Raw genomic sequence first — 144,179 nt, 5'->3', positions numbered from 1 at the left:
CAGAATTATTAGGCAAATGAGTATTTTGACCACATCATCCTCTTTATGCATGTTGTCTTACTCCAAGCTGTATAGGCTCGAAAGCCTACTACCAATTAAGCATATTAGGTGATGTGCATCTCTGTAATGAGAAGGGGTGTGGTCTAATGACATCAACACCCTATATCAGGTGTGCATAATTATTAGGCAACTTCCTTTCCTTTGGCAAAATGGGTCAAAAGAAGGACTTGACAGGCTCAGAAAAGTCAAAAATAGTGAGATATCTTTCAGAGGGATGCAGCACTCTTAAAATTGCAAAGCTTCTGAAGCGTGATCATCGAACAATCAAGCGTTTCATTCAAAATAGTCAACAGGGTCGCAAGAAGCGTGTGGAAAAACCAAGGCGCAAAATAACTGCCCATGAACTGAGAAAAGTCAAGCGTGCAGCTGCCAAGATGCCACGTGCCACCAGTTTGGCCATATTTCAGAGCTGCAACATCACTGGAGTGCCCAAAAGCACAAGGTGTGCAATACTCAGAGACATGGCCAAGGTAAGAAAGGCTGAAAGACGACCACCACTGAACAAGACACACAAGCTGAAACGTCAAGACTGGGCCAAGAAATATCTCAAGACTGATTTTTCTAAGGTTTTTTGGACTGATGAAATGAGAGTGAGTTTTGATGGGCCAGATGGATGGGCCCGTGGCTGGATTGGTAAAGGGCAGAGAGCTCCAGTCCGACTCAGACGCCAGCAAGGTGGAGGTGGAGTACTGGTTTGGGCTGGTATCATCAAAGATGAGCTTGTGGGGCCTTTTCGGGTTGAGGATGGAGTCAAGCTCAACTCCCAGTCCTACTGCCAGTTTCTGGAAGACACCTTCTTCAAGCAGTGGTACAGGAAGAAGTCTGCATCCTTCAAGAAAAACATGATTTTCATGCAGGACAATGCTCCATCACACGCGTCCAAGTACTCCACAGCGTGGCTGGCAAGAAAGGGTATAAAAGAAGAAAATCTAATGACATGGCCTCCTTGTTCACCTGATCTGAACCCCATTGAGAACCTGTGGTCCATCATCAAATGTGAGATTTACAAGGAGGGAAAACAGTACACCTCTCTGAACAGTGTCTGGGAGGCTGTGGTTGCTGCTGCACGCAATGTTGATGGTGAACAGATCAAAACACTGACAGAATCCATGGATGGCAGGCTTTTGAGTGTCCTTGCAAAGAAAGGTGGCTATATTGGTCACTGATTTGTTTTTGTTTTGTTTTTAAATGTCAGAAATGTATATTTGTGAATGTTGAGATGTTATATTGGTTTCACTGGTAAAAATAAATAATTGAAATGGGTATATATTTGTTTTTTGTTAAGTTGCCTAATAATTATGCACAGTAATAGTCACCTGCACACACAGATATCCCCCTAAAATAGCTAAAACTAAAAACAAACTAAAAACTACTTCCAAAAATATTCAGCTTTGATATTAATGAGTTTTTTGGGTTCATTGAGAACATGGTTGTTGTTCAATAATAAAATGAATCCTCAAAAATACAACTTGCCTAATAATTCTGCACTCCCTGTAGTACAATGGGAATTGGTTATTATAAGTATGACATGGCACATGCTTACTGTGTCTATATGTTTTTGGAATGTACAGTCGTGGCCAAAAGTTTTGAGAATGACACAAATATTAGTTTTCACAAAGTTTGCTGCTAAACTGCTTTTAGATCTTTGTTTCAGTTGTTTCTGTGATGTAGTGAAATATAATTACACGCACTTCATACATTTCAAAGGCTTTTATCGACAATTACATGACATTTATGCAAAGAGTCAGTATTTGCAGTGTTGGCCCTTCTTTTTCAGGACCTCTGCAATTCGACTGGGCATGCTCTCAATCAACTTCTGGGCCAATTCCTGACTGATAGCAACCCATTCTTTCATAATCACTTCTTGGAGTTTGTCAGAATTAGTGGGTTTTTGTTTGTCCACCCGCCTCTTGAGGATTGACCACAAGTTCTCAATGGGATTAAGATCTGGGGAGTTTCCAGGCCATGGACCCAAAATGTCAACGTTTTGGTCCCCGAGCCACTTAGTTATCACTTTTGCCTTATGGCACGGTGCTCCATCGTGCTGGAAAATGCATTGTTCTTCACCAAACTGTTGTTGTATTGTTGGAAGAAGTTGCTGTTGGAGGGTGTTTTGGTACCATTCTTTATTCATGGCTGTGTTTTTGGGCAAAATTGTGAGTGAACCCACTCCCTTGGATGAGAAGCACACATGAATGGTCTCAGGATGCTTTACTGTTGGCATGACACAGGACTGATGGTAGCGCTCACCTTTTCTTCTCCGGACAAGCCTTTTTCCAGATGCCCCAAACAATCGGAAAGAGGCTTCATCGGCGAATATGACTTTGCCCCAGTCCTCAGCAGTCCATTCACTAAACTTTCTGCAGAAGATCAATCTGTCCCTGATGGGTTTTTTTGGAGAGAAGTGGCTTCTTTGCTGCCCTTCTTGACACCAGGCCATCTTCCAAAAGTCTTCGCCTCACTGTGCGTGCAGATGCGCTCACACCTGCCTGCTGCCATTCCTGAGCAAGCTCTGCACTGGTGGCACTCCAATCCCGCAGCTGAATCCTCTTTAGGAGAAGATCCTGGCGCTTGCTGGACTTTCTTGGACGCCCTGAAGCCTTCTTAACAAGAATTGAACCTCTTTCCTTGAAGTTCTTGATGATCCTATAAATTGTTGATTGAGGTGCAATCTTAGTAGCCACAATATCCTTGCCTGTGAAGCCATTTTTATGCAACGCAATGATGGCTGCACGCGTTTCTTTGCAGGTCACCATGGTTAACAATGGAAGAACAATGATTTAAAGCATCACCCTCCTTTTAACATGTCAAGTCTGCCATTTTAACCCAATCAGCCTGACATAATGATCTCCAGCCTTGTGCTCGTCAACATTCTCACCTGAGTTAACAAGACGATTACTGAAATGATCTCAGCAGGTCCTTTAATGACAGCAATGAAATGCAGTGGAAAGTTTTTTTTTGGGATTAACTAAATTTTCATGGCAAAGAAGGACTATGCAATTCATCTGATCACTCTTCATAACATTCTGGAGTATATGCAAATTGCTATTATAAAAACTTAAGCAGCAACTTTGCCAATTTCCAATATTTTAGTTTCAATAGTTTTTTATTTTATCAGCACTATAAAACAAAGGATGCAAAAGCAATAGGTGTGGACGTAGCCACATGACTTATATGAAGTATATAGACATGTTAGCAGTTAGTGGACGCAGCCACAATTCTTGGTAATAACATGCGCTAGTGGTATAGTAAACGAGTTGGATATAGTAATAATACATTCTAATTATAAGGCAGATGTAGCACTGAAGTATCTTCATAATGTCTGTTTATTCAGCGCCATCATGAAGTGCTTTGAACAATAAAACAGGGCATCACCGTCACTAATTTGGTGACCGCCAACAAAACAAATCATAACTTGAAGGTGTGGAAGGCCACAGAGCAAATAGGTACAATGAGACCTGAGAGGAGAGGGGTGAGAGCAGATGAAAGGAAAAGGGGGAGGGGAAAAAACAAGAGGGAAAGACTTGGGGGCTTCTGGTCGCAATCTTGTCGTCTCAACAGACAATCAGGGCAACCTATATTAGGAAGAATAGAGAGCACTACAGGTCCATCCACTCCAGGCCGCTTGCCTAAATTTAATAGGAATAATTGATGAGGGTAAGGAGTGTTCGTATCTACAGGTCTGATTTATCTCCTGTATAACTTCAGAAACAGAAGGAGGAGTTGGATTTTTCCAATGTCTGGTAATAACCAGTTTAGCGCTGAGTAGAATATGACCTGTAATCTGTCTGTGGGGAGAGGGAATCTCATTAATCCCCAAGAACAGCAAGGCCAACTCTGGACAAGGGTCCACCCTGTGGTTTATTAGGTTAGAAACAAGTCGAAAGATGTTTTTCCAGTACTCAGTGAGGATAGGGCAGGACCAAAGAATATGGAGCAATGAGCCAATTTCCAATATTTATGTAATTCTCAAAACTTTTGGCCACAACTGTACAAAATGTAAAATAAAGAATTTGAAAAAAAAAATATATATATATATACAGTACAGACCAAAAGTTTGGACACACCTTCTCATTCATAGAGTTTTCTTTATTTTCATGACTATGAAGGCATCAAAACTATGACTTAACACATGTGGAATTATATGCATAACAAACAAGTGTGAAACAACTGAAAATATGTCATATTCTAGGTTCTTCAAAGTAGCCACCTTTTGCTTTGATTACTGCTTTGCACACTCTTGGCATTCTCTTGATGAGCTTCAAGAGGTAGTCCCCTGAAATGGTCTCCCAACAGTCTTGAAGGAGTTCCCAGAGATGCTTAGCACTTGTTGGCCCTTTTGCCTTCACTCTGCGGTCCAGCTCACCCCAAACCATCTTGATTGGGTTCAGGTCCGGTGACTGTGGAGGCCAGGTCATCTGGCACAGCACCCCATCACTCTCCTTCATGGTCAAATAGCCCTTACTTTCAAAGTTTTCCCAATTTTTCGGCTGACTGACTGACCTTCATTTCTTAAAGTAATGATGGCCACTCGTTTTTCTTTACTTAGCTGCTTTTTTCTTGCCATAATACAAATTCTAACAGTCTATTCAGTAGGACTATCAGCTGTGTATCCACCTGACTTCTCCTCAATGCAACTGATGGTCCCAACCCCATTTATAAGGCAAGAAATCCCACTTATTAAACCTGACAGGGCACACCTGTGAAGTGAAAACCATTTCAGGGGACTACCTCTTGAAGCTCATCAAGAGAATGCCAAGAGTGTGCAAAGCAGTAATCAAAGCAAAAGGTGACTACTTTGAAGAACCTAGAATATGACATATTTTCAGTTGTTTCACATTTGTTTGTTATGTATATAATCCCACATGTGTTAATTCATAGTTTTGATGCCTTTAGTGTGAATCTACAATTTTCATAGTCATGGAAATAAAGAAAACTCTTTGAATGAGAAGGTGTGTCCAAACTTTTGGTCTGTACTGTATATTAGATCGGGGGGGGGGGGGGGCGACTCCTGGTACCTCAGCCGACCAGCTGTTTGAAGAGCGTGTGTACGAGCACTGCCTTCTCTTCTCTCTTTACCTGCTCGCTGTCGCAACTGCAGCGCTGAGCAGTACAATTACAGCTCCACCGTCCCCATTCACTTCAATGGGACGGCTTCTTCCTGTTCACGTGAATATGAGGGAGCTGTCCCATTGAAGTAAATGGGGATGCCATAGTTGTAATTACACTGCTCAGCGCTGCAGTTGCAATGGCGAGCAGATTAAAAAAGAAGGGAGCGCTCATAGGAACATCAATATAAAAAAGAGGATAACCCCTTTAAGGTTTCATAGAAAAGGTACATGGGTTACAAAAGTAAAAAAAAAAAAAAATCGCATACAAAATGTTTTATTATATAATGTAAGGGAGCAAATAACAGGACACCTAATGCAGGCTGTAGTCTCTTAGGGTCCATTCACACGTCCGTAAGTGTTTTGTGGATCCGCAAAACACGGACACTGGCAATGTGCATTCCGCAATTTGCGGACCGCACATCGTCGTCACTATAATAGAAAATGCCTAATCTTGTCCGCAATTGCGGACAAGAATAGGATATGTTCTATTTTTTTTGCGGAAACGGAAGCACGGATGCGGAAAAGTGGGTATCCGCAAATGCGGATGCGGACAGCACATTCCGGCCCCATTGAAAATTAATGGGTCTGCACCCGTTCCGCAAAATTGCGGAACGGATGCGGACCCCTTTTGCGGGCGTGTGAATGGACCCTCAATGCTAGGAGTATAATAGACCCTCAAATTTGAGTCCCATTTTACAGTGTATCTCAGAGCAATTGAAACTGTTTCACAATTCTGAGAATTAAAGGGAACCTGTCATCAACTTTATGCTGACCGTACTGAGGCCAGTATAAAGTAGTGACAGAAATGGTGATTTCAGTGGTGTGTCACACATCAGCTAAAAGTAAGTGGTTGCTGAGAACTAACATCACAATCCTTGCAGACTGGGCCTGGAAAAGAGTCACGGCCACCTGAGAAGAGTAATGGTTATTCAGGAATTCCTGCTCTCCCTGCCCATCTGCTGATGACTGACAGTCTTCTACCGAGTTTTCTCCCCATCTCTCTAGGAGAGAACTGCCAATCATCAGCAGATGGTGAGAGAGCAGGAGATTAGGAATAACCAGGACTCTTCTCAGGTAGATTTGACTCTTTTCCAGGCCTGGGCTGCAATGATTATGATGTTGGTTCTCGGCAACCACTTACTTTTAGCTCATGAATGGCACACCGCTCAGCATTTATGTCACTAATTTATGCTGCCCTTAGTACAGTCAGCATAAAGTTGATGACAGGTTCCCTTCAAGTGTTTTAAGTCTGTTGACCCTGCGATATGATGTTCTAGCACCCACTTTATAGGGCGTTGGTTTTTGTAAATACAAGAATTTCATCATCGTTTCCCGGTAATTTTGCTATTTCCCAAAAGCTTAGTTCTTTGGGTTCATCAATGAGGTCAATTTATTTATGCCTGTACATTAGAATACAATACATTTGATTTTTCATATGTCTTTATGTGTGCCACCTGATCTCAAATAATTATAAAGATTTGTGATTTTTTACATGCACTAAGAAACTATGGTATGTGACAGGAACGTTAGCGATTATCTGGCTGTGTAAATGCACCGCTGATTACACGATAAACAAGCAAAACGCTCGTTCATCGGGTAATTCGATCATTTGTGCCCACACAAAAATCAGCAGCAGATTGTGCTTTGTAAACCTGATCTGCTGCCAGGAAACAGCGAGTCAGTATGGGGAAGGGCAATGGCATTAACGATCACTCCTCCCCATACTCTGGAGGAGATCGCTGCATGTATTAGCAGCTGTCTCCTCCACCAGTGATTCGGGAGGGGATGCTTTGTCCCATGTAAAGGGCCCAAGTACAGTGCCAATGAAACACAGCATCAATTACACCAACATACAATGTATTATATATACAAATAAATAAATACTAAATATTACATCTGAAAATTAATCTCTGAGTTTAAGATCACCTCCGATTCGGGGAAAAAGATTGTGGAGTCAAATTTGTGACCCGTGTGAGAATCATCTTCCAGGATTCTTCTCACCCGACTCAAACAGAGTGACAAATAGATGCTTTCACATGAGGCCAATTGCACGGCAATAATCTGCTGCGCAGATTTAACAACCCCCTGAAGAGCTTTGTAGTCAGACGCAGAACAGTTGCCGTACCAAACGGAAATACAATGAGTCACAATACTCTCAATGGTGCTACGATAAAAAGCAACCAGTATTTCACAATATAATTGAGCCTTCTTCAAAGATCTCCTAAGATAAAGCCTCTGCTGTGCCTTCCTAAATAAGGATGAACAATTAATCGACCACTTTAAAGGGGTTTTCCGAGATTTTACTACTGATGACCTATCCTCTGATCGGTGGGGATCCAACACCCGAGACTCCCGTCGATCAGCTGTTTTGAGAAGGCTGCGTTGCTCCTGTGGGCGCTGCTCCCTTCTCGCAGCTTACCAAGCACAGCGCCGTACATTGTATAGTGGCTGTGCTTAGTATCACAGCTCGGCCCAATTCACTTCTATGGGGCTGAGCTGCGCCTAGGCCATGTGACCGATGAACGTGTCATTACTGGCCTAGGGGCCGTGGGGCTCACAGAAGCTCAAAGCCTTCTCAAATAGCTGATCGGCGGGGGTCCCAGGTATCCCCACCCCCTGCCGATCAGATACTTATATCTACCAGAGGATAGGTCATCAGTCGTAAAATCTCGGAAAACCCCTTTAAGTGGCCGATTAATTGTTCATCCTTATTTAGAAGGCACAGCAGAGGCTTTATCTTATGAGATCTTTGAAGAAGGCTCAATTATATTGTGAAATACTGGTTGCTTTTTATCGTACCCTTGAGAGTATTGTGACTAAATGTATTTCCGTCGGACCCCCACTGATCAGATAATGATGACCTGTCCTGAAGATAGGCAATCAATTATATTGTCTCGGAAACCCCTTCTAAGATCTTCTGCAATATGCATGCCTAGAAGCTTAAAACTGGACGCCCTTTCAACCACAACTCCATCAATATAAAGCGGAGAACAAGATCTATCCTTTCCTGAAATCCACAATCAGCTCTTTGGTTTTCACATTGACGCTGGGTTCACACCTGAGCGTACTCTGTTGCGCTCCCTATGCGTTTACATACGCGGCTCCAGAAACAAGCAGATGCCCATTGTCGCGCGTTCCCGAAAAGTCTATGTACGGGAACGCGCGACATTACGCCCCAAAGAAGCTCCTGTACTTCTTGCGGCGTAGGGCGTTTTACAGCGCGTTCGTACGCGCTGTAAAACGCTCAGGTGAGAACCATGCCCATAGGGAATCATTGGTTCTTGCCTGTTGAGCGTTTTACAGCGCGTAGGAACGCGCTGTAAAACGCTCAGGTGTGAACCCAGCCTTAGAGTCAGATTATAAAGAAGACAAGAGTCTGCCAGTTGTTGCCCCTCCTCTCTATTTGCCCTCTCTTCATCTCCCTTAATCAACCCTAGTGCAGTGGTGTCACCCGTCACAGTATTCTGATCACACATTGTACCACAATCATATATATATATGTACAGGCACTACAGGGAGTTATAACTGCAAGGGGGCATTAGATCTACAGGAGACACTGCAGGAGGGGCATTATAAATATTGGGGGCACTGGGGTAGCATTATGACTACAGGCATTATTATTATTATTACTGGGCACAAAATGGAGGGCATTGCTACTAATCGGGGAACTCTTGGGGAGATTTATCACTATTGGGGGCACTATTACTGATGAGGACAATTTGCTTGCTCCACCTAGGGCTCCGAAATAGCTCATCCCGGCCCTGCTTGTACTCCTTATAAAATAAATCTTTGAGCTTCTTTTCTTAGCTGTGTAGGTACATACCCTACTGTAGAAGGGAATGGTGATACCCTGCTTTCGGGCATACAGTATTTCCAGGAAGAATAGCAGATAAATGGCACAGCACAGAATGTCTAAGAGAGGATGCTTCAAAATCTCAGGGGGGATACAAAAGTTTCTACAGTAGAGCTGCCAGATCCTCTTTGATGGGCAGATTCACACTTAGGTTTTAGTGGCAGTTTTCAGTACATTTTTAGGTGTTTTTTTTTTATATATATATATATATATATATATATATATATATATATATGGGGCCAGATTTATCATTAGCTCAAGTCAGAATAATGGAGTGGAAAAGTTGCAGATTTTTGCGCAATCGCTAAATCTGCGCAAAAATTTGCCACTTTTTTCTGCTCTGCACTATGCTCGCCAGTTTTCTGAAAGTGGGCGTGTTTTCTTATGTAAATGAATCTCTAGACAGATTTACTATTCGGACTATTTAAAAAGTCGCAAAAAAAATGCGCAATTTCACTCCAGCGAGGACCATGCTTATCTTATGAGACTTTTTAATAGAACATGCGACTTTTTTGTAAAGACGTGCGACTTTTGTAAAGCTGCTTACTGACGGATAAACTGCTACCGTCAGACCACATTTATTACAGTCTTAAAGGGCCAATCATAAATCTGACTTGGCTAAAACTGACTTTAGCCATATGTGAAAGTGGAGTGAGCCGTCAGAGTCATGATAAATCTGGCCCATGGATTTTAGTGCGTTTTTTGCTGAAAAAACACCAGCTCCAGATGTTAATTAAAGTCTCAGAATTATGAAATGCAGGACATGCAAGTATTTTTTGCTAGTGCTGTTTTTTTGTAATTCGTAGATGTTTAGCATTTTTTTTATACACAGCATTTTAAAGCATTTGCATTTTTTCCAGGCATTTTTTCATCCCTTTCTCTACTGGGAAGAAAATAAGGCTGAAAAAAAAAAGTCACTAAAAATGTCTAAAAACCAAATGCAGTATGCAGAACATGCAAGTAGTTTCTATGGCATTTGTTAGTGGCTAAAATTGCCATAGCAAATTTCTGTGGGAAGGAGCCCTTAAATCTTTAATCAATTGATAGATAAAGGTAATAGGTAGGGAGGCTCATTATCAGGTAGAGATCTTGGCTGTGAGGCACTGCTGCATCATCTTTCTGCTTAGACGTGGAGGAAGTGGTCAGTTTGCATGTTTCTAATCTCTTGCTTTTGCTTCCTCTAGTGAATTATTGTCAACGGCTCTGCTGTGTTGAGATTGATAGATTCAGGCACCAGCTTGCCAATATGAAAAATATTTCCAGCACACAACAAACGTCACCGCCATGTCTGTAGCACACTTGTGTAAAGAATGTAAAATATGCAATAAGAACAAGTCGAGATGTTTGACTCAATAGAGTTGACCACTTTCTGGTTACTGTTGATCAAAGTGTTTGAAAGATGACTATGTAGCACTTACTAATATAGCCTTTGTTGATTTTCTATTTCACTTTCACATAAGCCGTGTCCCTTTTTTGGGCAAATCTTCTGTTCTGTCTGCATTGAGGTCCTGTCCATAAGATGGCCGCTGATGGAGGGTCATGTGACCAGACACATCACTCAACCTCCTCCATTTTCATACACTGCATCTGCATTAAACTCCTAATGATGCAAGTGCAGATGGCAGCTGAGTGATGTGTCTGGTCAACGGCGGCCATCCCATGGACAGGGCTCCGTTTAGGCATCACATAAGACTTGGCCAACAAGGAGGCATACATGAAATATGGAACATGCCTCTGAATATCTACACTATATTGGTAAGTGTCATATAGTTATCTTACTACACATCTGATCAACAGTAACTAGAAAGTGGACAACCCCTTTAAGAATGTTCAGTGGCTTCAAAAATAATTGTGAAAAATCATGCATACAAACTCCTGTTGATCCATCGCTTGTGAGACAACCCCATTATTATATCTGTATATACTCCACTTCTTACTTTGAGAACTGTAAAAGTAAAAATATATTTGTGTAGTATAACGGGAAGTATTTCTGCCCTATCAGAGCTGGTATATGGGCTCAGTTCCAATTAGGTCACCATATACATCACGTTTTATACTCCTCGTCTTTTGTAGGTTCTGTTTGGTTTCTCAGATTTTTACAGACAGAAAAACACACATAGGGGAAATTTATCAAAACTGGTGTAAAGGAAAACTGGCTTAGTTTGCTAATAGCAACCAATTAGATTCCAGCTTTCATTTACACCAGTTTTAATAAATCACCCCATAGAGAACATTTTTCTAATTCCACCAAACTTCACGGTCAATACTACTGGATTTCACAGCTTTTCTATAGTCTACTTATTTATTACAGCGGTTGTCCCATCAGGACAATGCCTGTCAATATGCTGTTTTAGGACATATGTGTAATGGAATAAACTAACCAGTTTGCCTTTGGGCTAAACCTCAGGGCATTATCCCTGCAGTTTCCTGGTATTCACCCTTTAACCCCTCAACAGGGATCTGGACTTTGCTGCAGGGAACCAACCAGGCCACTATCTCCTGCAGTAGTCCTGATGTAGTTGGCAGCTAACCTATGGGGGTCAGAGACACTGGTGCAAAGCACCAAGGGATCAGGCAAAAGGTGTAGTCTGAACACACCCTAAGGGCAGCTGAATATGTGCGTATTTCAGATAGGCAGGTGGCAAGGAGAAGAATCAGTAGTCAAGCAAGGTACGGTACATGGGTAGTCAGACAAGAGATCACACCTTTGCTGGTTACTAGACACTAGAAAACCTCAAAGCTCAGGCAAGAAGGTGGAACGACAGCCCAGATAAATAGGAAGGCTGATCAGTACCTTAGTCAGCAGCAGGACAGGGAGCAAGAGGGAAGGATTAACTCTAGCAATGCTCTAAAGAGGTTGTCCAGCCGTTAATATTGATGATCTATCCTCAGGATAGGTCATCAATATCAGATCAGCAGGAGTCTGGAAGTGCATGTGAATGGAACAAGTACTTGTAATTACACTACGCCGCTGCTCCACAGGAGACGAGGCGTAGTGCAAAGACCAGGAAGCAGAGCTCGCATGTAGTGCTGCCTCCTCATCTCCAGCTGCTTGGTGGGTTTGCCGGGTTACAGAACCCCTCCGATCTGATAGTGATAACCTATCCTGATGATAGATTGTCAATATTAATGGCAGGACAAGTTCATTGAGCACTAGTCCCAATATACACAGGGTGAGTGGAGCAACGACCACGCCTGTTTACCAAAGGAGAACAGTCATGGACTTGGGCCGCCAGACTAATAATATGGAAATCATAGAGGGGTGGTCCGGAGCTCCTTTACATTACATGGTTTACTATTCATTTGATTTGAATGGGACTGTGGTGTGAGTTTCTTCATTGTCAGTACTTGGTTTCTCAGCTGAGACCAAATCGGTCAGTTATAGTCAATGGCAGTGCAGAGGTAGCAGTCGCTACCGGGCCCAGGAGCCTGAGGGGGCCCAAAGACCCTTGTGCCGCATTTGAAGACACCAGTATTATAGAAAGTGCATGCTGTTCAAGTTATACCTCTGACTGGAGGGAAGGGGTTAGGTCAAGAATTTGGAATGGGGGGGGGGGGGGGGTGCCGTTTCAATTTCTGCCTCAGGCAGCACTAGGCTATGTGCTTCCCTTCCCCTGGCCACAAAGCTCTGAGGGAAAGGGGGCCCAAGCTGAACTCTTGCACCCGGGCCCATGAGCCTTTAGCTACGCCCCTGCTTTCAAGAGAAGCCTAGAGAAGCTATTGTAGCAAAGTACTTTGACTAGTGGCAGTCCTTCGGCCTGTCGGATATAGATGGCGCTCTGAGGTCCGACCTCAGAGATGGATATATATAGTTTAGATATGCCATAAATGTCTGTCATTGGAATAAAATGTTAACTACACTCAGTAGATGTAATGGTTATTGCTGTGTCCCTTACAGGTATATAAGAAAAATCTTTGCTTTTTCTAGTATATCAGATTGTTTTGCTAGGTACTTATTTAAAAAAAAAGTGATTGCATGCCATATTCTTGTACACTCATGCAAGGTCTTCACTCCATTATGGAAAATGAACCTGATGTTCCTGAGCTACAACCTCAGACAGAGACCTAACTATCACATCACATGGAGGTGATTTGCCTGGTCACATGACCCTCCATCAGCAGCCATCTTATGGACAGGACCTCCCTGTGGACAGCACAAAAAACTTGCCCAATAAGGGGGCATACCTTATGAAATACAGAAAATGGCTCAGAATATTAACAAAGGCGATTGTTGCAAGCGTCATATAGTCATCTGACACACATTGATGAACAGTGACAAGAAAGTGGACAACCCCTTTAAATAAGTTGAGGGATCAAGCTGTTAGTCTATTCACTACTGTCACCTTTACCGGTAATCACATTGTCAATGTGTTTTTTAAATCTTGCAGTGTGATGTAAGACAGAAATGTTCTAATCTCCACTTCTGAAAAGAAAATATTCTTTGTGCTCTTTTCTACAGTAAATTGGAACCATTTCATGGTTTGATCTACTTCAGCTTGTTTTACTTTATTTCACAACATTTCTCTTTCCAGAACTGAAACCACTAGAAGCAATCAAATACAAATATCTGCAAATGTCTAAATATTCCATGAGAACATGATGTCTCGTGTTTCTCTCTCACCACCTATTTCCGCAGAATTTGTCACCGTAAGTTCACTTGTGTTTTAACATTTGGGCAGGAAGCTATGACAAATTTGGGGTTGGTCTTAGTGGTTTTAGTCGGAAACCTTTAGTAGCTGGGGAACTATCTAGCTACTCGTATTCAGAGATCTCATCTTGAAGCTGTGAAGAATTCTTGACGATGATGGAACTTCTGTTTTTCAACAGCAAGAAAATGTTTCTCTCGTTCTGCGTTCTCCTCGTTGCTGGAAGCCTTGTACAAGGTAAACTATTTCATCACTTTTTCACTCCAGGAGTGTGGGTATTATATACAATGTACTGGAGGTAATGTAACGTTTATAGGTTAGGAATGATGAAATCTCTGACTGTATGTCATGTTTAACTGGGGATCTATAGCAGTTTATTGGTAAGAATGGGATAACTTACATTTTTTACCTTTTACAAAATTAAGAAGGCACAAAATGACCAAGGTAATAGTTTATTCTTGACATAAACAATGATTTTGCCAGAATCTTTGCCAAAACATTTCAGTAATCACACATGTTAATAGCCATTATGTCGATTTTGCCACCACCTTTACACATTTAAAATAACCTTATCAGGTCCAAGGGACAACATTGGAGAGAGCAGTATTTATTGTGTAATCTTCTTTTTCTAATTTCTATATAAAAATAATGATAATCTTTATTTATATAGCGCCAACATATTCCGCAGCGCTTTAAAATTGGGGCTTTTTATATCTGTTTGAAAAAAATTCCATGTATTTTATTCCAGTAAACAGAATGCAGAATGATATTGGAAAGCCAAAAAGAATGAGTAGAAGGAGGGCGAAATCCCATCCAATGCCGGGGCGGCTTTAGTGCAAAATATAGTCAATATGGCAACAGTTCTTTTTTTTTTTTTTCCTGGCTATAATCTTATCAATAATTCAATTTATTATGGTTTTTGGGATGGTCTTTTAAACCTCTAATAGCGCACATACATTATAGGAGGCTGCCCTGAGTTTGAAAAATACGGTATACTGGGGACATACACTTAGGGCTCTTTCACACGGGCGGATCCCGTGCGTGGAATCCGCTGCGTGAAAGAGTGCCAAGCCCCGTTCCGGACAGCAGAGACACAGAGCATTAAAGGGAACCTGTCACCTCCAAAAACCATCCCAAGCCGCCAGCAGTACCTGACAGTGGCCAGCAGCGTGTTTCCGACGATAATTTTCTTCCTGAAGGCAGATGCGGCTAAAGCTCAGAAAACGTTCTTTTATCCCCTGCCGGCGCGCTTCTCTAGTCATGCTTGAAGTCAAGGGGGCAGCAGCCTCCTTGGTTCAAGTCCAGATAACCACGCCCCCTTCCCTGCCCCTTTGCTGTGACTGACAGCCGGCAGTTCGGCTGGCTTTGCCGAATTCTCTGTATAAGCGCTGTCGGTCACAGCGAAGGGGCAGGGAAGGGGGCGCGGTTACCGTGACTTGAAGCAAGAAGACCGCTGCACAATCATGTTAATGCTCCGTGTCTCTGCTGTCGGGAGCAGGGCTTGGCACTCTTTCACGCAGCAGATTAAGCTACTTTCACACTTCATGGGGACTACCTCTTGAAGCTCATCAAGAGAATGCCAAGAGTGTGCAAAGCAGTAATCAAAGCAAAAGGTGGCTACTTTGAAGAACCTAGAATATGACATATTTTCAGTTGTTTCACACTTGTTTGTTATGTATATAATTCCACATGTGTTAATTCATAGTTTTGATGCCTTCAGTGTGAATCAGAAATTTTCATAGTCATGAAAATAAAGAAAACTCTTTGAATGAGAAGGTGTGTCCAAACTTTTGGTCTGTACTGTAGCTTCTAAGAAGTAAGATTAAAAGAATAGATAGCTGCATGCCAAATAAAGAGGTAACCAAATCCAGATACAGGGGTCTAGTCGCATGATGATGTCAGTGAGACAGGATGCTGCTTCAGTACATGACGCCAGACAAACAGGCAGGGGCCACACAAGGGCCAATCAGACATTCACGAGTGATACAGGATCATAAAACCAGGGAATCAGATCCCTAATCACACTAGACGCTAAAGGCCAGTCACTGCATAGGTAAATGGAATATACTCTTTGTAAAGATTGTACTTATATAAATGAGGACGTCATTGTTTGTAGCCCTGTGACAACAAAAAAAAAACTACAAACTAAGAAATATAAAAAATTCTGCAGCAGTGGTTAGAGGCTGTATCTATGGGGGCATCTCAACTCTCCCACAATGGCAGATGTCGGGAAAAATAATGATTGGCCTCTTTCTCTTCCTCCATTGAGGACATGAGCAGGCTTGTAGGTGAAGCATGCATGTTTATTGGGGAGTCCAGGAGAATATCTGTTGGTCAAGCAGCAGTTGAGCTCATATGAGCACCTAAAAGGGGTTCTCTAAGAATAATTTCAAATAGCTGCCAGCTACTTGTCCTAGAATGTGGGCAGGATTGGTTTTCTTCACTTGCAGAGCAGTCTAGGGGGTTACTGTACCTCACTACACTGCTCTACAATAGATGAGATGGTAATGATGTGATCCTGCCTATGATATGTCAGAATGGCTGAGCAGCCTGACAGGAAAACTCACCAATATGTAGTTTATGTAGAGATGAGCGAATCAGTTCTAACAAATCGATTCGTCTCATCAGCATCACTTCTTCACCTGGGAGGGTATGCTTCCGCAGGTGAAAAAAAGGGCCACCTGCCACTAGGTTGACAGGGCTGGACATGTAGCCCGGCCCTGACAATTTCCTGCCTGCGCCGCTGCTCTGAGTAGAAGTGCAGGGACAGAGGCTCTATTTTGACCTCGGAACTGCAGCGCCTGTGCAGGCATGAAATTGTCAGGGCCAAGCTACATGTCCGGCCCTGTCAATCTAGTGGCAGATGGGCGTTTTTTCACCTGCAGAAGTGCTGCTGATGAGACTAATCAATTTGTTAGAATTGATTCACTTATCTCTACATAAACGACATATTGGCGAGCTTTCCTGTCAGGCTGCTCAGCCATGATGGCATATAATAGGCAGGATCACATCAATACCATCTATTGTAAGCTGCTCTGCATGTGAGGGCAACCACTCCTGCTAATCTTCCAGGGCAGGTTGCTATTTGAAATAATTCTTGGAGAACCAATCTAAAGGGGACCTTCTGAGAATACCAGTTACCAGTTGGGGGGGGGGGGGGTGTACCTGCACAGTCTGATACTGGCAGCACTGATTGAATACTGTACATGCACACACCACCATCTGGTAACACCCATCTGGATTGCAAATTGTTAGTCTGGACTTGAAGAAGGGACCTCAGAGTCCGGAAAGCTTGCCTTCTAACATCAATTATTTTAGTTAGCCTTTAAAAGATATCAAATTCCAATCTTTTATATTGTTTCTCTTTTTGAGAGCATCAAGACTTCTCACTACTGGCACCAACACGGTACCAACCCCTTTTCTTTTGGTTTCATACAAAAATGCTGTATATAGAACACATATTAATTATACAATTAGGGGCTGTTCACATGGCAGGTTTTCCCTCAGAATTTTGGAGCGGAGTTGAAATTTTGCCGAAAACCCACCAGCGGCTGCTTCCCACTAATTTTGATTGTGGAGCCGTAGCTTAAAGCCGTGGCCGCCCTGAGAAGGAACATGTCCCATGAAATGAATAGGAGGCAGAAAGGATGCTTTCGGCAAAAATTTGCCGCAGCTGTCCACTCCACAATTCTAAGGTAAAACCATCTGTGTGAGCAGCACCTTAAAGGGGGTTTCCGGGAGTACAATATTAATGACTTATCCTTAGAATAAGTCATCAGTATGTGATTGGTGAGGGTTCTACTCCTGCCACCCCCTCCAGTTAGCTTTAGGAGAGGTCACGTGTTTCAGGGAACGCTGAAGCCTCTTCCTAGGCCAGTGACACCATGTGAAACAGTTACATGACCTATTTGCAGCTGAGTCCCATTCGAGTGAATGGGCCTAGGCTGCAATACCAAATACAGCCACTATGCAATGTACGGCGCTGTGCTCGTTAAGCTGTGAGGAAGCGACAGCACTCACCCGGAGCACAGCAACCTCTTCAAACAGCTGATTGGCGACGGAGCCAGGAGTCAGACCCCCAACTTTCAGATGTTGATAACCTCTCCTGTTGATAGGCCATGAATATTAAACTTCTGGAAAACCCCTTTAACAAAAGTGTATTTTATCTCACCCAAGTTACAATAGCACTCACAGAAAGAAACAGGGTGTAATAGATACACAGTCAAGACTTCATCCTGAACATTCCCAAGGGAAAATACTCTTAATGACATAGTCCTGTTGAATCTCCTCCAGGTTTCCCTACAAGGACAGAAGAATACCAAAGGATTCGTTGCACACCAGAAGATAATGACATAGGTTGTCTTCAAGAACAAGCAATTTTTGATCAAGCCCAAGAAAGTAATGTAATTGATCGCAGTCCAATGTAAGTGCCTTTGTAACTTTGTAAATATGGGACAGATTAATGAAAATGAACCACGAGTGCCTTAGACAAGTGTACGTGGTTAAACAGGAAGGGAGCGTGGCTTAGTTTGTGACACTCTGCGCCAAACGTGCGGCAACATGTTGCCACTACTTTTTAAGCTAAATAATAGATGGTGTAAAGGTAAAGTGTATGTAAACTTTTAGATAAACTTTACTAAATCATATTCTAAATATGATGTGAATCATTTTTGTAATGTACCTTAATAATTTAATATATATTTTTTTTTTTTACTTTTCCTTGTGAAATAGACACCTGAAATTCAGGCGCCTATCGTGGTTTGCAATCCGCACACTCGTACACCGCTGGTATTTCACTAGGGCTGGACAGGGAGGAGCACAGATCATTTCTCCTGCCTGTACAAGAGCTGCCCTCCTAAAGCCTGGCCTAGATGTGCTAGGTCAGGCTTTAGCAGAGCGGGCACACGCAGGAGGAACGATGTGCTGCTGACCGCTGCTAAAAGCTTGTACCTATGTGGAAAGGAGGGCATTGCTGACATGTCAGCAGTGTACGAGTGTACGGACTGCAGAACGTGAAAGGCACCGGAACTTCAGGTGCCTATTTTAGAAGGAAAAGTAAAAAAATAAAATGAAAGTATATTATAAAAATTATTTACATCACATTTAGGTTTTAATAAGGTTTATCTGAAAGTTTAGGTATACTTTAGGGTGCATTCACTGTATTTTGAGTCCGCGTCCGTTCCATATTATTTGAGGATTGCATGCGGACCCATTCATTTCTATGGGGCCACAATGTCATTCATGTGCTGTCAACATCTGTGAGGCCAATCCACAAATTAAAGGGGTTTTTCACGATTTTAATATTGATGGTCATCAATATCAGATCGGCGGGGTCCGACACCCTGGCTGATCAGCTGGTTGAAGAGAAGGCCGCGCTCTGTGTGAGCGCAGCCTTCCCTTTATTGTTTACCTGCTCGCCGTTGACATTGCAGTGGTGAGCAGGTGTAGTCACAAGCCGTCCCATTCACTTCTATGGGAGGGATCGTTCCTATACACTTGAATGTCGACGGCGCGCAGGTAAACAAAATAGGGAAGGCTGTGCTTGCACGGAGCGCAGCCCTCTCTTCAACCAGCTGATCAGCGGGGTTGCTGAGTGTCGGACCACCGCCGATCTGATAATTATGACCTATGCTGAGGATAGGTCATCAATATTAAAATCCCGGAAAACCCCTTTAAAGAATATTTCCTATTCTTGTCTATTTTGCAGACAAGAATAGGCATTTTTTCAGTGGGGCCCACGGGATGCACATGGGCCACATCTGTATTTTTCGGATCCGCAATTTGCGGACCACAGAACAGATACGGTCGTGTGAATGCAGCCTTAAACAAGTTTGTAAAGATGCACCAAATTCATTATCCCACATGAACCATGGCTGAGCTCTTTTACTGCCGTGTCTGACTTTTTTTTATAAATGTACTTTTGGGGTCATTTATCAAACTGGTGTAAAGTAGAACTGGCCTAGTTGCCCATAGCAACCGATCAGATTCCACCTTTCATTTTCCAAAGGAGCTGTCAAAAGTGAAAGGTCGGCTGTGATTTGTTACTATGGACAACTAAGCCAGTTCTACTTTACACCAGTTTGATTAATTACCCCATTTGTGTTTTCTCTCTGGAGTCCACAATGTAGTATATATTATATACTACAAGAAAATTTAGACTAGCACATTCATAGTCACAGGTGCACATCCATAGAGCTAGCATGCAGGAAGCAAACAAAAACAGATATGGCAGCACAACATTTCACATACAAACAATAAAACTGGGAAATAGGGATTATACTAAATTAAAGTGGTATTATACCTACTATAAATGAAAAAATAGAAGCTCTTTGCGCACATTTTTGATCAAACGTGTGTCGGGCCCATCTACCAGGCGTCAAGGTGGCTTCCGCAGACGGGTACCTAACACTAACAGAACTGCCTCTCCTGGGCTTAACCTAAGCCTACAATGTTCAGGGCGCTGTAGGAACCAGCTACATTTATACGCTGCTCAGAAGCCGGGTATGCTCGGTGGTAATACACTTCTAGAAGAGCAGTTATATAGATTACTATACTGAGGAGATAAGTGAGATGTGATGGAGGACAGTTAGATGAGGGAGATAAGTCAAGATAGTTTCTATGACAATGGGAAATTTACAGAGATAACTGTAAAGGCAGACAGTGCGTTGAAGGATATCAAGATGATATTAGAGAAGAGATATTTGAAGGCTATAAAAAAGGGAATATGAAGAACGTTGAAGGATGTGAATATGGCAGCTGTGGCATGGTTAGCCAGGTGTCACTGTGTAGTTCCAGCCTTAGAGTAATTTATATTCTTAAAGGGGACCTGACACCATGTAAATCGGTACATTATAGAGCAGGAGGAGCTGAGCATAGCTCTGTTGCGGTTCCCAGTGCAGTGTTCCTTTGCAAGGAAAAGGCCTAAGGGGCATCTTGGGATCAACGGAGGTCCAAGAGTTCAAACCCACACTGGTCATAGTTTTATTTCCAAGTAGTATGTAAAATTAAATACTTAAAGCGGACCTCACCTTTCAACAAACTTTGCATTAATCAATAGTACTGGGTGAACATGAGGAATAACACTGTTTCTGGCCACTATATGACTCGTATCTGGCATTTTGTTTAGCAGTTTTCCAGTTTAGCATGCTGAATGTCTAGTTTTTCAGCTCTCCCAGATCTAGTGGGTGGAGACTAGCTTCCATTCACTACACACAGAAAGTAGAGGATAATCTGCTTCCTAACCTTCCCTTACTCACCTAGAAGCAGCCCCTCACCTAGAAGCAGCCCCAAGATCATGGATGACATTACACAGTAGTACTGACCTGTATGGTTGTGGATAAAGCACTTGTCCTGAGATATAAACTTCTTATTTAGCTGCAGTCTCTTATGGAGTCCTGTCTCACCCAAGGTTTGCTTGTTCCTCCCCCATCCCCTCTCCATAGACTTGTATTGACATGTGTAATCTGAATCTTCAGTAAGCTTCTCTGTCCTGGAAGACTTCAAGAGAATTTTAAAATAGAAAAACATTTAGGAAGGGGATAGGTAAACAGCTGATAACAGGAAAACTAGACATTTTTCTCTGATTAGGTATATTACAAAGTTTCTTATGGTGGCTTGTACAATTGATTTATGCAAAGTTATTGACCATTTAAGCCACATTCAGACAAGCAATCTCCAAAATGTCCACACACACCGACGAAACATTTTTTACATATATTTGTTGTCCATGTGTGTTCCATTTTGGATGAGTCTTGAGGGAAAATCAGAGCTAAATGGCGTGCGCTGCAGTAATGGTGGTCCATGCAGAAAACTGCACATTTGAATTGGCTAATTGACTATAATGGGTCAGTGTTCAGTCCAGGTGATGTCCATTCTACACTCACTTGGATGTGAACATCAATCATCTGAATGAACCTCAAAAACATCAAACCTTAGTTAATGTTGGTCCCTTTCTGAAATGAATGAATGTTCAGTATTCTAACTGCAGTCAGAAACATCATATATTTGTAGTTACTTTGCCAAGCCATATTTTCAGTAAGAAACCAAAACTTTCCTTAGCGGGATTTCCCCTTCAAAACAACTTTTCACTACTTTTCAGTTACAGTGGTTAGAAGTAAACCACGGATGAAAGTCACGTGACTATTTCACAATTTATTTTAGATCCAAGAAGGTCCAGACCTATGTTCCATTTTCTGCAGAAGATCTTGGATCAGGAAACAGCCCTTTTTCTGGAGAAGACCCTGGGTCTGCAAGTGAATATGCTGAATATTCTAACGAGATAAAGAATTCCAAGCAACAGTTTTATGAGGAAAATCTTATTATTTAGCTGCAGATGAACATCCTACTTAAAGGCATATGGAATGGGAAGCTGGAAATCTTATTGGTTCCTACTTATAACTGCCTTCAGTTGTTTTCTTTAATGTCTGGTTTAAAACAATTTCAAACCTTTACAGTTGATTTTATCTTGTTACATTAAAATGTATGCTTGACTTCCGCTCTAGCCAACTTTGTGATGTGATTTCTGAAAATTAAAAAAAATATGCATGCAAAATTATTTTTAAAAAAAAGTAATACTTTAACTGTCAAAAGCAATCAAAATCGTGGAGGAACTCTATAGCACCCTCTACTGGAGATTTTACATGCTGCCGATAAGATACAATATGCAGAATTCTTAAAGGAAATGTGTCAACAAAAATGTTTCTGCCAGTTAAAACCAGATAGTAACCCATTTTTTTTCTAATTTCTATTTATTTTCTGATTGCAGATTTATTCATTCTACTTACTGAACATAAGGGGGCGGCCATCTTGCCTGAGCTGTTCTTAACAGCATTTACACAGCATTAATAAAATAGCTTTACGGCAGCCCCATGGGCCATAGACACAATGGTCTGAAGGTGACCTTATTGACTTCTAAGGGAGAGTTTTCTAGGCATGCTCTGTGACCTGTACAGAGGTCATTGTACAAGAAAAGAATAGATAAGCTCTGACAATCACCTATTGTGAATGGAGGATCCGGTCTTATCTATCATTCTAATCCTGCCTGTAATGATATTACCTCTGTGTATAGATAAGCAGATAACTGCATTAAAGTGACCTGTACAGACATAAAAAATTAAAAATGACATCACCAAAAATTCTTAAAAAATATGTTAAACATAAAAACGTGAATTAAACAATAGGTCATTTTCTGATGATACATTTCCTTTAACAGTCTAAAAGGGTGTATTCACATGTCCATGTCGGTTTGGCGGACTGCAAACTGCAGATCGGCAAAACACAGACACGGGCGGGAAAAATAGGAAGTCCTATCTTTTGCGGCACGGCCGCATGGTCCCGGAAGCACACAGATGGGCTTCGCGGCAGCATGAATGCTCCCTAAGGCAGGGCTTTTTGTAAATCATTACCTTCTAGTCAACAAGTCTACTCTGAGAGTGACGTCACGTATTGGCCCAGAGTAAGGTTACTGCGTCTTACAGGAGTTTTTGTTTTTTAACTGGCCAAGTAGTGATGTTATTGCAGATATATCAACTTTCTAATTAATTTTTACAAAAAATTCCCTTTAAGCAGTGGTCACTTACACTCATTGCTGGATTCTGTTAACCTAGTTACATAGTTGATAAGGTTGGAAAAAGACACAGGTCTATCAAGTTTAGTTTAGAAGGCTACAATGTTGATCCACAGAAAGGCAAAAACTAAGTGATGAATGCCAATTGCCCCATATTTTACTGACTACAAATATGGCAATCAGAGTCCACTTCTGGAATATCGTCCCATCTCCAGGAATCTAGTACCCATAACCTGCAACATCAGCCATCACAACCTTTTTTGGCACAGAGTCTCCCTGCTCTTACAGTAAAGAACCCCTGTCCATGTTGATGAAACCTTCTTTCCTCTAGACAGCAGAGGTCCTCTTGTTGGTTTCAGACTGAAGATCATCAGCAAGATCTCTGTACTGTCACCGTACATCGTTCACATGGCCCTGTTGAATGTGGCTGAACTGCAATACCAAGCACAGCCACTATACGATGTAGGACACCGGTAGGCTGCCACTCATACCAGAGCTCTGGTGAGTGCCGCAGCTTCCTGAAACAGCTGATTGGTGGGGAAGCCAGGACTCGGACCCCCAACTGAGGATAGATCATCAATATTATCTCCCGGATAACCCCTTTAATAGGTTTAAAGAGAAATAACTTTTTTTTTTAAACTCCGCAAAAAAATAAAAAAAATAAAGAAAACCTCGCTGCTCTTATTTCAACGCTTTGTGGGTCCCACAAGCAGACAACCCCTTTATGATATCTCTAAGATGCCCTCATATAGAGGACCTTGGGTTCCTCTAGAACATACCCGTGTGATCTATTACAGCATAAATTACACATATGGCCTCCTTTTACAGATGGTGGGAGTGTTACTGGCCGTCTGTGCAGTGGGAAGGAATACTCAGAATGGGGGCGGCCGTGTGGCTGCATTTATTTTTATGCACAATTTTTGGGCTGTGTCAGCAGTAACTTTGCAGTTTCAGGATTTTTTCCTGAATGTACATTTTAATGCATTTGCATTATTGGGCTTTAATTCTATGCGTGGTATGATATTACATCAGTAAGTAAACTTGGCCGGAGGATAGAAAAAGGAAACTATCATTAGAACTTTCACTGGTTTACAATTTTGTGCCACCTAGGATCTCAGTGTCTGTGTGCCAGATGCTGTAAAAAATGTATTATCGTTCCTGAGGGCAAGTCTATACTGCCATGGTGTTACAATATATACAGTATGTGCCTACCGCTCCTTCTATCCATTACAACCTTTATGAAACCCCCCAACCATGTTTTCCCCTTTCATTCTCACCATTGCTTTGATATAATTTTACAACGGCTAAGAATACTGTAAAAAGCATATTCTCGGGTAAATATATTCCCTCTGAGGGGCCCGGCACATGGGGGGGGGGGGAGCTGTTGTATGATGTTGGATAACCCCTTTAATATTGATAACCTATCCTCAGGATAGGTCATCAATATCAGATTGGCGGGGTCCGACACCCGGCACCTCCGGCGGCCAGCTGTATGGGGAGGCGGCACGCACATTTGTTTTTCATGTCCATCAAAAATAAAAAATACTGCTTTCGTTTCTTTTCCTTCTTCCGTGAAAAACTGAACGCCCATGTCATGTCTTTTTTTTGTGTGTGGACCCATTGACATGAATGTACGAGTCTAGCACAAGAATCTAGCCAACGTAGTGCAAGCTGTCATTTTCTCTGCATAGACCAAAAGAAAACTGTACATGTGAATTGGCCATTGTGCCGTCCGTTTTACACTTGAAGAGTGTATGGATGGGAACATCACTTGTTTGACTGAGGCTACTTTTACACTCGCTTACATGAAATGATTGAAATCATATAAATTATGAGGAATTGAAACAAAAAGGAGGAGATCTGTCAAAGCTAACTGCCCATTAGCAGAAAACCATTCATTTTTCAGAGGCCACCAAAGCAGAAACCTGGTAATTATTTTGCTTTTCTTTTGCACCAACACCTGCCCTTATTAAAAGTTATTTCACTTTGAACAACCCCTTCCAGATTGGGAACTTAAAGAGGACCTCGAAAAAAACTAACTAAACCTGGTATCAGGGGGAACAGTAGGTGGAGCCAACACAAGTAGGCAGGGTCAGCAATGCAGCAGCCATAACCATAATAGTGGTAAGGCCAATGCAGAAATAAAATAGGATGACCCTTTAAGACAATAGAACAGAGCTTCCCAAATTTTATGCGTAGGTCTATAGTCAAATATGGAGCACCATCATTTTATATACAGCCCTATAGTGATACGTGGAGCCCAGTCATTACATATATAGTCCTATAATCAGCTGTTATAGGCAATGGAAGAATCCAGCCGGAAATGGAGAATTATGCTAAAACCAATGGCCGTAGATACGTCGGCTCCTCCAGAGTGCTGCTCTCTGCAGTGGCACCTTGTATTTGCTAATAAGAGGAACTGTGCTGTTAGCAAACATGGGGGTGGGGAGTAGTTCCAAGGGTCATAAAAAAGAGTAGAAGAGAAAACAAAGCCTCCTCCCTTCTATTTGCCTGGAAAACCTGCCACCAAAATGGCGGAGCCATCATCAATGGATGATATCGGTATATAGCGGTATATGTTCTGCCTCAGCAAACACAATGAATTCCCTGATTCACCAGCCATGATTCAGAATGAAAAGAGGAAACAACATACTGTGGGCAGAACACACTCTAAAATCCTGCACTGATGAATAGTTGGATGTCACAGCTTTAACTCTCGAAACATTCCAGTTGTAAGCTAAAAAAAAGTACATAAGTCAGCAACTACATGGGATGTTTATTTGCTGCCTTGTTACCTAATTGCTTTTTAGCCAGTTTTATTAGGGCATAGTAACATAGTATATAAGGCCGAAAAAAGACATTTGTCCATCCAGTTCGGCCTGTTATCCTGCAAGTTGATCCAGAGGAAGGCAAAAAAAAACTGTGAGGTAGAAGCCAATTTTCCCACTTAAGGGGGAAAGAATTCCTTCCCGACTCCAATCAGAATAACTCCCTGGATCAACGACCCCTCTCTAGTAGCTATAGCCTGTAATATTATTACGCTCCAGAAATACATCCAGGCCCCTCTTGAATTCCTTTATTGTACTCACCATCACCACCTCCTCAGGCAGAGAGTTCCATAGTCTCACTGCTCTTACCGTAAAGAATCCTCTTCTATGTTTGTGTACAAACCTTCTTTCCTCCAGACGCAGAGGATGTCCCCTCGTCACAGTCACCGTCCTGGGGATAAATAGATTATGGGATAGATCTCTGTACTGACCCCTGATATATTTATACATAGTAATTAGCAGGGCTTTTTTTCTGGCGGAACGGCGTTCCGCCCCCTTTTAACATCGCAGCCTGCCATGCTCCAGCATCGCAGGCTGCGATGTATCAGCGGGGAGGGATTGGGAGGAGGAGCTGGGGGCCGGTACGTTCATTGTGCTCCGGCCCCCAGCTCCAGTACAGTTATAAAATGTGTAATTCAATTAATAATGATTCATGCTGCCCCCTCTGTAGTATAACATTCAATATATCCTACTCACAGGGCTACTGTTATATCGTAATGCAGGCCGGCCGGGCAGACGAGCGGCAGAGTGACTGACGTCACGTGCCTGCGCCGCCTGCTTCATTCATAAAGTAGGCCGGGCAGGCACGTGACGTCAGTCAGTCACTCTGCCGCTCGTCTGCCCGACCGGCCTGCATTACGATATAACAGCAGCCCTGTGAGTAGGATATATTGAATGTTATCCACCTCCGGACCGCCTAACGCAGGATCGCGTTCCGGAGGTGGCAGCCCTGCGCACAGTCACGCATATACGCGTCATCTCGCGAGACGCGAGATTTCCTGTGAACGCGCGCACACAGGCGCGCGCGCTCACAGGAACGGAAGGTAAGAGAGTTGATCTCCAGCCTGCCAGCGGCGATCGTTCGCTGGCAGGCTGGAGATGTGTTTTTTTTAACCCCTAACAGGTATATTAGACGCTGTTTTTATAACAGCGTCTAATATACCTGCTACCTGGTCCTCTGGTGGTCCCCTTTGTTTGGATCGACCACCAGAGGACACAGGTAGCTCAGTAAAGTAGCACCAAGCACCACTACACTACACTACACCCCCCCCCCGTCACTTATTAACCCCTTATTAGCCCCTGATCACCCCTAATCACCCCTGATCACCCCATATAGACTCCCTGATCACCCCCCTGTCATTGATTACCCCCCTGTCATTGATCAACCCCCTGTAAAGCTCCATTCAGACGTCCGCATGATTTTTACGGATCCACTGATAGATGGATCGGATCCGCAAAACGCATCCGGACGTCTGAATGAAGCCTTACAGGGGCGTGATCAATGACTGTGGTGATCACCCCATATAGACTCCCTGATCACCCCCCTGTCATTGATTACCCCCCTGTCATTGATTACCCCCCTGTAAAGCTCCATTCAGACGTCCGCATGATTTTTACGGATCCACTGATAGATGGATCGGATCCGCAAAACGCATCCGGACGTCTGAATGAAGCCTTACAGGGGCATGATCAATGACTGTGGTGATCACCCCATATAGACTCCCTGATCACCCCCCTGTAAAGCTCCATTCAGATGTCCGCATGATTTTTACGGATGCACTGATACATGGATCGGATCCGCAAAACGCATCAGGTCGTCTGAATGAAGCCTTACAGGGGCATGATCAATGACTGTGGTGATCACCCCCCTGTCATTGATTACCCCCCTGTAAAGCTCCATTCAGATGTCCGCATGATTTTTACGGATGCACTGATAGATGGATCGGATCCGCAAAACGCATCCGGACGTCTGAATGAAGCCTTACAGGGGCATGATCAATGACTGTGGTGATCACCCCATATAGACTCCCTGATCACCCCCCTGTCATTGATTACCCCCCTGTCATTGATTACCCCCCTGTAAAGCTCCATTCAGACGTCCGCATGATTTTTACGGATGCACTGATAGATGGATCGGATCCGCAAAACGCATCCGGACGTCTGAATGAAGCCTTACAGGGGCGTGATCAATGACTGTGGTGATCACCCCATATAGACTCCCTGATCACCCCCCTGTCATTGATTACCCCCCTGTAAAGCTCCATTCAGACGTCCGCATGATTTTTACGGATGCACTGATAGATGGATCGGATCCGCAAAACGCATCCGGACGTCTGAATGAAGCCTTACAGGGGCGTGATCAATGACTGTGGTGATCACCCCATATAGACTCCCTGATCACCCCCCTGTCATTGATTACCCCCCTGTAAAGCTCCATTCAGACGTCCGCATGATTTTTACGGATGCACTGATAGATGGATCGGATCCGCAAAACGCATCCGGACGTCTGAATGAAGCCTTACAGGGGCGTGATCAATGACTGTGGTGATCACCCCATATAGACTCCCTGATCACCCCCCTGTCATTGATTACCCCCCTGTCATTGATTACCCCCCTGTAAAGCTCCATTCAGATGTCCGCATGATTTTTACGGATGCACTGATAGATGGATCGGATCCGCAAAACGCATCCGGACGTCTGAATGAAGCCTTACACGGGCGTGATCAATGACTGTGGTTATCACCCCATATAGACTCCCTGATCACCCCCCTGTCATTGATCACCCCCCTGTCATTGATCACCCCCCTGTCATTGATCAACCCCCCTGTCATTGATCAACCCCCCTGTCATTGATCACCCCTCTGTAAGGCTCCATTCAGATATTTTTTTGGCCCAAGTTAGCGGAATTTTTTTTTTTTTTTTCTTACAAAGTCTCATATTCCACTAACTTGTGTCAAAAAATAAAATCTCACATGAACTCACCATACCCCTCACGGAATCCAAATGCGTAAAATTTTTTAGACATTTATATTCCAGACTTCTTCTCACGCTTTAGGGCCCCTAGAATGCCAGGGCAGTATAAATACCCCACATGTGACCCCATTTCGGAAAGAAGACACCCCCAGGTATTCCGTGAGGGGCATATTGAGTCCATGAAAGATTGAAATTTTTGTCCCAAGTTAGCGGAACGGGAGACTTTGTGAGAAAAAAATAAAAAATATCAATTTCCGCTAACTTGTGCCAAAAAAAAAAAATTTCTATGAACTCGCCATGCCCCTCATTGAATACCTTGGGGTGTCTTCTTTCCAAAATGGGGTCACATGTGGGGTATTTATACTGCCCTGGCATTCTAGGGGCCCCAAAGCGTGAGAAGAAGTCTGGTATCCAAATGTCTAAAAATGCCCTCCTAAAAGGAATTTGGGCACCTTTGCCCACCTAGGCTGCAAAAAAGTGTCACACATGTGGTATCTCCGTATTCAGGAGACGTTGGGGAATGTGTTTTGGGGTGTCATTTTACATATACCCATGCTGGGTGAGAGAAATATCTTGGTCAAATGCCAACTTTGTATAAAAAAATGGGAAAAGTTGTCTTTTGCCAAGATATTTCTCTCACCCAGCATGGGTATATGTAAAATGACACCCCAAAACACATTCCCCAACTTCTCCTGAATACGGCGATACCACATGTGTGACACTTTTTTGCAGCCTAGGTGGGCAAAGGGGCCCATATTCCAAAGAGCACCTTTAGGATTTCACAGGTCATTTACCTACTTACCACACATTAGGGCCCCTGGAAAATGCCAGGGCAGTATAACTACCCCACAAGTGACCCCATTTTGGAAAGAAGACACCCCAAGGTATTCCGTGAGGGGCATGGCGAGTTCCTAGAATTTTTTATTTTTTGTCACAAGTTAGTGGAAAATGCTTATTTTTTTTTTTTTTTTTTTTTTCATACAAAGTCTCATATTCCACTAACTTGTGACAAAAAATAAAAAGTTCCATGAACTCACTATGCCCATCAGCGAATACCTTGGGGTCTCTTCTTTCCAAAATGGGGTCACTTGTGGGGTAGTTATACTGCCCTGGCATTCTAGGGGCCCAAATGTGTGGTAAGGAGTTTGAAATCAAATTCAAACCCAAATGTGTGGTAAGGAGTTTGAAATCAAATTCTGTAAAAAATGACCTTTGAAATCCGAAAGGTGCTCTTTTGAATATGGGCCCCTTTGCCCACCTAGGCTGCAAAAAAGTGTCACACATCTGGTATCTCCGTAATCGGGAGAAGTTGGGGAATGTGTTTTGGGGTGTCATTTTACATATACCCATGCTGGGTGAGAGAAATATCTTGGCAAAAGACAACTTTTCCCATTTTTTTATACAAAGTTGGCATTTGACCAAGATATTTATCTCACCCAGCATGGGTATATGTAAAAAGACACCCCAAAACACATTCCTCAACTTCTCCTGAGTACGGAGATACCAGATGTGTGACACTTTTTTGCAGCCTAGGGGGGCAAAGGGGCCCACATTCCAAAGAGCACCTTTCGGATTTCACAGGTCATTTACCTACTTACCACACATTTGGGCCCCTAGAATGCCAGGGCAGTATAACTACCCCACAAGTGACCCCATTTTGGAAAGAAGAGACCCCAAGGTATTCGCTGATGGGCATAGTGAGTTCATGGAAGTTTTTATTTTTTGTCACAAGTTTGTGGAATATGAGACTTTGTATGAAAAAAAAAAAAAAAAAAAAAAAATCATCATTTTCCACTAACTTGTGACAAAAAATAAAAAATTCTAGGAACTCGCCATGCCCCTCACGGAATACCTTGGGGTGTCTTCTTTCCAAAATGGGGTCACTTGTGGGGTAGTTATACTGCCCTGGTATTCTAGGGGCCCAAATGTGTGGTAAGGAGTTTGAAATCAAATTCAGGAAAAAATGAGGAGTGAAATCCGAAAGGTGCTCTTTGGAATATGGGCCCCTTTGCCCACCTAGGCTGCAAAAAAGCGTCACACATCTGGTATCCCCGTACTCAGGAGAAGTTGAGGAATGTGTTTTGGGGTGTCTTTTTACATATACCCATACTGGGTGAGATAAATATCTTGGTCAAATGACAACTTTGTATAAAAAAATGGGAAAAGTTGTCTTTTGCCAAGATATTTCTCTCACCCAGCATGGGTATATATAAAATGACACCCCAAAACACATTCCCCACCTTCTCCTGAGTACGGAGATACCAGATGTGTGACACTTTTTTGCAGCCTAGGTGGGCAAAGGGGCCCATATTCCAAAGAGCACCTTTCGGATTTCACAGGTCATTTTTTACTGAATTTGATTTCAAACTCCTTACCACACATTTGGGCCCCTAGAATGCCAGGGCAGTATAACTACCCCACAAGTGACCCCATTTTGGAAAGAAGAGACCCCAAGGTATTCGCTGATGGGCATAGTGAGTTCATAGAACTTTTTATTTTTTGTCACAAGTTAGTGGAATATGAGACTTTGTAAGAAAAAAAAAAAAAAAAAAAAAAATCATCATTTTCCGCTAACTTGTGACAAAAAATAAAAAGTTCTATGAACTCACTATGCCCATCAGCGAATACCTTAGGGTGTGTACTTTCAGAAATGGGGTCATTTGTGGGGTGTTTGTACTGTCTGGGCATTGTAGAACCTCAGGAAACATGACAGGTGCTCAGAAAGTCAGAGCGGCTTCAAAAAGCGGAAATTCACATTTTTGTACCATAGTTTGTAAACGCTATAACTTTTACCCAAACCATTTTTTTTTTACCCAAACATTTTTTTTTTATCAAAGACATGTAGAACTATAAATTTAGAGCAAAATTTCTATATGGATCTCGTTTTTTTTGCAAAATTTTACAACTGAAAGTGAAAAATGTCATTTTTTTGCAAAAAAAATCGTTAAATTTCGATTAATAACAAAAAAAGTAAAAATGTCAGCAGCAATGAAATACCACCAAATGAAAGCTCTATTAGTGAGAAGAAAAGGAGGTAAAATTCATTTGGGTGGTAAGTTGCATGACCGAGCAATAAACGGTGAAAGTAGTGTAGGTCAGAAGTGTAAAAAGTGGCCTGGTCTTTCAGGGTGTTTAAGCACTGGGGGCTGAGGTGGTTATACTACAGAGGGGGCAGCATGAATCATTATTAATTGAATTACACATTTTATAACTGTACTGGAGCGGCAATGGGGGTCTGTGGATGACACTGTTAAGGGGTGGGGGGGGTTCTGTGGATGGCACTGTTATGGGGTGGGGGGGGGTCTGTGGATGGCACTGTTATGGGGTGGGGGGGGTCTGTGGATGGCACTGTTAAGGGGGGTCTGTGGATGGCACTGTTATGGGGTGGGGGGGGGTGTCTGTGGATGGCACTGTTATAGGATGGGGGGGGGGGGGCTGTGGATGGCACTGTTATAGGATGGGGGATCTGTGGATGCCATCCACAGATCCCCCATAACAGTGCCATCTACAGATCCTCCACCCCATAACAGTGCCATCCCCAGATCCCCCATTAACAGTGCCATCCCCAGATCACCCATAACAGTGCCATCCCCAGATCACCCATAACAGTGCCATCCCCAGATCCCCCATTAACAGTGCCATCCCCAGATCCCCCATTAACAGTGCCATCCCCAGATCCCCCATTAACAGTGCCATCCCCAGATCCCCCATTAACAGTGCCATCCACATCTGGGGGGTTTCTTTGCTGGGCTGGACTTTTATAGCCCCCCCAAATTTTACTTGCATCCCTGTTCTCTAAAGGGGCGGTTTTAGGGGGCGGTCCTAGGGGTGGGTAGGGGCGTGGCCAGGGGAGGGGGGGGGTGAGTTCCACCACCTTTTCTCTGAGAAAAAAAGCCCTGGTAATTAGATCTCCCCACAGTCGTTTTTTTCTAAAATGAATAACCCTAATTTTGATAATCTTTCAGGGTACTATAGTTGCCCCATTCCAGTTATTACTTTAGTTGCCCTCCTCTGGACCTTCTCCAGCTCTGCTATGTCTGCCTTGTTCACAGGAGCCCAGAACTGTACACAGTACTCCATGTGTGGTCTGACTAGCGATTTGTAAAGTGGTAGGACTACACGGCAGAGCCGTAAAATGTGACTATAGAGTAGCTACAGTGGCTGCAGCGAATCTGGGGTAGTCTGAGACACACCCACTGTCTCACCATTGGCTTGGCTCCTGCTCCCTCCCCCTGGAGCTCTGCCTCCTTGGATTGGCTGCTGCGTATAACACAAGTCTATCACAAGCTCACCAGGAAGTCAGTGCATCAGGGCATTATAATTATAAAGCACAGATTACTAAACCGACAGAAAACACACAGACTAAGGTGAAAGAGCCTTAAAGGGGTTGTCCAGGTTCATAGCTGAACCCGAACATATCCCCATTTTCACCCCTCCGGCTCCCCTGATATGAGCATTTCATGCTCCGATGCTCTCCTTTGCCCTGTGCAGAATCGCGCAGGGAAAAGGCTTTTTAGGAGATCCGGTGACATACTGGGCTCTCCATAGGGACTGCTAGGCGGAGGCTAGGGAAAAGATGTCTGAGCATGATTTCTCTATTACTGTATACACAGTAGCCCGACAATCACTCTGAAGACAGGCAAGGTAAGTGCTCCTCTCATGAATACACCAAACACACACTATGGGGGAGATTTATCAAACTGGTGTAAAGGAGAACAGGCATATCTGCCCATAGCAACCAATCAATATCCACCTTTCATTTTCCAAATGAGCTCTGAAAAATGAAAGGTGGAATCTGATTGGTTTCTAAACGGCAACTAAGCCAGTTTTCATTGACACTAGTTTTGATAAATCTGTCTGATGTATTCTTTGAATGCTCCTACTAGCCAAATAGCACATCTATGATCAGTGACTGCAGCTTAGCTGCATTGTGTATTGGCGTTCCTGTCTCCATATAAACCCATATAATCCCAGTCTGCTGTTCTGTATCTCCCTCATGCTTTACACTGCAGCACTGCCTGTTCAAATTTTTCAGCTGTGTATAATGGAAGGTCAGTACGTGGAGAGATGATTAGGTTACAGTAAGGCCAGAAGATTATAAACTACAGGGACCCAAACCCTCAGAGAGAAGAGGACTATCAGGAAGCTGCTGCATATAGAGGGGAGGGGCATTAATAAGGGGGAGGGGCCTTGGGAGCTGCTTTCATCAGCCATTGATTAGTAAACTCTTGACTCCTTCTCCTGAACGGTGCAGGACTCGCTGCGGAAGGAGAGGTTTTGGGGAAGTTGCTTGGGGTGCTTCCAAATTTTGCACCTAGTTATGCCCTTGGGTACAGTAAGGCCCCATAGACTACTTTGGGGGCTGTATTATGGCTGCGTACCACTTGCATATTACAATGGTGTCAATGGGTGGCTGAAATTAAATGGACTTTACAATTTGGACAACCCCTCCTTAATCACCAGTGTGGGCACAACACAAAAATACACATCTCATATACTGCAGACCTTCTTATGACGAGGCCTTTTCCAAGCAATCAACGATGGACAGGAATCTCTTACTTACTTTTCAGAAAAGAGGTTCTGTAGCATCGGCATGATGTAATTTTATTTAAAGTATTAGAGTGTTTCATATAATATAAAGATCTAACCCCTAAGTTTTGGAACTATACTGATAAAAAAAAAATCAGCAACCAAATCAAACTAAAAATGCGAAGCACAAAATGTACTGTAAAGGTAAAAATCAATGTATTCTCGAAAACTGAAAATCTGCATCCATTAAACAAACACTATCCATATATCTTAGTTTATTAACATATTATGTGCTCTGGCCATTAAATGGTTAAAATAATCTGGCCTTCATCCTGGCACAGCATTGTGATGTCACCACATTTGCATAGAATGTTCTAGAACTGGGCCTACAGCTGTGATGTCACTGGATGACATCACAATGACGAATTTGTGAAGGTGTGACTCCAAGTTGCACACGACTTCAGAAAGAAGATTGGACGCCATCATGAGGATTCATAGGCGTTGGCGCTATGTTGATCGGCGGCTGCTGGTCAACTCTCTCTCATCCTGCATGTCGATTGGCTCATTCTTTCTGACCCGATTCAGGAAATTGAATCAAAAATGGAGAACTCTGATCAGGAACTCCAGCTTCCTGGCCAAGAAATCAACCATCATAACACAGGCCAGGAGCTTCTTCAGGTCAGTTGTCTTAAGACGTAAAAACCATGTCATCCGCCATGACACAGCTGAGAAGACACCAACCAATTTTATTGCTGATCCAAAAGTTGCACATGAGGGGCCCGTAATACCACAAGGCATGTCCCTGGGAGAAATACCAGAAAGGGGGGAACCCCCACAAAAAAGACCCCGGGACACTGATGCTGTGGAGCCATTCCTTGTCCACAAAGCACCACCTGCTAAAAAAACACCAAAGAGCTGTAAGAGACGATGTAATAGAAAGACTCGTCAAAAACAGGACAAGAAAATGGCTGAGTCTGCTGAAGACCTTTTGAAGGCATCTTGTGAAGCTTCCAAAGCCAGTCTTAAGAGGAAAGCACCAACCTCCAATGACAGTCAGTCCGGGACATTTCCACTAGCCAAAAGAGCTGCGGCAGAAAACATGTCCGCTCCATCTACGAACGATGTAGGAAGCCCGGAGCTGGGAACACCACAAGTGGAGATGGCCTATACCTGGAGAGCACAGAACAACTTGTCTCCAGAGCACTTATCCATCCTGAAGAGCAGCGGCCAGGAAGGCATGCTGGTTGATGACATCATTAACAAGGCCCAGGATCTCCTGCAGAATCAGTTTGGAGACGTTGATGGCCTGCAGCCCGCAGCTGCTATTCTCTTTCCAGGGTACAGTGTGCTTAATAAGGCCGTACAAATTCACTACGACGAGGACAGGGTGCACTGGCTGACCACCTGCTTCAAAAATGGCGACATCTTAGTGGCCGACAGCATCAAGACCAGCAATTTGCCTCTATCTGTTTGCCAGCAGATTAATAACATCTACAGTGTAGTGGTCCATGAGCCCCTGAAACATCTAAAATTTCTCAACGTGGATCAGCAGAGAAACACCTATGACTGTGGGGTGTTCGCCATAGCATTTGCCTTTGAGTTTCTGGCAGATGACGGTGAACCCACGGCAATCTTCCAGCACAACGTGATGAGAGACCATCTAATATCCTGCCTGCAGAATGGCAGGATCACAGGCTTTCCCAAAAAGGTCAATTAGCGACTCCATGTCTTTCATGACATGTCGAGTCTAGGATGGGCCAAGAGATCGCCCTGACCAGAAGCCTGATATTACTGAAACAGACCTAGATCCTCTACGTCACCAAAGCTGCAGTCTCTACCTGACCCCAGATTACAACCGCTGACCCGTGGTACAGGTCTAGAACCCACAGACTTGTTGGCATCGGTAAGTAACCAGTGACTTTTCTGAGTTTTATCATCTTCCTGTACTGATTGTAATAAAGTCTTCTCATGTGATAATATATGTATGTGTGGTAAGTACTTAGACAACGACCAAAGGTTTGGGATAATCCCCACAAACATTGGCCTTTTACCCTTTGGGCCCCATAACTTTGCTGTGTCTATAGTTATACCTATTAATGTGGGGGTGTCCTAATTTTTTATTTTAACTCAGTCCCAGAGACCTGATTATCAGGCAGTTGTGTCCCGGGAACATGTGTCAGACTATCAGATGATAGGGACTGCATCCATGAGAAGACCTTGTATCTTCATTGGGTATATTGATGAGTTGTGATTTTTCTGCTTCTTGATATTTATGGTGTTTTCTGTATAATTTGGACACAGCACTATCCACTGGTCACCACTGGAAATAAAAACAGCCTGGGGTTAAGAAGGCAATTGCAGCAGATCGGATCACCAGAGGTCTGAGACAAAACGAGGCGCAGAATAAACCATCTCCTGATCTTCACCAGTGACCCCTGCTGGATGGTATTGGTCTTAAGAACCAAAAAGAGCCCTAAATAAGGTAAGATCCTTGCTACAGGACTCATAAAATGTAATGTGATTTATGACAGGAGCTCATAATAATAACAGACATGATGCCAAGTTCTGCAGACACCAGAGTGATGACACAGAATAATTTAGGGTTTAGATTCTCCACGAAGATGAGCAAAGCAGTGGCCATTGGTGGAAAATCATCTAAATCACCTGATACATGGCATATAAATATGATAAAATCCTAACTGCCTGCAGTCACCACTAGGGGGAGTTCCCATTGACCTTGATATGTAGATCATCTTTAGCAATGGCTCCCAGAATTTTAACTATGGAAGTGTGTAAGAAAGCAGGGGTTTTGGTGATTTGTATCAGGAAAACTGAGCTCCAAACCCTATAAAAAAATCAGCCCGCAATTATAAGGTGTATTATTCTGTTTATGTTGAATACATAAGTGGGTCCCTGAACAAGAATAACAGCTATAACAGTCAATGACAATGATAAGCGTTGACATCGCTGTTAGAAACACGGACCCAAGTTTAGTACAGTTAAAGGGATTACAATGACCCACAGTGACCGGGACTAAATTGTGTGTCACTTACATGTAATTTGCCGCTGCTCCATGTTCAGCCATAATTAGTTATATTTTTTGCATCTGCAGATCACTGTACCAGAGTGGGGGTCTCACTGTGTCCCTGCAATGAATATTGGATACAGCTGGAGGTGATGACTCTACCACAAGTCAACAACATGGTGGCCACCATGTCAGGATCGGATGACCTGCGCTTCAGCAAGAGGCAGATTCCGGGCTCGGTCTCTGCACTCACCCACCGGACTTTCTGCAGTCAGACGTATTCACTAAAGAAGTGAGTTTCCTGCTGCACCAAAAGCAGATTCCAGGCTTGGTCTCTGCAATAACCACTGGACTTGACATTTACCGGACTTTCCGCAGACAGATGTATTCACCGAAGAAGTGAGTTTCCTGCTGCATTTAGAGGCAGATTCCGGGCTCGGTCTCTGCAATAACCACTGGACTTGACATTTACCGGACTTTCCGCAGACAGATGTATTCACCGAAGAAGTGAGTTTCCTGCTGCATTTAGAGGCAGATTCCGGGCTCGGTCTCTGCATTCACCACTGGACTTGTCATTCACCGGACTTTCCGCAGTCAGATGTATTCACCGAAGAAGTGAGTTTCCTGCTGCATCAAAAGGCAGATTCCAGGCTTGGTCTCTGCAGAAGTCAATGCACTTAACATTCTCTATTGGTTCAAGGAAAAATCTACCGTCCTTGTCACGTGCCATTGTTTTCCTCCACAGCCTAGGGGAAAGGCAGTCCTTCAGCCATGGTTCCCTAGAGGTTTCCTCCACTGGGGGTTTTTCCTCTCCTGAGTGCTGAAGGCCCGACTCTTCATGAGTCAAAGCCCCATCATCAACAGGGCCACATTTAAGACTAGTGCCCTGACTTCTAATGAGAACATCTACTACTGTACATTTGATATCTTGCAGTTAATAAAGAAGTCAGTGTATATTAAGTAGTGGTGTGTCTGAGCCTCTTTATGAATCTTCATAATTAACTGGATGTCGGACCCTGGTGATCAGATAGTGATGGCCTTTCTTCGTTTTGAAGCTCCGCAGATTTTTTTTATCCCCTACCTACAAGATAGGGGATAAGTATCTGAGAATGGGGATCCTGTGTCCCCAAAAAAATTGAATTGTAGGTCAACCATGTTCCTTTCTGCTTCATTCAGTGTCTATGGGACTTCTAGAAATAGCTGAGCATTGTACTCGTATATCTCCAGCAGTCCCTATGTGCACGCTCGACCTGCCACTTCATTAGTAAGGGGCGCCGGATCCAGTTCTCGTGATCAGTGGTGGTCCCAGATATTCTGTGGATAGGGGAAAGCTTTGTATTGACAGAAACTATCTCCGGACCACATAGTCAACGGGTCCACAAAAAATGTGGATGTAACATGGACCACATTGCGGATCTGCAATTTGCAGACCGAAAAACGGATATGGTTGTGTCCATGGGGCCTTATACAGATTCTACTAAAAAAAAATAATTGAAGGATACAGTCAGCGGTGTACCTCCAACAGAGGCAGACCAAGCAACTGCTATGGGGCCCCTGGAGGAGGGAGGCCCGGTCTTGGACAAAAGGCCGCACCTGCTGATTGGCTTGCCTAGCGCCCAGCAGAGAAACTTTAGTGCCCTGTGCCACGGGAGTTGGGATTTAATTTCTCTGCAAGCAACTTGCAAGTGACAGTGTAGAGGATGATGAGAGTGACTTCTGCGGACACGATTACTTTAGGTGAGAAGTGACTGTGCTGTCAGTAATATGTATTTCTTTATCGCCACAGTAATAAACCTAGCATCTACACCTGAGATTACTCGAGGATAGGTGAAAATGTTGTACTGGAGTGGGAGGGAATAGCAGGTCCCTCTACCAACCTACCCACCATTCCATAAAAAAATCCAGGCCCACAAAGCACTTTAAAGGGTTTCTGTCACCAGAATTAACTCTAATAAACTAGCTGACATTAGCGATGTGCTAATATCAGCTGAACCTAACTAGCCTAGTCGTACTTTTATCTATGCCCCCATTACTCAAGAAATATAACTTTTATAATATGCTTATTAGCCTCCAGGTGCAGGGGGGGCATTGCCCCTGCTCCTAGAGGCTCCGTTCTCCCACCTCTGGCCTCGCCCCCTGCTACACTAGATTGACAAGGCCAGGCAGCCTTCACCTCCGGCGCAGGCGCAGTGAGGAAGCCGGCAGCCAGCAAGCGCCCTTCACTCACTGCGCCTGCGCCGAATAGTGAATGGGACAGGGCCGGCAGTAGGAGACCAATGCTGCCTGGCCTTGTCAATCTAGTGTAGCAGGGCGTGGCCAGAGGTGGGACAACGGAGCCTTTAGGAGCAGGGGCAACGCCCCCCCCTGCACCTAGAGGCTAATTAGCATATTATAAAAGTTAGATTTCTGGAGTAACGGGGGCATAGATAAAAGTAGGAATAGGCTAGTTAGGTTCAGCTGATGTCAGCTAGTTTAATAGGGTTAATTCTGGTGACAGAAACACTTTAAAGAAAAGTTCTCAGAAAACTACACTTTGCTAAAACAACCCATCTTTCCTGGATTCTTTTTACCTCAATGATCTGAGCAGGGGCGGACACAGACAGCAGAGGGCCCCTGTGCAAAGAATGCGCCTGGGCCCCCCATGCCAAATTCTCAACCTAACCTATTCTATCCTAACATTACATATAGCACTACAAAACATACAGGGTAAGGCTACTTTCACACCTGTGGCAGTACAATCCGGCAGAAAATGCAAGGAAACAGCTGGACACATACCACAGCATGCACCGGTTTGTGTCCCGCTGATTATCTGCATTTTTGCCAGATTGTGGCCGGATCTCTGCCGTACCCCATTATAGTTAATGGGGCTGGGGGGCATTCTGTCTGCATCCAGCAGTGCCGGATCCAGTGAATTCTCTGCTGGAACAGCCTGCCAGGATCACTAATGCAGATGTGAAAGTAGCCTAATACAGGTCCACATACCTCTTCCATCCAGTGACGTCTCCTTTGATGTAGATGTTCTCTTTCTTCATCTTCTCCATTCAGACCAGACCGCCATGATGATTTCTTTCAGCCATCTCTTGTCTCTGCAGAGTTTGACAGACACCGTAGTTTCCTACTTTCCATCATCCTCCAATTAACATCCCATCATGCACCCCCAATACTGAGAAGCTGTGCTCCTCAAAACTATACTGCAGAAACAGATAAACCACCTGAAAATACTAGTTACACACAGATAGCGCCCTCTTCAATAATTATTGGAACACAATGCCCTAAAAAATAACTGCACCCAGCAAATAGTGCCCCTGACACTTATAGTGTAACCATAATGTCCCCCAAAAAGAACTGTGCTAAGCTGATGCTGTGCCAGGGTGCCCCCACAGTAATAGTGCTCCCAAAGCCCCAACAATAGTAATTATTTCTTTGCCAGAGTGCATTTAGTAGTAATACTGCTCCTACAGTGCCCCACAAGTAATAATGCTCCCATAGTCCCCCAGTTGTAATAAAGCCCACCATAATCCCCCGATAGTAATAATTATTTTTATAATGTGTGACAGTAGAAAAACGCCCCCTTGTAATGTGCACCAGTACAAAAAATACCCCATTGTGTGGCAGTAAAAAAAAAACACCTCCTCTTAGTGCCCCCAGTAGAGCCAATGTCTCCAGAATGCCCTCATGTGTTCCAATGACCCGTACTGTGTACCACTACAAAAAACACTTAGTGCCAAAAATTGAGCTTTTGTGCCCATAGTGCCCGTATAATTTGTGCCAGTATAAAATACTCCTATATAGTGCCCCCAGAAGATGCCCCCATAGTGCTCCTTCCCCATCCCCATAGTGCCCTCCATATTGTGCCAGTATAAAATGCCCCTATAGACTGCCCCCATAATGCTGCTCTCTTCCCTTCCCCATAGTGGCACCAAAATGGTTGCCAGCATTAAATGCCCCTATATAATACCCTCATAGTGCTCTTCTCCCCCACTTCTCCATAGTGCCCCCCTATAATGCATTTCAGTATATAGGGCCCCCAGTAGATGTCCCCATAGTGCTCCTCCCCCCATTTCTCCATAGTGCCCCCCATAATGCGTACCAGTATATAGGGCCCCCAGTAGATGCCCCCATAGTGCTCCGCCCCACTTCTCCATAGTGCCCCCCATAATGTGTGCCAGTTTATAGGGCCCCCAGTAGATTCCCCATAGTGTTCCCCCCCACTTCTCAATAGCGCTCCTATAATGTGTGCCAGTATATAGGGCCCCCAGTAGATGCCCCACCATAATATGTGCCAGTATATAGGGCCCCCAGTAAACGCCCCCATAGTGCTCCTCCCCCCTTCTCCACAGTGCCCCCATAATGTGCCAGTATATAGGGCCCCCAAAGTGCTCCTCCCCCTCATTCTCCATAGTGCCTGCCCATAATGTGCCAGTATATACGGCTCCCAAAGTGCTTCCCCCCTTCTCCATAGTGCCCCCCCATAATGTGCCAGTATATAGGGCCCCCAAAGTGCTCCTCCCCCTCATTCTCCATAGTGCCTGCCCATAATGTGCCAGTATATAGGGCCCCCAAAGTGCTCCTCCCCCTTCTCCATAGTGCCCCCCCATAATGTGCCAGTATATAGGGCCCCCAAAGTGCTCCTCCCCCTTCTCCATAGTGCCCCCCCATAATGTGCCAGTATATAGGGCCCCCTACCCCCTTCTTGCCATACTATACTAAAAATTATGAAAGCAATAAACTCACATACTTACCTCAACGCTGCTTTCAGTTATGTGATGCAGGCCTCTCCCGGCCTGTGTCCCGTGCTGCACGGCTCAGGCAGCGCGATGACGTCATCGTGCCCAGCCTGCACTGGCCTCTGATAGGCTGCAGGCCTAGTGCCTGCAGCCTATGAGAGGACTGGGGAAGGGAGACGCCTCTCCCCCGCCGCACCATTCATCTGTATCGCTGTCCTGAGGACGGCAATACAGATGAATATAGAGATGAGCGCTTCCACAATGGAAGCGCTCATCATCACTTCTGCTGCCCTGCCGCCGGTCAGAAAGGGGCCCCCTCCCACACTGGGCCCTTGGATCTGAGCATTCTGAGATATACATCCCTTAACAGTTGCAATCTGGCGGAGACATTCCTGGGAAATCATTGCTGTGTGGTCAACCGTTACCCTGGTGAAAATGCCAGTCGGAAGCCCTGCCATGAGAGGAACATGTGGCCGCAGGACGTCCTGCACATATCACTGAGCTGTTAGGGGTGACCGACTGTTCTACATGATGGCTCCCCAGGTCACACACCAGCAGTGGGGGCAGTGTGCTTGAAGCGCTCACCATGAGGCCTCTAAACTCGATCCCAAACAGAACCTAGATTAGTCACAAAAGACGATACGGTTCCAGTCCATATCAGTCCGGGGTTCTCGTTCACAAAGTGATGGCGGCTGACTGTCAATGACAGGGCACATAATTGGCGTCATGACACCAGCCTTCTACTAGGCACCTGGAAATGGTCCGGGTAGAGACAGGGGAGTGTCATGAAGGTGCCACCTATGTCTGGGTGCTGCACAACCGTGCTTCTAAGTGGCTCAAACCATCCTCTCTACTGGTGGACTGTCCAGAGCCTGTTCATTGTGTAGGGCGTGCCCTCCAGTGATGGTCAGTTCGCATTTTTCGCCAGCGTACACATGACTCTTGACTCACAAGTCCGGCGATGCACAGGTAAGCCCTTACCTGTGCCTGTGCCGGGAGCAGGTCTGAAATCAAATGCCGTCACCGGGAGCAGGCAGTTCCGAGAACAGCCGCCGGGGGCCTTTATCGGGCTGCCTGCTCCCAGTGACCGCATTTGATTTCAGACCGGCTCCTGGCACAGGTAAGGGCTTACCTGTGCATCGCCGGACGGGTGAGTCAAGATGGCAGCCCGCATGTGTTCGCTGGCGAATACTGCTAACTGACCATCACTGGTGCCCTCACATAGACACCGCTCTCGACAGCTAGGTCTGAACAGCCTAGATAGAGGGCAAATCATCCAAACGACCATCAGGCTTCTCTCTGTCTAAGTGCTCATGCACACGAATGTACTTTGTTTCTGTGACCGTTCCGTTATTTTGCGGATCGTATACGGAACCATTCATTTCAATGGCTCCACAAAAAAAAAAAACGGAAGTTACTCCATGTGCATTGTTTCCGTATGTCCATTCCACAAAAAATAGAACTTGTCCTATTATTGCCCTCATTAGGGCTCATGCACACGAGTAATAGAACAGTCCTATCCTTGTCCGTAATGCGGATAATAATAGGATGTTCTTTTTTATTTGCAGAATGGACATAAGGAAACGGAATGCACAGAGTAACTTCCGTTTGGCTTTTTTTGTGGACCCATTGAAATGAACGGTTACACATACAGTCCACAAAAAAAAAAAAAACTGACACGGAAAGAAAATATGTTCATGTGCCCTTACAGACAAGGTTAGGACTGTTCCGTTCCGCAAAATACGGAATGCACACGGACGTCATCCGGACCGCAAAATACATAGGGTGGTGTGTATGAGCCCTTAGACAGAGAATGTGGGACTCCAGACTTTACACACATCTGAATCTCCCCTTTAAATGGCTGCTGTACAAGCCCGCGGCCCCGGGTGACAAGAAGCCGCCTCTCCGTCGTGCACATCACGCGGTTCTCCGGTCAGCTGACGGGCCACACGGGATTCGTGGCGTCAGGCGGTATCCGCCCCCCGGAGTCACGTGACGGCGGCAGCGGGTGGAGCTGTGCGGTCGGTGCGGAGGGTCTAGTCTGCTCGGTGGGAGAAGATGGTGAGTGTCCGGAGACTCCGGCGGGGAGCGGCGTCCTCTGGAGGCCGAGGGCCGGGAGGAGCAGAGCGGCGTGCACGGGGATAGGCCGGGGATGCGCCGCGGCCTAGTACGAGGCGGGACGGCCTGAGCTGTCATCACACCCCGGGCTACAAGTACGGAGAACTTCCCATAGACGCGTGACGCTGCCCTGGAGGCCGACTACGACTTCCACCCAGCGTCCTGCACGGCTCCGGAAACTTCTGTGCCCGGGATGAGTGGGGAGGGTTGAGGGCAGGACCCCGGGCCCCTGCTCTGCTGGTGAGCCCCCAGATGGGAGGACATGGCGGGGGTCTCACCCGGTGGGTGACTACTGTCCCCGCAGGTGAGGTACGGAGGAGGAGTAGTCCATGTCCGCCCGTATGCGGTCTCCCTCCAGTTATCAGCCTCCTGTACGGATGTTTGTTTTTCCCACGTTCCAACCTGTGGCTTAAGGCTCCATTCACACGTCCGTAAACACCAATTCACACCCGCCCGGCACCCCCATAGAAATGCCTATTCTTGTCCGCAAGCTGCGGACAAGAATAGGACATGTTCTATCTTTTGCGGAGCTGCGGACCCGAAGATCGGGGCCGCGCTCCGCAAATGCGGATGCGGACAGCACACTGTGTGCTGTCCACATCCATTCCGTCCCCATAGAAAATGAATGGGTCCGCCCCCGTTCTGCAAAATTGCGGAACGGATTCGGACCCATTTGCGGACGTGTGAATGGAGTCTAAGGGGGTATTTTGGTTACCTTGTTATCCCCTTTCTACAGGATAGGGGATAACTATTTGATTGGTGGCGGTCCTACCGGTGGGACCCCACACGTTCACGAGAACAGGAGCCCCATAGCTTTTGCTGCCCCCCTGAAATGAACGGAGTGGCCAGTTGGGCACGCGCATGGCTGCTCGGAGGTACGGGCTCATGATCAGTGGGGGTCCCTGCTGTAGAACCCCCACCAATGTAAGTTATCCACATAACAATGTAACTCGGATACTCCCATTATGCCTGATGGTCAGTGCATGGTGGGAGTTCTAGTTCTGCACCTGCAGGATGAGCCCTCTGCTGTAATGTCATCTGCTCCGATGTGGTCCTCACAAGGACTGTTTGAGGTATGTTCACATGGGGCAGATTTACCTTAGGCAAATGCATCATGAGTTTTTCATAAAAATGTGTAGCAGAAATCCCAAGCTGAACCTCTGCTGATGATTCCCCAGTGGATCCTCGGTGGAGCTAATCCACTAATCCTGGTCAGATGAATGAAGGCCTGGAGCATCAGGTCTCCTTCCCGGCTCTGCCTAATATTGCAGCTCACTCCCCTCCACCTGAATGTACCGGGCACTACCAGATGCATGGCACGGTGCTTGGTAAGCAATGAAGGGGACATGGTGTTGGCTGGAGGACCTCATCTACGTCAGTCTGGGGTCAAACCCACCCCCCACACACACACTGATCAGATATTGACAGCATATCCTAAGGATATCAAAGTCCTAGAAAACCCCATGCAGTCTGAATGTAACACTAAGTGGATCTTCTAAGTGGAACGCACTTACGTGGAGACCTTCTTTTCCGCTGCAGATATACAGTACCCCATAAGACCTCTTTGTGGACCTCATGGAAGGGGATCCCACTCAGTACAGTTCTCCATGTATTACATGGTCTACCGCTGAATGAAATTGGTGCATTTATTACCTGCTCTTAGCTTAGTGGGTGCAGTATCACCCGATGAAGTCCCCCTGAACTCCTAAATCAGGGTGGCAATAAGCAAGGGCTTTCTGAATGCAGACTAGTGCCTCCTTACCTTACCCCATGGCTGAAGACTAAGGGAACACACCTGATGGTTTGGGTCTCCACAATGAGATCTCTACCACCTCCCAGAAATACATTACGTACAGTTGTCATGTGATCTCAAGGCATTTTCCTGGGTGCATTTATTGGCGATGATCACCCTAATAAAGTTGTTGTGGAGCCCACCCAATGATCTTGTATCTGCCCATCAGCAGTGAGGGACACATTGCTTTGATTTCTTGTCTCATCCCCAAAACTGGGGTTGCACCCATTAAAATCAAAGTTTTCACCGCTTTCTTCAGGGGGGTCTTCATCAGGTTCTGAAGTTTGCACATTTGATTTTAAGAGGTTGTCCAGGATTTATTTTAGAGGGGACCTAACCCTTCATCAAAACCATGAAGATGCAGCGGAACTTCTCAGCGCACTGGGCACGTTCCGCGTATGGAGCCGTAGAACGTAGCACTCGTAGCAGAGATCAGCAACCTCCAGATGTGGTGAAACTACGTCTCCCATTCACTTCTGTGGGAGTTCCAAGAACAGCCAAGCAAGTGTGCATGCTGGGAGTCGTAGTATGAACTGCAGTGCTGGAGGTTGCTGATCCCTGGTATATAGAATCTGTACTCTAAACGCTAGAAAAGCCAAGCGGGGTGCTGAAACCGAAGGTGCAAAATGCTGTGAGAAGCGCTGCTGCACCTTTGTGGTTTCAGTAAAGGTTTATATACCCTTTATCGCCTCCCCAAGGTGGTACCTGTTAGAAAGATCTTACTTACATGCTGCCCTCTGCTCTGTTTGATCTCTGTGGCTCCCAAGCTGTCTTCACTGCGCTTCTGGTCTCCACCTGTCAACCTCCACATGGACAAGGGCAGGTACGCCGCTGCAGCCAATGACTGGCCTCAGCAGTGATGCCTCCCCAATTGGCACATCACGGTGCTTGTGATAATGTCGCTGCTGAGTCCAGCTACGCGGCGACATTTCATCGAATGCATTTCAATGATGTTGCAATGCAACATGCTGCATACTGCGAAGCCACAGTCGCTAAAAATCAATCCAAGTCAAATTTTCCGCTACTGTCACGCACCATATTGCAATGCAGCACCACTAAAATATATCATATCAAATGTTGTACAGCACTTGTCACCATGTAGTCAGGCCTTTTTGTCTCTGTGTAGCTGGACCCTCATGGTACAGTCCTGATCGAAAGTTTAAGACCACTTGAAAAATGGCAAAAAATCCCATTTAGCATGGCTGAATCTTAACAGGGTTCCAAGTAGAGCTTCAACATGCATCAAGAAGAAATGGGAGTGAGACAAAACATTTTTTGAGCATTCAATTTAATGAAAACAACGAATAAACTGAAACAGGCTGTTTTTCAGCTGATCAAAAGTTTAGGACCACACCTCCAAAAAAAACACGAAACCCCCCCCAAAACAGAAATCCAACTTCCAAACATGAACTCAGTAATGAGTAGCTCCGCCGTTATTGTTTATCACTTCCAAAATTTGTTTCGGCATGCTTGATGCAAGCGTTTCCATGAGGTGAGTGGGAACATTTCTCCAAGTGGTGAAGATGGCCGCACGAAGGCCATCTACTGTCTGGAACTGTTGTCCATTTTTGTAAACTTCCCTTGCCATCCATCCCCAAAGGTTCTCAATTGGATTTAGATCAGGGGAACACGCAGGATGGGCCAAAAGAGTGATGTTATTCTCCTGGAAGAAGGAGAAGAAGTCCCTTGTCCTGCGGGCATTGTGTACTGTAGCGTTGTCCTGATGAAAAACCCAGTCGTTACCACACAGACGAGGGCCGTCAGTCATGAGGAATGCTCTCTGCAACATCTGGACATAGCCAGTGCCCGTTTGACGCCCCTGCACTTCCTGAAGCTCCATTGTTCCACTGAAGGAAAAAGCACCCCAGACCATTATGGCGCCCCCTCCACAGAGGCGCGTAGAGAACATCTCAGGTGGGATCTGCTTGTCATGCCAGTAACATTGGAAACCATCAGGACCATCAAGGTTAAATTTTTTCTCATCAGAGAATAAAACTTTCTTCCACCTTTGAATGTCCCATGTTTGGTGCTCTCTTGCAAAGTCCAAACGAGCAGTTCTGTGGCGTTCAAGGAGACGAGGTCTTTGAAGACGTTTTTTGTTTTTGAAGCCCTTCAGTCTCAGAGGCCGTCTGATGGTTATGGGGCTGCAGTCAGCACCAGTAAGGGCCTTAATTTGGGTCGAGGATCGTCCAGTGTCTTGACGGACAGCCAATTGGATCCCCGGCTCAGTGCTGATGACATTTTTTTGCGTCTTCCACTTGACTTTTTTGTTCTATAACCCTCAGGATCATTTAAGAAATTCCAAATGACTGACTTACTGCGTCCCACCTCAGCAGCGATGGAGCGCTGTGAGAGACCCTGCTTATGCAGTTCAACAACCCGACCACGTTCAAAAAGGGAGAGTTTTTTTGCCTTTGCCATCACAACGTGTGACTACCTGACAGAGAATGACAATGAATCCACATCTTTGCACAGATTTGGCCTTTTAAAGGCATGTGGTCCTAAACTTTAGATCAGCTGAAAAACAGCCTGTTTCAGTTTATTCGTTATTTTCATTAAATTGAATGCTCAAAAAATGTTTTGTCTCACTCCCATTTCTTCTTGTTGCATGTTGAAGCTCTACTTGGAACCTTGTTAAGATCCAGCCATGCTAAATAGGATTTTTTGCAATTTTTCAAGTGGTCTTAAACTTTTGATCAGGACTGTATGTCCTAGCGATATGCCACAGAAGTCCCAGATGAGACAACTCCTTTAAGGGTATGTTCACACGTGGCATACAGATATCTTACCAATTGAGTGCAGAAAATCCACAACGTTTTACAGTACAAGATGCAAAAAAATAAATCTGCAATAACCTTGAGTGTGGATTTCAAGCTAGCAGCCTGTCAATTCCTGCTGCGCATATCCACTACAGATTTGACCTTTTCTAGTGCACAGGGGGAAATCTGCAGCATGACTGTACCCTACAGGGTTTTTCTGAGAGAGTTAAAGGCTATGTACACCTTTTTGGAGGCAATATTTTCTTATTATTGCATTGTAGCCCCCCCCCCCCCCCCCCTCCCGAAATGAATGGAGTGGCCAGTAGGGCACGCTTGTGGCCGCTCATTGAAGTGAATCCCTGTTTGGGTGTACGGGCCCCTGTTTTCGTGATCAGTGGGGGTCCCTGTTGTAGACACCCCCCTCCAAATGTAAGAGTTATCCACTATCCACATAACAGTGTAACTCTGATACTATTTTAACTCATATTATGCCTTATGGTCAGTGCATGGTGGGAGTTCTAGTTCTGCACCTGCTGGAGAGCCGCAGGGATGAGCCCTCTGCTGTAATGTCATCTGCTCCGATGTGGTCCTCACAAGGACTGTTTGAGGTATGTTCACACGGGGCAGATTTACTTTAGAGAAATGTTTTATGGATTTTTCATAATGTGTAGCAGAAATTCCAAGCTGAACCTCTGCTGGGGCTAATCCACTGCAATCATGGTCAGATGAATGAAGGCCTTGCATTGTACACATTTTGAGCTAAAAAAAACCATTTTTTTTTAAATTAGTCTTTATTTAAAATATGGCTTCCTTTTTTTTTTTCTGTACAAAGCTCACATGCTCTACTAGAGGAAGGAAGCAATATTTTAAATAAAGACCAATTTAAAAAACGTTTTTTAGCTCAAAATGTGTACAATGCAAGGCCTTCATTTATTGTAGTTAATTCGTTGTGGATTTTTAGCACCCAAATGGTAAGATATTTGTATGCCACGTGTGATTTCTGCTACACATTTTTATGAAAAATCCATGATACATTTGCCTAAGGCCTCATGCACACTGCCATGCCGTTTTTTTTTGCGGTCCGCAAACTGCGGATCCGCATAAAACGGAAGCCGCCTGTGTTGTCTTCCGCAATTAACGAAACGGGCTCCGGCAATATAAATGCCATGTTATATTTTTTTTAACGGGGCCGCGTAACGGAGCCACGGATGCGGACAGCACACGGAGTGCTGTCTGCATCTTTTGCGGCCCCATTGAAGTGAATAGGTCCGCATCCAAGCCGCAAAAACAGCCGCTCGGATGCGGACCCAAACAACGGTCGTGTGCATGAGGCCTAAGGTAAATCTGCCCCGTGTGAACATACCTCAAACGGTTCTTGTGAGGACCACATAGGAGCAGATCACTTTACAGCAGAGGACTCCTTGCGGCTCTCCAGCAGTTGCAGAACTAGAACTCCCTCCATGCACTAACCATAAGGCATAATGGGAGTTAAAATAGTATCAGGGTTAGGCTACTTTCACACTAGCGTTCGGGGTTCCGCTTGTGAGCTCCGTTTGAAGGCTCTCACAAGCGGCCCCGAACGGATCCGTAGAGCCCCAATGCATTCTGAGTGGATGCGGATCCGCTCAGAATGCATCAGGATGGCTCTGCTTGGCCTCCGTTCCGCTCAGAAGGCGGACATCCGAACGCAGCTTGCAGCGTTCGGGTGTCCGTCTGGCCGTGCGGAGGCAAACGGATCCGTCCAGACTTACAATGTAAGTCAATGGGGACGGATCCGTTTGAAGTTGACACAATATGGTGCAATTTCAAACGGATCCGTCCCCCATTGACTTTCAATGTAAAGTCTGGACGGATCCGTCTGACTAACTTTCACACTTAGAATTTTTTCTGAACTATAATGCAGACTGATCCGTTCTGAACGGATCCCAACGTTTGCATTATAGGAGCGGATCCGTCTGTGCAGACACCAGACGAATCCGCTCTGAACGCAAGTGTGAAAGTAGCACTGTTATGTAGATAGTGGATAACTCTTACATGGGGGGGAGAGGGGGGGTCTACAGCAGGGACCCCCACTGATCACGAGCATTGCTCTAGTAGCACCCTTTGTATTTTCTGTCTTTTCAGTCAGACCAGGAGGTGAGGGACTCCTGAATGGACCCTTAACCACATTCTTATCAGTAAGATAAGGATTGAGCTATAATGAGTGTTTATAAAGTCAGAGATAAGATGTCCGTAGTGTTTTGCGGTCCGCAAAACATGGACACCGCACATCGCCAGCACTATATAGAGAACTCTTATTCTTGTCCGCAGCTGCGGACAAGAATAGGACATGCTCTGTTTTTGTGGAGCAACAGAAGTGCAGATGCGGACAGCACACTGTGTGCTGTCCGCATCTTTTCCGGCCCCATTGAAAATTAATGGGTCCGCACCCGTTCCACATAATTGCGGAACGGATCCGGACCATTCATACGGATGTCTGAATGGACCCTAAATAAATGTTTACCAGTTTTACAGTTTACCTTTTGTGACAGAAGGGCTCAATATTTTGATTAAAGGCCAATTGAAAAAATTATTTTTAGCCAAAAATTAGTAAAATGTTTTCCAGGATGTAAATATTGATGGCCTGTTCTACAATGTTGGTGCTTTGTAGCTCCGGTGACAAATTGGGGATATCAAACCCCCACAGATCAGCAAGTGATTACCTATCCTGAGGATAGACTATCTCTTAAATGCTGTAAAACCCCTTTAAATATTGATTAATGTATACAGTTTTTCACCACACTTGTCTGTGCATGTACCAGCTCCTGAGAACACATCCAAAGGCAAATCCCATCTGTGTGAACACGCCTTTAGTGTCTAGTACATCATTTGTGGTCAGTCTAGAGCAGGGATGCTCAACCTGCGGCCCTCCAACTGTTGCAAAACTACAGCTCCCAGCATGCCTGGACAGCCTACACCTATCAGCCTACAGCAGGGAATGATGGGAGTTGTAGTTTTACAACAGCTGGAGGGCCGCAGTTTGAGCATCCCTGGTTTAGAGTATTGGCCTTCTTGCAAAGGTGTATCATTTGCAGTTGGCTTTACGTAAATGATTGCAGATATTTAACTTCTTACTTTTCCACAGAGTTTTCTGAGTGGTTTATTTGGTCCGATTTGTGAGATTGAAGTTGCGCTCAATGATGCAGACTCCAGGAAGCTTTCTGAGATTAAAACTGAAGAAGGCAAAATTGAAAAACACTTCTTGTTCTACGATGGGGAGTCAGTAGCTGGAAAGGTAAGCACCGCTGTGATAGGAAATGTGAAAATAGAGTGGAAAGCATAGCTATTTCGGTATAACACTGCATTCATACCACAATTTTATCCTATGTTCAGCTTGTACGTTGGGGAAAAACTAACACGTAGGCCCCTTTTATACAAACGGGTGTCATGCTGCAGACTCGTAGCGCCTGACCTGAAAGGTTTTTAACCGTAGAAACGAATTTCTGAAGTTACTACCCGAAGTCTCATGAGACTCCGCAAAGTAATAACGTCGGCTCATCGGAGCCAATACATACTAATACTGTACGGAGCGCTCGCTAGGTACAGTATTCTAACAAAGTTTTATGCAAATTGACTTTGGATGTTTCATCTGAAGTCGATTTGCTCATCCCTAGAAATGACTAACCAAACACCGTAAAAGCAGCCTTAAATGGATATCTTAGGCCGTGGTGTCACCAAAGCTCCCTATGTATGAACAGTTCTCCGTGGTGCTCCACTATGACAGACAGTGGTTTTCTAGACTTCTAGAAAATGGCCATTCTGTCTACATGAGTGCTGGTGCTGAGCCTCTTCACTACACTGCTCTACGATAGGTGATAATTATGTGATCCTGCCTATGATATGCCGTCATGGCTGACCGAGCAGCCTAACAGGAACGCTCACCACTATGTAGTCTATGCAAGTGCCAGGGTGTAGTGAGGCCCCCCCCCCCACTGATTAAGTGGAGGTAATCAGCTCTGCTCACGTTCTAGGACCATTTTAAATCATTCCCAGAGAACCCGTTTAAAGCCTATGAACACTTTCGGGGGAAATTTCTTTTATGATGGCATTTTACTCATTTTGGGCTAAACATCATTTCTCATCCGTATCATTGGGAGACACAGGCTTGACCTTGGGTATAGCTATTGCCACTAGGAGGCGACACGAAGCACAAAAGTGTGAGCTCCTCCCTCCAGCTATACCCTTCCTACAGGGACTAAGCTAAATCAGTTTTAGCTTAGTGTCCGTAGGAGGCAGACCTTCCCTGCTTTGCATTTTGATTTTGATTTTATTTATAATTTTTTTCCCCCCTTTTCCTTTCTTCCAGCGGGATTACAGGCAGTCCTATCTGCCTGCACTCCCACCCAGAAGATGGGAGACCAGGGGGTCCCAAGCCCGCTGCTCCTTCCCGGTCTCCAGAAGACAAGGAGGACCAGAGGTTCTTAAAGCCTCTGCATCCCGCCAGGCTTTGGCCGCCCACGACAAGTCCCCTCTGTTCTGGTGTAGCGGCCCTCCCCAAGGGGCCGCACACCGAAGGTGGTGACCTGGCTGGAACCCGGCTTCTCCCCGCTCCCTCCCCCCTTCATCTGGCTTCCTGGCGCAAATTTTTCACGCTGGTTTCTCTGACTCCGCCATCTCCTGCTCAGGAGGACCTCTGTAGACTCTGGCACCAGGTTTTCTCCGAACAGGCTGCAGTAAGGGGCACAGGCCGGGGAAGCTCCTTCCCCTCCTTCCTACAGTGTCTGGCTTCTTCCTTTCACCACAGGTCCGAACCCAAAGCCGGCGTTCACTTCCGTGCGACATTTTGCATGTGCTTCTTATCGCTCAAAATTCCCATCTGGTCAGACGGACCCTCTTGCTCTGCTGCACCACCAAGTGGCTCTGACCCCATCCCAGTCGCCCCTCCTGCCCAGCCCATGGTAGAGCCGGAGTAGGTGTTCTCTCTGTCTAAGATAGTGCAGGACGTTTCCCATTCCAACAGGGCCATTGTGGACATGCTGGAGAGTTTAGCCACGTGGCCACCCTCTGACCAGTCAGTCTATGGGGATCCCTCAGCTGGTCCTTATCGCGGCCGTCCTGCAAAACGGGCCAGACCACCCTCTCTTCGAAGGGCGTCTGCATCCCCTGTTTCATACACCTCCCCGCCACCTCCCACGGAGTCTCACTCTGACGCGTCCTCATTAGAAGAGGCGTGTTCTGAGGAAAAGTTGTCAGACGCTGACTTTGTCTTACCGGAGGACCAGTCTTCCAAACTGTCCGCTATGGTAGACAATCTCATCGCACTGGTTATAGAAACCTTACAGGTTGAGGACCCTGCGCCCTCCTCTGCTGGTTCTGTTTTTTCTGGTGATCCTGTCGCTCGCCAAAGGTGTTCCCCAACCACCTGGAGTTTGATTACTCCCTTTTCAAGGAATGGAATTTCCCTGACAGGCGGTTTCCTTTACAGAAACACTTAGACGTCTTATATCCCTTTGCAGAGGATTTGACAGAGTTGGTCGTCTTCTCCAAGGAGAATACGACCTTGCCTATGGTAGATGGGGCTTCCTTCTCTGACCCAAGGGATAAGAAATTGGAATCCATTGCCAAATCTTCTTTTGAAGCAGTTGGCACTGCCCAGCGCCCATTTTTTCCCTCGACATGGGTTAGTAAGGCTATGACCGAGAGGGCAAACAAGCTACGTCAGGGCCTCGTCTCTGGGGACTTCCCAGAGGAATTTTCGGATATTGCAGTGCAACATTCCCACGCCAGCTCTTACATCTGTGAGGCCTCTCTGGACGTGGCCAGGCTTTTGGCCCGCTCTTCAGCCCTTTTGGTGGCTATTCGCCGTACCCTGTGGCTTTTTTGCTGGACCGTGGATAATGCTCCTAAATGGGCCTTGCTGTCCCTCCCCTTTGCAGGTAGCAGACTCTTCGGCAAGCGTCTGGATGAGATTCTCTGATGCTACAGGGGGTAAAAGAACCCATTTGCCGGAGAGCAGGACGCCCCTCAACAGATCTAAAAAAGCGCAGACCTCTTTTTCGGCCCTTTCGCAGTTCCTCCCCGAAGCGGCCAACTGACAAATCTGCTCCAGAGTAGAAGCGCAAACCATCTTTCAAGCCTCGCCCTCCCTGGCGTCCTCACCAGCAGGGCTCCAAGCCCTATACCCCCAAGTCCTCCTCTGCATGACGGGTGTCCTCTGACGCCCCCCCCAGTCGAGTGGGAGGTCGTCTTCATCTGTTACAGTATGTCTGGCTAGCTCATGTCTCTGATGCCTGGGTGTGAGAAGTCATATCGGAGGGTTACAAACTGGAGTTCCGATCCCCACCTCCTCCCCGGTTATTTTGCTCGTCCCTTCCGACCTCTCCCTCCGCTGCCAATTCCTTTTTTTTCAGGCTATTCTCTCCCTTCTGCGGCAGGGAGTGATTGTCCCGGTTCCGCCTCAAGACCATTTTGCGGATTCTAATCCAATCTCTTTGTAGTCCCCAAGAAGGAGGGTACGGTAATTCTTTCAACCGCTTCCAAATGGAGTCCCTGCGTTTGGTCATTGTATCCATGGACCCGGGGGAATACCTGTCCTCGATAGACATCAAGGACGCCTACCTCCATGTTCCCATTTGCGTCGGTCATCAGAAATTTCTTCGGTTCGCAGTGGGACCTTTTCATTACCAGTTTGTGGCCCTCCCGTTCGGTCTTGACCCAGCACCCAGAGTCTTTACCAAGATTCTGGCCTCAGTCATGGCTCTGCTTCAAACCAGGGGGATAGTGGCGATTCTGTACTTGGACGATATCCTGATCAAGGGTCCGTCATTCCAGGCAACGGTGGACAGCCTGCGCATTGTCCGGGACACCCTGGAACGCTTCGGATGGGTTCTGAACCTATCAGTCATGTCTTCATCCATTTCGGCAGCTGATCTTTCTGGGCAGGCTGTTTGACACCGATTGGGCCAAGATTTTCTTGCCCCCGGACAAACTCTCCGCTCTCCGTCGTCAGATCCTCCTTTTGTTGTGGACTCGGCCTCTTCCCATTCGCCAGTGCATGAGGGCTCTGGGCCACATGGTCTCTTCCTTCAAAGCAGTACCCTATGCTCAATTCCATACCAGGGCTCTTCAGTGGTGCATTCTGTCTATTTGGGACCATTCCCCAGCCTCCCTGGATTGACTCATCTGTCTCCTTGCCTCGACGCGCTGAGACCTTCGTTGGTGGTTGATGTCTCTGAAGCTCACATCGGGCCGCTCCTTCCTTCTTTCCTTCCTTCCACTCCGTTGGATAGTGTTGACAACGGATGCCAGTCTCCGGGGGGGGGAATGGGGGGGGGGGGGGGGGGGGGGGGGGTGAGGAGTTCTGGAGAATATCTCAGTCCAGGGATCCTGGTCCCGCGAGGAACGCCAACTTCCGATCAATATTCTGGAATTGCGGGCGATTCGTCTCTCTCTGGTTTATTGGACAGACTGTCTCCGAGGGTATCCAGTTTGGGTTCAATCCGACAATTCCACGGCAGTCCCATTTCTAAACCACCAGGGTGGCACCCGGAGCCCCGCAGCCATGTCTGAAGCAGCGCTCGTACTCTCCTGGGCGGAGAGCCATGTTCCAGCTCTGTCGGCAGTTCATATCCCCAGGTCAAAAACTGTATCACCAACTTTCCCAGCCGAGAGAGAATCGATCCCGGTGAATGGGCTCTTCATCCACATGTCTTTCTCGCGATCTGCGAGCGATGGAGTCGGCCGGATGTGGATCTCATGGCCTCCCGCTTCAACCGCAAGGTAGAGACCTTTGTGGCGAGGTCCAAGGATCCTCTGGCTCGGGCGTCAGACGCCCTTGGGATCCCGAGGACTCAGTTCACGTTTCCTTACGTGTTCCATTCTCTTCCACTCATTCCGCGTCTTCTCCGAAAAATCAGGTCTGAAGGTCTGCCCGTCATTCTCGAGGCCCCAGACTGGCCAGGCAGAGTATGGCACGCATCCCTAGTCTCCCTCCTCGCCGACGAACTCTGGCATCTTCCCCTTCAGGGGGACCTCTTGTCGCAGGGACCAATCTTCCACCTAAATTTAGGGTCGCTACATTTAACGGCATGGCTGTTGAAGCCGCTGTAGTAACGGGCACAGGGTTTCTCGGATGCGGTTGTCCAGACCATGATTCGTGCTAGGAAACCATCATCCTCCCAGATCTATCACCGGACCTGGAAGTCTTACTTTAGTTGGTGGGAACGCCACCAGTTGTCTCCCATTCGGTTCTCGTTGCCTCGACTCTTGTCCTTCCTGCAGTCGGCATGGACTTGGGGCTGGCTATCAGTTCCCTCAAAGGGCAAGTTTCGGCCCTTTCAATTCTTTTTCAACGAAACCTGGCTTTGCTTTCTGTGGTTCGGACCTTCCTGCAGGGGGTGGCGCATGCTGCTCCCCCTTACCGTCCTCCGTTGAATCCGTGGGACCATAATCTGGTGCTCAGCGCTCTCCTCCAGTCCTCTTCATTTGAGCCTTTGCAGCAAGTGTCCCTTCGCTTCCTGTCCTACAAGGTGGCCTTTTTGGTGGCAATCACTTCCTTTCCTGTCTGTCTCCTTCTTTATCCTCCACCAGGACAAAGTGGTCTTTCGCCCTATCCACTCTTTTTCCTTCCGAAGGTCGTGTCAGCATTCCATCTCAATAAAGAGGTCATTCTCCCTTCCTTTTGTCTTGCCCTGTCTCATCCTCGTGAACAGTCGCTCCACACTCTGGTTTTGGTTCGAGCCTCTCGCATCTATCTGTCTCACACGTCCTCTTTCTGACGGATGGATTCTCTATTTGTCATTCCAGAGGGACCAAGAAGAGGGCTGGCTGCGTCCAAAGTTTCAATTTCCCGATGGATTCGTTTGGCCATTGTGGAAGCGTACCGCAGCAGTGACAGGGCCCCACCATTCTGGGTTACTGCTCATTTTGTTCAGGCAGTGGGGGCCTCTTGGGCAGTACATCATGGGGCTTCAGCCCTTCAGGTGTGCAAGGCGTCTACCTGGTCGTCTTTACACACCTTTTCCAAGTTTTACAGAGTACACACGTTTGCATCTTCTGACGCTTCTCTGGGGCGTAGAGTATTGCAGATGGCGGTTCTCCGATTGGCTGGAGGGTTGCTTTGTTATGGCCCACCCCTGGGACTGCTCTGTAATGTCCCAAGGTGAAGTCTGTGTCCCCCAATGATACGGATGAGAACTAGATTTTTGTACTTAAAGTAAAATCTGTTTCTCTTCAGTTCATTGGGGGACACAGCTCCCACCCATTTTCTCCGGCTGCGGGCCTCGTTGTGGCCTGCGTGATTCTGGGTTTGTACGTAGTTTGATTTTCCAGTTTTTTCTTTTGCTTCTACTGCTTTTGCACAAACTGATTTAGCCTAGTCCTTGTAGGAAGGGTATAGCTGGAGGGAGGAGCTCACACTTTTGTGCTTAGTGTCGCCTCCTAGTGGCAATAGCTATACCCAAGGTCAAGCCTGTGTTCCCCAATGAACGGAAGAGAAACAGATTTTACGTTAAGTACAAAAATCTAGTTTTTTTTTCTGACCACTGGGATCCCCTCTGATCACAAGGGGGATGGGGCTGCTGTGTCTGCCCGTATGAATTGAATAGTGGTGTAGCCTATCCACTGCTGCTCCATCTCTATGCTCACAGTACTCAGCATTATAGAGTGGGGGACCCAATGGTCAGACGTTTAAAACTTGGCAAGACGTAATTAAGAAAATGGGACCCTAAAGACTATTCTTCTTTCTAGGTCAATATAGTCTTCAAGCAACCCGGTAAAAGACTAGAGCACCAGGGAATACGAATCGAGTTTGTTGGACAAATCGGTGAGCTTGTATAATATCCGTTCTGTAGAATACGATATGGAGAAGACGGGCAGTAAATGAAAGTCACATTGAGTAGGTTTGTGGAACAGCTTGTCAGAAGTCACATGAACAGTTGACATTGATAGGTTATTATGGCCATTCGGATACCATGTTCACACACTGCGTATCTCCCAATTATGTATGGAAGTCTGTGAAACAGTAGTAAAATAATTGATATGCTTTTGCAGCATGTGGAAAACAGAGGCTACAAGAGCAGAGCAAGCTGAAGGTGCAGGGCGCTCCGAAAAGCACCGCCGCACCTTCTGTTCCTTGAGGGAAAGGTTTAGATGCCCTTTCAAACTGTGATTTTAGAATTTTTTTTTTATTAACGCAATTCAGAAAATAAGAGATCTGATTGGTTGCCACGAGGAAAGACTTCATTTCTTCTACATGAGCCCTATCATGTTCTGCACCCTCAGCCAACATTGACTGGGACATTATTATGCTCACACACTTCTTACATGCAGAGACTCCTTACTTGTCTGTGCTCTGTCTTGGGCTGCTCCCATCAGGTCATGACACTTCTGCAGGTGAAATGGGTGCCATTATTTGAAGGGAAAGAAATCAGGAGACTTGGAGGTCAACATATTACAAAAAAAGATCTAGCAATGCATTAGATCATACTGTACTCAAAACTTATAGGGGTTGAATGAGACTAAAGGAAACGGGTCTGTTTATACACCCCCCCCCCCCCTCTAGAAAGCGCCTCTCTTGTACATCGGTTGATCTGGTATTGCAGCTCCGCATAATTAACAAGGACCTGTCACCTCTCCTGACATGTCTGTTTTAGTAACTACATGTATCCCCCATGTAATAAGAATTCTGGAGCATCTATTCTTTTTCTACTCTGTTGTGCCACTCCTGTATTATTCCTGCTAGAAACTTACAAAGTGCCAGCAGTCTGCTGTAAAGGTACTGCTGGGTGTTACCAATAGTGGGTGTGTCTGACTCGGTCCAATCAGTGCTGCTCGTGTCAGACTGTGCAGGGACACACTCCCAACTTGTAACACCCCTCTGTACCTTTACTGCAAGCTGCTGGCATTTCATTTATAATCTAGTGGAAATAACAGAGCAATGGCACAGCATAGAGCCATACAGATAGATGCTCCAGAATTGTTACATGGGGAATGCAGATAGTCACCTAAACAGACATGTCAGGAAGGGCGACAGGTCGTCTTTAAGGCTAGGCTCACATCCCAGTGGGTTTTCGGCATCAATAGGAACTTTCTACCAGAATTCCGGCAGAAAGCTGACATTCATGCTGGAAACCTGATGGATCCCATTATAGTGGATGGGGATCCAGCGGTATCTGGCTATGCCGGGTACAGTAACTCCAATAGTCGTCTTCTCTGCCAGAGCAGATTATATATTATACAGATAATATAGACAAGGGTGGTGTGGATTTGGGAGGGTGGGGTGGGGAAATGATTTACATTATACCAAGGGCAGAATAATTATAAAATAGAGATTACAAAACCACCAAGGGGGAAAAAAGCGAATTATCAGGAAATTGCCAAACTATACCAAGGCTTAGGAAGCGGGAGCCTGCCGGTTGCTTTAAGGAGGAACTCGCTGTGCAAGACGTGTTAAAGTATGGAGATTGAAATGATGCAATCCTTCATAGAGCTGGTGACGGGGATCATGTGATGCACAACATGTATCGCCACCAAACCATGAAGTACTTGCAGTTTAAAGGGAACACCTCAGTAGGTTGGGGCAGTCACCCACCAGTATGTCATTTGCAATATGCCCCTGTTGGAAGCTTTCATTTCAGAATTACAAAAACGGATCCATTACCCGGGATGTGTCCGGTGCACTGCACTGAGGAAGGTACTGCCTTCGACTTCACCTCTTCATCTGTGCAACGTGCTTATGCTGAAAGCTGCCGAGCTCCTCTCCGGTAATAGAGGAGTTCTTTTACTACATCATTTCCAAAACAGCCAGTTCTGATGGGCAGATTTAGAACGTTAAACCGCAGCTGCATAAGGACATGATGACGCTTTAGTGGCCCCAAACCTAGCGTTCCTTTTAAGCCCCCCCCCCCCCCCCCCCCCGGTTGGCACTTTGGGGTACTGTTCAGTGGATGCAATATCGCACACATTTTCTAATTTATAGAGGTTTGTGGGCCAGAAATGGTGTAATAAACTGTTCACTTATTTTTTTCCCACACCACCTCAACGATCTTCTGTGTCCCCCTAACCCCTCCTTGTATGCTGAGCTGCACCATGATGTGTGATCCATTATGAAAAGACGTCGCCTGACATGGTGGCCACTTGCTGCTGTGGGTTGTCAGTAAGGAGAAGATATCACCATTTTTGGCCCACAGACATTTTATAAGGTCTAAGGCAATCTTGCTTCCTACAGATGGTTCCAGACTGAAATTCGGATTTAAATTTTTAATTTTTTTTTACATTTCTGTATTTCTTTTTTTATTTTAGAACTGTTCAGTGATAAAAGCAATACACATGAGTTTGTAAACCTTGTCAAAGAACTAGCCCTGCCTGGGGAGCTGACGCAAAGCAGAAGTTACGATTTTGAATTCATGCAAGTTGAGAAGCCATACGAGTCCTACATAGGTTCAAATGTAAGATTAAGGTAGGTGTTGGCATTCACAGTGCAATATAGTTGTCGCACTTCTGATGTATGGGACAGTTCTAGGATAAAGCACTTTGGTATGCATTTAGACTAGGTTTCCAGGTTTTTAATGCAGTATCACTGCAAAAATTGTTGGCGTGCCTTATATCGGTAGTGCTCATTGGCAAATTGGTTGTTTTGCAGGTATTTCTTAAAGGTGACAATAGTGAGACGTCTGACGGACTTGGTGAAGGAGTATGACTTAATTGTTCACCAGCTTGCCACATATCCAGATGTCAACAACTCTATCAAAATGGAAGTTGGGATCGAGGACTGCTTGCACATAGAATTTGAATACAACAAATCTAAGTGAGTGCTCTACTTTATCACTGCACGTACCAATAATAAAATATGCCAAACTTTCACTAGTACCAACATGAATCTGCTGTAATACACACACCGCAGTGATGACAAACTAGAAAGACTGTAATACACACACCGCAATGATAACAAACTAGAAAGACTGTAATACACACCGCACTGATGACAAACTAGAAACATAATACACACACACCGCACTGATCCTAAAGTAGAAAGATTAATCACCTTTATTAAAAGGTCAGTAAATGGATCCGGTTTTTAGGTTTAACATATTTATTAGGATTTATTGTTGCTGTTTGTTTTTTTTTTCCATATATTTATTTTTATTTTTTATAAGCTTTAGCTTTTACACTTACCACTGAACTTCATAATGGGTGGACCCCTCCTGTCCTGTGCAGGTCCCTTTTTAGAAGTCATCTTATTATCACAGACAGTGATGGGTAACATACAACACGTGCTCATCCATTCACACTAGACTATGGTGATCGCTCCCTCCTTAACGACCTCTGCACAGGGCATGCCCACAACGCTCTCCCTGAGGAGTCTGAGTCCTTTACAGTCTACAGGTTCCTACTGTTCATGTGGCTGCTGTAAACCATAAGTCTTAATACTGTTAACAGCAGCTCCGGGAAGATGACTGCCCCTATGATCATGTATAGAAAATAATATTAAAAACATAGAAACAGATTAGGAAAAGAATATTCATTAGTGTTTGCTTATAATTAGTTTAAAATATATAGGAAATACCATTGCTGTGGAGTGGAGGAAAGTACTTCTCTCCAGTTTTGAAACTCTCCAGAAATATATTCGTACATGTTGTATGTCCGTGTCTGTATCCTATTAGTAGGGGAGTACTAATAAATAGCTCATTTAGCATGGGCGTAATAAAGCACATATGACATACCTCTATTAGATGGAACTGTTTTCTCTACACACAAATAATCCTTAGGAAGGTGGTATCCTTATAGCTATGGATGTGGCTTAAAGGGGTTGGCCACCTTTTGGTTACTGTTGGCCAAATGTGTTTGTAAGATGCTTATATGGCACTTGCTAATATAGCCTTACCATTTTCTATGGTTCATAAGGTATGTCCCTTGGTTTACCCATTCTTTTGTGCTGTTCACATGGAGGTCCTGTCCATAAAATGACTGTTGACCAGACACATCACCTCCATATGATGTCTCCTCCATTCAGATACACTGCACCTGCCGTCTGGACTGTTTGGAATTTAGTGCAGACGCAGTGTGTTTGAATTGGGGAGGCTGAGTGCTGCGTCTGGTCACATGACCCTCCATCAGCGGCAATCTTATGGACAGGGTATGCAGACATCACAGAAGATCTGCCTAAGAAGGGCTCAAACGGCACAGAATATCAACAGAGGCTATATTCGTAAGAGCCATAGTCACACATCATGTATGGGTAGTCTTAAATACAGTGGCCACAAGAAGCCGGAAAGTGGCCAACCCTTTTAAAGTGTACCTAAAACTTTGGGTACACTTTAATAAAACGTATTCTACATGTGAGGGCAAGAATACTTGTAATATTACATATTATTGTGAGTGTATATATACAATATTGTATTATTATTTTTTTTTTGCTTTTCAGGTGCCTGTTACTCTTTAAAGTCCATAAACCTGTAGATTGCTGTGTACTGGAGTACGGATTCCATAGCTGCTGCACTGAGCATTGTACAGACAGGAGCGTACATTGCTCCTCCTGCCTGTACCAGCGCTGCTTAGCTGAAGCCTGACATAGAATATGCTATGTGAGCCCCTGCACTGCTCCACTCTAATACCCTGTACCGATCTGGTATGCATGCTACTAGCAGGGTAGAGGCTGACATAGCACATCGCTCCTCCTGCCTGTGCTTGCTCTGCTAATTCTGAAATAGCCCATCTAAGCCAGGCTTTAGTAGAGCAGTGCTGGTAAAGGCAGGAGGAGCGATGTATGCCCCTACCAGTTGTAAAATGGTGTCTGGAAAAGTACTGCAGGGGATGTATATCTCACCTAGAATGCTAAGATGGAAGGTTAAAAGAATCCAGGAAAGCTAGGTCGTTTCAGCAGTGTGTGGCTTGCTGAGGGACTTTTCTTTAAATGTTTTATTGTCTGAATTTTTTTACGCAATGGTGGGTAGAGTAGTAGTGGGATCTGTCATTCCCTCCCCACTCCAGTACAACCATTTCCCATAGGCCCAGGCAAACCCAGGTGTAGCTACTGGGGGAATAAAAACAGGGCAGAAAAGCTCATTTGGTCTTGGAACCTGCTGACCTGTTGGCTGAGAGCCTGATTGTGTTCACATAGTGTCTAGGTGAGGCAAAAACCCAGACGTGCAGGGACTTTGTTGCTGTTGGTGATTATTTTCATGTGGAACTATACAAGTGACTGTTGAACTTGGATATCACTGAGTTATTGGATGAAAAATAAACTGTTTTAGACTTTTTAGCTGCTGGAGCCTGTGAAATCTGTCATCGTCAACCCTACGCCAAGATTGCGAGGCTGTACAGCGCTCAGTGCGGCAGAAGGGAAATCCATACTCCTGGACACAGCTGTGTACGGGTTGTAAAGCACAATAGGAAAACAAATATTTCCCTCACATGTGGAATGTTTTAATAAATATCTGAAGGTTTAGGTACACTTTAAATATCATTGTATGCAGACATTTATAAAGGGATATTTCAGCTATGTTGGCATATCACTAGACTATGCCTTCTCCTGCATATTGTGGAGGACCAGCTCCAGGTCTCAGCTATACCTCTCCTGCACACACTGAGCTAATCAGTTTTAGCTTAGTGTCTGTAGGAGCCGGGCCTCTGTTTACCTGGGGAGAAAAGGCCAGTGTCTGTTCCCTCACCAAACTGCCCGAACCCCCGCTCCTCCTCCTCCTCCTCCTTGGCCTAGGTTCCTCTTTCTATTTTATTTGGGTGCTTCCAGCCCCCCCTCCTCTCGCCTGTCCTGCTCTCCGGAGCCTGCACTTACTCTTCCGAGCGGCCGCTACATGTCACCATCAGGTATGCCGTCTGAGGGTTCGGGCAGTTCCGCGCTTCCAGCCCTCCGTTCCATCTGGATTCCAAATGATCAGAGAAATATTCATATTTGCACTTTGTCATCACAAATTCCTTTATTTTTATTTTATTTTTTTAAAAAAGGTTCTCTCCTGTTTTTCTTCATAGGTACCACTTAAAAGATGTCATTGTTGGGAAAATTTACTTTTTACTTGTCAGAATAAAAATTCAGCACATGGAACTGCAGCTGATTAAAAAAGAAATTACTGGAATAGGTAAGATGGATCTCCTCTCCTTTATTAAATCACCTCTCCTGTGAATCCACTTCAAATCTCTGCTGACCAACAGACTCAACATGGAACAGCGGAGCGATCAGGTCAGGGAAAACTAAGCTCTGACTCTGGATAAATTATAATAAAAAATAAAAATATAGAAATGAGGTGCAATAAATGTCAAATATCAGAGTATGTTGTGTTTTTTTTTTTTTTTTTTTTTTAATGTGGAATTAAACATTGTCCAGTTTTAGAAGGGAAACCGAACAACTCGGGAGACCTGACTGTTCCTGCACCGCTGGCAGGGCTCTGTTTCCTTGCTGCAGCAGTAGTGTTACATTGACAACAGATGACTGTAGCAGCCAGTCACAGGCTTCTTCAGTGCACTTCTGAGGCACGGTCACGTACCCTGCCGGGAGAACCAGAGCACCGGTGCAGGATCTGTCAGGTAAGTAATAATCTGTTCTCTACTACAGGTGGATCCCTTGAGTTGTCCGGTTTCCTCTTTAAACCAGACAGCCCCTTTAAATGGAGATTTGCTCATGATACCATATGCTGGTTCTGTGATGCTTATGTTCTGTAATAAAGGTGCATTTGAAGTTATCCCCTGTCCAAAAGGATAAGGGATAACAAATCGGAGGGGGTCTTATTGTTGGGTCCCCCACTGATCATTAGACCCCGTGGAGACACCCCAAATGAATCTGTAACTTGGCTGTCTTCAGACCTCCCATAGAAATAAATGGATCGGCTATCTCCGGGCCTTCCATAGAAATAAATGGATCGGCCACATGCATGCCTGACCAGCCTCTCCGTTCATTTCATGGGGCTCTACGGGGTATGAGGTTCTCGTAATTGTTGAAGGTCTTACCGTTGGGACCCCCACGATCTAATAGTTATCTTAATACTGTGGATAGGGCATAACTTCACAAAAGCAGAATACCCCTTTAATGGTAAGGGGGAAAGCTGGACAAATATGTAGTGATTTTAAATTAATTTTTATTTTTTTTGTTTTCTAGGTCCCAGTACCACAACTGAAACTGAGACTGTTGCAAAATATGAAATTATGGATGGGGCTCCAGTAAAAGGTAATCTTTCATAAATGCTCTTAGTGAGCATTATTTTTCGGTGTGACACATGACTTAACTTTTTGGGGATTTTTGTCATGAGGCTGACTCGTTTGTCAGAGACTCCATTCAAAGCCTCTGCTGCAGATTCTATTAAATTTGCTGGAAACAAAATAGCAATGCATGCTTCCATTAAAAATGGGACACAATGTTACGAACCCGATGGCTGCTCTCCATTTATTTTAAGGGCCCTGTTTTGGAAATGGGAACAGGTCCCAGAGGTGGGAACCACACCTATCTGGCACTGATGGCATCTTCTTGTGATATGCCATCAATGTCTGATATGAGGTAGCCCCTTTCGCTACGAGCGTTGTGTAAACATGGCGCCCGCTCGCACGTGCAGCGGGCATCATGGCCGGCAGGTCTCTGCTGTTTCAAACAGCAGAGAATTGTGGCTAAACTGTGACTGGCAATAAAGCCGATCGTGGTAATTAAAGGCTTTAGATGCCATGATTAAGTGAGATCACGGCATCTAAAGTGTCAAAAACCTACACGGCCAATGGGGATATCGGTAGTTGCCTTGAATGCGCTGGGGCTCACTGAAGAGACCCACAGTATTCATTCTGCAATTCTTATTTTGGCCAGCAGATAGCAGACCACCATAAGAAATTACCAAATGACAGTAATGAACTCGTTTTAAAAATACATGATTGTTCAAAATTAAAAATTAAAAAAAGATTTTATAGGCTCATATATGATCTTAAAATCATTACAATTTTTTTTTTAAGAAATGTTAAATACCGTATATAAAAAAGAATTTAAAAACATAAAAAAAGTTTCCAATACGGCAAATGCGTAACGGAAAAAAGGGTAAAAATGGCCAATTTGCCTTTTTTTTTTTTTTATTGCTTCTCTTACTCAAAAAAATAATAAAATGTGATCAAAAAGTCACACACACTCTAAAATGGTATTAATAAAAAGTACAGATTGTCCCGCAAAAAATAAGCCCCAATACAGCTCAGGAGACATAACTATAAAAAAAAGTAATGGGGATCAGAATAAGGTGATGTAAAAAATATATATTTTTTTTCAAAGTTTTACATTTATTTTTACACTGTTTAGATATTTTAAAAAAACTATACGTATGGGGTATCGTTGTAATCGTACTGACCCAGAGAATGAAGAGCATGTTATGGCTCAAGGAAGATAGGAAAGGAAAACGAAAAAAACTAGAGATGAGCGAATTTCATGTTATGAAATTTGTTCATGATTCGATTGGTGGTAAAAGCAGAATTGCGTTATGGATTCCATCACCACAGACGATAACGCAATTCTATGACGGAATGCCTCTAAAGGCATTCCGTCATAGGATTGCGTTATGGTCTGTGGTGATGGAATCCATAATGCAATTCAGCTTTTTTTTTTTTTTTTTTTTTCTTAAATCAGATAATTTTTATTGAAATTCTTCTCTTAACATTTTTGTACCTGAACAAAAATAGCACATATTCATACGTGTGAACATGTGTATATACCCAAAATGGGTACAACAGTAGTCGAAGACTAAACATGTACAATTGCATGTCCCACCCTGAACCGCACCATTCCACATTAACACTATATCTCTCTCCTTTCCCAATCTGTAGTGTTGTACTTCTTGTCGCAAGTATATTTTACTAATTGATCACCCTCAATTACCTTTAACTTTATCATTATCTTGTATTGTCTCTCCCCAACTGAATGGAAAGAAGACGTCTGGAGGGTAACCCCGGTGTCGACAACCATGGTCCCCATATAGAATCAAATTTTTAATAGTTCTTCTTTTATAATGCACTCCTCTCTCTAGCCTTATTATCACATTCATACGCGCAATGTATTCCTCTTTGGTTGGCACATTGGTACTAATCCAATATTTGGCTATTAGTTTCGTAGCTTGATATAATAGTCTGCTTATACCAATAGTAGGTCCTTCTGTGGAATCATCCTGTAGTAGGCCCAGTATACATGTCAACGGTTCAGCAGGAAGTCTGATTTTATATACCTCAAAAATAATATCCATTACTGCACGCCAGAAAGAGCCCAGGGCAGCGCCCTCCCAGAACATATGAATTGTGTGTGCTTCATTTAGGGCAATTTGTTTCACGTATACCCAATCTGTATAGAAATGTGGGTGTCCTATATACCCTATGTACCAAATATAATTGTGAGAGTCTGTGTCTCACATAAAGATAACAAGGGACCCATGGATGGCACCTCCCACCATTGTGAGTCTGTTAAGGGACCCACACCCCAGGACCACCTCTCCTTGACTGTTAGTGGCAAGCATTCCTGATAGAATGACAGCAACTACTTATAAAAGGTGGCGATCACCACCCTAGTCTCTCCCCTCTTCCTAATCTGCTCCGCCATCATGGGCGCATGTATGGTGAGGCCAGACATCTTCCCCTGCGATGCTAAGGCATGTCGTAGTTGAAGGTACTGGTAAAAGTAGGAATTAGTGAGGTTAAACTCCTCTTTCAATTGCTCAAAACTTTTAAGTGTCCCGTTTGTATATAGTTGTGATATCCAATAAATTTCCCTACCCTCCCATGTACCAAAGCCACTCAATCCTTTTTAGTTCTGGTAAATTATGGTTATTCCATATAGGAGTGAGGGCACTGCATCCCTTGATTTTATTTTTTATTTTTTTTGTAATATCTCTCAATTTCTGGCAAGTTTTGCAAAATAGCTGCACGCTCGGGGATATTGTCTGGGGGACGTATAACTGAGCCCAATTCCATTATGTATCCTGGTGGTAGAGGTGGGACGAATCCAATTTTTTTCTAATCCGAATCTGAAAAGGTTCTCGACTCTATCGAATCTTTCGAACCTTGAATCCTACGAATCCTGTACATAACAAACATATTTCACATGAAAACTTACAATTATTTGGCTTGGCCCTTGGGGATCTCGAACACCACTTCAACACTTTGGCTGGGGGGCTCGGTGGAGCTGATGTGTTTTATCCTAATGAGAAAGATTTCATAATAAGGATTTGGAGAAGGGGCAGAGTGATATCAGAGCAGGGGGAGGATGCTACTTAGGGGGTCATACCATGGGGGAGTAATAAAGCCCACCATAATGCCCCCCCAGTAGAAATAATTCTACTTTATGACAGTGCAAAAAATCCCCCCATGTAATGCCTCCAGTTGAGCTAATGTCCCCATAGTGCCCCCATAATGTGCCAGTATAAAATACCCCTATATAGTGCTCCCAGTAAATGCCCACATAGTGCTCCTCTCCCCCCTTCCTCCTAGTGCCCCCACATAATGTACTAGTAGAAAATGCCCCATATATAGTGCCCCAGTAGATGCCCTCAGTGTCCCCCATAATTTGCAAGTACAAAATGCCCCTTCTTAGTGCCCCCCGTAGATGACTCCATAGTACTCCTCTCCCCCCTTCCCCATAGTACCCACCATAATGGGTCCCAGTATAAAATGCTACTGTACAGAGCCCCCCCATATAAAATACCCCTTCTTTGTGGCCTCAGTAGATGCCCCTATAGTGCCCCCCAATAATGTGCCAGTAATGAGTGCCCCCCAATAATGTGCCAGTAATGAGTGCCCCCCAATAATTGTGCCAGTATTGAGCGCCGCTTTACACCATGTTGTGACGGGAGGCGAGAGGAGAGGAGTGATTTCTGTCACGTATAAATGGTTGCTGGATAAATATCTGGAGCCGCATCTGATGTCTAGAATGCAGAAATGGGTTCAGGATGTAGGTAATATCTCTCCAGAACAATGGACGGGTATATTGGAGGCAGTGCCCAGATCATCCTTGAGCGAGGGTGGAAAGCTCTCGCAATTGTTTACTATACACAGAGTTTACAAAACGCCAATCTTTTTACAGAAAATTGGGGTCAGACCTGATGCTAAATGTCCTAGATGTGCTGAGGAATCGGCAGATCTGATCCATATTTTATGGCGCTGTTCAACATTGACTATGTATTGGGGGGGAAGATCATTACTGCTGTTCAATCAGCCTATTCAGTATGTATTCCACCCGATCCCATAGTCTGCATTTTGGGGTATATTTCTGAGCTTGCGCTTGATCAATCACCTTAGAGTGGCTTTGGGCCGCTTGCTTTATGTTGCCCGGAAACTGATTGCTCAGCATTGGAATTTTGCAGATTGGCAGATGGGATGGTTTCAGATCATTGTCTTTATTTATGTATGGATGCACATATACTCTGTACCTCCGTCTACCCCAGTATGTTATTTCAATTGTAACACTGTATATTGCATTTTCGCTTGTTATATGGTGTAATTGCACTGATCATATAATATTAATTAAAAAAAAGGATCTGATTAAAAAAAAAAAGTGGTAGCTATTTGTAAAGGGGCTATTTTGTCCTGAAATGACACTGTCACAGGGTCCAGAGGAAGCATTACTGATTTGTCCCAGTTTTTTTGTTACACCCGAGTAGACCCCAAAATCTTCAATTACCTTCATTACATGAGGCAGAGAGTGTTCTACTGTGTTCAGAAATAACAGCATGTCATCAGCATAGTGCAATTTTCTCCTCTATGCTTCCGTATTTTAGACCTGTCACTCTAGGATCATTGCGTATTATCTGGGCCAGGGGTTCTATAGCCAATGCAAAGAGCATTGGTGACGGGGCAACCCTGACGTGTGCCTCTCCATAAGACTAACGTACCAGACATCATTCCATTTATGCGTAAACAAGCCCTTGGCTGACCAATTTCACCCAGGACATGAATCTTGGGCCGAAGCCCATGGCTGCCATCACCTCCCACAGAAACTTCCACTCAACGCTGTCGAAAGCTTTCGCAGCGTCAAGTGAAAGAATAGCATGACCTCCCACCCCCTTTCTAGACATCTGTAGGTTAAGATATAGTCTTCTAATGTTGATGGCGGTGGACTTACCCGGCATAAAGCCAGTTTGGGCACTGTGTATCAGACTAAGGCCTCCTGCACACGAACGTATTTTTTTGCGGTCCGCAAAAACGGGTCCCGTTTTTCCGTGATCCGTGACCGTTTTTTCGTCCGTGGGTCTTCCTTGATTTTTGGAGGATCCACGGACATGAAAAAAAAGTCGTTTTGGTGTCCGCCTGGCCGTGCGGAGCCAAACGGATCCGTCCTGAATTACAATGCAAGTCAATGGGGACGGATCCGTTTGACGTTGACACAATATGGTGCCATTTCAAACGGATCCGTCCCCTATTGACTTTCAATGTAAAGTCTGGAGTCCCTTTTATACCATCGGATCTGAGTTTTCTCCAATCCGATGGTATATTTTAACTTGAAGCGTCCCCATCACCATGGGAACGCCCCTATGTTAGAATATACTGTCGGATATGAGTTAGATCGTGAAACCTAATTTCCGACAGTATATTCTAACACAGAGGCGTTCCCATGGTGATGGGGACGCTTCTAGTTAGAATATACTACAAACTGTGTACATGATTGCCCCCTGCTGCCTAGCAGCATCCGATCTCTTACAGGGGGCCGTGATCAGCACAATTAACCCCTCAAGTGCCGCACCTGAAGGGGTTAATTGTACTATCATATCCCCCTGTAAGAGATCAGGGCTGCCAGGCAGCAGGGGGCAGACCCCCCCCCCCCCCCCCCCCCAGTTTGAATATCATTGGTGGCCAGTGCGCCCCCCCCCCCCTTCCTCCCTCTATTGTAATAATTCGTTGGTGGCAGTGTGCGCCTCCCCCCCCCCCCCCCTTCCTCCCTCTATTGTAATAAATCGTTGGTGGCACAGTGTGCGCCCCCCCCCCCCCCCCCCCGATCATTGGTGGCAGCGGGTTACTAGCAATAGTACAATAGTAAAAGATTCATACTTACCTGGGAGCTGCGATGTTCGTGTCCGGCCGGGAGCTCCTCCTACTGGTAAGTGACAGTTCATTTAGCAATGCGCCGCACAGACCTGAGGCTGTCACTTACCAGTAGGTGGAGCTCCCGGCCGGACACTAACATCGCAGCAGCCGGTAAGTATGAATCTTCTACTATTGTACTATTGCTATGTAACCATGGCAACCAGGACTGTAGTAGCGTCCTGGTTGCCATGGTTACCGATCGGAGCCCCAGCGATTAAACTGGGACTCCGATCGGAACTCCGCTGCCACCAATGATGATGGGGGGGGGGGGGGGAGATGGGAGGCCGCACACTGGCCACCAATGTTGTTAATGCTATAGAGGGAGGGGGGGCCGATGGGGGGCGCACACTGTGCCACCAACGAATTATTACAATAGAGGGAGGGGCGCACACTGTGCCACCAACAAATTATTACAATAGAGGGAGGGAGGGGGGGGCGGCGCACACTGTGCCACCAACGAATAATTACAATAGAGGGGGGGGGGGGGGGGGCCGCACTGGCCATCAATGATATTCAAACTGGGGAGGGGGGGGGGGGGGGGGGTCTGCCCCCTGCTGCCTGGCAGCCCTGATCTCTTACAGGGGGATATGATAGTACAATTAACCCTTTCAGGTGCCGCACCTGAAGGGGTTAATTGTGCTGATCACGGCCCCCTGTAAGAGATCGGGTGCTGCCAGGCAGCAGGGGGCAGTCTTGTACACAGTTTGTAGTGTATTCAAACTAGAAGCGTCCCCATCACCATGGGAACGCTTCTGTGTTAGAATATACTGTCGGTTCTGAGTTTTCACGAAGTGAAAACTCAGCTTTGAAAAAGCTTTATGCAGACGGATCTTCGGATCCGTCTGTATAAAAACTAATCTACGGCCACGGATCACGGACACGGATGCCAATCTTGTGTGCATCCGTGTTCTTTCACGGACCCATTGACTTGAATGGGTCCGTGAACCGTTGGCCGTGAAAAAAATAGGACAGGTCCTATTTTTTTCACGGCCATGAAACACGGATTACGGATGCGGCTGCAAAACGGTGCATTTTCCGTTTTTTCCACGGACCCATTGAAAGTCAATGGGTCCGCGAAAAAAAACGGAAAACGGCACAACGGCCACGGGTGCACACAACGGTCGTGTGCAGGAGGCCTAAGGATTACTTTCACTAACCTATTGGCCAGTACTTTGGCCAAGAGCTTAATGTCTGTACATAGCAGAGATATAGGCCTATAGGATTCCGGATGGGTGGGGTCTTTACCAGGTTTAGGGAACACTCCTATTATTGCCTCTTCCATTAGGTAGTCCCTTCACTTCTTCCTCAAGTTCCTCCAAACTTATAGGGTTCTTCAAGACTCGCCTTCTGTTCCTCCGTCAGCCTTGCCAGTGGAATTGAGTGAATCTCACTTTCCCTACACTGTAGCCTAGTGGAATATAGTATTTTTTTTTTTATAGTATCCACTAAATACCCTAAGAATTTCTCCATTTTCAGTTACCAAATCACCCGTCACGTCCTGGATGCATCCTATATAGGAAGAGCCCTGCTGAGCCTTAACCCCTTAAGGACTCAGCCCTATTTCACCTTAAGGACTTGGCCATTTTTTGCAAATCTGACCAGTGTCACTTTAAGTGCTGATAACTTTAAAACACTTTGACTTATCCAGGCCATTCTGAGATTGTTTTTTTGTCACATATTGTACTTCATGACACTGGTAAAATAAAGTAAAAAAAATTAAAAATTGTGCATAAAAAAATACCTAATTTACCAAAAATTTAGAAAAATTAGCAAATTTCAAAGTTTTAGTTTCTCTACTTCTGTAATACATAGTAATACCCCCAAAAATTGTGATGACTTTACATTCCCCATATGTCTACTTCATGTTTGAATTATTTTGGGAATGATATTTTATTTTTTGGGGATGTTACAAGGCTTAGAAGTTTAGAAGCAAATCTTGAAATTTTTCAGAAATTTACAAAAACCCAATTTTTAGGGACCACTACAGGTCTGAAGTCACTTTGCGAGGCTTACATAATAGAAAACGCCCAAAAATGACCCCATTCTATAAACTACACCCCTCAATGTATTCAAAACTGATTTTACAAACTTCGTTAACCCTTTAGGTGTTGCACAAGAGTTATTGGCAAATGGGGATGAAATTTGAGAATTTCATTTTTTTGCCTAATTTTCCATTTTAACCCATTTTTTCCACTAACAAAGCAAGGGTTAACAGCCAAACAAGACTGTATCTTTATTGCCCTGACTCTGCCGTTTCCAGAAACACCCCATATGTGGCCGTAAGCTACTGTACGGGCACACAGTAGGGCGTAGAGGGAAAGGTGCGCCGTATGGTTTTTGGAAGCCAGATTTTGCTGGACTGGTTTTTTGACACCATGTCCCATTTGAAGCCCCCCTGATACAGCCCTAGAGTAGAAACTCCAAAAAAGTGACCCCATTTTAGAAACTACGGGATAGGGTGGCAGTTTTGTTGGTACTAGTTTAGGGTACATATGATTTTTGGTTGCTCTATATTACACTTTTTGTGCGGCAAGGTAGCAAGAAATAGCATTTTTGGCACATTTTCTTTTTGTTATTTACAACATTCATCTGACAGGTTAGATCATGTGGTAATTTTATAGAGTAGGTTGTCACGGACGCGGCGATACCTAATATGTATACAATTTTTTTTATTTATGTAAGTTTTACACAATGTTTTAGTGTCTCCATAGTCTAAAAGCCATAGTTTTTTCAGTTTTTGGGCGATTATCTTAAGTAGGGTCTCATTTTTTGCGGGATGAGATGACGGTTTGATTGGCACTATTTTTGGGGTGCATATGACTTTTTGATCGCTTGCTATTACACTTTTTGTGACGTAAGATAACAAAAAATGTTTTTTTTTTATTTTTGTTTTTTTTTACAGTGGTCACCTGAGGGGTTAGGTCATGTGATATTTTTATAGAGCCGGTCGATACGGACGCGGCGATACCTAATATGTATACTTTTTTTTATTTATTTAAGTTTTACACAATAATTTCATTTTTGAAACAAAAAAAACATGTTTTAGTGTTTCCATAGTCTAAGAGCCATAGTTTTTTTTCAGTTTTTGGGCGATTATCTTGGGTAGGGTATCATTTTTGCGGGATGAGATGACTGTTTGATTGGTACTATTTTGGCGTACATGCGACTTTTTTGATCACTTTTATTACCTTTTTTGGGAAGTAAGGTGGGCAAAATTTCAATTTCCTCATAGTTTTTTATTTTTTTATTTTTATGGCGTTCACCGTGCGTGGAAAGTAACATGACCGTTTTATAGATCAGGTCGTTACGGACGCGGCGATACCAAATGTGTATGGAATTTATTTATTTTTTAATCGGTGATAAATGTGTGTTTTTGATTCTTTACTTTTTTTTAAAACTTTTTTTTTACTTTTTTTTTGACCCAGACCCACTTGGTTCTTGAAGATCCAGTGGGTCTGATGTCTGTATAATACAGTACAATATATAGTGTACTGTATTTTACTTACACTTTGTCTGAACAGATCTATGCCTTTAGCACAGATCTGTTGAGCACCATGGACAGCAGGATGCCTGAGAAGGCGTTCTGTTGCCATGGGAACCTTCCCCGTTTGCTCAGTTGTGGCCACAACTGCGCAGACGGGGAAGGAGGGGGGCTGTCTGGGGGCTCTCTCCCTCTCCATCGGGGAGCTGCAAAGGCACAGCAGCCCCCCGATGGGAAAGGGAGGGAGCCCCCTCTTACGGAGCCCCCTCTTACTGTTAACTTTTTCCATACACTCTGGTATACCACTGGCCACCAATGATTATTCAAGAGGAGGCAGGCGGGCGGGGGATCGCGATCCCGCCTGCCGCACCGCCCGCCCCCCGCAACACCCCCCCCTGCACCACCCGCCGCCATCAAATCATTTAGGGGTGCAGGGGGGTGAATAAAACTTTATTTGGGGCATTTTAAAGTTTGATCCCCGCGGTCTCTGAATCGGCAGAAAGCGCAGCAAACCGCAGGTCTGAATTGACCTGCGGTTTGCTGCGATCGCCGATAACGGGGGTCACATGACATCACCCCCCCTGATTTCAGCCGGCATCCTGTTCGGATTAAACCCCGCAGCGGCCGCAATCTCATTTTAAACTCATGTCGTACCGGTACGTCATGGGTCCTTAAGGACTCGGGAAACATGCCGTACCGGTAAGTCATGCGTCCCTAAGGGGTTAATGATAGTGGCCAACATGTGTCCTGCACTTTCTCCCTCCTCAAAATGTTTGTTTCCAGAAAAGCCTTTTATGGTCCGCTATCTCCAACTGATGATCCTTTATAGATCTTCTGCGCCTCAATCCAGTTGGACCTATTCACTTTTGTGGGGTTTTCTACATATTTACATTTAGTGTTAGTGACTCTAGACTGTAACTCTTGTACCCGTTCCCTACTTTTGCCCTTGAATACGTTTAATAAATAGTCCCCTGCCAAAGGCTTTAAAGGCATCCCAAAGTGACATCGTAGATGCCGTTCCAATGTTAAAGGTCAAGAATTCTGTAATTTCTGTTTATTCCCACAGAATCCTGTAAAAGAGTCAGCCAAAAAGGATTTAACCTTCACAGGCCTCCACCCCCTTCAGGTCTGGGATCCAGGTTTAGTTCGACCCTGATAGGTGAATGGTCAGAAATACTTTTGGGCATATATTCAATTTTTCGTACCAATCTGCTGATTACCCATTGCTAAGTCATTGCGGGACAATGTGTTATGAGAGCTAGAGTAGCATGAAAATTGTCTAACGTTAGGGTTACGGATTCTCCAAATATCATAAAACCCTGCCTCCATGAATACCTTTGCCATATTTGACAGCAGCATCTCCTCTGAATTAGCATCCCCACGGTGCCTGTCCATATTATGGTCAAGCACCATATTAAAATCTCCAACTATAATTGCGGGAGCACCCGGAGACGCAGCCACGAACGCCAGTACCTGTTTCAGTATCTCTTCCGTACACGGGCGAGGAATATATCTCGCCACTATCACAATTATTGACTGAAATATCGTACATTGCATGTATACATAGCGACCATGGGGATCTATGCTTGTTTTAGAACATTGATGGGATCTGTTTATGCACAAGTACACTGCCCCCCCCCTCCCCCTAGCATGGCTAGAATATACTGGATGGTATGCATGTCCTATCCATGATCTGTTCAATGTAGCTAATAGATTCTCTTGTTAAATACGTTTCAGATAAACATATAATGGCTGGTTGGAATTGCCTTAAAGGGGTTATCCCATCTTAGACAATGGGGGCATACCGCTAGGATATGCCCCCATTGTCTGATAGGTGCGGGTCCCACCTCTGGGACCCGCACCTACAAGGAGAGCGGAGAAAGTGGAGGAGGGCGCACTGCGCATGCGCAGCCGCCCTCCATTCATTTCTATGGAGCTGCCGAAAATAGCCGTGCGCTGGCTTGGCTATTTCCGTCGGCCCCATAGAAATGAATGGGAGCGGTGGCCGCTCATGCGCGGTGCGCTCCCATTCACTTCAATGGGAGAGGCGGGGAGCTGCGCCTGGTGGTGGACGGACCCTGGGAAACCCGGGGTCCTCCAGCCTCAACTCTCCCCGGCTCCGTTCTCGTTGTAGGTGCGGGTCCCAGAGGTGGGACCCGCACCTATCAGACAATGGGGGCATATCCTAGCGATATGCCCCCATTGTCTAAGATGGGATAACCCCTTTAAGGAGTTAAACACAGCGTATCTCTTGGATGCGTCCCCGAGGCCCCTCACATTCCAGGCTATTATGTTAACCCCCATCATCAAATCCTAATGATAACATCCTCTGAGCATGCCTCCCAATCCACATATCTTTTGCCAGCTTTGACAGTATTACGGTCATGGTGCGGTTCCCCAGAACTTACAAAAATACGCCTACATAAACGCATTTCCCCCCTGGGATTAGGGCTGTAAAACTATAAGATACCCAGCAACTGTGAGCAATGTTATCTTTTATAATATCTAGGATACAAAAATAAACTTCCAGCTATACCACTTTGATTTCACTCTCCTCCCGGACTTTTCTTACTTAGAGAGCATATATGCATCCTATTCTGCATAGTATATTGCATTACTATATGACATAACATAGTGCATTTTCCCTTATAGAAACTTTTAATAATTGCACCCTAACATCAGAGTCCCGATAATATACTTATCGACCGAAGTATCTTTGCCCCCAACATTGGAGTTAGTCCTGTTTAGCTTCTCTGTGCCATGGGTTCACCCAGACGAAGACTCAGGATCCGCTGATGGATTTGTAGACTCCAGCCACTTTCCTTCTGCCACGACTCAGTTTAGACGGGTACAACATCGAATATGGTTCCCTCAGGCGCCGTTTTACTTCCATATACTTTGCTCTTTTCTTTTGTACTTCCGCTGAGATATCTGGAAAGATGAATACATTTCTGCCATCTATTAATAGATCCTCGTGGTTCCTTGCGTTACGCAGTATGGTGTCCTTATCTTTAAAATGCAGAAGCTTAAAGGGGTTCTGCAGTTTTTTTTTAAATCTGATGATCTATCCTCTGGATAGATCATCAGCATCTGATCGGCGGGGGTCCGACAGCCGGGACCACTGCCGATCAGCTGTTTGAGAAGGCAGTAGCGCCGCGGCCTTCTCGCTGTTTACTGCAGGCCCAGTGACGTCACGACTAGTATCAATGGCCTGGGCGGGGCTAAGCTCTGTTTACTTGAATGGAGCTTAGCCCCGCCCAGGCCAGTGATACTAGTTGTAATGTCACTGGGCCTCTGATAAACAGCGAGAAGGCCACGGCGCTACTGCCAGCTCCGCTGCCTTCTCAAACAGCTGATCGGCAGGGGTCCCAGGTGTCGGACCCCCGCTGATCAGATTCTGATCTATCCAGAGGATAGGTCATCAGTTTAAAAAAACTGCAGAACCCCTTTAATCAGGACCGGTCTCAGAGGGGCCCCTGGTGGTGGTGATCAGAAGGGCACTCTATGAGCTCTTTCAATGGCGAACATGTTTGACAAGGAATCTTTGCCAAATTTTGCGGTCAACCACTGCTCAAAAGACTGCGGCATTATTTCCTTCAGGTTGTTTATGCGAAACCTGTTTTCTAAATCATCCGCCTTGCTGAGCAGATAGGAAACATCATGGGCAACTTTTCCTAGATCTTTTCTGATAGGAAATACTTGATCTTCCAAGCAGCTGACCCGATCTTCTACTTCTTTAATTCTCTTAGAGACCTTCCTTAAATCATGTCTGATGAAGGACATATTTTATTGTAGGTTCCCCATTTGAGTATTGAGGGAAACAAGCTATTTACTGCAATTGGTGACCGCTTTAAAGACATCCATAATGGTAGGCTCGTTTATCTCTCTTGTACAGGTTGAGTATTACTTTCTCCACTAGCAGCCACCATGTTTGTTGTGGCTTCACTATCAGCCCCCAGGCTCTCCACATTCTCTGCGCTGTGTGCACATGTTTTTAGGGGGGAATAGACCCCCTGTCTGGTGTCTCCCCTCTGTATGTCATCGGGTACCTTTTTGGGGCATCTGAGCGATTCACTCTGGCGAATTGCTCCAGCCGCGTCGCCACCTCCGCTGCTCTCACTCCCTTCTTTCTCCTTGTTATGGCGCGTCATACTGGTATTGCCTGGTCTACCCAACCTCCGTTAAGCGGTATCGTTGTTCTGAGTTCATATGCCTTTTGCATAAGGGCGGATGCTTTAGGGTTTTTCAGGAGTTTCGTCTGGGAGAATGAATGGCAGCGTCTGCTCCCATACCGCGCTAGGCCATGCCCCCTGCAGTTCTGCTTTTACCACCAAACGAAGCGTGAACGAATTTCAAAATATGAAATTCGCTGATCTTTAGAAAAAAAACCTCTAGTATCCTAAGGGTTAAAGGGTTTTTGTCAAGTTGTAGGGACACTTTCCAAAATTCATGTTTTCTTTGTGTTGGTTTATACTTTACTGCCCATATTGCAGTTTATCATTACTATTGGTCAGGGGAATTGCAGATATTTTGTGCTTTTCACGTTTAGATGAGACATTACATTTCGTAGGAAGTGGGAGATTTTATTTTATTTTTTATAATTGTATTTTTATTAAAGTACTGTATTATTGAAGCATGATACAATAATATCATACGGAGTATTTTCAATTACATTTTTGCAACAAAAAAAATGCTAATAATTATACATTAAGGAAAAAGAAAAAAGATATGAACATCAAGTTACTGGTAGCAATGTCGTCTAAACAGTAACAATGGCTCTAATCGATAGACCAACAACTTTCTGGCACAATGAAATATTACATCATATCTCTTGACCAGTATATAAATGGCATTGCCATGTTTTATCCAAATGATGAAGAAAAAGACGTACTAGTGAAAAAACAATAATCAGCATTAAGAGGGACCTATACTAAATCAACATGTTACAACAAGACTGGACACAAAAGGGATAGACACGTAAGGGGAGGGATAAGAAAAAACTTCTAGAGAAGTGTGTCAGAATAATCATCCCAAGGTTGCCATATTCGGTTAAATTTTTCAATCGGATCAGTTATGGAGGCCGTAAGGTATTCCATTCTTCTGACCTCTAATACACTGGCCAGTAAGTCTAAGTGGGTAAGTGAGTCTGTCCTCTTCCGGAAACTAGCTATCGGGCGTCTAGCTGGCGTTAATCTATGTAGAATCAATGTCAAAACGTGTTTTTTCAGAGGTGTAGAAGGCATATTCAATAGGTAGAGTAAGGGATCTAGGGGGAACCTAATAGCTGGAATAAGAGATTCTGAGTCTGTTTGCAAAATGGAACCAGTAATGTACAGTCCCAAAAAATATGTATGTGGGAACCCACCCCTATTCTACATCTCCAGCACCTATCTAAAATATTGGAGTCAAGGTGTCTCAGTAATTGTGGAGTATGATTCCAGAACATTAGTATCTTATACGAATTCTCCTTGTGGGTAGTGCAAGTGGAAGATAGTGCAGCTCTCCTCCCAAATCAGCCCCCAATCTTTCAAGGAAATAGGACGATCTAAAATCGACTTTCACCTGGACATATATGAATGTTTATTGGTTGTGGAAGGAGAGGATGAAGACAGTATAACATAGATCTCAGAAATGAGTCCGCAAGTTTGCATAGTTTTTCAAATGCCGTTGGTGTGGAGACCTGTGATGAGCCAAATAGGCTAGTAAGCAAATGTCGTATTTGCAAGTACTGGAAGTGGGAGATTTTAACATCTGAACCGGCACCTTGGTCTGTCAACTAAGTGTTGTTTGTCCTTCGTAGGAGAGTCCATTCCCATTCGGCTGTTCGTTGCTGGCTACGACCCCACACCCACAATGAGAGATGTCAATAAGAAGTTTTCTGTGAGGTATTTCTTGAACTTGGTTCTGGTCGATGAGGAAGACAGAAGATATTTCAAACAACAGGTAGCCTTTGGCATTCTCTGAAATCTCCTGCACGTTCTCCGATGCACCGATATGTATTAACTGTTAGCCTCAAAATGAATTTGAATGTTTGTACATGAAGGGTACGTCCACAAGGAATATATTTTAGGCTCCATTCACACGTCCGCAATTGTGGTCCGCATCCCTTCCGCAACTGCGTAACGGGTGCGGACCCTTTCATTTTCTATGGAGGCGGACTTCACACAGTGTGCTGTCCTCATCCACATTTCCGGAGCGCGCTGCCGATCTTCTGGTCCGCGGCTCCAGAAAAAAAATAGAGCATGTCCTATTCTTGTCCGCAATTGCGGCCAAGAATAGGCATTTCTATGGGGTGCCGGCCGGGTGTATTCCGGATCCGCAATGCACTGCGGACGTGTGAATGGACCCTTAGTCCTGAAAATCCATCATGGATTCTGCAGCAAATCAGAGTTGTCCTCAGATTTTACCCTGCATGAATCGGCAGGAGATATCCACACCACATGTCGTTCTGTGCGGATTCAGTGTGAGATGGATCTTCTGCATGCAATTCTAGGTGACGGCACCCGAAATCTGTTTTCAGTTTTAACATTGTGTCATATTGGGGTGCATCTTTCATATTTAATACATCCTATTGCCGGAAAACGTTGTAATAGGACTTAAGGAAGGTGTTTTTTTCAGATCCACGACTGGAGTGAAAATTCAGGCAACCACCTAGCTTACTCTCTTAGTAACCACCGTCTAAGTACATGTAGCTGCACATGCAAATGGTCACATGACGTCATATATGTCTAGTGGTCCTAGTCCTAAAGGTGGCTGCAGGCAGCAGATTTATCTATGTATTTGTCGGTTGTCTGCTGCAAATATATTGCAAAATGTGTTCAGAATGATCGCCATATTTATTAAGCACTCGGACCACTTTTTCTGAAATCAAAGTCAGATAACGAGTGGGTGAGGACGACTTCCTTTACATAGGTACAAATATTGGTGCAAAGCATATGTACAAAAATGATGTGCATATAATATAGATACTATGTGTAATATATGAAAACCAAAGACACAACAAAGGTAAGGGGGAGGAGAGGGAATGTAAGATATCCACTGGTGGAAATGCAGAAAGAAGATAAAAAAAATAACAGCAAAGAAGGTTATGAAGGAAGTGACCCTTTATTCATCCAGAGTGTCAGACTCTGAGGGGGTCTTAATTGGGTCTAGGAGAACCAGATCTGGAGGAAAGCGTCTTAAAAATTGGCCTCCTCAGCCCTGAGTTCCTCCATCCTCCTAATCCTGTTGAGGGCCTCCACCCAATATACCTGAGGGGAACAGGAGATTTCCATTTCTGTGGTATAATCTGGCGGGTGACCAAAATAAAGAAGCGTAAGTGTACGTCTACATGGTGACACTGGTTGTGGCCAGAGTAGCGGTGATCTAATAGAAATAAAGGGCATCACTGTATGAGCCGTAGAAACTAGGTCTTCTTTCTGATCTTGGAAGTGGAACCTGGGAGCGTTGACCGTAGAGCCGTCTCTGGAGGAAGGATAAAGGTGTCTCCACATAGGGCATTGTATTATTACAAGTAAAAGATCGTTGATAGACTCCCAATCTGAAATCTTCAATCTTTGTCTTTCATTTTGCTGAAAACAGGAGATTATTTTGTGGAGAAAAGCACCCGAGAAGATAAGGAAAAGAACTAACTTTCATCAACGATATGAAGGTCCTGACCCTCCAGCCTCAGCCGAGCAGCCTGAGATTTAGAAGTGTGTACCCCACAACAGATGAAGGACAGAACCAGGAAAAGGCCAGACGCCCATCAGATCGTCGTCCTTCATCTGACACTGCTGTCCATTGTACCACACCAAACATTCTGCGGGTCTGTATGTAATTCCACTTGTACATATATAAATACCAAGTGCTTTTGCTGAAACACTGGACCTTTCTCAGACTAGCATTTTATATATATATATATCTCATTTAATTTTTAATTTTGGGATTCTGCATATGGAACATGCATCAAGCTAAATCAAATGTCTCAGTGTATTCTCATGCATGTAGGCTGGGGTGTACATTGAAACCAGGGCCTTATTCTGTGTGTGTCTTCATATACACTTATTGCATTGCACATCTTGCTGCAAATCCATTTACTTTTGTTTTGAACAGGCAGGTCTCCAATTACTGTGAATCATCCCAAAATTCATAGGATTCACTTTAGAAATGAAGGCTTTATTAAACATTTTGAAGACATTACTGTGTATGCGTCAATTTTATTTAGTGCTTTTTGTCCTATCCCTGTTCTGTCTTCCACCTGTGCCCCACATGTTTCTTTTTTTTTTTATGTATGTTGCATGAAAGAGAATTGCAATTATTCTATTTGGGCAGAATGACATCATTTGCTTTACATGCTCACCCCGATCCTTTGAGGCGTTAGGGTAAGATTTTTTTTTTTTTATTTTTTTTTTAAAGGGCATCTGGCAGCAGCTTTGTACTTATGACACCGGCTGACCTGTTACATGTGCACTTGGCAGCTGAAGGCATCTGTGCTGGTCCCATGTTCATACGTGCCCGCATTGCGGGAGCATTGCCATTACTCCATAGAGGCTCAGCTCTCTCTACAACTCCTGCGCCCTCTCCACTGGACCAGGCAGTGTAAACATGATCACACCTGTCCCTGTCAAAGTGCAGAGGGCACGGCAGTTATAGAGAGAGCTGAGCCTCTAGGTGTAATGACCACGCCCCCGTTGCGCCTAGAGGCTAATTTGCATATATTAAAACTTCATTTTATTCAGCGATGCAAGCACATATGAACATGGGACCAGCACAGATGCCTTCAGCTGCCAAATGTACAGGAACAGGTCAGACAGGTTCATAGATGCAAATCTGCTGACAGATGCCCTTTAATTGATGGAAATGTCATCAAAGCAACAGCTTTCAGTGAGCATTTAACATCCAGGAGTGAAGAGGGATAAGAGGTGTACCTTCACTCCGGACTGCAGACAGACAATGCATGATCTAACTATTACGACCTAGTGCACATTAGATTGCTGTCGGATCCCCCTGCTGATAAAATGTGTATTGGGGGCTGGCAGACATTATCTCCGGTAATGAGTAGTGAGCGTATGATGAACTAACTTTTATGGTTAGCATTAGTTTTCAGAATTGCAAGAAGTATCTTGACAATTTCTTCCTTGTCTATACTTTTTATCAAGTCGCAAAGTCAGTCTGAAGTGATCCTTAAGAAAGTGTGTTTAAAAAATAAAAAAAATCCAGATCTGCTGCACACTGATTCTGTAGAGATGTCCCAAAAACAGCAGTTTGTAGTGCCTGAAAATTTAAATAGAACAGACACATACACATATATATATATATATATATATATATATATATATATATATATATATATATATATATTTTAGAGAGAGATAGATATTACCTCTATCCTTACAATCCAGCAGTCCACCAGTTGTGTTTACATACCCCCAGCACGTGAACGCTGCAGCCAATCAGAGGCCTCTCTGGTCACATGCCATACTACTGGCATCATGGCTCCTATTGCAGCATTGGTTATGTGCTGGAAGCCAGTAAGCAAAGACTGGGAGGACTGCTGGAGCAGTGAGGGGACAGAGGAGTAGTTTATTATTATTTTCTATGTAGTATATGCTGCTCTTTAAATAAAATATAATGTTTTTGAGGAACTGGATAAGAGCTCATTCACACATGTAATGTTCACATTAGTGTGCTTTCCAACTGTAGAATGGAGAGCACACAGACTGAACACTGGCCCTTTAAGTGGGCCAATTCGCATGTGTAATTTTCCATATGCAACAGCATGCACCACTTAGGTTAAATTTCCATGCAAGACGCACCAATTCACTTGAAAAACGGAGAGCACATGGACATCCTCTGCATGCAGTCCGCTTACAAATTGTTCTATTTTTGCGACCAGTACATGGACCAGTCTTAGGGTACTTTCACAATAGCGGCAGGGGAGTCCGGCAGGTGAACAGCCTGTCGGATCCGTCCTGCCGCTAGTTCACGTGTGCCCCCGGACTGCTGCTCTGTCCCTATTGACTATAATGGGGGCAGCGGCACGGCGAGAGGAAGCCGGACTAAAAGTACTGCATGTAGTACTTTTTAGTCCGGCTGCCTCTCTCCGTGTGCTGCCGCAGGAACTCCGCCCCTGCCCCCATTATAGTCACCTGCCAGACTCCCCGGCCGCTAATGTGAAAGTACCCTTAGCCGCTCATTTAAGAGTTCTAGAAGCGGTAGAAATTCAGAGCAATCAGCTGTAATCTGTAGGGAAGCCCATCAGCTTAGTGATCCAACTGCTGCACCACCAGTCGTCTGGTTACAAAAAGTTATCCCCTGTCCACTATAAGTTTGTTGGGGGTCCTACAGCTGGGACCCCCACTGATCAAGAATGGGGACCCCAAACCCCATGGAGCATCCCCTGAAATGGGCAGAGCGGCTGATTGGAATGCACACCACCGCTCCATTCATTTCTATAGAAGCGCTGGAGATGGCGGAGTACAGCACTAGGCTTGAGGAATGATCTGCCCACTGAAATCAAGAGACGAGTAACACTTATACAGCAGTGGTCCTCTGCCTTATTGGAGGAAAGCATTCCTAATCGGGCTTGATAAAACCTATAGAAAGGGGTTTAGAAAGTGGGCAACCCCTTTAACTGTGCGTAAACCCCAATTATGAGTTGTCGGCCATAGCTGGGCCTTAATCATTGTGAAATATAAAATGTACTGTACTTGGGTTTAATTTATAGCAAAGAAGTTCTCTGATTTTAGTTTTTTCTTTAAAGGGGTTGTCTCATCAGAGACGATCCCTTTCAGAATGCATGCTCCTAGGGCAAATGACTGATTTTGCTGGAAAACATAGTATTGCAGGCTGGCAATGCAGATGAAGCGTCCTTTTAATACAAGGACGGCTTGAGTCCACCAGAACCGAAGCTGCTTGTACAGTTTTTGCTCACAAAGAGCGGTTCTGAGCAGAGGACCCCTCCTCTATATTGTAGATAGGGCTTGTCTTCGTGAGGCAACCCCTTTAATAATATGAAATTATTGTTATAGGTAGTTATATTTTATAAGACTATGCTTCTACTGTCACCGATTAGAAAGGAACTTTTCTTATTCATGCGTTCATAATTTGATTTAGCTGTTTATAGCTGATCCTAAACTAGAAGGTCTTCTGTGTCCAGATTATTCTAATAAATAGGAATCTATTATATAAGAGTACCCTTAATACTGTTACTATTGTACAAGGAATAGATGCCAGTGTCAAGATAGCTGCAGTTAGTGTGCCATAATCAAATTTTCTGACCATACTTTCTAATAGGGTTGCATCGGGTATCGAATTATCGATACCCAATCGATACTTTTGTACCGGTATGGATTTGATACCGGGATTTGACATTTAACGATACTAGGCTGGGGTCCTGCGCAGCCTAGTATCAGAGAACATGGCGCACGCCGCTCTCAGCGACCTCCATGTTCTCCTCAGCAGCACAGGGGAGAAGCAGTCTCTTCCTGCCGCGGATTGCAGTGCCCTGTCATAGAGGCCGGGTGCCGACTATGTGATTCTGCCACCAGCACCTGCCGCCTATATTTGTATTATAATCATTGGTGACAGTGGCCACAGGGTCCCCTCCCCTCTATTCATTGGTGGCAGTGGCAGCTTCTGATCGGAATCCCCAGCAGTGTAATTTGGGGCTCCGATTGGTTACCAAGGCAGTCAGGACGCTACTGAAGCCCTGGCTGCCATGGTAAGCTCCCTGCTGCTGTATGTACTATGCACAGGGCAGCAGGGAGAGTGTGAAGTCCTATTTAAGTTTCTAATGGCCTCTTTACATTGCTCAGGCATTGGGTAGATCATCGCTAACGAGCGTGCCTACAAGCGCTCCTTAGCGATAATCTGCTGGTGTAAAGGCGCCGCTGGTTACCTGATGAACGAATGAAATACTTGTTCATCAGGTAATAGGATCTTTCATGCGGTCACTGAAATCATTTGCTGGCAGCAGATAGTCATGGCTAAATGGCACTCTGCTGCCGGTAAGCAATAATTCTATATGGGGATAAGTGATGGCATTAGGGATCGCTCCTCCCCATACTGTGGAGGAGATCGCTGCATGTAAATGCAGAGGTCTCCTTCATTAACGATTACCATGGAGGAAGACAATCTGCTCAATTGAGCGATGTAAAGGGGCCTTTATACAGCATCTTACTTGCAGTTATCTATACACCTGCTCCTATAACTTTGTGTAAGGCCCCTTTTACACGAGTGAGTTTACCGCGTGGGTGCAATGCGTGACATGAACACATTGCACCCGCACTGAATCCTCAACCCATTCCTTTCAATGGGTCTGTGTACATTTTTTTTTTTTTTTCTTTTCACGCATCAGTTCTGCGTTGCGTGAAAAACGCAGCATGTTCTATATTCTGCGTTTTTCACGCAGCCCTGCCCCCATAGAAGTGAATAGGGCTTCAGCGAAAAACGCATTGCATCCGCAAGCAAGTCCGTTTTTCACTGATGGTTGCTAAGAGATGTTGTTTGTAAACCTTCCGTTTTTTATCACACGCGTGAAAAACACATCAAAACGCATTGCACCCGCATGGAAAAAACTGAACGCAATCGCAGACAAAACTGACTGAACTTGCTTGCAAAATGGTGCGAGTTTCACTAAACGCATCCGGACCTAATCCGTCACGCTCGTGTGAAAGAGGCCTAAGTCCGCTTACATCTGTGTGTTCCCTGTAAAACTAGGGTTACATGGTGACTTGATTTGAAATGTCTCGCTTTCAGTTGCACCTAATGGTAGTGAATGTGGTCACATATAGATCTCCCCACTGGTCTGGAGTTCTGCTGGTCGGGTTACAGAAACTTGCAGGCTGACCATATTCACTATCAGTGGTGCAACGTACCAGCGCAACACCGCGATCATATGTCAAGTCACTACGGCGCTGTGTAGACTTTACCTAAGGCGTTCTCCTAACGTTTGTATATTGCTAGAATCATGTTTTTAGTTATCCGACATGATGTCACTATGTAGGTCTGTATTTTCTATTAATAGTACAAGTCGTCTTATGCTTTTCACATTCACACTGTATATAAACTGCTTTATTATATTGTTAAAGTATTTTATATCTACATGTTTTGGGGAAAATACTCCGTAAATAAAATATATTACAAACCCCATGTGGTCTTTTCACCGTAATTTTAAAAAACATTTTTGAGTTTCGAATCTCTCATAGTTTGGTAAAATTCCATGAGAGCAATCGAGGCCATTCCTGAAGCTCCCACTGAGGTACCTCATTCTTGACATCGGTGATGGTCTTGCTTTGGATAACAACGTACACAATTTGAAGGTGACTGCGTAGCAACCTTTACACTGAAATTACCTAAGAAATACATGGCCCCATCCATCCTCCCTTCAATATGGTGCAGTCGTCCTGTCACCTTTGCATAAAAGCACCCCAAAGTATTATGATTCCACCCCCATGCTTCACGGTTTGGACGGTGTTTTTCGAGTTGTACTCATCCTTCTTCCTCCAAACACAGCGAGTGGAGTTGATACCAAAAAGTTCTATTTTCTCATCTGACCACGTGACCTTCTCCGATGCCTCCTCTGGATCATCCAGATGGTCATTGGCGAACTTCAAACGGGCCTGGACGTGTGCTGGCGTGCGCAGGGGTGCCTGCAGGGTTTTAATCCATGACGGCATTGTTTGTTACTAACAGTAATCTTTGACACTGTGGTCCCAGCTCCCTTCAGGTCATTGACCAGGTCCTCCTGTGTAGTTCTGGGTTGATTCCTGACCTTTCTCAGAATCATCCTTATCCTATTAGGCGAGATCTTGCGTGGAGCCCCAGACCGAGGAAGATTGATCGTCATCTTGTGTTTCTTCCATTTTCTAATAATTGCGCCAAGTTGTTGCCTTCTCACCAAGCTGCTTACCTATTGTCCTGTAGCCCACCCCAGCCTACTGCAGGTCTACAATTTTGTCCCTGGTCTCCTTAGACAGCTCTTTGGTCTTGGCCATGGTGGAGAGGTTGGAGTGTGATTGATTGAGTGTGTGAACAGGTGTGTTTTATACAGGTAACAAGTTCAAACAGGTCCAATTAATACAGATAATGGCCTCATGCACACGACCGTTGTTGTGTTCCGTGTCCGTTCCGTTTTTCGTGATTTTCTGCGGACCCATTGACTTTCAATGGGTCTGTTGAAAACTCGGCTATTGCACCGTTTGTCATCCGCGTCCGTGGTTCCAGTCCGTCAAAAAAATATAACCTGTCCTATTTTTTTTCACGTAAAACGGTTCGCGGACCCATTCAAGTCAATGGGACCGTTAAAAAAACGTGGAGGCACACAAGATTGTCGTCCGCGTCCATTTTTTTCCTATCATTTGCATGGCAAACTTGACTTAGACTTTTTTTTTACTTTCCTTCATGTCTGGTGATCCTCCAAAAATAAAGGAAGACACACGGAAACTGATCACGGAACCCCATTTTGCGGAACGGAACACAACGGTCGTGTGCATGAGGCCAATGAGTGCAGAGTAGGAGGGCTTCTTAAAGAAAAACTAAAGCCTCGTGCACACGTCCGTGGAACACGGACCTTGTGATACCGGCCTGGATTTCTTCTGGGTGTAAAAGTGCACAGCGTCATTGGTTGCTATGACGCCGTACGCTTCCTGCTGCCGCCGCAGTACAGTAATACACTGGTATAGATCATACGAGAAATCCAGGCCGGTATCACACGGTCCGTGTTTCACGGACGTGTGCATGAGGCTTAACAGGTCTGTGATATCCAGAATTTTTTTTTGCTGGCTGGTAGGTGATCAAATAATTATTTCATGCAATAAAATGCAAGTTAATTATTAGGGATCGACCGATTATAGATTTTTTTTTTTTTTATGGCCGATACCGATAATCTATGAACTTTCAGGCCGATGGCTGATAATATATACCGATATTCTGTGAATTTTCATTTTTGAAAAAAATTATTCCTACACAAATCTGCTGAAAATGAATGTTTATTGTTAACATGTAGGTTTTTTTTTGTAAATCTTTCTTTTTCATTTATAATTAATATTTTGGTTTGTCTTTTTTTTTCCTACTATTAGCCCCCTTAGGGACTAGAACCCTTGTCCTATTCACCCAGATAGATCTCAATCAGGGTGAATAGGATCTTACACTCTCCCTGCTGCTCTGTGCTTTGTGCACACAGCAGCATGGAGCCCACTATGGCAGCCAGGACTTCAGTAGCGTACTGGCTGCCATGGTAACCTATCGGAGCTCCAGGCTTACACTGCTGGGGCTCTGATCGCAACTGCTCTGCTCCACCAATGATTAATACTGGGGTTGGGGGGGGGGGAGATAGGGGGTGCACTGCGCTACCAATGAAGAGAACTCTCTCTAATTCATATACAGGAGGCGGGAGCTGGCTGCAGAATCACATAGCCGGCTCCCGACGTCTAGGAGTGGTAGCTGCGATCCGCGGCAGTTAACCCCTCAGGTGCGGCACGTGAAGGGTTAACTACCGCAGATCGCAGCTACCGCTCATAGAGGTCAGGAGCCGGCTATGTGATTCTGCAGCCAGCTCCTGCCTCCTGTATATGAATTAGAGAGGGGTATCTTCATTGGTGGCGCAGTGGCCACATCCCCTCCCCTCCTTGTCCTCCCTCCTCTCATTGGTGGCAGCAGCGGCACAGGGGGAGGGAGACACTGCTTCCTTCTCCACTGTGCTGCTGAGGGAACACGGAGAGCGATGTCAGCAGCGCGATCCTTGTTCCCCATACGTTATCGGTATATCGGCAAAATAGATACCGATAATGTTCAAAATCCTGAATATCGGCCGATATCGGTAAAACCGATAATCGGTTGATCCCTATTAATAATGTAAAAATCATATAATGTAATTTTGTGTTTGTTTTTTTTTGTTTTTTTTTTAGATTCTCCATTCTTTGTAGGTGGGAAAACTTGCGAAATCGCAGGTGTATCAAATACTTACTTATTTCCCCACTGTAACAGCTAGACATACAGTGGGGGAAATAATTATTTGACCCCTCACTGATTTTGTAAGTTTGTCCAATGACAAAGAAATGAAAAGTCTCAGAACAGTATCATTTCAATGGTAGGTTTATTGTAACAGTGGCAGATAGCACATCAAAAGGAAAATCGAAAAAATAACTTTAAATAAAAGATAGCAACTGATTTGCATTTCATTGAGTGAAATAAGTATTTGAACCCTCTAACAAAAAAAGACTTAATACTTGGTGGAAAAACCCTTGTTTGCAAGCACAGAGGACAAACGTTTCTTGTAATTGATGACCAAGTTTGCGCACATTTTAGGAGGAATGTTGGTCCACTCCTCTTTGCAGATCATCTCTAAATCCCTATGGTTTCGAGGCTGTCTCTGTGCAACTCTGAGCTTGAGCTCCCTCCATAGGTTTTCGATTGGATTAAGGTCCGGAGACTGACTAGGCCACTCCATGACCTTAATGTGCTTCTTCTTGAGCCACTCCTTTGTTGCCTTTGCTGTATGTTTTGGGTCATTGTCGTGCTGGAACACCCATCCACGACCCATTTTCAGTTTCCTGGCAGAGGGAAGGAGGTTGTCGCTCAGGATTTCACGATACATGGCTCCGTCCATTTTCCCGTTTATGCGAATAAGTTGTCCTGTGCCCTTAGCAGAAAAACACCCCCAAAGCAAAATGTTTCCACCCCCATGCTTGACGGTGGGGACGGTGTTTTGGGGGTCATAGGCAGCATTTTTCTTCCTCCAAACACAGCGAGTTGAGTTAATGCCAAAGAGCTCTATTTTGGTCTCATCAGACCACAGCACCTTCTCCCAGTCACTCTCTGAATCATTCAGGTGTTCATTGGCAAACTTCAGACGGGCCTGCACATGTGCCTTCCTGAGCAGGGGGGCCTTGCGAGCCCTGCAGGATTTTAATCCATTGCGGTGTAATGTGTTTCCAATGGTTTTCTTGGTGACTGTGGTCCCTGCTAATTTGAGGTCATTAACTAACTCCTCCCGTGTAGTTCTAGGATGCTTTTTCACCTTTCTCAGAACCATTGACACCCCACGAAGTGAGATCTTGCGTGGAGCCCCAGAGCGAGGTCGATTGATGGTCATTTTGTGCTCCTTCCATTTTCGAACAATCGCACCAACAGTTGTCACCTTCTCTCCCAGCTTCTTGCTAATGGTTTTGTAGCCCATTCCAGCCTTGTGCAGGTCTACAATTTTGTCTCTGACATCCTTGGACAGCTCTTTGGTCTTTCCCATGTTGGAGAGTTTGGAGTCTGCTTGATTGATTGATTCTGTGGACAGGTGTCTTTTATACAGGTGACTAGTTAAGACAGGTGTCCTTAATGAGGGTGACTAATTGAGTAGAAGTGTCTAACCACTCTGTGGGAGCCAGAACTCTTAATGGTTGGTAGGGGTTCAAATACTTATTTCACTCAATGAAATGCAAATCAGTTGCTATCTTTTATTTAAAGTTATTTTTTCGATTTTCCTTTTGATGTGCTATCTGCCACTGTTACAATAAACCTACCATTGAAATGATACTGTTCTGAGACTTTATTTCTTTGTCATTGGACAAACTTACAAAATCAGTGAGGGGTCAAATAATTATTTCCCCCACTGTATGAGGGCTAAGCTTTCAAACAAGACCAGGATGGTGGTGCCAGCCACTATAAAGTTGTAGACAGAACCTTTAGAAACTGCAAATTCAGGACTGTTGGCAAGTACATGATAAACATCTCCAGCTTCATATAACATTTCAGACGCATTCAGTTTTTTTTTTTTTTTATGGACACTGGAAAAAAAATAAATCTGCAAATTGCTGTGGTAGTCCTACAGAGCAGGGATCAGTAACCTCCGGCACTCCAGCTGTTCCCAGAACTCTTTCTTCACTTCTATGGGAGTTACAGGAACAGCTGAGCAAGTGTGCATGCTGGGAGTTGTAGCTTCACAGCAGCTGGAGTGCCGAAGGTTGCTGACCCCATCCATAGGGAAGCATGGCACCTCTTCCACCAGAAGCTCTATCCAGTTTGGGGTGCAGGGCCCTAGTTCTCGTGATCGGTGCAGTCCTAGCAGTAAAGACCTCCACTGATCTAACAGTTATCCCCTGTCCTGTGGATACAGCTAGTAAATCAGTGGCCCAGACATTATTTACAACTATAAGCCTGTGCCGGTAAAAGATTTTTTTAATGGCAACGTTAACTGCTGGTATTAATCGACACCTACTTCAACTGCATCCAAATCCTCAGGACGCGGATAGAGTTGAATACAGGGAGCTGTCGGCTGCGATTGGTAGTTTAGCGTAGGAAAGAGTGATGCAGCAGAGCGGATCTGTGTTGGTCTGCCTGGCAGCTAGGCGCTTCAGGAGTGGTAATGTCAATGTATTGTGCCTGCCTGTGCTAAACCACCAGTGGCAGCTGCCAGCTCCCTGCGCCACCATTGTATTCAATGTGGTGGAAACATGCACTAGGTGAGTGTTTCTTTGGGGACACATAAGGTGACACTGTACTGGAATCGAACCCGGGAACTGGTTTTTCACAGTAGAAATAAATTTATGAAGTTTTTAAGCGAAGTCTCGTGAGACTTCGTGACGTAATAACTTCGCCTCATCTGAGCCAATACATTCTAATACTGTACAGAGCGCTCGCTTCATACAGTATTCAAATGAAGTATTATGCAAATCGACTTCAGATGTTTTCTTTCGAAGTCTATTCGCTCATCCCTAGTTGCCACCTTTCCCAACAAAAAATACCGGCCAAGTTAAATCACACCCAAAAGGGGCTGTGGTGCGTGGCTTAACACAGGGTGGCAAGTTGTTGTCATACTGTGGCCCCCCAGCATTAATAATGCCCGCCCAGCATTAATAATGCCCCCATTAGTGCCTCCAGTAATAGTAATGCCCCATTAGTGCCCCCAGTAATAGTAATGACCCTATTAACGCCCCCAGAAAACTGTCCCCATCAGTGCCCCCAGTAATATTAATGCCCCATTAGTCCCCCCAGTAGGGATCGACCGATTATCGGTTTTACCGATATTATCGGCCGATATTGAGGATTTTGACAGTTATCGGTATCGGCATCTATTTTGCGATATACCGATAACATATTGGGAACACAGAACGCGCTGCTCTCCGTGTTCCCTCCGCAGCACAGGGGAGAAGGAAGCAGTGTCTCCCTCCCCCTGTGCTGCTGCCGCCAATGAGAGGAGAGAACATAAGAGGAGGGGCTGTGGCCGCTGCGCCACCAATGAAGATGAGTCTTTCATTAATTCATATACAGGAGGCGGGAGCTGGCTGCAGAATCACATAGCCGGCTCCCGACCTCTATGAACGGCAGCTGCGGTCCGCGGTAGTTAACCCCTTAGGTGCTGCGGATAGCTGAGGTCGGGAGCCGGCTATGTGATTCTGCAGCCAGCTCCCGCCATCTGTATGTGAATGAGAGAGGTATCTTCATTGGTGGCGCAGTGCGCCCAAGCCCCCCAGTATTAATCATTGGTGGCGCAGTGCGCCCCCCCCCCCCACCCCCCAGTATTAGTCATTGGTGGCAGTGGCCACAGGATCCCCTCTCCCCTGCTCCTCCGATCGGAGCCCCAGCAGTGTAAGCCTGGGGCTCCGATCGGTTACCATGGCAGCCAGGACGCTATTGAAGCCCTGGCTGCCATGTTCAGCTCCCTGCTGCTGTGTGCACAAAGCACAGGGCAGCAGGGACAGTGTGAGATCCTATTCACCCTGATAGAGATCTATCAGGGGGAATAGGACAAGGGTTCTAGTCCTTAAGGGGGCTAAAAGTTAGTAAAAAAAAAAAAAATATTAAGTATAAATGAAAAAGATTTACAAAAAAATAAAATAATAATACACGTTAACAATAAACATATTAATTTTCAGCAGATTTGTGTAGGAACATTTTTTTTTTCTCAAAAATAAAAATACCCAGAATATCGGTATAAATTATCGGCTATCGGCCTGAAAGTTGACAAATTATCGGTATTGGCCCTAAAAAAATCTATATCGGTCGATCCCTACCCCCCAGTAATAGTAATGCCCCCCAGTAAGAGTAATGACCCTATTATGCCCCCCAGTAAGAATATTGCCCCCATTAGTGTGCCCCAGGAAGAATAATGCCCTCTATTTGTGCCCCGGGGAAGAATAGTGTCCCCCGGAAGAATAATGCCCCATTAGTGCCCCCCGGAAAAATGATGCCCCCATCAGTGCCATCTTCTCTGCTTCTGCCAAAAAAAAAAAAAAAATCCTCCATTTGCTCGCTCCGCTGTTTGCTCACTGCTGACTGGGAGCTCAGGACAGGACCTGCACCCCAGAGTGATGACTTTTCGCAGGTCATGTACTGAGATTCCGGTGGGCTATGCAAGCAAATGGAGGAGGTGAGTGTTTTTTTTTTTTTTTTTTTAATTAACTAACAGGTGGGGGTGGTGTAAAGGCTGCACTAATGAGCGCTCCACAATGGAAGCGCTCGTTAGTAGCAGTCCTGGTAGGAAATTACCGGCAATGTAGAAAAAAAAATTACTGGCAGGACCACTAAAATACCTTACCGGTTGACAACCCTACCTACGCACACTCCCTGCCAGCATGTTTTCCTATAGTGTCCAAGCGCGGCCACGGCTGGTTTGCAGGATGGTCGTAACCCCTGGATACAAGCAGTGTATAGTGTGATGGAAAAATGAATCCAGCCAGCAAAGGAAGCAAAATGGACAATCACAATACATTAGTAAGTGCCTTGTATTAACGGTATCTACATGAGAAATGCTACATTCTGAAGTGAGACAACCCCTTTAAGAAAAAGAACCGAAAGAAGTGTGGACAGAGTCTAAAGGCACCTCAGAAACCGCAATTGGTCACGTGACTAGTCGCAACTGACAACTCCTTCATGTTCTGCTTTCGTTTTTATACACTGCTCAAAAAAAAAAAAGGGAACACAAAAATAACACATCCTAGATCTGAATTAATTAAATATTCTTCTGAAATACTTTGTTCTTTACATAGTTGAATGTGCTGACAACAAAATCACACAAAAATAAAAAAATGGAAATCAAATTTTTCAACCCATGGAGGTCTGGATTTGGAGTCACACTCAAAATTAAAGTGGAAAAACACACTACAGGCTGATCCAACTTTGATGTAATGTCCTTAAAACAAGTCAAAATGAGGCTCAGTAGTGTGTGTGGCCTCCACGTGCCTGTATGACCTCCCTACAACGCCTGTGCATGCTCCTGATGAGGTGGCGGACGGTCTCCTGAGGGATCTCCTCCCAGACCTGGACTAAAGCATCTGCCAACTCCTGGACAGTCTGTGGTGCAACGTGACGTTGGTGGATAGACAGAGACATGATGTCCCAGATGTGCTCAATTGGATTCAGGTCTGGGGAACGGGCGGGCCAGTCCATAGCATCAATGCCTTCGTCTTGCAGGAACTGCTGACACACTCCAGCCACATGAGGTCTAGCATTGTCTTGCATTAGGAGGAACCCAGGCCCAACCGCACCAGCATATGGTCTCACAAGGGGTCTGAGGATCTCACCTAGGTACCTAATGGCAGTCAGGCTACCTCTGGCGAGCACATGGAGGGCTGTGCGGCCCTCCAAAGAAATGCCACCCCACACCATTACTGACCCAATGCCAAATCGGTCATGCTGGAGGATGTTGCAGGCAGCAGAACGTTCTCCACGGCGTCTCAAGACTCTGTCACATGTGCTCAGTGTGAACCTGATTTCATCTGTGAAGAGCACAGGGCGCCAGTGGCGAATTTGCCAATCTTGGTATTCTCTGGCAAATGCCAAACGTCCTGCACAGTGTTGGGCTGTAAGCACAACCCCCACCTGTGGACGTCGGGCCCTCATATCACCCTCATGGAGTCGGTTTCTGACCGTTTGAGCAGACACATGCACATTTGTGGCCTGCTGGAGGTCATTTTGCAGGGTTCTGGCAGTGCTCCTCCTGTTCCTCCTTGCACAAAGGCGGAGGTAGCGGTCCTGCTGCTGGGTTGTTGCCCTCCTACGGCCTCCTCCACGTCTCCTGATGTACTGGCCTGTCTCCTGGTAGCGCCTCCATGCTCTGGACACTACGCTGACAGACACAGCAAACCTTCTTGCCACAGCTCGCATTGATGTGCCATCCTGGATAAGCTGCACTACCTGAGCCACTTGTGTGGGTTGTAGTCTCCGTCTCATGCTACCACTAGAGTGAAAGCACCGCCAGCATTCAAAAGTGACCAAAACATCAGCCAGGAAGCATAGGAACTGAGAAGTGGTCTGTGGTCACCACCTGCAGAACCACTCCTTTATTGGGGGTGTCTTGCTAATTGCCTATAATTTCCACCTGTTGTCTATCCCATTTGCACAACAGCATGTGAAATTGATTGTCACTCAGTGTTGCTTCCTAAATGGACAGTTTGAGTTCACAGAAGTGTGATTGACTTGGAGTTACACTGTGTTGTTTAAAGGGAACCTGTCACCAGGATTTTGTGCATAGAGCTGAGGACATGGGTTGCTAGATGGCCGCTAGCACATCCGCAATACCCAGTCCCCACAGCTCTCTGTGCTTTTATTGTGTTAAAAAACCTTTTTGATCAATATGCAAATGACCTGATATGAGTCCTGTATCCGGAGATGAGTCAATCGGAAAGGAGCCCAGCACCGCCCCGCGTCCTCCGAATCTCCTCCTTGCTGGCTGACGTCACAGAGCTGGAGCGCCGAAATCTCACGATGCGCGAGCTAGCGTATGCGTAGTTCGTTCCCTGTGCTGATGCCAGCACAGGGAATGAACATGATGCCGACACTGCGCATGCGCTAGCTTGCGCATCACGAGATTTCGGCGCTCCAGCTCTGTGACGTCAGCCAGCAAGGAGGAGATTCGGAGGACGCGGGGCGGTGCTGGGCTCCTTTCCGCTTGACTCATCTCCGGACACAGGACTCATATCAGGTCATTTGCATATTGATCAAAAAGGTTTTTTAACACAATAAAAGCGCAGAGAGCTGTGGGGACTGGGTATTGCGGATGTGCTAGCGGCCATCTAGCAGCCCATGTCCCCAGCTCTATGCACAAAATCCTGGTGACAGGTTCCCTTTAAGTGTTCCCTTTATTTTTTTGAGCAGTGTACTTCTTTATCAAGGAATTCATCTTCAGCAGTTAAACGGGACCTTCTTTTTAGAATACCGCTTATTTCATCATTATAGCCTGCCACCCCATCTAACTCCCTGACCTGTCAATGTCACGCAGGCGTTATCCAAGCCACCTATGTGTCGGGGCCTTTCTTGTGACATCACCAGGCCGCGCCGCTAAATGTCGCGCTGTTCTCCTCTACCTGCTGGGTCACCTACATCATCAGGCTGCGCCGCTGGATGGCATGCTGTCATCCACATGCAGGGTTTGCCGACGTCATCAGACTGCGTCGCTTGTAGTCATGCTGCTCTTGCTGGGTGTTCGCTGGCTGGAACGTTAGTGCCTGCAGTGGCCGGCGGCTTCTATAGACCGGTGTATGCGGCCTCCCCGCCATGTACAGGCAGAGGGTGTCTTCGTTGGCCAGATGCTGCTTTCAGGCATCTACTCGCAGCCTGCAGTCTCCTACACAGCGCGGCAGTGGGGTCCTCAGCTCGCTGACAGGATGGTCGAGGACACGCTCCCTGTGCAGACCTCTCTCTAGTGATAACGAGAAGCGCCTGGACACCTCATTATTCATCCCTGTGGAGCTTAAAAATACCGAAAGCCCGGAGTCAGACATTGGAGCTGAACTGACCCAGCCTCTTAATAAGAGTGAGTCTGGGGTGCACGTGGGAGATGCTAGAGGGGTCCTGGGTGGACTGCTATTGCAGCTAAGGCTACTTTCACACTTGTGGCGGAGGATTCCAGCACCGGATCCGTCAAAATGTATGCCAACTGATCGCATTTGTCAGACGGATCCGTATGACAATTGCATTGAAATGCCGGATCCGTCTCTCCGGTGTCACCCGGAAGAACTAATCGTTTTTTTTTTTAGTTTTTTTTTGCGGTCTGAGCATGCGCAGACCGCAAAAATGGATCCGTTTTGCCAGAACACTCGGGGCCGGATCCGGCATTAATACATGTCAATGGGCAAGTCTTCCGGAGTTTTAGACGGGGATAAAACCGCAGCACGCTGCTTTTTTTTTTTTCTCCGTCCAAGAAACGTAAGAGGGACTTAACTGATGCATCCTGAACGGAATGCTCTCCATTCAGAATGCAATCCGTATACGGAACCATTCATTTCAATGGTTCCGCAAAAAAAACGGAATGTACTCCGTATGCATTCCGTTTTTCCGTTCGGTTAAAAGATAGAACGTGTCCTATTATTGCCCGCAAATCACGTTCCGTGGCTCCATTCAAGTCAATGGGTCTGCAAAAAAAACGGAACACATAGGGAAATTCATCCGTATCTGTTCCTTTTTTGCGGAACCATCTATTGAAATTTTTTTCTATGTATTTACTGTATACTGTATATGCCATACAGAAAAACTGAACGGAAACAAAAAACTGATCCAGTAAAAACGGCCCGCAAAATACTGAAAAAGCCATACGGTCGTGTGAAAGAAGCCTAAAACTAATTAGTTCTTTTCCGGTATTGAGCCCCTAGAACGGAACTCAGTGCCAGAAAAGAATAACGCTAGTGTGAAAGTACTCTAAGGCGTCTTTCACACGGGCGTTGTAGGAAAATGCGCGATTTTTCCACACGAGTGCAAAGCGTTTTAATGTGTTTTAATGGTATGTTTGGTACATAGACCCGAACCCGGACTTCCTCACAGAAGTTCGGGTTTGGGTTAGGTGTTGTGTAGATTTTATTATTTTCCCTTATAACATGGTTATAAGGGAAAATAATAGCATTCTGAATACAGAATGCATAGTACAATAGCGCTGGAGGGGTTAAAAAAATAAAATAATAAATAAACTCACCTCATCCACTTGTTCGCGAAGCCCGGCTCGTCTTCTTTCTTCTTCTTTGAGGACCTGGGATGAAAAGGACCTTTGGTGATGTCACTGCGCTCATCACATGGTCCATCATTATGAGCGTTACTGATAATACAACCGTCTGCATCTGTTATGAACGGATCCGGTTGTATTATCTTTAACATTGCCAAGATGGATCCGTTATTAACTCCATTGAAAGTCATTGGGGGACGGATCTGTTTTCTATCAGAGTTAGGCTACTTTCACACTTGCGTTCGGGGTTCCGCTTGTGAGCTCCGTTTGAAGGCTGCAATCTGCGTTCGGGTGCCAAACTGATGCATTGTGAGCGGATCCGCATCTATTCAGAATGCATTGGGGCTGTACAGATCCGCTCACAATGCATCAGTTTGGCACCGTTTGGCCTCCGTTCCGCTCAGCAGGCGGACACCCGAACGCAGCTTGCAGCGTTCGGGTGTCCGCCTGGCCGTGCAGAGCCAAACGGATCCGTCCAGACTTACAATGCAAGTCAATGGGGACGGATCCGTTTGACGTTGACACAATATGGTGCAATTGCAAACTGATCCGTCCCATATTGCCTTTCAATGTAAAGTCAGGAGTCCCTATTAATATACCATAGGATCGGAGTTTTCTCCAATCCGATGGTATATTTTAACTTAAAGCGTCCCCATCACCATGGGAACGCCTCTATGTTAGAATATACCATCGGATTTGACTTAGATCGTGAAACTCAGATCCGACAGTATATTGTAACACAAAGGCGTTCCCATAGTGATGGGGACGCTTAGAGTTAGAATATACTAAGAACTGTGTACATGACTGCTGCCTGGCAGCACCCGATCTCTTACAAGGGGCTGTGATCCGCACAATTAACCCATTAGGTGCCGCACCTGAGCAGTTAATTGTGCGTATCATAGCCCCCTGTAAGAGATCAGGTGCTGCCAGGCAGGAGGGGGCAGACCCCCTCCCTCCCCTGTATTTAACTCATTGGTGGCCAGTGCGGCCCCCCCTCCCTCCCCTGTATTTAACTCATTGGTGGCCAGTGCGGCCTCCCCCCCCCCCCCCCCTAATTAAAATGACCGACCCTCCCCATCATTGGTGGCAGCGGAGAGTTCCGATCGGAGTCCCAGTTTAATCGCTGGGGCTCCGATCGGTTACCATGGCAGCCAAGATGCTATTGCAGTCCTGGCTGCCATGGTTACTTAGCAATTGTAGAAGAATTTTCACGAAGTGAAAAATCCGATTTGAAAAAAACAGTTATGCAGGCGCATCCGTTCTGAACGGATGCAAGCGTTTGCATTATAGGAGCGGATCCGTCTGTGCAGACACCAGACGGATCCGCTCCAAACGCAAGTGTGAAAGTAGCCTTAAACGGATCTGTCTCTTGACTTTCAATGGAGTTCATGACTGATTTGTTTTGCTCCGCATTCCATGACAGAATGAAAACCGAAGCATGATGCGGTTTGTTCTCCGTTATGAGAACGCTACTAAACAGAACGGAATGCATTTTGGAGCATTTCATTCTGTTGAGTTACATTTTGTCCCCATTGACAATGAATAGGGACAAAATGGAATAGTTAGTGTGAAAGAAGCCTAAGGGTACTTTCACACTAGCGTTATTCTTTTCCGGTATTGAAATCCGGTAAAGGGTCTCAATACCGGAAAAAAAAAACGCTTCAGTTTTGTCCTAATACATTCTGAATGGAAAGCAATCAGTTCAGTATTCATCAGGATGTCTTCCGTTCCGTCCCTTGTACGGTATTTGACCTCTAAAAAATACTGCAGCTTGCTGCAGTATTTTTTTCGGCCAAAATCCCGGAACAATACCGCACGTGCGGAGATGTATTAATGCCGGATCCGGTACCAAGTGTTCTGGAAATTGCCGTATCCGGTTTTCTGGTCTGCGCAGGCGCCGGGATATAGGAGGAGTGGGTTTCTCTTTTGATCTTTGAAAAAAAAATTAAATACCGGATCCGTTATTCTAGATGAGACGGATCCAGAAAAAAGAGTTTCCGTTTGTATACGGATTGCTAGATCCGGCAGGCAGTTCCGTTGCCGTAACTGCCAGCCGGATTCTAAAAACGCTAGTGGGAAAGTACCCTAACTCCAGTTCACGTGAATAGAGGAAGAGCTTTAATGATGATGTTGTGATTGCAGTCCTAAATCTCTGCTATGTCCGACCAATAACCGTTCCCTTTTTGTCACTTGTCACATTTAATAAAGTTGTTCCCGTCAGATACAATTCTGTTTAATTTCTGAACATGGATTATTGTACTTTTGATTTTTATGTTTATTTTGTGGCTATCAATTTATCCTTGTGATGGGGAGAACATTAGGTTACAGTCTTCTAAAATGTCCAGTGTGGGAGGAGTTACCCAAAAGTCGCCTGTATGAGTGATGGCATTCATTATGAATGGTGCAGAAATACCGCCTAGACCGTGCCTTAAAGGGAACCTATCACCTCTACTATGCTACCCTCACTGAGCGTTTCTAAATGTTCATTGTGTTACCCTAAACATATAAATTGCACTTTTAATTTCATTTGCAGACGAATTCTATAAATATTCTGCATTTTTGTACTTCCCGCCTTTTATGCAAATTAACATATAAGGGTACACGGTCCCGCAAAACACTGATACTGGCCGTGTGAATGTAGCCGGCCCCATGATAGAAATGCCTATTCTTGTCCGTAGATCTACAGATGCGGACAGCACATTGTGTGCTGTTCGCATCTTTTGCGGCCCCATTGAAATGAATTGCGGAACGGATGCGGAGCCAAAAATACGGTCGTGTGAATGTACCCTAAGAGTCATATTTTACTTGTGTGACCATAGAAGAGTCATATTTTCTCAGCTCTGCCTAAGGCTGGGTTCACACCTGAGCGTTTTACAGCGCCTTCCTACGCGCTGTAAAACGCTCAACAGGCAAGAACCAATGTTTCCCTATGGGCATGGTTCTCACCTGAGCGTTTTACAGCGCGTACGAACGCGATGTAAAACGCCCTATGCCCCAAGAAGTACAGGAGCTTCTTTGGGGCATATTGTCGCGCGTTCCCGTACATAGACTTCTGGGAACACGCGACAATGGGCGTTTGCTTGTTGCCGGCCGGTTTTCTTTTTTACATCCACATCCGTTCCGTTTGTCTGCAAAATTTGTAGGTTGTGTTTCCGTGTGTCTTCAGTTCCGCAAAAAAAAACCTGAAAGCTGTAATTCTTGAAATTTAATATATACAGGTTTCCCAGCAACCATCCGTAAAAAAAAAAATCTGATGCGGATGACATCCGCATATTTTTGCGGACCCATTGACTTCAATGGGTCCGCAAAACGTTTATTGCGGACAAGAATAGGACATGCAATACTTTTTTTGCGGACGGGAAACACTGACTGCGGACTTGGAAAAGAAATGGTTGACTACACTGCATTTTTAACGGATCCATAGAAATGAATGGGAAACCAACCGATCTGCAAAAAAAAACTGAAGGGAGGCCGCAAAAAAACACTGCTGTGTTCATGTAGCCTAAGGGGAACCTGTCATCAACTTGAGGCTGATCTCGCTGAGGGCAGCATAAAGTAGTGACAGAAATGCTGATCTCAGCGGGGTGTCAGTCATGAGCTATAAGTAGGTGGTTGCCGACAACCAGCATCATAATCATTGCAGCTCAGGGCTTGAAAAGAGTCACAGCCCCTGAGAAGAGTCCTGGTTATTCCTAATCTCCTGCACTCCCGTCCATCTGCTGATGATTGGCAGTTCTCTCCTAGAGAGAAAGGGAGAAAACTCGGTAGAAGAAAGACTGTCAGTCATCAGCAGGAGAGCAGGACTTCATGAATAACCAGGACTCTTCTCAGGTGGTCGTGACTCTTTTCAAGGCCTAGTCTGCAAGGATTGTGATGTTGGTTCTCAGCAACCACTTACTTTTACCTTTTTTTAAATGACAGACCGCTGAAATCCACTCACCTGTCTCTACTTTATACTGCCGTTAGTATGGGCAGCATAACGTTGATGACAGGTTCCCTTTAACCAATGTGCTGGTTAGCAGGCATCTCATGATAACCACTGCTCAAGACCTGAACTGATTGCCATGAAAAAGTAAATATGAACATCCCCTTGGAGCTCTGTAATGGCAGGTATGAGGTTAGGGTTCGTTCACATCTGCAGCATGCCTGATCCAGCACGGATTTTTGCATGCAACGTTTTTATATTTTTTCTGGCCAAAAACCTAGCATTTATGCCAGGAAGTGGTCGGATCACCGCCAGACCCCATTATAGGCAATGAGATCTGGCGGAATCCAGCAGGCTGCTCTCTGGTCCAACAGCCCGCTGGATCCTCTACCACAGATACAAACGTACCCTTAGAGCTGGAATTAATTCTTTTCCCAAACGGTCACTTTAAGATGTGAACAACTAAGGCTCCTTGACTGGGGATGTGTGTATAGGTCTTTACTGCTGGTCCCTGAACTTACAGTGAGTCTCAGTCACACGTCCCTTCTAATAGAAGATACTTGTTTTCTAGGTGAAGTTCTGAACATTTTAAACAAGTTTTACAGAAGAAAAGAAATACAGAAATTGGCTGCGGAGAATGGTTTGGATGGTAAGAAATGAATGGATCTTAGTTTGCTCTGTGTTGTTAGGCCTGGATTACACTGCAACATTTTGTAGCGTAACTGGTTGATTTTAACTATTTACAGCTGTAGTCCACATGAATGCATTCAGTTGAATGCAATCTTGTGGGCTGCAGCTGTCATTCAATAGTTAAAATCGATCAGCTGCGCTATAAAAAGTTGCAGTGTAGCCCAGGCCTTAGATGCCATATCTGATCCAAGGTAGATGAGCAATGATCCTGTCTCCTGGGCATGTAGCCCGTAGTCTTTGATGGCTACTGAAATAATCACTGACTCCTGGAATGGCCCAACAGCTTCGTAAAGCAATGTGTCCACTTCTGCCATAAGCCGGAACGAAATCATCTCCATGCTTACTGACTGGGTCATTCGTTCCACTGACGTCTAATTAGACCTGGGCAGCCACCTTTCTATGTTATTGAACTAACAACATGTATGGCCTGCCCACAGGAGAGGTGATAAAATGTGATCGATGGGGATTTGACCACTGTGATGCACAGGACAGGGGTCTCTCAATTCCTTTTGTAAACACGTTGGATTATTTTGCATGTGTGACTGCTGCTCCGTTCACTCATAGCCAGCGAATGAAGTGGTGGTCACGCGTGCACTCTGGGTACTTGGGGGTTTCTGCTCTCGTGGTCGGTGGATGATCCCGCAAGTCTACCCTTAGTGTTCATACATTTATACCTGTCCTGTGGATGGGTGATAAATGTCGTTCATGATCCTACTCCTTTAAAGCGTAAAACAAGATTATATGTAAAATATAATTTTGCAGATTAAGGCTACATGCACACGACCGTGTGCCCCCCCGTGGCCGTATTGCGGCCCGCATACAGCTGGTCCGCAATACACGGGCACTGGCCGTGTGTATTCCGCATCACGGATCGTGCACCTAATGGGTCCGCAATCACGGAGATGCGGACCAGAGGCACGGCTCGTAACCCCACGGAAGCACTACGGAGTGCTTCCGTGGTGTTTCTGGCCGTGCCTCCGCACAGCAAAAAAGTAGCGCATGCACTACTTTTTTGCGGTGCGGATTGTGGACCCCATTCAAGTGAATGGGTCCGCATGCGGCTGCCCCACGGTCTGTGCCCATGCATTGCGGACCGCAGCACGGGCACGGAGCCCTAACGTTTGTGTGCATGTAGCCTAAAAGCTATAAAGTCAGTCCACACTGTGGATTCTTCTGGCTTCATTCTCACATCTCTGGGTAACCCCATTCTGGTTGTCTGTACAGAGCATGTATCTCTTGTCCCAGGACTGATCCCAAGCAGAATGTAGTAAAGATACAATGGAACTTGGGACTAACTGAATTCTCATTGGACTTGCTTACAGCTCGTCTGTTTCATCAAGCCTTTATCAGCTTTAGAAGATACGTTATGGAAACGGACACTTTGCAAGTAGATCTTCACATCGTCTTGAATGATATCTGCTGTGGAGTTGGTACGTGGACTGCTGTTCATAAAGGAACTTTTATTCATATTTTATTTATATTTATGTAGAACATGTCAAAAATGTTTGTTCGGGAGGTCTGCGAAGAAGGAACCTTACTGAATGCTGTAAAGACAACACAAGGAAACGCCACATCCTTTTGGCTTGTAGCTGAGAAATCTCGAAGACCTGACTCAGATGGGATTATTTTTCATCTATGTGCTACAACAGACCCTTACGAGTCAATAGTGCAACTTTCTGCAGTGTTTTTTTTATTATAGAAATGCCCGTTTTGAACATTAGGGCAGGGTGCCATCGCTGATATGCTTGCTGAGTGTTCTGAAGTTGCTTTCTGTGATGAATAGTTTTGTCCTTTAGTAATGGCCACCTTCCTTATTTTAGGTCACATGGATGACATTTTCCCATTCTTCATGAGGCACGCTAAACAGGTCTTCCCGATGCTGGATTGTATCGATGATCTCCGAAAAATAAGTGACTTGAGATTACCTCCTAATTGGTATGTATGTTAATGCCATATGGGTACCATGAGGCTATAAATTCTTTGTTGCATGGCACTCAACATCTTTAAAAGTCCGCATGAACGGACACTTGTGTATGATTCAGTTTGCAAATAATGCCTCCAGATAGAAATATCAGTGTCCTGGCAGGGCTTTCAACTGGCATTTTTCAGCAGGATAATGCTTGCCGAATGTCTCCGCCAGATTACAACGCTTCCTTGCTGTTCCCTATGACCTGATTTATTACCAATAAAGCATTTATGGGACCAGCTAGGACGCCAGCAACCTACGAGAGTGCAGGATCTACAGGCCCAGCGGCAACATCTGTGGGCAAAAGTGCTGTAGAATACCATACGGAAATTGTATGCTTCATGTCCAGGCTAGAGCCGGCCCAACAGGGTCCTAGAGCCTACTTTCAATTATACAGTTTTCACCCAATAAACCTATCCTTTTGCTCTAATATTGTAATCGCTTACATATATCATCATTACAGCGTTGTTGTTGTTTTGTCGATGAGTGTATAACGCTCTCGGCCCCATCAGTATAATCCATTCTTGCTCTGATTTTGGTATAGGTATCCTGAAGCAAGGGCCATTCAGCGCAAAATAATTTTTCATTCTGGACCTACAAACAGTGGCAAAACGTACCATGCGATCCAGAGATACTTGAGTGCCAAGTCTGGGATATATTGTGGCCCGTTAAAACTGCTTGCACATGAGATCTACAAGAAGAGCAACGATGCGGTGAGACTTGTTTAACGTTGTATATTTCTTTATTTTACAAGCAGTATATACACTAACCAGGGCGAAAAATACTCGTATTAACTACTCAGCCAGCATGTGACTTATTGCAAAAGTACACCTAACTTAGTTTTTTTTATTAAAACTGTGATATTTAGGAAATGCTTCAGAAAATATGTATGACCTTTTTTATCTCTTTGTTCTGCAGGGTGTTTCTTGTGATTTAATAACCGGGGAGGAGCTGATACATGTTGATCCTGAAGGAAAGCCCTCAGCACACGCAGCGTGCACAGTAGAGATGTGCAGTGTGAACACGCCTTGTATGTAACGTCATGAACAGTCAATACATCACATCATTATCTCAGGAATTAGGAAACAAATGTGCAGTTTTTTGTTCTTCATTTTTTTTTTTAGATGAGGTAGCTGTGATAGATGAAATTCAGATGGTAAGAGATCCTGGTAGAGGGTGGGCTTGGACAAGAGCACTTCTAGGTAACAGCATTTTATGCTACTTTTCATTATCTCCTTTTCTGCTCTTTGTACCCCATCTTTCTCTGATTTGGACCCCAATTTCTTCTTTTTAACTCAAACTGTTCAATATTTCTATTCCAGGGCTTTGCGCACAAGAAATCCATCTATGTGGCGAGGCGGCTGCTATTCATTTAGTGACAGAACTGATGTACACCACGGGTGAAGAAGTAGAGGTAAAGTTACTGATGTTGTGTCTGTTATTTGGTTATGTTTTTTTATAGTGATAACCAGTATGTATAGCTGTAGATATCGGCAGTGTAAATTATTGTTTTCCCTATAGTCTACTAGCAGAATAGATAAAAATGCTATTCAAACGATAGGAGAAGTTCCTACCTTGGGACAAATCCCCAACCTCATTTGCCTCTATAAAAGGGCATTTACCATGGGGTATGCTAATGCACTCTTTGTCTAAAATCCATAATGGAAGCGCTCATTAGTATCCACCCCATAAGTCGCAGGGACATTCCCCCACACACTTTTGGGGTGGGTGGGGGAATGCATCTTATGGGGCGAAAAATACGGTTTGTATGCAGTTATGTTTTTCTCTTGCAGTAATTGGGTTTTGGTCAAAAACCTAATAAAGATCCTTGTTGGCAGTGGAGGAGAATTTAAAGGGGTTTTCTGGCACTTATGATGATCTATCCTCATGTCATCAGTATCTGATTGGTGAGGCTCCAACTCCCGGCAACTTTTAGAAGTAGCCACCGGGCTTCGACAAACACTGCAGCATCTTCTTCAGCCTCTCACATTGGCTATTCAAATTAATGGGATTGAGCTGCAGCATTTGGAGGAGCTCCCTTTCAAATACCTGATTGGCATGGGTGTGGACGTTGGACCACCAGCAGTTTGATATTGATTACTTGTCCTGAGGAAAGACCCTTCAAGTCCAGTTAGTGAATATGAGCCTACACATGTTGATGGTGCATGGGCTGCTGCTATACGGTTGGCATGACATGCTATATTCCACAATATTGGTTACTCTCAAAATACTCAGTGTGGCACACAGTGGTACAGTACAGTATAGGCCAAGAGATTTCTGTAACCACCATGATTAGGTTACCTGTGACATGACCCTGATCCCAATTAGTGTGTATTTTGTTAAGAAGCTGTTATTATATATACGGTGTAAATATTATTATTTTTTTTGTTTAAGGTACGGAATTACGAAAGATTGACTTCTCTTAAACTTTTGGATCATGCACTTCAGTCACTGAATAACCTCAGGCCTGGCGACTGTATAGTTTGTTTCAATAAGAATGACATCTTTTCTGTCAGCCGGCAGATCGAGGCGCGTGGATTAGAATGTGCTGTCATCTATGGCAGCCTACCTCCAGGTGAGTCATTCTGTCTTTGGCTTGAAAATTCTATACCGTCCCTTAAAAGGAATCTGTCCGCTCCAAAACACTCCCCAAACTAGAGTAAGCAGTGTATAGTGTAAGTGATGCCGAGTCTGATTATGTAATTATCGTCATATGCACTTGCATTCTGATGCTGTTCTCCTACGTAACACCAGTAAAATGCATTGAGAAGGCTCCTCTGTGAGACTCGCTGGGAGTAGAGGATGGTATAAAAAGGAGGTCATAGAAGAATGGCGAGAGACTAGGGGAAACCTACTACTACAGGTCCGCCAAATTGATTTAGTGGAGGCCATGGGTCCCAAAAGATCTCTAGTTGATGGTGTATTATATGGGTTAGACCATAGCAGAGAATTAGGGTGTATAGGAGCCAGCCAGAGTCTCTCTATCTGCATCCAGATAGAGTATGGGTGCAGAGATGCCCAAGCTGTGATGCACCGTAATTGAGCTGCCCAATAATATTTGATCAGGTCAGGTACTCCCAGACCACCCTGAGACTTGCTAGAGAGAAGTACATCCCTAGGGATCCTATGGTGCCTCTCAGCCCATATAAATCTGAGGAGCTGGGACTGAACAGATCTCAAATCTTTAAGAGGGTCCGGAACAGGTAAAGTCTCAAAGAGATACAGGATCTTAGGTAAGAGAGTCATTTTTACAGCCGCAATATGGCCTAGGAAGGATAATGGGAGTGTGTGCTGTTTGGTAAGGAGATCTCTAATTTCTCTGTACATACGTGGGAAAGTAGTCCTGTAGAGGTCCGTATAAGGGGGGGGAAGATCCACACCCAAGTATCGCAAGGAGTCCTCCTTCCATCGGAATGGAAAGTTTGCCCGGAGGTTACCGAGAGTCGACTGAGGTATATTGAGGGGGAGTGCCTCAGTTTTATGGGTGTTGGCCTTATACCCCGACAGACGTCCAAACTCTTGTAAAATGGAGTGCTTTTGGGAGGGAGACATGGAGATTACTTAGGGTAAGGAGGACATCGTCCGCATATAGTGTAAGCTTAAACTCCTTATCCCTGACCATAATAACCCTGATGTCTGGGCAAGCCCTAATTTTGGCCTAATAAATTTTGAGGTCGGAATTAAGTAGAGCAATGGGCCTATAGTTTTGGCTATAGTTTCGAATAAACGTAAGGTATGAGTGGGACATGGGGTAGGTACCGCGTCACCCGCCAGGAATCGATTAAAGAGATTTGCCATATGGGAAATCAGTTCCGTCTTAATAATCTTATAGTATTTATAGGAGAAGCCGTCGGGGCATGGGGACTTGCCCTCCGGTAATTGGTCAATGACCTCTTCTATCTCTTCCCCAGTCACAGGTATATTAAGGGCAGAGGTATCTGCAGTTGAGAGGGTAGGGAGGTTACATGAGGCCAAGTATGATTGCAATAGGTGCTCTCTGGTTCCTATGTTTGTGGGGAGGCATAATAAGTCGAGAACCGCTCCACCACTTCCCTGGGATTATAATGAACTGTCCCATCCGTACCCTTAATTGCACAGGGACCAGAGTGCTGAGGGCGATTCCTAAGTTGTCTGGCCAACAGTGTATGGGGCTTGTTCCCCCACGCATAATACCGTTGTCGGGTATATAACATTAATTTGTCAACCCTGTCCTTGGCTATCCTATGTAAGTGGGCTCTAACATCCACTATATGCTTTAGCGTGCGGCGGGTAGGATGAGCAGGCATTGTCTCCTCCAGAGCACGCAAACGGGATTTCAGGGATCGTGCTGTGGCTATTATCTTTAACCTTGAGCCCATGGCGATGCAGTGTCCTTTCATTACCGCCTTGTGAGTTTCCCATAAGGAACGTATATCCCCTACCTACCCTTCATTAAGTTCAAAATAGGATTTTTAGTAACCTCGTAGTTCGTCTCGTTAGGGTGGTCTCTTAAGGAGGGTGTCATTGAGACGACAATGACATTGGCGGGTGTGACCAGACCCAAGCTCGATTTCAACCATTACTCATGCATGGTTGGACTAGGTAATCTGGCCCATGTGAGCCCCCTTTAACACCCGGAGAGTGGAGATGGTTCCAAAAAAGAAATCTATTCGGGTGTGGGTGCCATACGGGGTAGAGTAAAAAGAGAAGGATCTATTAGTGGGATGTTTGAGTTGCCAGAGGTCATATAGAGTATTGTCGGATTAATTTGTGAAAGTCCCTGGCTAGTCGCTGTTGTGTTGAGTGTAAGGACCTGCCCGGTAGAGCCAGCCTATCTATTGAATCAGAGAAAATTGTGTTTAAGTCCCCTCCCAGTAGTACCAGTGAATCGGGAACTCCGAAGACCTTATGGAACACTCTGCTAAGAAAATGTATCTGGGATGTGTTCGGGGCATACAAATTGCAAAGCGTGATTGACTGGCCTGTGAGTATACCTCTCAGGATGATGTAGCGCCCTTGGGATCTAGTGTTGAAGACTCAATTCTAATGGGGCAATGGGCTGAAATAAGAATTGCGACTCCCGCCTTGTGACGAGAGTTGGTGGCCGAGTATACTATGGGATACAGGTGAGATGCAAAGCGGAAGGTGGAATTTTCGTCAAAGTGGGTTTTACTGAAGAAACACCATGTCCGCTTTGAGGGATTTCAACTCCAAGAGCAAAATTCCCCTCTTGGCGTTGAAGTTGAGTCCCTTGACATTTAGGGTCACACAATGCACCATGTTAATGTGGGGGGGAGTGATGTGCAAGGAGAATACAGCTCACCAATGTCCGCAGGAAATAAGTCTGCATGTTCGTTAGTCGAGGTATTTCACTCCTGATGGATTCTCAAGCTGAGGACAGAGTCCGTAGGGATTTTGATCGAGGAATGTGAGGTAGCTAGAAAAGGATATGGGGACAAAAGGGGGGGGGGGGGGGACAAGATTCAGAGAAAAAATATAACCAACAATAAATGACAATTCCCAGGGAATTGTTTCCCTGCTAGAGGCTGCTATCAGGGCCTCTTCTGGGGTAGCAGTGTCGAAGGTCTCCTCCTTTATGGAGCAGATACTGATTAACAAGAACTTCTAAGGTTAACCAGTGCTCAGGGGGGCCTGCACCATGAAAGTAGAAACCAAAATACGTAACTGGCTAACTAGCAGAAAGTTGTGACCATTAGGAGCTAAAGTGGGCGGGATGCCCGCAACCAAAGGAAGCTACTGTTTGATTGGGCAGCTCAGGGGAGAAATGGAGACTGTCACTCTCCACTTAAAGCCGAGGGATCAATCTGGCGGTCTAAGTGCCGTAGATGGAGGGGTCCGTGTGGACGGGGATGGACCCGCATTTAGCCCCGCTCTTCCTTGTCGTGTGAGATCAAACACGGGGCGGTGGTGGCACAGGAGGTTCAATCTCCCAGTCAGTCAGGGCAGATACAGGAAGTCCCAGCGTCTCGCAGAAGGGGTGTAGGTCTGAGAAGTAACGAAGGGCTTCTGTCTTTCCCTGCTGATGTGCTGACAAAGCGAATGGAAATCCCCAGCGGTATGGTATTTGACTGTCTCGTGGGACTGTGAGGAGAGGCTGCAGGTGTCTCCTTTTTTGCAGAGTAATCCAGGAGAGGTCTGGGAAGAGCTGCACGGGGGCCCCATCAAATTCAAAGTTACGCAATGTCCAGGCCTTCGCCATTTTAGACTCTTATGATGTTCCTTGGACAAGATGAGACGCTCTTTGGTTTAAGTGCCCTGTGGGCTCTGTCCAGCTTGATCTTGTGTGAGGGTGGCTCTCCCAAGATATTAAATATAGCCTCCAAGGTGAGAAAAAGGAGGTCTTCATCGCCCGTTGCCTCCGGAAGACCCCTGACTCTAATATTCCTGCGGCCCCTGTTATCCAGATCCTCCAAGTGCTGACCCATTTCCTTAAGAGCCGCTGTTTGAGATGCTACAGATTCATGAAGAGTGGATATGTACTTTCTGGTGCCACCATGTGCATTTTCTAATGAGTCCACTCGATCGACAATATGCTTTATATCAGTGCGAACCGCAGCAATCTCTGCCCTGCAAGCTCCCTTAACTTGAGATAAAAGCATCCGAAAGTCCTCTTTTGTAGGGAATCGGCTGAAATAAGTTGCCCAGGGTTGTGGAGGTTCAGGAGCAGCACGAGGAGATAAAGCAGCCAGTGGAGGAGGGCTTGGTGAGCTGACCCAGGCATCAATGGGAGATGGAGAGCTGCTGCGTATAGTAGCCAGGGCAGGTGGGATTCCCACAGGAGGGGGTAGACCAGGGGTCCCCAGTTAAAGCCAGAGGTGGATTCTGTGAGGAGGATAGGGGAGTTATTTTCTGCAGGGTGCGAGCTGGTACAGTACCTGCATGTCCAGATCCCTGTAAAGCACAGTCCTCTAAGGCCGCCATGTCAGCCCCTGCCCTTCTGGATGTGGCAGGTAAAAATTCCTGCGCTGTAGGGGAGAGCTCCTGTCCTAACACCACCCGCGTCCAGCACTCCTGGAGTGTTCTGGGCGGGGAGGGGGAGAGGACCTACGGGCACTTGTTTTTTTTTCCCCCCCATCAGGTCGGGCTTGAGGGTGTCGCTGGCCAGAATGCGGCGGTACAGGCGGGAGCTGAGCACTCACGCGGCCATCTTAGCTGGCGTCCGGACACGCCCCCAGACCCCCAATGTTAATAAGACCCTCAATAAGACCTCAGCTCAGACCCCAATGTGAATAACCTCAGATCAGAGCCCAATATAAAGAAGACCCCCATTCAGACCTCATATGAGACCCCCATGCCTCATATCAGCTCTGACATATTTCGTCGCCCCCAGCCATGTTTGAGCAGCCCCCCAGCCTCAGATCACAAAATATAAATCCACTTGCCACTCCTGCTCAAGACGCCGCTGCTCCTCGCCTCTAGCGCTCTCTCTCTCCTTTCTGCCGCCGGCTGTGCTGTGAACCAACGCGCAGGTATGAGGTCACAGAGCGCCCTCACACTGTGCACAGTCGACAGCCAAACACCAGGAGGTGGTCAGTACAGAGCCTTCACCGCTTCCCGTTCCTCCGGTACTAATGAGCGCTTCCATTAGTATTCACCCCATAAGACGCAGTGATATTTTCCCCCCACTTTTTTCCCCACTTGGGGGGGGGTGGGGGGGAGTGTGTCTTATGGGGTGAAAAATATGGTACATAACCAGACTCAGCGTCACTTACACCATTCACTGCTTTCTTTAGTTTGGGGGTGTTTTAGAAGCCTCTCTATTTGTAGTTAGAATAGCCGTTGGCGATCCGGACCGTCTGCTTACTGCTCTAAAATGCAGTCAATGGATCTCACTTTTTACAGAACCCCCAAAGCCTGGTTCTTAGAATAGTGGATGGAGGAGGCTCTCCATTCAGTCCAACTACCTTTCAGTATCTTCTGTATACCTGTATTTGAAGTGTCACCATCTCTTGACATCAGAACTTTCCCTTTCAGGGACAAAAATCGCACAGGCAAACAAGTTTAACGACCCAGATGATCCGTGCAAAATCCTGGTGGCCACAGATGCAATTGGAATGGGACTGAACTTGTGAGTTGCCCTTTTTTTCATGTAGTTATGTAATAATTTGCAACTTTTAGGTGAAGAGCATGTTTCTTGCACCACATCTGCTTTCATCCTGTACATGGGGAAGGGCATGTTGGCCACATTTGTATGTAGCCAGTTATTCTTAGTCCAATAGATGAAAAGGCCATGGGTCACCTGATAACGTATGTGCTTCTACAATGGAACTCATTTCCACAATGCAGTGTTTCGCCAACAGCCAGGAATCTTATCACTGAAGTCGTTGTAAGGTAAAGGGTGAGATGACTGGCAGGCACCAGTGCTTTAGGGTAAAGGTTGATTGGCGATTTTACAGGCGTTATACACTTTCTGACAAACTGTGTACTGTGCAGTGATAACGACGACGGAAGTTACTTATCATCCACACTGAAATATATGTGTCCACCTTATGCAATTTAAAGGGGTTGTGCCACTAATATAAATGGATCCCGCCTAACAGATGTCGCTGTTATATCACTTTCTCCAAATACCACCATTTATCAAAACTGCGTGATTCTAAAGTCATTAGCCCACCATTGCACCCTGTGGGCCCGTCCTGCATTGGAGCCTTGTAATGTAGGACGCGTCACTGGTTAGAACAAAGGGTATGGTTAGTGTCAGATGATCTTATGTCGGGTCACATCTCGCTTCCCTAAGGCGTCATGGGAGAGCAGACACATGCCAACCAGGAAGTAGGATTCAAGCCTGGGGGAGAAGAGAGAACTGCAAATGAGGTAAATGTGACAAAAAAACAAGAACAATCAGTCTCCAAAAAGTCAACTTTTAGTATTCTTACACCACTCACTCCAGTTTTGAAATATGGGTGGGGAAGTGGGCGTGGTTAGATAGGTTAATGAGTTTTACTCCAGATTTATCACTGAGACTTTTAAAAAAATTATTTAAAAAATAGTCTCAATCTCACTCCAGTAGGAGTGGAGTAGGAAAGCTGGAGGAGCTTTTTTAGACAAAAGTGTTAGGTTTAAGGATAAGACAAAGTTATCAAACCAACGTGAAATACGGCATAAGGTACGCCAACTCAAGTAAAAATTACTTCAAATATTCCCCTAATTAAAAATTCCACCCCTGGTACATTTTTAAAAAAGCGTCTGATGACACAACATGTTCTATCTTTTTGCAGAACAGAAGTACGGGACGAAACCCCACAGAAGCACTCTGTAGTGCTTCCGTAGGGTTTTGTTTCGTGCTTCCTTTCGGCAACATTCCGCATCTCTGGATTTGCGGACCCATTGAAGTGAATAGGATGCCCAATACACACCGAACGATGCCCATGTATTGCGGATCCGCATATGCGGTAACGGGCAGCACACGGGCAGCAGTTTGTGTGCAGGAGGCCTAAACCAGAAACCACGGCACTTGTTTTTAGCATAGAATGCATTAACATGTGGAAACCTTGAGAAGCAGTTGGTAGACTAATAATCCAGGATCTGATCATCTGAAAACCTCCAGACCATTAATGCCATAAAAGGAAATTCACTCTAAGGCCTCATGCACACGACGGTTGTGTGTTTTGCGGTCCGCAAACCACGGATCTGCAAAACACGGATGGCGTCCGTGTGCGTTTTGCAATTTGCGGAACGGCACGGACAGCCTTTAATAAACCTGTCTATTCTTGTCCGCAAAGTGCGGACAAGAATAGGACAGGTTATATTTTTTTGGCGGACCACGGAATGGAGCAACAGATGCGGACAGCACACAGAGTGCTGTCCGCATCTTTTGCGGCCCCATTGAAGTGAATAGGTCCGCATCGGATGCAGACCAAAACAACGGCCGTGTGCATGAGGCCTCGCCAGAATAGTTAAGTGGTTTCCCATAAAGCCGAAGCACTCTGACATTGGAGCAGGGCAGCAGCACAGGGTCCTGTAATACATTTGTATGTTTTTGCACTTGGTCTCTATAGTTGGCACGTCACTGCAGATCTCAATTACCAATAGTTTTGTTTTTGATATAAATATTTATTTTCTCTTTTTCTGTTTTCTGCCTTTAGGAGCATAAAGAGAATAATTTTCAATTCCTTGGTAAAACCAACAGTCAATGAGAAAGGAGAAAAAGAGATTGATACCATCACTACTTCCCAGGCTCTGCAAATAGCAGGTAGAGCTGGCAGGTTCAGCTCCTTGTTTAAGGAAGGTGAAGTTACCACCATGGTCCAGGAAGATCTACCTCTGCTGAAGGAAATTCTGAACAAACCGGTCAATGATATCCAGGTGAAGTACAACAAAAGAGTGGAGCTTTATAAGCAGGGCACCTATTACAGAGCCCCAGGTTTTCTCCTCTTAATATACAGTCTTTCTAAAGAAAGCTCATCATTGGTGGTCTAGCTCCTGAAATTCTGCTCACTGATCTGGGGTTATTATATATTATAGTGGCAACGATTTAGATGGGTCTTTTTTAAAGGAGCACTTTTGCTCTGTTCTACTGTAGCTTACCTACCATGCATCTTATAGTGGTAGATGTAGCTTCTAAGTCAAGATCTGCCAGTTTTGACTGTTCTTTTAAAGTTTAACCGTTCCACTTATTTATTGAAACTAACCAATTAATTCCATAGGGCTTAGTAAAGGGGGAGGGCAGCAGAGTGCAGTCACGTAAAGATGTGGAAAGACCAGTTACAGCAGCCAGAGATTCTTACCAGCTGTTGTAACTTGATCCAGAAAGGGGTATAGGGTTGAGTGTAGAGAGCAGCTCATTGGATAGCACCACTTTGAATCTGTGTACCGGGTGAGGAAACACCTAGCGACAGATCTGCCATGGAAATTGTGTAGCAGCTGTTTTTAATGTGTTTTATAAATTCTACATGTGATTTCTGTTGTCCTTTTTATTAGGCTGCAGGGTTGCATCCCACAGCAGAGCAGATTGAGATGTTTGCTTACCATTTGCCCGATGCTACTCTTGCTAACCTCATAGTAAGTATGCTGTTATGTGCTATAGAATTGTGTGACTTTTTTCATACGTAGGGTACCATACAGTATATACTACCTCTTTAATTTTTGTACTTACAAGTAGAGTGGGGCTCCTCATTGACAAAAATATTTTGGGGTCATGTGTTTTGCTCTCTTAGGCTATGACCATATGGTGTGGCTGTGCTGCGGTAAGCTTCAGCTAATGAAGAGCGACTAAACAGTGTGGTCTCATTAGATTAACAAAAGCCAGCTCTGGGCTATGTGGCCACACGGTACTCGACCGCAGTGTGGCTGCATCGCAACCACAACAGCCCCACGAGGTCATACCCTTTAAAGGGATTCTGTCACCAGGTTTGACCCCTGTCAGCTAAACATATGATGTTCAGGACGTCTTCACGATTCCTAATGTGGGCTTATAAATGTCACCTGTGGGCTTATTTAGCTAAAAAACAGCTTTTACTAACCTGTCAGTCAAACAAATAAGGTGCCCAAGGGGATGTTAATGGGTGCAAGATGCCCGCCGCACCCACCGCCGTTCGTGCCCAGCGCCGCCTTTCCGGACTTCTGCGCCGCCTCCTAATCCTCTGTGCCGCCTCTCGCTCTCCCTCCCTCCCCCCTCCTTCTGCTGTAAGATCTCGCACATACAGGGGTTGAGCGAAGTGCCGGCGCATGCACACTTCGCTGTAAGAAGCCAAATGGAGAAGTCCGCACGGGTGCATCAGGCAGAGCCCTGTGCGCAAGCGCGAGATCTTAGAGCAGAAGGAGGGGGAGGGAGAGCGAGAGGCGGCACAGAGGATTAGGAGGTGGCGCAGAAGTCCGGAAAGGCGGCGCTGGGCACGAACAGCGGAGGGTGCGGCGGGCATGTCCCATTTGAAGCCCCCCTGATGCACCCCTAGAGTAGAAACTCCAAAAAAGTGGCCCCATTTTAGAAACTACGGGATAGGGTGGCAGTATTGTTGGTACTAGTTTAGGGTACATATGATTTTTGGTTGCTCTATATTACACTTTTTGTGAGGCAAGATAACAAGAAATAGCTGTTTTGGCACCGTTTGTATTTTTTGTTATTTACAACATTCATCTGACAGGTTAGATCATATGATATTTTTATAGACCAGGTTGTCATGGATGCGGCGATACCTAATATGTATACTTTATTTATGTGTACTTTTATTTATGTAAGTTTTACAGAATAATATCATTTTTGAAACAAAAAAAAAATCATGTTTTAGTGTGTCCATAGTCTGAGAGCCATAATTTTTTTTAGTTTTTGGGCGATTATCTTAGGTAGGGTCTCCTTTTTTGGGGGATGACATGACGGTTTGATTGGCACTATTTTGGGGTGCATATGACTTTTTGATCGCTTGCTATTACACTTTTTGTGATGGAAGGTGACAAAAAATGTTTTTTTTATCACAGTTTTTATTTTTTATTTTTTACGGTGTTCATCTGAGGGGTTAGGTCATGGTATATTTATATAGAGCCGGTCGATACGAACGCGGCAATACCAAATATGTATACTTTTTATTTTATTTATGTAAGTTTTACACAATAACAGCTTTTTTAAAACAAAAAATATGATGTTTTAGTGTCTCCATATTCTGAGCCATATTTTTTTTATTTTTTGAGCCATTGTCTCAGGTAGGCGCTCATTTTTTGCAGGATGAGGTGACTGTTAGATTGCCCACCAAAATAGTACCAAATGCCTTTTTGATCGCTTGCTGTTGTACTTTTTGTGATATAAAGTGACAAAAAAATGGTTTATTTTATTTTTTACGATGTTCATCTGAGGGATTAGGTCATGTGATATGTTTATTTTTACTTGAAACTTTTGATTTTATTTTGGGGGGGGGGGACTTTATTTTTTTCAACTTTTTTTTTTAACTTTATTTTTTGTCCCACTTTGGGGCTTGAACTTTTGGGGGTCTAATCCTTTACAATGCATTCCAATACTTCTGTATTGGAATGCATTGGCTGTATGAGTAATACTGTGTGTATTACTCATACAGGTTCCGGCCTGTGAGATCCAGGGGGCTGGATCTCACAGGCTCTTCACCAGAAGGCAGCCCTACAGCCCCATGGGGACCCGATGGCACCACCGCCGCCGCACCAGGTAAAAGCCGCAAACCGCAGGTCTGAATTGACCTGCGGTTTGCGGCGATCGCCGACACGGGGGGGTCACGGGACCCCCCCGCGCATTTAGCCAAGGTGCCTGCTCAATGATTTGAGCAGGCACCGGGTTCCGATCACCGCCCGGTCCTTAAGGACTCAGGAACCATGCCGTATCGGTACGTCATGGGGCCCTAAGGGGTTAAACAAATGGCTTAAATTTGATTGGCCGTTGTAGACTCCGCCCACTTTTTAAAATACATTTTAACCCCAGTCACTTAGTGACCCACGGTTCCAAGTTTGGGTATTCTGGCTTAAATACTGTGAGAATGACTGCAATTTAATAGGGAAAATCTGATTGGTTGTTTGTGGCTCCGCCCACTTTTTAGAGTCCCTAAAATGTGACAGAAATTTTCAGGTTGACCCCATGACTAAGTGACCCAAGTTTGGTGGGTTTAACTTCAAAGCTGTACGAGTGGCAAAAATTTCCAATTTTCCTATGAAAGTCTATGACAAAAAGTGGGGTCTTCAGGGGCCGCCCAGGGGGCCGGAGAGTGGGATCGGTTAACAAAGCACAAGCAACCTATTCAGGTATGTGCTGAACAAGTGTGCAAAGTTTGGTAATTGTACTCCTAAAACTGTGGGAGGAGTAGCGTATGGAAAATAGCTAAACTTTCATTGGCCGTTGCTAGCTCCGCCCATTTTGGGGTGTCCCCTCAATTTACCCTTTTATTCGGGTTGACACCAACAATATGTGGTCCGAGTTTGGGGGGTGTAGCTTCAAAACTGTGCGAGTGGGAACGGTTTGAAAATTTTCCCTGTCAATGGCAAAAAAGGAGTCTTAGGTGGTCCGCCGGAGGGTGGGATTGCTTATTAACCTCTTCAGGACACATGACGTACCAGTACGTCATGTTGTCCTGGTACTTAAGGACATATGACGTACCAGTACGTCATGTTGTCCTGGTACTTAAGGACATATGACGTACCGGTACGTCATGTTGTCCTGGTACTTAAGGACACATGACGTACTGGTACGTCATGTATGGTTCCGATTACCGGCGGCCGGTGATCAGAACCCGGTGCCTGCTCAAATCATTCAGCAGGCACCTTGGCTAGATGCGCCGGGGGGTCCTGTGACCCCCATGTCGGCGATCGCAGCAAACCACAGGTCAATTCAGGGGGGGGGGGTGCGGAAAGTGCGTCAGGGAGGGCAGGCGGAGGTGCTTGGGGGGGCGGGCACAGGCATGCGATCATCCGCCCGCCCCCTCTTTCAGGATGGCCGAGCGGTTTGCAGAGTGTCAGCACATTGCTGACACTCTGCTCGAAACGCCTGACGTCATGTGCCTTTTCAGCCCCCGATGGGAGAGGGAGGGGGCCCCCCTCCTTCCCCATCACCCACTGCTCTGCTGTGGCAGCGAGTGATGGTTACCATGGCAACCGGACACCTTCACAGGCGTCCGGCTGTCCATGGTACTGATCAGAGGCTGTCCATGGTGCTGATTAGACTTCTGCTAAAGGCAGAAGTCTAATCAGACTTTGTAAAGTGAAAATACAGTACAGTACACGATATAGTGTATTGTACTGTATTATACAGACATCAGACCCACTGGATCTTCAAGAACCAAGTGGGTCTGAGTAAAAAAAAGTACAAAAATGTGAAAAAAAAGTAGAAAATCAAAAAACACTTATCGCTGATTTAAAAATGAAAAAAATAAAATTCCCTACACATGTTTGATATCACCGCGTCCATAACGACCTGATCTATAAAACGATCATGTTACTTTACCCGAACGGTGAACGCCATAAAAATAAAAAATAAAAAACTATGATGAAATTGAAATTTTGCCCACCTTACTTCCCATAAAAGGTAATAAAAGTGATCAATAAAGTCGTATGTACGCCAAAATAGTACCAATCAAACCGTCGCCTCATCCCGCAAAAAGTGAGACCCTACCTAAGATAATCGCTCAAAAACTGAAGACTATGGCTCTCAGAATATGGAGACACTAAAACATGTTTTTTTTGCTTTTGTTTCAAAAATGAAATAATTGTGTAAAACTTACATAAATAAAAAAAAAGTATATATATTAGGTATCGCCGCGTCCGTGACAACCTGCTCTATAAAAATAATACATGATCTAACCCCTCAGGTGAATACCGTAAAAAAAACGGTGTAAAAAAAGCAATTTTTTGTCACCTTACATCACAAAAAGTGTAATAGCAAGCGATCAAAAAGTCATACGCACCCCAAAATAGTGCCAATCAAACCGTCATCTCATCCTGCAAAAATCATACCCTACCCAAGATATTTGCCCAAAAACTGAAAAAACTATGGCTCTGAGACTATGGAGACACTAAAACATGATTTTTTTTTTGTTTCAAAAATGAAATCATTGTGTAAAACTTACATAAATAAAACAAATAGTATACATATTAGGTATCGCCGCATCCGTGACAACCTGCTCTATAAAAATATCACATGATCTAACCTGTCAGATGAATGGTGTAAATAACAAAAAATAAAAACGGTGCCAAAACAGCTATTTCTTGTTACCTTGCCTCACAAAAAGTGTAATATAGAGCAACCAAAAATCATATGTACCCTAAACTAGTACCAACAATACTGCCACCCTATCCCGTAGTTTCTAAAATGGGGTCACTTTTTTGGAGTTTCTACTCTAGGGGTGCATCAGGGGGGCTTCAAATGGGACATGGTGTAAAAAAAAAAAAAAAAAAAGCCTTCCAAAACCGTATGGCATTCCTTTCCTTCTGCACCCTGCTGTGTGACCGTACAGCGGTTTACGACCACATATGGGGCGTTTCTGTAAACTACAGAATCGGGGCAATAAATATAGCATTTTGTTTGGCTGTTAACCCTTGCTTTGTTACTGGAAAAAATGGATTAAAATGGAAAATTTGCCCAAAAATCTAAATTCCGAAATTTTATTACCATTTGCCATTAACTCTTGTGGAACACCTAAAGGGTTAACGACGTTTGTAAAATCAGTTTTGAATACCTTGAGGGGTGTAGTTTCTAGAATGGGGTCATTTTTGGGTGGTTTCTATTATGTAAGCCTCACAAAGTGACTTCAGACCTGAACTGGTCCCTAAAAAGTGGGTTTTTGAAAATTTCTGAAAAATTTCAAGATTTGCTTCTAAACTTCTAAGCCTTGTAACATCCCCCAAAAATAAAATATCAATCCCAAATTGATCCAAACATGACATATGGGGAATGTAAAGTAATAACTATTTTTGTAGGTATTACTATGTATTATAGAAGTAGAGAAATTGAAACTTGGAAATTTGCAATTGTTTACAAATTTTTGGTAAATTTGGTATTTTTTTTATTAATAAAAAAAATGTTTTTGACTTCATTTTACCAGTGTCATGAAGTACAATATGTGACAAAAAAACAATCTCAGAATGGCCTGGATAAGTCAAAGCGTTTTAAAGTTATCACCACTTAAAGTGACACTGGTCAGATTTGCAAAAAATGGCCTGGTCCTTAAGGTGAAATAAGGCTGTGTCCCAAAGGGGTTAAAGCACAAGCAACTTACCTCACTATAGGTCGAAGAAGTGTGGAAAGTTTGGCGTTTGTAACCCCAAAACTGTAGGAGGAGTAGCATATAGAAAAAGGGGGGGGGGAGGGCGGAGAAGAATAATAAAACAGAATAATAAGCTGAAACATTCGAATAACGGGATGTTACCGGAGAACGGGATGTTACCGGCTTTTTCAAGCAACATAAATTAGTATTTTAAAGGGGTTTTCTCATAAAAATTCGCCTATCATAGCAATTGTGATCCTGAGAACGAGGGGGTCTTCGATCTGAATGTAGCAGTAGTGCGCACCGTTTGTCCACCACTCCGTACACTTCTATGTGGCTCTCCTTGTCAGTGCTTTCTTGGTCCCATAGAAGTGAATGGAGCACTGAACCCCATGCTTACTACTATTCCTCTAATCGGGGAATGGGATTCTTTTTTTATTTTTTATTCCCCCCCCCCCTTCTTTTTTTGGATCATTTTATTTATTTCTTTTACTCCCTTATAGCACTGCTATATTCCACAGCACTTTACAGACATTAGCATCACGCTGTCCCCAATGGGGCTCACAATCTAAGTTCCCTATCAGTATGTCTGAGGAGTGTCTGAGGAAACTGGAGAACCCGGAGGATACCCACAGGGAGAACATACAAACTCCATATAGATGTCCTTGGTCAGATTCAAACCTTGGACCCCAGCGCTGCAAGGCACCAGTGCTAACCACTGAGCCACCATCCTGCTCATTGAAAGATCTCTTAAAGAGAACCTGTCACCATGAAAATTGCCGGCATCATTCTAGAGCAGGAGATGCAGGGCCGATTGACGTAGAGTTTTATAGTAAAAGAATTAGTAAAATTTGAAATGTTCTCATTTATATGTGCTCATTTTGGGCTTTTAAGTCCAGGAGGCGGTCCTATCAGTGATTGACAGCTATCTGTGTATACACAGCCATAGAGGACAGGCTGTCAATCACTGATAGGACCGCCTCCTTGAGCACGGATATAAATGAGAAAATTGCAACTTTTACTGAATCTTTTATCATAAAACTTCTCTATAATATGATGCCTGCAGCTCAGACACCAGGTTCAATGTGACAGGTTCCCTTTAATTACAGTATTAGTGTAAATCTAGTGATCAGCCGTCTCTCCCATTTACATTTTAAAATGTTAAGATATTCACTACTCCTCAGTAATTTACTACTTTCATTGGTGCCCAACCTTGTAGTGTGATCATAAGCTGCCCATGCACTTTAGATTATGTCGGAATCCACCGATGATTCAGTGTGTATGGAGACCTAACGACTGGGAGGTGTCCGAGGAAACGAGGATCAGGCATGTTGGATTTCAAAATGCCATTTCGGAGGCGGCTTGTCGTCTTCTCCCCATTTATCAGATATATTAGTATGGCGTGCACTTGTGTTTCTATCAATTATGACACAAGCAGCATTTGTCTCTGCATTGGTAATTTACCACCTACCATTTTATTTACTTCTTTCCAACTTTTAGGACATATTCGTCAGTCTCTCTCAAGTGGACGGACTTTATTTCGTGTGCAATATTGAGGATTTTAAATTTGTAGCTGACATGATCCAGCATATCCCGTTAAACTTAAGGGCACGTTATGTGTTTTGCACTGCTCCCATAAACCGCAATCTGCCATTTGTTTGCACTTCACTACTAAGGGTGAGTATGCATGTCTACCTAATCCTGTACCTGTCTGTTATCATAAAGCTTTAGAACGTACTAAAAAAACAACAACAATCTGTTGCATTTATAATTGGTACGATAACCAGCCTTCAGACAAGAACGTCTGTGATGTGTACTCGGCTACTTCTGGCAGTCATTGGACTGGCAGTGCACATGCTCAACTTGCCGCTCCATTTGGGGGAACGGGATCCTCATTCACATGATCACTGTGGGTCCCAGCAGTTGGACGCCCACCGAATTAGATATTTATCTCCTATCCAGTGGATAGGGGATACGTTTGTATTGTGGGACAACTCCTTTAATGCCTATTCTAATATGCTTCTGTGTTGTCTTCTTCAGTTTGCTCGTCAGTTCAGCAGGAATGAGCCCCTTACCTTCCAATGGGTTTGTAAGCATGTCCACTGGCCTGTTTCCCCTCCAAAAACCATCAAAGATCTGATGCATCTAGAAGCTGTACATGACATCCTTGATCTTTATCTGTGGCTAAGGTAAGCTTAAAATTTACCCATACTTTTACCAGTGACGAATCTTTGGGGAGGAAGGCTCCTGTCGTATACAATACTTGCAGCGTAAAGGTGCATTTACACGGGCCAAGAGTCGGGCAGATTATTGGGAATGACCGTTACTGCCAACGGTCGTTCCCGACAATCTGGCCATGCAAATGTGCCGCTGATCACCTGATGAATGAGTGAAACGCTTGTTCATCGGGTAATCCTGACGTTCCTGCAGGCACCACCGATCATGGCTTCTGGGCAGCAGATCGTGTGGTCTAAACAGAGATCTGCTGTACAGAAGCCATGATTCTGTATGGGGATGAGGGATGGCTATAGCATTCCCCCGTCCTCATACATTGAAGGAGATCACTGCATGTAAATGCAGTGATCTCCTTCACTGAACGAGCAGTCAACTGTCGGGAAAGAACACTTCCTTACCGTCCATCAGCCACTCAGTTGGCCCGTCTAAATCCAGCTTAAAGGCTATGGACACCTTTGTGCACTAAAAATCAATAACCCCATATCTTACCATAATGCTTCACATGCACTCAGAAAAGCTCTTCTATGAGATTCACTCACTGTTTCTCATGATTCCTCAGCTCTATGGGCGTTCCCCGCCCCCATATCCTGTTACATAGCACATAGCTGCACAGCTAGCAGCCACTTCCATACAGACTGCCTGTAATTAGCAGATCTATTTTTCACTTTCCATTCGGTAGAAAGGCCATTATTTGTAGACACAATAGATATTTCATGGTGTGCTGTCCACATCTTTTGCAGTCTTATTGAAAATGAATGGGTCCGCCCCCCTTCCGCAAAATTGCGGAACGGATGCGGACGTGTGAATGGACCCTTAGTTTATGGCCCGTGGTAGCAGAATCCATAACGTAATTCTTACTTAACCCGAACCTGAACCTTGTATGCCAAACTTGAAACACAAGTTCGCTCATCCCTAGTTACGACCACAGGGGTAAATAAAGTGTTTTTCTTTTCACTCATTTTTTGTGAGAGTGCTGCCATTTTTTAAAATTCTTATTTTATGTAGGGGCTCATTTTTTGCGGGATGAGATGACTTTGATTGGTACCATTTTGGGGCACATATGACTTTTTGATTGCTTGGTAGTACACTTTTTGAGTTATTTATTTTTTTATGGCGTTCACCAGACGGGTTAGCGCATATGATATTTTTATACAGCAGGTTGTTACGGACGCGGCGATACATAATATGTCTGGTTTTTTAACCCTTTGGCTAAAGGAGTTTATTTAATTTTATTTTTTTTCATTTTTGCGTTTTCATCTTTCTTCCCTATTTTCCGTGAGCCATAACTTTTTTTTATATTTCCAGTCACATAGCTGTATGAGGGCTTATTTTTTGCTGGACAAGTTGTACTTTCTAATGACACCATTAATTATGGCACATAATGTAGTGGGAAGCAGGAAAAAAAAATTCCAAATGGGGTGGAATTGGGAAAAATAAACGATCCCTCCACCGTTTTAGGGTATTTTTCCCCACGGCAAAACTGACCCATGCCTTTCATTCTCTGGGTCAGTACGATTACAACGATACCCCATATATATGTTTTTTATGTCTAAATAGTATCTAAATAAATGTAAACGTTGAGAAAATGTGTGTGTGTATGTATGTGTATATATATATATATATATATATATATATATATATATATATATATATATATATATATATATATTATATATATATATTTTTTTTTTTTACATCACCATATTGTGACCCCCATAACTTTTTTATACTTATGTCTACTGAGCTGTTTAGGGGCTCATTTTTTGTGGGACAATCTATAGTTTTTATTGATACCATTTTGGAGTGTGCTTGACTTTTTGATCACATTTTATTTAATTTTTTTTTGGGTAAGAGAAGCAATGAAAAAATGGCAAATAGGCCATTTTGACCCTTTTTTCCGTAATGCCATTTACTGTATTGGATTTTTTATTTTAACCCCTTAAGGACTTAGGACGTATCGGTACGGCATGGATCCCGAGTCCTTAAGGACCCATGACGTACCGGTACGTCATAACTTGAAATCTGTATTCCGGCGCCCGAGGGGTTAATCGGAACGGGATTTCGGCTGAAATCATTCAGCCGGCATCCCGTAACAATGCAGGGGGGGGGTCATTTGACCCCCCCGCATCGGCGATCGCAGAAAACCGCAGGTCAATTCAGACCTGCGGTTTGCTGCGCTTTGTGCAGTTTCTGATCCCTGCGGGCCCTGACCGCGGGGATCAGAAGCTTTAGTGTCCCTAAAATATATATTTTACACCCCCCCCCTGCACCCCTGCATGATTTTTTGCCGGCGGGTGGTGCAGGGGGGGAGTTGGGGGCGGTGCGGGAGGCGGGCGGTGCGGCAGGCGGGATCGCGATCCCCCGCCCGCCTCCCCTTGTATAATCGTTGGTCTCTAGTGGGTATACCAGGGTGCCAGCACATTGCTGGCACCCTGGTATAAACGTCTGACATCGATGATGCGATGTCAGCCGTTTAACCCTTTCCATACAGCGGTCCGTACGGACCGCTGTATGGAAAAAGTTAACAGTAAGAGGGAGCTCCCTCCCTCTCCCATCGGGGGGCTGCTGTGCCTTTGCAGCCCCCCGATGGAGAGGGAGAGAGCCCCCAGACAGCCCCCCTCAGCCCTGTGCTTACCCTTCCCCGTCTGCGAAGTTCTGACAACTACTGAGCAGACGGGGAAGGTTCCCATGGCAACAGGACGCCTCTCAGGCATCCTGCTGTCCATGGTGCTGAACAGATCTGTGCTAAAGGCAGAGATCTGTTCAGACAAAGTGTAAGTAAAATACAGTACTGTACAATATATATTGTTCTGTACTGTATTATACAGACATCAGACCCACTGGATCTTCAAGAACCAAGTGGGTCTGGGTCAAAAAAAAAGTGAAAAAAAAGTAAAAATCCAAAAACACATTTATCACTGATTAAAAATGAAAAAAATAAAATTCCCTACACATGTTTGGTATCGCCGCGTCCGTAACGACCTGATCTATAAAACGGTCATGTTACTTTCCCCGCACGGTGAACGCCATAAAAATAAAAAAATAAAAACTATTAGGAAATTGAAATTTTGCCCACCTTACTTCCCAAAAAAGGTAATAAAAGTGATCAAAAAAGTCGCATGTACGCCAAAATAGTACCAATCAAACCGTCATCTCATCCCGCAAAAATCATACCCTACCCAAGATAATCGCCCAAAAACTGAAAAAACTATGGCTCTTAGACAATGGAAACACTAAAACATGATTCTTTTGGTTTCAAAATAGAAATCATTGTGTAAAACTTAAATAAATAAATAAAAAGTATACATATTAGGTATTGCCGCGTCCGTATCGACCGGCTCTATAAAAATATCACATGACCTAACCCCTCAGGTGACCACCATAAAAAAATAAAAATAAAAACGGTGTAAAAAAAGCTATTTTTTGTCATCTTACGTCACAAAAAGTGTAATAGCAAGTGATCAAAAAGTCATATGCACCCCAAAATAGTGCCACTCAAACCGTCATCTCATCCCGCAAAAAATGAGACCCTACTTAAGATAATCGCCCAAAAACTGAAAAAACTATGGCTCTTAGACTATGGAGACACTAAAACATTTTTTTTGTTTTAAAAATGAAATCATTGTGTAAAACTTACATAAATAAAAAAAATTGTATACATATTAGGTATCGCCGCGTCCGTGACAACCTGCTCTATAAAATTACCACATGATCTAACCTGTCAGATGAATGTTGTAACTAACAAAAAAAAAAAAACGTGCCAAAAAATCTATTTCTTGTTACCTTGCCGCACAAAAAAGTGTAATATAGAGCAACCAAAAATCATATGTACCCTAAACTAGTACCAACAAAACTGCCACCCTATCCCGTAGTTTCTAAAATGGGGTCACTTTTTTGGAGTTTCTACTCTAGGGGTGCATCAGGGGGGCTTCAAATGGGACATGGTGTCAAAAAAACCAGTCCAGCAAAATCTGCCTTCCAAAAACCGTATGGCGTTCCTTTCCTTCTGCGCCCTGCCGTGTGCCCGTACAGCGGTTTACGACCACATATGGGGTGTTTCTGTAAACTACAGAATCAGGGCCATAAATAATGAGTTTTGTTTGGCTGTTAACCCTTGCTTTGTAACTGGAAAAAAAATATTAAAATGGAAAATCTGCCAAAAAAGTGAAATTTTGAAATTGTATCTCTATTTTCCATTAAATCTTGTGCAACACCTAAAGGGTTAACAAAGTTTGTAAAATCTGTTTTGAATACCTTGAGGGGTGTAATTTCTTAGATGGGGTCACTTTTATGGAGTTTCTACTCTAGGGGTGCATCAGGGGGGCTTCAAATGGGACATGGTGTCAAAAAACCAGTCCAGCAAAATCTGGCTTCCAAAAACCATACGGCGCACCTTTCACTGTACGCCCCGCTGTGTGGCCGTACAGTAGTTTACGGTCACATATGGGGTGTTTCTGTAAACGGCAGAGTCAGGGCAATAAAGATACAGTCTTGTTTGGCTGTTAACCCTTGCTTTGTTAGTAGAAAAAATGGGTTAAAATGGAAAATTAGGCAAAAAAAAGAAATTCGCAAATTTCATCCCCATTTGCCAATAACTCTTGTGCAACACCTAAAGTGTTAACGAAGTTTGTAAAATCAGTTTTGAATACCTTGAGGGGTGTAGTTTATAGAATGGGGTCATTTTTGGGCGGTTTCTATTATGTAAGCCTCGCAAAGTGACTTCAGACCTGTAGTGGTCCCTAAAAATTGGGTTTTTGTAAATTTCTGAAAAATTTCAAGATTTGCTTCTAAACTTCTAAGCCTTATAACATCCCCAAAAAATAAAATATCAATCCCAAAATGCTACAAACATGAAGTAGACATATGGGGAATGTAAAGTAATCACAATTTTTGGGGGTATTACTATGTATTACTGAAGTAGAGAAACTGAAAGTTTGAAATTTGCTAATTTTTCTAAATTTTTGGTAAATATGGTATTTTTTTATGCAAAAAAATTAACTTTTTTGACCCAATTTTAGCAGTGTCATGAAGTACAATATGTGACGAAAAAACAATCTCAGAACGGCCTGGATAAGTCAATGCGTTTTAAAGTTATGAGCACTTAAAGTGACACTGGTCAGATTTGCAAAAAATGGCCAAGTCCTTAAGGTGAAATAGGGCTGAGTCCTTAAGGGGTTAATAGTATGGACGTTTTCGGTCGCGGTAATACACAGGATGTATATATATATATATATATATATATATATCATTTTTTTTATTTTTTATTATTATACGGAAAGGGGGGTGATTTAAACTTTTATATTTTTGTATTTTTTATATATTTTTTTACTTAAATTTTTTATCCTTTTAAGGCTCATAAATGATCTTATAAATAATGTTTTTTAATTTTTCATTTTGACCTATCAGGGATTTGAAAATTGACAATTTCTTTGCAATTTGCTCATTTCTTATGTTGGCCTGCCATCTGGTGGCCAAAATAGGAATTGCAGAATTAATGCTCTGAGTCTCTTCATAGAGACTCAGAGCATTCAGCGCATGTACTAAGGTGCACGGGGCTTCAGTACTAAGCCCGGAAGCGCAAGCTTCCGGGTTTTTGCACATTTAGGTGCTGTGATCTCACTTGATCGCAGTATCTAAACCATTTAATTACCGTGATCAGCATTATTGCCAGTTGCAGTAATTAGCCGCAGGTCTCTGCTGTTTGGAACAGCAAAGACTTGTCGGCCATAATGCACGCACGAGCGGGCGTCCTGATTGCACAGCACTACCAGCGCCGTACATGTACGACGCTGGTAGCAAAAGGGTTAACTATATTTTGATTTTACACAATAAGAGCATTTTTTAAACCAAATAATAATGTATTAGTGTCTCCATTTTCTGAAAGCCATATCTTTTTTTATTTTTTGGGCGATTGTCTTAGGTAGGGGCTCATTTTTGGCTGGATGAGATGACTGTTTGGTAGTATTTTGGGGTACATATGACTTTTGATCACTTTTTATACCATTTTGTGGGAAGTGCGTTGGGAAAAATTGCAATTCCATCATAGTGTTTTTTTATTTTATTTATTCTTTTATAGCGTTCACCGTGCGGTAAAAGTACATGATCCTTTTATAGATCAGGTCATTCCGGACGCAGCAATTTTTAACCAATTATATGTGCGGATACAGGAAGAAGTTCTATTTTTAATTTTTTTATTAATTTATTTTTTTTAGAACCAGTGGGTCTGATGCCTCTAGTGTATTGTCAGTCACAGTAGGCCTGATACGGCTCAGCTATACTTTGGCAATCCGGATACCTGTGAAGGCGCCTAGTTGCCATGGTAACTATTGGGACGGCACAGCAGCGCAGTGGCCTGATGGGGGAGAGAACCCTCAGTTTACCCTTCAATAATTGGGCTGCTGCCACAGCAGAGCAACGTCCCGATGGTTATCCCCTCCGTGCAGCGTTTCCGAAGGACCGCGGCATGGAAGGGGTTAAACAGCCGCCATCGGTGCCAGCAGAATGGCCGTCCTCACCTCCATACAAGCAGTCACCCCCCTCCCCTTCAGGATGGCAACAAGCCCCCTCCCCCTACCTTCAGGATGGCCGGCGACGCAACAAGCACCCCCCCCCCCCCACAGCTGCCGCTCTGCAAACCTTGACTTGGACGGCGATGGGTGCTTGTTGCCTCGCCGGCCCGATGGTTAGCCCCTTCCTTACAGCGGTCCCTAAGGACCATGGAAGGGGTTATGTCTGCAGTTTGAAGCAGCTGAAGGAATAGGTCGCATGACATTTTTTCCAGAAGAGTAAAAATACTCCTCTTAACAATTTTGAGGAGTACTTTTAGCTGAAGAGGAGTATGAGTTTAGCGGTAATTCACATATATAATGCATAGGCCCACATAACTTTTTGAGGCTGATATTTCTGCAGGTAAACTATTGCTAGTCTCCCATGCAGAAATAAATGTAGACGGTTATACATTTATCCAACATCATACACTAAACATAAGATCACAGCTGCCATGTACAGCGCCCACCTGACGCTGCCATGCACAGCGCACAGTGCCCACCTGGCGCCTGCCGCGCACAGCTCTACCACATGCCCGTTACACACAGAAAACTGTACAATAGACTGGTTACACTGACATAGCCCTGCTTTATACACACCTTCCATACATAAGGTACCTCTGCATTCTCCCCCAGCACAGTCCTACATGGAGCCTGTGTTCCCCTAACTCCTCCCACACACATGGCTGATCACCTGACTGTGACATCACCACAGGTCCTGTAACCACAATGTAGTCTGGAGCTGCTCCTGGTGAGAAAGATGTCAGTGAGGGGTGGGGCTTCTCGGGAGAGAGGCGGGGCTTCATGTGTGCCGGACCTGGCAGCTTCTGATACAGGGCTACTGAGAGGGGGAGGCGAAGGAAGAGGGAGATGGTGCACGCTCCTGTGTGCATAGGAAGCACACCAGGCTGTAGAACAAACACAAAAAAAGATAGATAAATAAAACCAATTGGAGAAATTATTTTCTCCACAAAATAAATTAATTTGTGTAAAAAGGTCTCCATATCCTTTAAGGCCTGGCCATAAAGCCCTACTACAGATGTTGGGCAGTGTCTGCTTTGACTAATGTGGTGTATATTTTGACAAATCTGTATGGCTTACTACTGCTACCATGGTGTGGGAAGCTAACTAGTGGGGGGGGGGGGGGGGTTGCTGCTCTGGTCACTAGGGAAGGAGACAGAAAGAGGGACCGCTTATTACAATGACACGGCACCCTTTGGGGCAGACACCTGAACCAAAAATTTCTGTGACGGCCGTGTGATTTATTGAGTGGTTTCTGCCTCCCATTTATTTAATTCAATGGGAGGCAGCGCCGAGGAACACGGAGCGGCGGCTTAAAGCCACAAGCACGCCGAGGACGGATACAGTGAGGATGGCGGGGTGGCAGCTTAAAGCTACAGCCACGCTGAGAAGGGACATGTCAGTTCTTCCTCCACTCAATAAACCATTTGGGCGCCAGGGAAATTTCGAGGAGGGTGTCGGCGGCAAAACACCTTTACCTGTTTCTGTGCATTTTGAATTTTATACATATCTGTTGGTTGTAGGAAATGTCGCATACTTATTTCAGCATCTATTTCTTTCTTAGTTATCGCTTCATGGATATGTTTCCGGATGCTGGACTTGTCAGGGCTATTCAGAGAGAGCTGGACTGTATCATTCAGGCAGGCGTTCATAGCATCACCAAACTCATAAGAGCCTCGGAAAGCAGGACAGCTCTTCAGATAGTCGGTGAAGCATCTACGGAGTCAGAAAATGCTTTGGATGTCACCACAATACCTGTACCTAGGAGAATCAGGGGAACCAAGTCGCTTCCATCAAATTCTGAACGACAGAAAGGATCTCTTACATCTAGACTGGTTCAGGATGGACTCCTTACACCAGACATGTTAAAACAGCTGGAGAAGGAATGGATGTCTCGTCAGCACACTCGTGGAACCCAGACCAGATTAAATGAACTGGACATTGTAAAAAAGAACAGAAAGAAGAAATAGTATCATAGATCATTTAGACTTTTATATTTTATTATTGTAAAATAAAAACAAAACAAAAAAATGTTGTACAGACAAAAATGTAAGGATTTTGCTTTGCTTCAAGTTTTGTAAGGGGTTAAAGAGGTATTCCAATTACATTGTTATCCCCTATTTACAGGATAGGGGATAACTATAAGATCGGTGGATGTCCTACCTCTGAGAACGCTGTACTCGGCTATCTCCAGAATTCCTATACAAATGAATGGAGCAGTCGTATTCATGCTGCAGGGGGTACGGTGCCCCTGTTCTGTGATCGGTAAGAGGTCCCAGCGGTAGAGGTGAATGGGTCTGCATCTGATCTGCAAAAGTGTATTGGATGCAGACCTAAACTATGGTCGTGTGTATGAGGCCTCTGGCCTTTTTCACATGTCAGTAAATCTTGAACATGTGTTGTCCATGTTCTCCACAGGCAGAACATGGATCCATTGTCGGTGTTTGTTCACATATCAGGGGTTTTCCACTTACCATGTTAGTGAAAAAAACAACGGAGACCTGCAGTACTTTGGTATGTGTCGCGGCCCAAACACGGCCATTAAAGTCTGTGAAAATCGCTGACAACACAAATGGCATCCATGTTCTGTCAGTGGCTTTCACTGATAATTGGTAGGCGATACTCTGGAAATCCTTTTTTTCAGCCTAACAGTGCACATGGTATACGGATGACACACAGAGGACAAAAAAAACGGACACGCAGACCTCTTCCCTTACCGTCTTCAATGCGCAGGTGCACGCTGCCATGGCTAGAAAAACTGAAAAAAATTCAATGCAACAGCAGGCGTGCCCAAATAATTTTGCACAAAATGTATTTGCCAAGAATCTCAAATTTACAAAATAAGCGTAGCATTAGCACCAGATTATTTTCTATTACTATGACATTATTGTACTTTATTTGGTTTGCAGAGTGCTGTTGCATTGTATTTTTTTCACTTACCGTCTTGTCATGGATGTCGTCACTGACACAGACGTGTGAAAGAAGTCTTGCTTTGGACTTTGTTCTAGCGAGACGCACACACCCACACACGGAAGATAAGATTTGATTGGTATAATTCTACGGATGCTATATATCAGCACTAAGGCTATCTCCTTCTGTATTGTTGATGAAGCATCTCCTACACCAGTCATGAACTCCTGTGCGCTAGAATGAAATTTACACCAGTTAGGCTACTTTCACACTCGCGTTTTTGGCTTTCCATTTGTGAGATCCGTCATGGGCTCTCAGAAGCGGTCCAAAACAGATCCGTTTTTCCCTAATGCATTCTGAATGGAAAAGGATCCACTCAGAATGCATCAGTTTGCCTCCGTTCCATCTCTATTCCACTCTGGAGGCGGACACCAAAACGTTGCCTGCAGCGTTTTTCTGTCTGCCATGTGGTGCGGAGCAAGACAGGTCCATACTGGCACACAATGTAAGTTAATGGGGACGGATCCGTTTTCTCTGACATAATAGAAAACAAATCCATCCCCCATTGACTTTCAATGGTGTTCATGACGGATCCGTCATGGCTGTAGAAGACATAACACAACTGGATCAGTTCATGACTGATGCATGCAGTTGTATTATTGTAACTGAAGCGTTTTTGCAGATCCATAACGGATCCGCAAAAAACACTAATGTGAAAGTGGCCTTAGACTAGAGCTATAATTTATGCCAATTCTGGCACTAACCACCACACCCTTTCATCACAGAGTAAGGGTGGGTTCACACTAGCGTTATGGAGACCGTTATGGCTTTCCGTTATAACAGGGTTATAATGGAATCCACAAGACGGAAGGACGGATCCGATTTGCTGCCCATAGACTTGCATTATGACGGAATGCAAAACGGAAGCCTTTAAAAGGCATTCTGTTTGCTCTCCGTCCTAATAGAAGTCTATGGGAATCAAAACGGATCCGTCTGGTTCCCGTTATGCAAGACGGAAAACTAAGTCCTGTTGACAGGACTTTGTTTTCCGTCTTGCATAATGGGACCCAGACGGATCCGTTATGTTTTCCCATAGACTTCTATTAGGACGGAGCAAAACGGAATGCCTCTTAAAGGCTTCCGTTTTGCATTCCATCCTATGGATTCCGTTATGTTCCGTTAAAACCCTGTTATAACGGAAAGCCATAACGGACTCCATAACGCTAGTGTGAACCCACCCTAACATAGTTTATAAGGCTAAAAAAAAAAGACATTTGTCCATTCAGTTCAGTCTGTTATCCTCTGGATCCAGAGGAAGGCAAAAAAAAAAGAACATGCCAATTTTCCTCACTTTAGGGGGAAAATTCCTTCCCGACTCCAATCAGGCAATCAGAATAACTCCCTGGATCAACGACCCCTCTCTAGTAGCTATAACCTGTAATATTATTACACTCCAGAAATACATCCTAAGGCTACTTTCACACTTGCGCTTGATCGGATCCGTTCTGAACGGATCCGATCATATTAATGCAGACGGAGGCTCCGTTCAGTACGGATCCGTCTGCATTAATAACTTAGAAAAATTTCTAAGTGCGAAAGTAGCCTGAGCGGATCCGTTCAGACTTTCAATGTAAAGTCAATGGGGGACGGATCCGCTTGAAGATTGAGCCATATGGTGTCATCTTCAAGCGGATCCGTTCCCATTGACTTACATTGTAAGTCTGGACGGATCCGCACGGCCAGGCGGACACCCGAACGCTGCAAGCAGCGTTCAGCTGTCCGCCTGGCCGTGCGGAGGCGAGCGGAGCGGAGGCTGAACGCCGCCAGACTGATGCAGTCTGAGCGGATCCGCATCCATTCAGACTGCATCAGGGCTGGACGGAAGCGTTCGGCTCCGCTCGTGAGCCCCTTCAAACGGAGCTCACGAGCGGACAGCAGAACGCTAGTGTGAAAGTAGCCTAACTCTTTTAGTGAATTCACCATCACCACCTCCTCAGGCAAAGAGTTCCATAGTCTCACTATGGTGACTATGAAAGTGGCAAAAAGCCCTACATGATGTGCAACATAGCGTGCACGATAATTTGCAACTTTTTTATGCTACAAAAGTGGTGTAAAATCCTTTATGTATCTCCCTCTGTGTTTGTGCACTCTGCTCATGTCACAAGCAGGATATACTACCAAGAACTGTAAGAAATTATTATATATAAATATATACTATATACAATACACCCTTTTACTGGGTCTGATTAGAGGTTGGATGCGATAAATGAGTATAAAAAAGGATATATTGTATAGTGTGCAAAATTGATATTACAGTATTATTATTGATGAGCATGGAGTTACAGTGGAACAAAAAGAAATAAATATTACATAGAGAGACTTATACACATAATAATAATTACAATTACTTCACCAATCCAAGATGACAAAACAGACAACTCTTTCCTTATAGTACATATTTACCACACATGGCCTTTTTAGGTCTGTCCACCAGTCTCCTCTCCTGTCCCCTTCCAGATTTCTCCCAGCCTCCTCCAGCTTCCCCCCCATATACCCCAAAGCATGGATCTTTTATTCCTTAAAAGCTGTCAACCCCCATCCATGCCAACGCCCCATATCAGTTATCAGGGAGTCTGTGGGCCTGCCCAGAAACTGAATCATGATCAACCAGGTATTTTAGCATTTTATGACACATTTTGAGTGCCTTTTGTTCTCTGCCAAACAGCATATGTAAGAGATACAGGATCATACAAGGCCTTAATCTGTGAGAATCAGAGTAAGACAATAGGAGCTAGATAAATACTAAGGGTACTTTCATACAAGCGTTTTTCTTTTCCAGCACTGAGTTCCATCATAGGGGCTCAATACCGGAAAAAAACTGATCAGTTTAATCCCCATACATTCTGAATGGAGAGAAATCCGTTCAGGATGCATCAGGATGTCTTCAGTTCAGTCATTTTTACTTTTCAGGACGGAGATAATACTGCAGCATGCTGCGGTTTTATCTCCGGCAAAAAAAACGAAACACTTGCCTAAATGCCGGATCCGGCATTTTTTTCCATAGGAATGTATTAGCGCCGGATCCAGCCTTCAAAATACCACATGCCGGATCCGTCCTTCCGGTCTGTGCACGCGCACACCTTTATCCACCTCAGCCCCCAGTGCTTAAACACCCTGAAAGACCAGGCCACTTTTTACACTTCTGACCTACACTACTTTCACCGTTTATTGCTCGGTCATGCAACTTACCACCCAAATGAATTTTACCTCCTTTTCTTCTCACTAATAGAGCTTTCATTTGGTGGTATTTCATTGCTGCTGACATTTTTACTTTTTTTTGTTATTAATCGAAATTTAACGATTTTTTTGCAAAAAAATGACATTTTTCACTTTCAGTTGTAAAATTTTGCAAAAAAAACGACATCCATATATAAATTTTGCTCTAAATTTATTGTTCTACATGTCTTTGATAAAAAAAAAATGTTTGGGTAAAAAAAAAAATGGTTTGGGTAAAAGTTATAGCGTTTACAAACTATGGTACAAAAATGTGAATTTCCGCTTTTTGAAGCAGCTCTGACTTTCTGAGCACCTGTCATGTTTCCTGAGGTTCTACAATGCCCAGACAGTACAAACACCCCACAAATGACCCCATTTCGGAAAGTACACACCCTAAGGTATTCGCTGATGGGCATAGTGAGTTCATAGAACTTTTTATTTTTTGTCACAAGTTAGCGGAAAATGACAATTTTTTTTTTTTTTTTCTTACAAAGTCTCATATTCCACTAACTTGTGACAAAAAATAAAAAGTTCTATGAACTCACTATGCCCATAACGAAATACCTTGGGGTCTCTTCTTTCCAAAATGGGGTCACTTGTGGGGTAGTTATACTGCCCTGGCATTCTAGGGGCCCAAATGTGTGGTAAGGAGTTTGAAATCAAATTCTGTAAAAAATGACGAGTGAAATCCGAAAGGTGCTCTTTGGAATATGGGCCCCTTTGCCCATCTAGGCTGCAAAAAAGTGTCACACATCTGGTATCTCCGTACTCAGGAGAAGGTGGGGAATGTGTTTTGAGGTGTCATTTTACATATACCCATGCTGGGTGAGAGAAATATCTTGGCAAAAGACAACTTTTCCCATTTTTTTATACAAAGTTGGCATTTGACCAAGATATTTTTCTCACCCAGCATGGGTATATGTAAAAAGACACCCCAAAACACATTCCTCAACTTCTCCTGAATACAGAGATACCAGATGTGTGACACTTTTTTGCAGCCTAGGTGGACAAAGGGGCCCATATTCCAAAGAGCACCTTTCGGAATTCACAGGTCATTTTTTACTGAATTTGATTTCAAACTCCTTACCACACATTTGGGCCCCTAGAATGCCAGGGCAGTATAACTACCCCACAAGTGACCCCATTTTGGAAAGAAGAGACCCCAAGGTATTCGCTGATGGGCATAGTGAGTTCATGGAAGTTTTTATTTTTTGTCACAAGTTAGTGGAAAATGATGATTTTTTTTATTTTATTTTTTCTCATACAAAGTCTCATATTCCACTAACTTGTGACAAAAAATAAAAACTTCCATGAACTCACTATGCCCATCAGCGAATACCTTGGGGTCTCTTCTTTCCAAAATGGGGTCACTTGTGGGGTAGTTATACTGCCCTGGCATTCTAGGGGCCCAAATGTGTGGTAAGGAGTTTGAAATCAAATTCAGTAAAAAATGACCTGTGAAATCCGAAAGGTGCTCTTTGGAATATGGGCCCCTTTGCCCACCTAGGCTGCAAAAAAGTGTCACACATCTGGTATCTCTGTATTCAGGAGAAGTTGAGGAATGTGTTTTGGGGTGTCTTTTTACATATACCCATGCTGGGTGAGATAAATATCTTGGTCAAATGCCAACTTTGTATAAAAAAATGGGAAAAGTTGTCTTTTGCCAAGATATTTCTCTCACCCAGCATGGGTATATGTAAAATGACACCCCAAAACACATTCCCCACCTTCTCCTGAGTACGGAGATACCAGATGTGTGACACTTTTTTGCAGCCTAGGTGGGCAAAGGGGCCCATATTCTAAAGAGCACCTTTCGGATTTCACAGGTCATTTTTTACTGAATTTGATTTCAAACTCCTTACCACACATTTGGGCCCCTAGAATGCCAGGGCAGTATAACTACCCCACAAGTGACCCCATTTTGGAAAGAAGAGACCCCAAGGTATTCGCTGATGGGCATAGTGAGTTCATGGAAGTTTTTATTTTTTGTCACAAGTTAGTGGAATATGAGACTTTGTATGAAAAAAATAAAAAATCATCATTTTCCACTAACTTGTGACAAAAAATAAAAAATTCTAGGAACTTGCCATGCCCCTCACGGAATACCTTGGGGTGTCTTCTTTCCAAAATGGGGTCACTTGTGGGGTAGTTATACTGCCCTGGCATTTTCCAGGGGCTCTAATGTGTGGTAAGTAGGTAAATGACCTGTGAAATCCGAAAGGTGCTCTTTGGAATGTGGGCCCCTTTGCCCACCTAGGCTGCAAAAAAGTGTCACACATCTGGTATCTCCGTACTCGGGAGAAGGTTGGGAATGTGTTTTGTGGTGTCATTTTACATATACCCATGCTGGGTGAGAGAAATATCTTGGCAAAAGACAACTTTTCCCATTTTTTTATACAAAGTTGGCATTTGACCAAGATATTTATCTCACCCAGCATGGGTATATGTAAAAAGACACCCCAAAACACATTCCTCAACTTCTCCTGAATACAGAGATACCAGATGTGTGACACTTTTTTGCAGCCTAGGTGGGCAAAGGTGCCCAAATTCCTTTTAGGAGGGCATTTTTAGACATTTGGATACCAGACTTCTTCTCACACTTTGGGGCCCCTAAAATGCCAGGGCAGTATAAATACCCCACATGTGACCCCATTTTGGAAAGAAGACACCCCAAGGTATTCAATGAGGGGCATGGCGAGTTCATAGAAAAAAAAAAATTTTGGCACAAGTTAGCAGAAATTGATTTTTTTGATTTTGTTCTCACAAAGTCTCCCTTTCCGCTAACTTGGGACAAAAATTTCAATCTTTCATGGACTCAATATGCCCCTCAGCGAATACCTTGGGGTGTCTTCTTTCCAAAATGGGGTCATTTGTGGGGTGTTTGTACTGCCCTGGCATTTGAGGGTCTCCGCAATCATTACATGTATGCCCAGCATTAGGAGTTTCTGCTATTCTCCTTATATTGAGCATACAGGTAATGAGATTTTTTTTTTCCGTTCAGCCTCTGGGCTGAAAGAAAAAAATGAACGGCACAGATTTCTTCATTCGCATTGATCAATGTGGATGAAAAAATCTCTGCCAAAAAAAGAAAAAGGAGGGGAAAGGCGTCTGCCAGGACATAGGAGCTCCGCCCAACATCCATACCCACTTCAGCTCGTATGCCCTGGCAAACCCGATTTCTCCATTCACATCAATCGATGTGGATGAATAAATCCTTGCCGGGATTTTTTTTTTTATATATACAAAGTGTTTGCCAAAGTATATGAACACCGCCACCTCCTCAGCTCATATGCCTCGGCAAACATATCTTTTACTGCAGAGGAGAAATCTCGTCTTGCAGCGCCGCATACACCGACTTGCGTGTAATCTGACAGCAGCGCAATGCTTCTGTCCGAATGCACATCAGTGCTGCAGCTAGTCGATCGGTTGGTCCACCTGGAAGGTAAAAAAAACAAAACAAAAGAAAAAACCAGGCCGCAAAGCAATAACTTTATTAACTTTAGAACAGAACATATTAACTTTTTTAAACTTTTTTACTTACCGGTAATTTTTTTTTTGTTTAGTTTTTTTTACCTTTATAGAACAAACCTCTCCTTCCCCATGGGACAATGTGCAAAGCGCAAATCGCCCAAAGATGTGGCGAAGTACGTTATGCACTTTATCCCAGGTGAAAGGAGAGGTTTGCAGCAGCTGTGAGTAAAAGGGCCCTAATAGCCCTGTGTGCCTGTCCTGTGAGATGCAATCCCTATGCTAGGTGTACCTGTGTGTGGTACTTCGGAAACACTCACCTAAGCATAGGGCAGGGTGGTCAGGGCAGTCAGGACAGAAATAGCGGGTGTCACGCCTTATTCCACTCCTGCTACAGACACGACATTTTTTTCGGGGGTGGCGGTTGGGTTGAGGTACCAGCAACGACACTGGGGAAATGTCGCTCGTGTAGACGGCTAACTACACTGGTGGATGGGGCCACGGAACCTCCTGGGTAAAGGAGGTTCGCGATGATCTCTTCCTGGAATTTGAGGAAGGATCCTGTTCTCCCAGCCTTACTGTAGAGAACAAAACTATTGTACAGCGCCAATTGAATTAAATATACAGACACCTTCTTATACCAGCGTCTGGTTCTGCGGGAAACTAAATAGGGAGCCAACATCTGGTCATTGAAGTCCACCCCTCCCATGAGCGCATTATAGTCGTGGACTGAGAGGGGCTTTTCAATGACACGGGTTGCCCTTTCAATTTGGATTGTCGTGTCTGCGTGAATGGAGGAGAGCATGTAAACGTCACGCTTGTCTCTCCATTTCACCGCGAGCAGTTCTTCGTTACACAAGGCAGCCCTCTCCCCCCTTGCAAGACGGGTGGTTACAAGCCGTTGGGGGAAGCCCACGCGACTAGTTCGCGCGGTGCCACAGGCGCAAATCCGTTCTAGAAACAAATGCCTAAAGAGGGCCACACTTGTGTAAAAATTGTCCACATAAAGATGGTACCCCTTGCCGAATAAGGGTGACACCAAGTCCCAGACTGTCTTCCCACTGCTCCCCAGGTAGTCAGGGCAACCGACCGGCTCCAGGGTCTGATCTTTTCCCTCATAGATCCGAAATTTGTGGGTATAGCCTGTGGCCCTTTCACAGAGCTTATACAATTTGACCCCATACCGGGCACGCTTGCTTGGGATGTATTGTTTGAAGCCAAGGCGCCCGGTAAAATGTATTAGGGACTCGTCTACGCAGATGTTTTGCTCAGGGGTATACAAATCTGCAAATTTCTGGTTGAAATGGTCTATGAGGGGCCGAATTTTGTGGAGCCGGTCAAAAGCTGGGTGGCCTCTGGGACGGGAGGTGGTGTTGTCGCTAAAATGCAGAAAACGCAGGATGGTCTCAAATCGTGTCCTGGACATAGCAGCAGAGAACATGGGCATGTGATGAATTGGGTTCGTGGACCAATATGACTGCAATTCATGCTTTTTTGTCAGGCCCATGTTGAGGAGAAGGCCCAGAAAAATTTTAAGTTCGGAAACTTGGACTGGTTTCCACCGGAAAGGCTGGGCATAATAGCTTTCCGGGTTTGCGGTTATAAATTGTGTGGCATACTGGTTGGTCTCTGCCACGACTAAGTCCAAGAGCTCCGCAGTCAAGAACAGCTCAAAAAATCCCAGGGCCGAACCGATTTGAGCCGTCTCAACCTGAACTCCAGACTGGGCGGTGAAAGGGGGAACTACAGGTGCGGCTGAAGTTGGTGACTGCCAATCAGGGTTTGCCAGCACCTCAGGGACTCTAGGGGGTCTACGGGCCTGTCTGCGCGGTGGCTGCGACGGGGTAACTACTGCACGTGCCACCGTACCAGCTTCAACTGCCCTTCTGGTGCTCGCTACTTCACCATGTTGTACGGCAGTGCTGGTACTAGGTCCAGGAAGGGCTGCGCTGCTGGTGTATGCCTCACCACGTGATCCGGCAGCGACAGCCCCACTCTGCTGCTCTTGAAGCGGATCCTGCGTAACCTGTGGTCTAGCGACACGGGGCCGGGTACGCCTGGTGCTGCCAGGGACCTCCACCTCCTCGTCCGAACTTTGGGTCAG

The 144,179-nt window shown here is 44.8% G+C and overlaps 3 protein-coding genes across 3 annotated transcripts; all 3 read left to right on the top strand.

The window, feature by feature from the left end:
* Positions 1 to 13,701: 13,701 nt before the first annotated feature.
* SRGN (serglycin) lies at positions 13,702 to 22,215 on the top strand. The gene is made up of 3 exons (XM_040436843.1): positions 13,702 to 13,907; positions 17,964 to 18,093; positions 21,831 to 22,215. The coding sequence occupies exons 1-3, from the start codon at positions 13,826 to 13,828 to the stop codon at positions 21,994 to 21,996; spliced, it is 378 nt and encodes a 125-aa protein (XP_040292777.1). The 5' UTR covers positions 13,702 to 13,825; the 3' UTR covers positions 21,997 to 22,215.
* Positions 22,216 to 44,230: 22,015 nt separating this feature from the next.
* On the top strand, positions 44,231 to 83,661 carry VPS26A (VPS26, retromer complex component A). Its single transcript, XM_040438048.1, has 9 exons — positions 44,231 to 44,378; positions 52,111 to 52,260; positions 58,713 to 58,788; positions 61,266 to 61,422; positions 61,606 to 61,770; positions 64,953 to 65,059; positions 66,073 to 66,141; positions 81,284 to 81,426; positions 83,065 to 83,661. Exons 1-9 carry the CDS (start codon positions 44,376 to 44,378, stop codon positions 83,173 to 83,175), a joined length of 981 nt encoding a protein of 326 aa, XP_040293982.1. The 5' UTR covers positions 44,231 to 44,375; the 3' UTR covers positions 83,176 to 83,661.
* A 15,152-nt stretch (positions 83,662 to 98,813) lies between these two features.
* On the top strand, positions 98,814 to 134,462 carry SUPV3L1 (Suv3 like RNA helicase). The gene is made up of 15 exons (XM_040438047.1): positions 98,814 to 99,211; positions 104,887 to 104,964; positions 106,328 to 106,435; positions 106,826 to 106,940; positions 107,516 to 107,684; positions 107,890 to 108,001; positions 108,096 to 108,173; positions 108,294 to 108,385; positions 109,366 to 109,546; positions 114,946 to 115,039; positions 117,057 to 117,276; positions 117,892 to 117,972; positions 125,121 to 125,297; positions 125,661 to 125,809; positions 133,986 to 134,462. The coding sequence occupies exons 1-15, from the start codon at positions 98,953 to 98,955 to the stop codon at positions 134,389 to 134,391; spliced, it is 2,319 nt and encodes a 772-aa protein (XP_040293981.1). The 5' UTR covers positions 98,814 to 98,952; the 3' UTR covers positions 134,392 to 134,462.
* The last annotated feature ends 9,717 nt before the right edge of the window (positions 134,463 to 144,179 follow it).

Source organism: Bufo bufo, chromosome 6, assembly GCF_905171765.1.
Source record: "Bufo bufo chromosome 6, aBufBuf1.1, whole genome shotgun sequence".
NCBI lineage: Eukaryota > Metazoa > Chordata > Amphibia > Anura > Bufonidae > Bufo > Bufo bufo.
Note: the sequence above shows the minus strand (reverse complement) of the source record. Positions and strands in the feature narration are given on the sequence as shown.

Coding starts and splice junctions, on each gene's coding strand:
- SRGN (XM_040436843.1), top strand. CDS start 13,826: ATGATGGAACTTCTGTTTTTCAACAGCAAGAAAATGTTTCTCTCGTTC. Junction 13,908..17,963: donor TGCTGGAAGCCTTGTACAAG/GTAAACTATTTC, acceptor AATCTCCTCCAG/GTTTCCCTACAAGGACAGAA. Junction 18,094..21,830: donor GTAATTGATCGCAGTCCAAT/GTAAGTGCCTTT, acceptor AATTTATTTTAG/ATCCAAGAAGGTCCAGACCT.
- VPS26A (XM_040438048.1), top strand. Junction 65,060..66,072: donor AAAAGAAATTACTGGAATAG/GTAAGATGGATC, acceptor TTTGTTTTCTAG/GTCCCAGTACCACAACTGAA. Junction 81,427..83,064: donor GAAGATATTTCAAACAACAG/GTAGCCTTTGGC, acceptor TGCTGAAAACAG/GAGATTATTTTGTGGAGAAA.
- SUPV3L1 (XM_040438047.1), top strand. CDS start 98,953: ATGTACAGGCAGAGGGTGTCTTCGTTGGCCAGATGCTGCTTTCAGGCA. Junction 108,002..108,095: donor GTGCAGTGTGAACACGCCTT/GTATGTAACGTC, acceptor TTTTTTTTTTAG/ATGAGGTAGCTGTGATAGAT. Junction 109,547..114,945: donor CTATGGCAGCCTACCTCCAG/GTGAGTCATTCT, acceptor TTTCCCTTTCAG/GGACAAAAATCGCACAGGCA.